Raw genomic sequence first — 144,179 nt, 5'->3', positions numbered from 1 at the left:
CACTGTGAAACAAAAAGTTTGGGCCAGGTGCCGTGGCTCACGCCTGTAATCCTGGCACTTTGGGAGGCTGAGGCGGGTGGATCACCTGAGGTCAGGAGTTCAAGACCAGCCTGACCAACATGGTGAAATCCCATTTCTACAAAAATACCAAAAAATTAGCCAGGCATGATGGCGGGTGCCTGTAATCCCAGCTACTTGGGAGGCTGAGGCAGGAGAATCACTTGAGCACGGGAGGCAGAGGTTGCAGTGAGCCGAGATCGCACCATTGCACTCCAGCCTGGGCAACAGAGTGAGACTTCGTCTGAAAAAAAAAAATAAAATAAGGAAGGAAGGGAAAGAAAGAGAGAGAGAGAGAAAAAGAAAGAGAGAGAGAGAAAGAAAGAAAGAAAGAGAAAGAAGGAAGGAAGGAAGGAAGGAAAGAAAGAAAGAAAGAAAGAGAAAGAAAGAAAGAAAGAAAGAAAGAAAGAAAGAAAGAAAGAAAGGAAGAAAGAAAGAAAGAAAAGGCAGGCAGGCACCTCAGCTCACACCTGTAATCTCAGCACTTTGGGAGGCCAAGGTGAGTGCATCACTTGAGGTCAGGAGTTCGAGACCAGCCTGGCCAACATGGTGAAACCCCATCTCTACTGAAAGTACAAAAATTAGCCAGGAATGGTGGCGGGTGCCTGTAGTCCCAGCTACTCATGAGGCTGAGGCAGGAGAATCACTTGAACCTGAGAGGCAGAGGTTGCAGTGAACCAAGATCGTGCCACTGCACTCTAGCCTGGGTGACAGAGTGAGACTCCATCTCAAAAAAAAAGTTTAATATATAATATCCTAGATAAGTGTCTTTAACACTTATCTAGGATGTTATATAGGGACCACTGCAATGGGGTCTTGCAGTGGAGGAAAGAGACTGAGCTTGAACCTGACTCTAACAAGGACAAGTGGGGATTTATAGCCAAAGAGCAAAAATGGATGAAAAGTTAGTAAGAAGAAATGCCGAGGAAAGGGGATTTCTGGCTAAATTGTCTTGATAGGATTATTGCTGAAGGCAGTCCAGGGTGATAAGATATAGAGGGTAAGGGATAAGGACAGATACCAAGGGTAGGGGATTGTTGCTTAATTCACTTAGCAGGTTCTTGCTCAAACTGGATTCTACAAAGACAAAACGGGAAGCTTGAGGTCAGCCTAGTCAGAAAGGACTCAAAAGGCTAAACAAAGTTTTGGTCAAAGGAGAGTCTTTGTCCCTTCTCTCCAGGTTCTACCACCCACACCTTTCTCCCAGGTTTGACCCACTCACCCCACCTCCTGGGATTTTTGCTTAAATTGCCTATGGATAGTTGAGACCCTTAAGTGCCAGCTTTTACTAATCGAGAGTCTGCGTGACATGGGTTAGGAAAGCAACTGGAAAAGACGAAACAGAATGCTTCAGAAGGAGCCCACTCTGTCACCAGAGTCAAGCCTTCCCTGGGGAACTGGGACTTGGAAGTGCTGAGTCCTCTCCCCAAGGTCTGAACGGGCTCAGCACATCTGCGACCCCACCTAAAGCAGGGAGGAGGTCCCGGCTGCCTGTAGACTTTCGCCATAAGTGGAATGGACGGTTAGGAGGCGGGAAAAGGGAAGAAAAGTGTCCTACAGAGTATGAGCACACAGCATGGGGGAGCGAAAGTCCGCCCCAGCCCCACTGAGTCTAAGCCCTGTGCCCTGCCAGGAGAGGGAGCCCTTCCCAGAAGGAAGCAGCTTCTCTTCTGCTCCAAAGAGAGCTCGACTCCAAAGCCGCATGACCCAGGGCTGCAGTCGCCGTTTTGAAATGTGTCTATCCAAAGGGTCACTTTCTCCCAAATGTACACGTGAAAGCCCGCAGGGCGCTGGCTCCCTGGTGCCCCGCCTGCCCCCCTGCAGCCTCCCCGTGGGCTCCGTGCTCCCTGCGCCTGTGCCCCTTGCAGACCTTGCGGAAGTAGGGCCGCTCCTGCCCTTCTCGCAGGCACAGGACCAGGCTCAGGGAGGTGCCAAGCAGTGACCCCACAGCTCCGACCCTGGGAGGTGTCCCACAGCACACAGAGCCCCCACCTCTACCCCGATTGACAACCAGGGCATCGCCCTGGGGTGAGCCCAGGGCTCTGAGAGGTGAGCCTCTTCCCAGGGCTTAAAGACCCGGAACTGGCCAGGCGCGGTGGCTCACGCCTGTAATCCCAGTACTTTGGGAGGCCAAGGTGGGCAGATCACGCGGTCAGGAGTTCGAGACCAGCCTGGCCAACATGGTGAAAACCGGTCTCTACTAAAAATACAAAAATTAGCTGGGCATGGTGGCGCGTGCCTGTAATCCCAGCTACTCGGGCGGCTGAGGCGGGAGAATTGCTTGAACCCGGGAGGCGGAGGTTGCAGTGAGCTGAGATTGCCCCATTGCACTCCAGCCCGGGCAACAGAGCGAGACTCCGTCTCGAAAAATAATAATAATAAATTAAATTAAATAAAAAAGACCAGGAACTGAGACGTCGCCAGGCTGCAGAGGCAGTTGGTGGCCTCAGTGGGACCTGGACTCAAGTACTCCACCTCCACACCTGCCTTTCCTAGTGCAGTGTGATGCTCCAATAAGGGCTGTGAAATCTGCTTTGCAGGTAACAGGAGGTAGGCTGAAAGCGGGAGTGAGTCGCAGGTTTCCACCTCCCTCCCCGTCCCCACCCCATCCACAGGTTATGTTGGTCCTACCTCCCCGCTAGTCCACCTCTTCCTGTTCTTTTGCTACCTCCACCACCACCACGGTCCAAGCTACCAACAACTCTTGCTTGGAAGGATGTAGCGCCCTCTTCAGATGCAAACATATATATAAACAAATACACGTGCTCGTTACCTCTCAGAGTCATTGCGAAGTTACATGAAATAGCTATGTGTGAAAACACCTGGCCCAATACCTGGCACATTGTAGATGCTCAACAAACGTCCTTTTACTATAAAAGAAAGATAATGGCAAGGATTCAGTTGTGATATTAATAAAGGCAATACAAATAAAAGGAAAGGCTGGGGGAAGTGGCTCATACCTGTAAACCCAGCACTTGGGGAGGCCAAGGCAGGAGGATTGCTTGAGGCCAAGAGTTCGAGATTAGCCTGGGCATCACAGTGAGACTCCCCTATCTACAAATAAATAAATTACATAAATAAAAAGGAAAGAGGCCAGGCGTGGCGGCTCACCCCTGTAATCCCAGCACTTTGGGAGGCCGAGGTGGGTGGATCACCTGAGGTCAGGAGTTCGAGACCAGCCTGGCCAACATGGTGAAACCCTATCTCTACTAAAAATACAAACATTAGCTAGGCATGGTAATGGATGCCTGTAATCCCAGCTATTCAGGAAGCTGAGGCATGAGAATCGCTTGAACCTGGGAGGCGTAGGTTGCAGTGAGCCAAGATCGTGCCACTGCACTCTGGCCTGGGCGAAAGAGCAAAACTCCATCTCAAATAATTTTTTTAAAAAAGAATATTCTCCATTTGGAAGGGTGATCATCATTTGAAGTCCCCTAATTAAGAATCCACACTCCAGGGGTGTTTGCTCAGCAATAATCAGAAGAATGGTCATCATAAATCCATATTTCTCTTAAAGAATTCCTGTGCACCAGGCTTGAGGAAGTTACAGTGGTGATCTCCCCTTGTTCTGTGGCATGCTGGAGCACTCCCGAGAAGCACCCCTATCCTCATGGGGCTCCCCCAAAGGCTGTCACTAACAATTCAGGAGAAAATTGCCAGTAGTAGTTTTTAGCCCTGTAAGGTTAGAAGTTAACCTGCAGAAACTGACACATTGTTTTGACTTTGTGACATGGTAGAAAAGCAAACCGCAAAGCCATGGTGGCTTCCCTGCACCTTAGCAAGTTAAAGTCGTACATCTAACCTGACGATTGGATGGAACACCTATTTCCCACAGACTACACAAATCCCTCTCCTTCCAATGCTCTCTGAACCAGCGCTTTTGTTTCCCTGCTGGTTCCCTCATTAAAGAATTAAATCAAACCTCGATGCCTGGTTACTATCTGTCTGTGGGAGAACTATGTTTCCAACACTTCAGAGGGAGCCCTGTCAAGAACTTCGAATGCTAGTAACTAAATGTGCACCAGGAGGTTGGTGATTTTGAAACCACCTTTGCAAATGTATGACTGAGACAGTGAAAGAGATCTAACTTAATCAACTCAATCTTGCTTCTAACCTCCAAGCTGTCCTTGTTCATTCCTGGGGGTAGGCTGAACTAACTTTGGGAGAAACTTAGTTTACAGTTTATAGTTTAAAACAAAGATAATAACAGTCCTTTCCCAAAGCAGACCTCCTTCTTGCCCAGGGACTAGATTGTCTTTGTAGGACTAAGATTAGATACAAGATTAGAAATTATGGTTTATGACAGGGCGCAATGGCTCATGCCTGTAATCCCAGCACTTCGGGAGACCAAGGCAGGTGGATGACCTGATGCCAGGAGTTCGAGACGAGCCTAGCCAACATGGTGAAACCCTGTCTCTACTAAAAATACAAAAAAAAAATTGCCAGGCGTGGTGCCATGTACCTGTAATCCCAGTTACTGGGAAGGCTGAGGCAGGAGAATCGCTTGAACCCAGGAGGCGGAGGTTGCAGTGAGCAAGATAACACCACTGCCCTCCAGCCTGGGCAACAAGAGTGAAAACTCCTTCTAAAAAAAAAAAGAAAAGAAATTATGGTTTAGGAGTCATGCACCTGGCGGCTACAAGATTCTGACCCTCCCTAAACTGCTCCTAAGATCAGTGCTTGAGATATTTTGCAGACTCTGCACTTGATGGATCAGCTAGCACCACCCAGATCTATAAACTGGCACATCTGATCTTGTGGCCCCCACCCAGGAACTGACTCAATGCAAGAAGACAGCTCTGAGTCCCTGCGATTTCATCCCTGACTAATCAGCACTCCTGGCTCACTGGCTTCCCCCCACCCACCAAGTTGTTCTTAAAAACTCTGCTCCCCAAATCAGTCAGGGAGACTGATTTGTGTAATAATAAAACTCTGGTCTCCTACACAGCCAGCACGGTGTGAATTACTCCTTCTCTACTGCAATTCCCCTGTCTTGATGAATCGGCTCTGTCTAGGCAGCAGGCAAGGTCAACGCCTTGTGGGGTTACAACTTCACACAGGAGATGTTTGAAATTATGTGTCCATGAATGAAAAAGTGCTGCCCAAGAAATGTGATTGGCAGTGTTTTTCAACCATTTTTAGTATTATTGCACCCTTTAAAGAGCCCTTTTAGACATTTCTTCCCCAACCACCCTCCTTCCCCTGAAATTTTAATACAACAGATGTACTATCGTAACCACTTATCTCCTGTGACCCTTTGAAGGGCCACAACCCATTGTCATAGCTAATACTTTTTCGCACCTAATTCAAGATCCATGTGTTCTCCAAGGCCCAAGGGGGGATTTTAAGTTCTACTCTACTACCCATTTGACTAGAGAAGTTACTTTTGTTCTCATAAGGCTGTTGTGGGATGCAGAAAGTGGGAGGAAGGTGTTTAGGTGTGAATGTCACGCTTTCTCATACACTACAGTTGTCCCTCAATATCTGTGGAGGATCGGTTCCAGGATCCCCTCAAAACCGAAATCCACGAATGCTCAGGTCCCAGATACAAAATGGCCTAGTATTTGCATATAACCTAAGAACATCCTCCTGTATACTTTAAATCATCTCCAGATTATTTATGACACCTGATATCATGTAAATGCTATATAAATAGTTGTTATACCGTATTGTTTATTTGTATTATCTTTATTGCTGTATTAGTATTTTTGTTTTGTTTTTAAAGTATTTTCAGTCTGAGGTTGGTTAGACCCATGGATGCGGAATGCACTGATACTAAGAGCTGACAGTAATTAGACTGAAACTCCACCAACACCCCACTCTCACTCCCATTCATCCTTAGATTTTTTCTCTTTTTTTTCTTTTGGCATTTCAGGTCAGAATACCTTGACAATCTTTTCTAAATAATGCATTTTGCTAACTATAAATTGTTCATTTCAATGTAATGCTATGCTCTTACTGCCATCTAAAAGACCACCAGGATGGCTAAATAGTAAAAAGGAGAGATTTATTGGCGATGCCAATTTGAAAACTAGGAAGGGGATGTCTCCAGCATGGACGAAGTTTCTCTCTCTTCAAAGAGGGGAAGGACATCTTGCGTTTTATGCCTCACAGGGTCCGTGTCACACAATAGAGTCATACATATTCAGCGGGTTTGCCGGGGGAGGGGGGAAGCTATACATATTCATGAGGGAGGCTGAGCACAAGCACAATGGGTAAACATATATGTAACATACATCCCATGTTCACTTTGGGCCAGGGCTTTAGCTTTAAAATGAGGTGGGGTTTGGCTCTTTATATCAAAAGAACTATAGGACACAAAGAAAATTCGTGCATGGCCTCTAGACGGTGGCTGAAACTGGCTTAAGGTCTGCAGTAGCTTACCAGAAAATAATGTCTGTAAGGCCTGTTCTTCGTCCAGTCAGAACTGTAGTGGTGGCCGGGCGCGGTGGCTCACGCTTGTAATCCCAGCACTTCGGGAGGCCAAGGCCGGCGGATCACAAGGTCAGGAGATCGAGACCACGGTGAAACCCCGTCTCTACTAAAAATATAAAAAATTAGCCGGGCGTGGTGGCGGGCGCCTGTAGTCCCAGCTACTCGGAGAGGCTGAGGCAGGAGAATGGCGTGAACCCGGGAAGGCGGAGCTTGCAGTGAGCCGAGATTGCGCCACTGAACTCCAGCCTGGGCAACAGAGCGAGACTCTGTCTCAAAAAAAAAAAAAAAAAAAAAAAAAAGAACTGTAGTGGTCTGGATTGTAAATCAGAGTTAAGAGGGATCTGAAAGCTCCTATTGTTAGGGAGTTTAGAGCTGTAGGAATTTAGAAATTTGCCATGCCAGCCAGGCCCCGTGCCCTTGAGCAATAGGTAACTTTGTTTCCATAAGCTTAGGGTCCATCTTAGTTGATAAAGGGGCGTCTATCCTCTCCAAGTGCCAGCTTCTATACACATGCTCCCTTGGACTCTCTCTGTAAGTGACAACTTCTCTATGGGAGACAATTCCAGTTCCATAATAAAACATACTGTAGAGGCTGGGCACAGTGGCTCACACCTGTAATCTGAGCACTCTGGGGGGCCAAGGCTGGAGAATTGCTTGAGGTCAGGAGTTCTTGACCAGCCTGGCCAAGATAGCAAGACTGTGCCTACAAAAATTTTAAAAATTAGCTGGGCATGGTGGTGCACATCTATAGTTCCAGCATCTCCTGAGGCTGAGGCAGGAGGTTCACTTGGGATCAGGAGGTTGAGGTTACAGTGAGCAATAATCTCACCACTATACTCCAGCCTGAGCACAGAGTGAGAACTCGTCTCTAAAAATAAATAAAATAAAATAGCGCTCTGCAGAAAACAAGAAGACCTCCTACTAAGATAACACTTCTACCAAATAATTCTACTAAAATAATAGTGGCCTTGTAGTGATTAAGTCAACCTCTTGAAAGATTTAGAAGGAGCAAGATTATATGGAGGAAAAAAAAAACAGCTTGAAAGATAATCCTCGGCTGGGCATTAATCTCAGCATTTGGGAGTTTGCAGCGGGCTGATTGCTCAAGCCCAGGAGTTCAAGACTAGCTGGGCAATGTGGCAAAACCACATCTCTACTAAAAATACAAAAAAATTAGCCGGATGTGGTGATGCATGCCAGTAGTCCCAGCTACTCAGGAGGCTGAAGTGGGAGGATTGTTTGAACCTCAGATGTGGAGGCCTCAGTAAGCTGAGATCACACCACTGCACTCCAGCCTGTGCAACAGAGTGAGACCTTGTCTGAAAACATAATAATAACCTTCATAAAACTTAGGCCAGTCACAGTGGCTCATGCCTGTAATCCCAGCACTTTGGAGGCTGAGGTGGGTGGATCACTTGAGGTCAGGAGTTCGAGACCAGCCTGGACAACATGCAAAACCCCATCTCTATTAAAAATACAAAAATTACCCAGGCGTGGTGGCGCATGCCTGTAATCCCAGCTTCTTTGGAGGCTGAGGCAGGAGAATTGCTTGAACCCAGGAGGCAGAGGTTGCAGTGAGCCGAGATCGTACCACTACACTCCAGCCTGGGTGACAGAGTGAGACTCCGTCTCAAAAAAAAAAAAAAGACTTAGTCAAAGTTACTTACAAGTTATGCGATTTTGTCCTAGAAATGTAAAATGTTTTCTCATTCCAGATTTACAGAGCCTTAAATTTACAGATTTACCCTTATTAGGGACAAGACTTAAAGGTGTGTCAAAGGACAAAATTACAATCAATTTACTTTAAAGATCTCAACTGACTTGTGTTTTATTTATTTATTCTCCTGCCTCAGCTCCTCTAGTAGCTGGGGCTACTGGTGTACGCCACCAAGCCTGGCTAATGGCTTTATTGTGATCCTAGAATCAGGCAACACTTCATTCCATAAAATAGAATAAGTGTTCAGATGAGCTGAGTGAAAGAGATTTGCTTTAAAGACAGAGAAGAGCTGAAAAAAGCAGAAGCAAAAAACAGCTCATTGTTTCAAAGCTACTTTTCTTAAAAGGCAGGAGAGAGAAACAGAACAATAGAAAAAGAACTAATTAGCTTACATCAGGTCACTCTAAACAATCTTTTCCATGTAAGGGTTAGGCAGAGGGAGCTTCATTGTTATGCAACTGAAGTTTTAAGCTGGCCCATTTGGGAAATTGTTATCTGTACTGATTTTATGAAAGCTCAGATAAATTAATTTAGGTTGGGTGATGTGCAACTTTAGCATGAATTACTCTGTTTTTATTTTTCGGTTTTTTTTTGTTTTGTTTTGTTTTGTTTTTAAGAGATGGAGTCTTGCTGTGTTGCCCAGACTGGTCTTGAACTCCTGTGCTCCAGCAATCCTCCCACCTAACCCTCCCAAAGTGCTGGGATTACAGGCATGAGCCACCACGCCTCTTCCATTTTTATTTTTAATCTGGTCAGCTGGGGCCTAGTGTAGGAGCTTAGCCCAAAACAATGGCCTCCTGAGATTTTTATCTAACAGATAGATACCATTGCATGTGAGGGGAAAACCTCCCCTTTGACCTCTGGTAGTTCACTAAAAAAATCAACTGACAGCAGATTAATAAGAGAAAAAGGCATACAAATGTATACATGTGCACAGGAATATTACAAAATTTAAAAACTCAGAGAAATAGTCACATGGTTGATGCTTTATTTTTTTATTTTATTCTATTTTTTTTTTTTTTTTTTTGAGACCAAGTTTCCCTTTGTCACCCAGGCTGGAATGCAATGGTGCAATCTCAGCTCACCGCAGCCTCTATTTCCCAGGTTCAAATGATTCTCCTGCCTCAGACTCCCGGGTAGCTGGGATTACAGGCACTTGCCACCACACCCAGCTAGTTTTTGTATCTTTAGTAGAGACGGGGTTTCACCATGTTGGCCAGGCTGGTCTAGAACTCCTGACCTCAGGTGATCTGCCTGCCTTGGCCTCCCAAAGTGCTGGGATTACAGGTGTGAGCCACTCTGCCCGGCCACTTTTATACCATCTTGAGCTTACAGAAATAATGGGGGCTTGGCGCTTGGCTGAAGAGATTGTGGTGCCAAAACAGATTATGAGAGGGGGAAAAGAAGAAAAGAAGAGGCCTGGCTACCAAAAGAGGTCTTGTTATACAGATGAAACCTCACAGGTAGCAGCCCTCAGAGATAATAGGTGGTAAATATTCCATTCAGACATTTAAAGGTGTTAAACTCTCAGTTGATCTTTCCTAGATCTGGACAAGGGGAAAAGGCCTAGATCTGGCCTCGGAGAAAACCTGGCTGCCTCCATGCAGATTTTCTCTGTGGAGGCAAATGAGCCCATGGTGGTGTCTGCAGTAGGAAGAAAAGGATGCGGGAAAGGCTCTTCTTATCCTTCCTTATCCCCCTGGTTATCAAAGAGATGTTCTTTCCCTTACTAGAGATTAAACCTGAAAAGCTGGTTTAAAAAAAAAAAAAAAAAAAGAGGCCGGGCGCGGTGGCTCACGCCTGTAATCCCAGCACTTTGGGAGGCCGAGGCAGGCAGATCACGAGGTCAGGAGATCGAGACCATCCTGGCTAACACAGTGAAACCCCGTCTCGCCGGGCGCGGTGGCTCACGCTTGTAATCCCGCACTTTGGGAGGCCAAGGCGGGCGGATCACGAGGTCAGGAGATCGAGACCACGGTGAAACCCCGTCTCTACTAAAAATACAAAAAATTAGCCGGGCGCGGTGGCGGGCGCCTGTAGTCCCAGCTACTAGGAGAGGCTGAGGCAGGAGAATGGCGTGGGTGAGGAGAGAATGGTCGGGGAGTTGCAGTGACCGAGTCGGCCTTGATTCAGCCTGGGTGACAGAGATCCGTCTCAAAAAAAAAAAAAAAAAAAAAAAAAAAAAAAAAAAAAAAAAAAGAAAGGCAAAATTTCAAACACTCTGTGAATCAATGAATTATTCAAACAAAAAGTCATGAGAATGTGACCAGTCCGGTTATCTGAACGGTTTAAATGATGTGAAAGCAGTTGGGGAAAGTATGTTTTCTTGAAGTTACAAATTAAACCAAGGAATACAAGAAAAAGAAGTCAATCCAGTCCTGACTTTCTCAGATCAGATCGGACATGTTTGGTTTTCTACTCATTTCTTCAGTCCTATACACTCAGGTGTCTCCCAAAAGGCTTTCTAATCCATTTGTGTCTTCTACAGGGTTCATTCTAAAACAGATCACTTTAGGCCGGGCATGGTGGCTCACGCCTGTGATCCTAGAACTTTGGGAGGCTGAGGCGGGCAGATCACTTGAGGTCGGGAGTTCGAGACCAGCCTAGCCAACATGACAAAACCCTGTCTCTACTAAAAATACAAAAAAAAAATTAGCCAGGCATCGTGGCACCCGCCTGTAGCCCCAGCTACTCAAGAGGCTGAGGCCTGAGGCAGGAGAATTGCTTGAACCTGGGAGGTGGAGGTTGCAGTCAACCAAGATCATGCCACTGCACTCCAGCCTGGACGTCAGAGCGAGACTCCATCTCTAAAAAATAAAAATAAATAAATCAGATCACTTTAATATGGGGGATCTTCTTGAGTGGCTACTAAGCCCAACAGTAATCTACATGCATTTCCAGGAGAAAGTGGAAATTGAAATCGGATTTTCTGCAACCAGGAGAATGTCCCTTCTAAGGACAAGCAAAGGGAAATATATAATGAGTGAAAAAGTACAGCTACTCTCTGGGATCAATGATTATCTAATGTCCCTGGTGCCAAAGTTGAGAAAGTCTGGTTTCTCCTAAAAGTGCAGTTCACATGGATAGCTTGATTTTCCAAGGCTTTGATATCCAGGAACGAAAGAGTAAATGTGGGATCTGCTTTCAAACATAGTTCAGGTCCAATGTATGGATTCCTGGCAACTCTAAAAGTATGTGATTTGTAGCATTTTTGGCTACTGGAACCTACCACAAAGCTTAATCCTGCCCTAAACGAGTGTTCCAATGTCCTGATTTTTTCCTAAAGTAAGATTTCAGTTAAGTTTTTTGTTGTTGCTGTTTTGTTTTTGTTTTGAGACAGAGTATCAATCCGTTGCCCAGGTTAGAGTGCAGTGGCGCAATCTCAGCTCACTGCATTCTCTGCCTGCTGGGTTCAAGCGACTCTCCTGCCACAGCCTCCTGAGTAGCTGGGATTACAGGCGCGTGCCACCAATGCCCGGATAATTTTTGTATTTTTAGTAGAGACGGGGTTTCGCCATGATGGCCAGGCTGATCTCGAACTCTTGGCCTCAAGTGATCCGTGCACCTCAGCCTCCCAAAGTGCTAGAATTACAGGCGTGAGCCACCACGCCCAGCTCTAAGTTATTTTTAAAACTTAACTATAACCAACTATAAACTAACTGTAACTAAAAACTAGGAAAAATAATTGTGTATTTGGTTAAGTTACAGTCCTTCAACCTCAGTGGAAATAATCAAATGGGGTTACTTTCTCCTGATAAAGAATTAGCAGCTGTCAGGGTTGGGAATGTGGGTAACAAGAGGAGCTTTAGTCTGTGAGTGACAGATTCTCACTCCTTAAAGAGCCACTATTGCACTTGTTATTTCTGGCACGATATATCATCTAATGATGTTTTTAAAGTCCAAAACTCCTTTCAGCTGATTGCCTTTTGTCTGCACCCTAATACTGCTACCTCTCGGAACCTAATCAAAATCAGGACCTGTTCAAAAATTATTTCCCGGACTGTTTTTGACCAATTTACAGTGAACAGTCCCTTAACACTCTGCACCAAATGAAAATAATAAGGCATGATTTGCTCTCAGACTTCACTCACTGCTTCAGTAATGTGCTTAAGCCCTTCAGAGGGAGAGATTTGACCCCAGAGTTTTATGAAATAGTCTTGCTTTCAGTTGAACTCTTCAGATCCAGTCTGAGTGAACCCCATGTAATTAGAAGAGAGAGGGTCCAGTGTGTCCTTCCACATTGTCGAATTCCATCGCCTTCCCTGGAGGGAAGACACCTGCTGGAAGTCACCACCACGATCCCACAATTCTCTCCCGTGTCAAGCAAGGGCCTGCAGATAGCAATCCCAGTATCACAACTTTGAATCATCAGTTAGACTTTTTTCATTTTGCATTGAACATCTCATCAGTAGCAGCTGCAAAGGTTATTCCCTCCCATCTTACAGATAAGGAAGACTGAGCTAAAAATAGGTTAAGTGCCTTGTCCCAGCAGTCATATGATTAGTGAATGTGGCCAGTAGAAAAGTCTCCTTTCACTTGGCTAGCTAGGTAGATACTCTCACAGACTTCCAAGAAAGAACTGTACTTCCTAAGAAACATTTTGGCAATACCTACCTGAAATGTTCCTGCTAAAAGGCATTTCCTCACCCTGTCTTCAGCAATATCCACCTAAATAACAAGTAGAGAAACACTCTCTAAAAGAAAAGATGTTTACTTGGAATAGAGCGTTGCAATAGAGATACATGTGTCATACCAAACTGTGTGCATATTTAGGGAGGTAAGAAAAGACAAAGGTTTTTAAAGAAAAAACGTGAGAAGGATTACATAATCGTTTTGAAATAATTATCCTTGGCTATAAAGATCAACAACAAGGGTGGCACCAGTCCGAGGCTGGACAGGCAGTTGCTGGGCAGATGTCCTCGCAGAAGTATTTTTTGTGTAAAGTTGAGATGGCCTTTGTGCAATGCTGTGGTTTTGCAAAGTCTTTTGTGATCATTTTTTGCTATCAGGTGTACAAGCATGAGAACTCTCTTTTCATGGCCTTCCCCGGCTGTCAGGGTTTTTGTTTTGTTTTGTTTTAACAACTTCCACAGTAATAAAGTAGGCAAAGAAGAATTGCCTTTACAAGTTACTGAACTTCTAATCCTAAAATTTGCTAAGCCTTACACATAACCATAAGGGTAATGATATAATACCCATTTTGTAAATGGGAAAACTGAGGTCTGGAGAAGGGACCTGGACATGTCATTTAGCTGTGGATTCAGACCAGACCTGCCTGAGTCCAGAGCCCAGGCAATCTGTACACTCTACTACCTCCTTCTATTATTTTTGTAATTGAGACATAACATACACATGTTTACATGTCACTATCACCCAGATCCAGGGACAGAACATTTCCATAGCCCTAGAACCCCCCTGTGGGCTTCCTTCCAGGACAGCCACCCTCCTGCCTCCAGATACCATTGTGTTCTTTCTCGTTCTTCAGCAGACTGCAAGGTGCTGGAGCAGGCACCAGTTAAAATGGGCTTTAAAACCACATGCTTAGCTGGGCACAGTGGCTCACGCCTATAATCCCAGCACTTTGGGAGGCCAAGGCAGGCAGATTGCTTGAGGCCAAGAGTTCAAGACCAGCCCAGCCAACATGGTGAAACCCCGTCTCTACTAAAAATACAAAAATTAGCCAGGCATGTTGGCATGAGCCTGTAGTCCCAGCTACTCGGGAAGCTGAGGCACAAGAATCTCTTGAGCCCAGGATACAGAGGTTGCAGTGAGCCAAGACTGTGCCACTGCACTCCAGCCTGGTCTCGGAGTGAGAATGTCTCACCAAAAAAAAAAAAAAAAAAACACACACTCAAGGAATCTCCGCAGGGATGCCTCAGCCTGGCCTCTTGGCAACAGCTAAGGTTGTGCCTGGCTGTGGTCAAAATAACACACACTTATTTATCAATGCCAGGCACTGCGTTAGGTGCCAGGCAAGCAGTGATGACAAAGTCAAGTTGGTCCCTGTTCTAAAGTCACTGAGAGTTCAAAGATGAGCTGATATTAAACAACCACACCAAAGTGTATGTGCACAACAGTGGTGAGCAGTGTGGCAGAGCACAGGCTGGTCTGAAAGAAATTTGGGGAGGTCAGGAATGGCCTTGCTGAGGCTGGCAAGGCCCGTGGTTGGCATTGGCCAGGAGCAGGATGGGGGTCCCTTGGCCAGAAGAAGTGGAATGTGCAAAGGCCCTGAGGGGAGGAGGCGTGCGCCAAATCACACAGGCCCTAAAAGGAGCTCATGAGGGCCTGAGCATCCCTAAAAGCAAGGAAAAGTCATAGAAGGTCCTTCACAAGAGGATGGGATTGGTGACACATCCCTGGGAAGTCACAGAAATGTCAGGGGGGGACTGGAAGACCTGAAACAGCAAGTAGGAACAAGGTCAGCAAAATGTCACTGAGCAAAATGTCACCTGTGCCCTGGTGTGAGGTGGCCTGAGTAGACACAAGTTACACATGTGACCCACAATCTCAGGTCTTATTTATAGAAAGAGACTGATCTATAAACAAAGATCAAAGAAAGAGTTTACTCTCCAGGATTGTTTATTGGGAAGAATTTCTTATAAACACATCCAAGAAAGTGTCATCCATCTTGATGCTGGCATTTGCCACCATATTGTTTTTCCTATAAAACTAGTGCTGGTAGCCCGGGCATGGTGGTTCACCCCTATAATCCCAGCACTTTGGAAGGCTGAGGCAGGCGGATCACCTAGGTCAGGAGTTCGAGACCAGCCTGGCCAACATGGCGAAACCCCATCTCTACTAAAAGTACAAAATTAGCTGGGCATGTTGGTGCATGCCTGTAGTCCCAGCTACTCGGGAGGCTGAGGCAGGAGAATTGCCTGAACCTGGGAGGTAGAAGTTGCAGCAAGCCAAGATCGCACCACTGCACTCCAGCCTAGGTGACAAGAGTGAAACTCTGTCTCAAAAAAAAAAACAAAAAAAAAAAAACTAGTGCTGGTAAGTGTTTAACAACTGATCCTCCCAAAATAAGTCCCTATGTGTATGCATACATAAACATACGTGTAGACCTAAGATTATTATAAACTCACTAATATGAAAGATATATAGCACACAATTTACATAAAATAATAAAATATACATACTCTTCATTTTTTTATTTTCTTCTTAAAATATGCATACTCTTTTGTTTGTTTGTTTGTTTGTTTGTTTTTGAGACAGTCTTGCTCCGGTCCCCCAGGCTGGAGGGCAATGGCACGATCTCGGCTCACTGCAACCTCTGCCTTCCGGGTTCAAGGGTTCAAGTGATTCTCCTGCCTCAGTCTCCTGAGTAGCTGGGATTACAGGCACCTGCCACCACACCAGGCTAATTTTTGTATTTTTAGTAGAGACAGGCTTTCACCATGTTGCCCAGGCTGGTCTCAAACTCCTGACCTCAGGTGATCCACCAGCCTTGGCATTCCAAAGTGCTGGGATTACAGGCATGAGCCACTGCACCCAGGCATTAAAATATACATACTTTTTATTGCAATTGCTATATAGTCAATTGATTCCCACAGAAGGCTTTCATTTATTTTTCCAAACTCCTCTCCATAGGCAACCTGTGGTTGACTCTGATTTGGCAAATGGCAGCTTAACAATCAATTCATGAGATTCCTAAAAATTTAGCAATCTGTTTGAAAGAATCTGGAAGCTACAACAAGCGGCTTTCCCAAGCCCTCAGTACTGGCTTCCAAATGTTCTTTTGGTGACAAAGGCAGCAAGAGTTGCAATGGGCTCAGGAATTCAGGAATGGTCAGAGGGAAGTTCCTGATCCATAGTTCTTGTCAGTTTCCCAGATGAACAAGTCCTCAGAATCACCTGAAGTACATGTCAAAAATACAGGAAAGAAAAAAAAAAGGAAAGGAAGAAGGAAGGAAAGAGAGAGAAGGAGGAAAAGAGAGAGAAAAAGAAAAAAAAAGAGATGGAGAGAAAGAGAGAAGGAAAAGAAGGAATGAGAGAAAGGAGAAAAGAGAAGAGAAAGATGCTTGTAAGTTGCCACTCCACCCCAGCTAGTAAAAAGCTGAACAAACTGAAAAATTAACAACTCTTCTTAGACCCTTAAGAGAAATGAGGTCACAAGACAAATGGCTATCCCCAAAATTAAAGAGACAGGTGAATACAGAGGATCACAAATTACTAGAGCAGAAAAGAAATCTCCAGGTCCTGGGTCAGGATACCTAAACTGAAACTGACGAATTGCTGGAAGATCAATATGGAGAAGTCTGAGAGATAAAAACTCCAGGGAGACCCAGTCTGGGGAAGTGGGGAACTTTTGTGAGTTTCACCTCCTGGAGCTCTACCAGGCTGTCTTAGTGAATATAGAAGAAAAATTCCCTCATGCTTCCAGCAAAGTGAAGAAAAAAGAAAACATTTTGAAATATGCCAGAGCATTCTCTTCTTAACAAGAATACCTTGCTAAACTATTTGACCAGTGCCTAACCTGCTGGGATTTTATCAGAGCCTAATCCACCTAGGGGAAGGGAAATACCCAGCCTAGCCACCCTGTCCCACCTAAGGGGGTGGGGGACTAGAGGGCACTGAGAAACAGACATGAAGTTCACAGTCCAGAGACACAGGCTTATTAAAAGATTATAAGGGCAAATGAGCACAAAAGACAGAGAGAGAAAATTGGGCCATACTCATCTTTTTTTCAGGAGCCCCATTCCCAAGATAACTAACCTACTTTCACAATAATGGTATTAATTTACTCATTACCTAATTACCTCTAAAAAGCCCCACCTCTTAATCATATTACAATGTAGATTAAGTTTCCAATAGATAAAATTTGGGTAATACATTTAAACCATAGCACCCACATGTTTGGTAACCTAGATGAAATGAACCAATTTCTTGAAAGACACAATCTGCCAACACTCACACAAGAAGAAATAGACTATCTGAATAGGCCTATATCTATCAAAGAAATTTACTCAATAATTAATAACCTTCCAAAACAGAAAGTACCAGGCCCTAATGGGTTCATTGGTGAATTCTACCAAACATTTAAGGAAGAAAATTTACCAATTCTCTATAATCTCTTTCAGAATTAGAAGCAGAGGGAATGCTTTCTACCTCATTCTATGAAGCCAGATTTACCCTAATTTCAAAACAAAAGACATGACAAAGAAAACTACAGAACAATATATGTCATGAATATAGATGCAAAAATCTTCAACAAAATATACCACTACCACATGGATTTATCCCAGGTATGGAAAGCTGGTTCAACATGCAAAAATAAATTAATGCAATTAATTACATCAACAAGATAAAAGAGAAAAATCATATGATCATATCAATAGATGCAGAAAATCATTTGATTAAAGCCAATATCTATTCATAATAAAAACTCTCAGTAAACTAATAATAGAAGGGAACTTCCTCAATTTGATGAAGAATATCTATAAAAAACCCACTTAGTGGTGACAAACTTGAAGCTTTCCCGCTAAAATTAAAAACAAGGCAAGGATTTCCCCTCTCACCACTGCTTTTCAGCATTGTATTGTAAGTCCTACCTAATGTAATAAGGCAAGAAAAGGACATAAAAGGTATGCAGATTTGGTAAGGAAGACATCCATCATTCTTAGTTCATAGATGATTGTCTATGTAGAAAATCTGAAAGGATCAACCAAAAAAATCCTAGAACTAATAAGAAATCATAGCAAAGTTATAGGATACAAGGTTAATATACAAAAGTTAATAACTTTTCTGTATACCAGTGATGCAGTTTGGATGTTTTTTCCCTTCCAAATCTCATGTTCAGCCAGGTACAGTGGTTCATTCCTATAATCTCAGCACTTTGGGAGGCTGAGGCAGGAGGATCGCTTGAGCCCAGCAATTGAGCGCCTTCATATTTACCCAGAAGAGCTAAAAATGCATATCTACACAAAAACCTGCACACAGATGTTTATAGCAAATCTATTCATAATTGCCCAAACTTAGAAGCAACCAAGATGTCTTTCAGTAGGTGATAGATAAAATATGGTACATTCAGACAATGAAATATTATTTAGCACTAAGAAGAAATGAGCTATCAAGCCATGAAAAGACATTAACCTTCTTAATGTGCATTTTGGCTTCTTAAATGCACATTACTAAGTGAAAGAAACCAATCTGAAAAGCCTACATACTATTTGATTCCAATTATATGACATTCTGGACAAGGCAACACCTTGGAGATATTGCAGTCCATAGATTGTAACAAATGTACCACCCTGGTGGGGGATGTTGATAATGAGGGAGGCTGAGCATGTGTTAGGGCAGAAAGTATATCGGTAATCTCTACTTTCCACTCAATTTTGCTGAGAACCTAAAACTGCCTTAAAAAATAAAGTCAGGCTGGGTACGGTGGGTCATGCCTATAATCTCAACATTTTGGGAGGCCAAGGTGGGTGTATCATTTGAGCTCAGGAGTTTGAAACCAGCTTGGGCAGCATGGTGAAACTTCGTCTCTCCAAAAAATACAAAAATTAGCCGGGCATGGTGTCAAACTCCTGTAGCTCCAGCTAGTCGGGAGACTGAGGTGGGAGGATTGCTTGAGCCCAGGAGTTGGAGGTTGCAGTGAGTTGAGATGGCGCTACTGTACTCCAGCCTGGGTGAGAGAGTGAGACTCTGACTCAAAAAATAAATAAGTAAAGTCAAGAAATTTTAAAAAAAGAAAGAAGGGAGCGAGGGAGGGAGAGAATTAACTCAGGTGCCTCCCCAGGATATTGAGATATCATTGCCCTGGGGGGCCTTCTTGCCCCCAACAAGGACCCTCTTGCACCCATGTTTGGGAACCACTGGCTTATGTGAACAGACCCCTGTCGTTTATTATCTGTGTGACCCTACGATGTTGGGAAAGTTCCTTCACTCTGGCCTCAGTTGTATTACCCATAAAACAAGGGTAATCGCTTCTTCATGGGATTCTAGGAGGGATTAAATGAGGATTCAAGGTATGTAAAGTACTCAACATTGTAATTCCTTTTCCTATCCCTAAGGAATAGGGTTTTGGTCTAAGGGTATTTAGGGACTCACCTAAGAATTTTAATGAAGAAAATGATGTGACTTGCTTTATCTAGAAAAATCATTGATTAGAAAAGTAATTTCATCAGCTATATGGAGATTGATGGAGGGAGGACAAGAGGGCCGGCTTGAGGCCCTGGGAAGAGTTGGTTGACAGCTTCTTGCAGTAGTCAAATGAGAGAGTAAGACCTGAGGTAGTGGAATGGAAAAAGAAGGGACACATATATTTGAGAAAAACTTAAGAGGTAGATGGGACAAGTTTGGAGGACTCAGAGTCAGCCTTGATTCTTTTTTTTTTTTGAGACGGAGTCTCGCTCTGTCGCCCAGGCTGGAGTGCAGTGGCGCAATCTCGGCTCACTGCAAGCTCCGCCTCCCGGGTTCATACCATTCTCCCGCCTCACCCTCCCGAGTAGCTGGGGCTACAGGCGCCCGCCACCAGGCCCAGCTAATTTTTTGTATTTTTAGTAGAGACGGGGTTTCACCGTGTTAGCCAGGATGGTCTCGATCTCCTGACCTCGTGATCCGCCCGCCTTGGCCTCCCAAAGTGCTAGGATTACAGGCGTGAGCCACCGTGCCCGGCCAGCAGGTCTTATCTCCCCTACCACAACACAATCAGCTCTGCACTGCTCAGCCCTGGGATCTCAGACTGTTATGATTGGCATCTAATGTTCTTCTTGCTTTCAACCCTAATCCATTCTCTACAGAGCAGCCGGAATGTTATTTAGAAATGTAAATAAAATCACATCCACTCCCCATCTTAAAATCCTCACATTGAATAAAATCAAATTCTTTAACCTCGCTTTCAGGACTTGGCTCTGATTTCCTCTCCCACCTCATTGCCAATGTTCCCCCACTTCTGTGCTCCAGCCTTTCTGTTTTTCGCCAGCTAAGCTCAGGCCCACCCAAGAATGCCTGCAACTACCACTTTTCTATACCGAGAATTCTTTCCCTGCCCTCCCATCCACCAAGCCCCTCCCTGGCCTCATCCCTTCCCCATGTCCCAAATATAGTGCTCCCTCCATAATTGCCAGCAACCATGATTCAACATCAGTGCAAAATAGTTGTCCGTTATCTTGAGAAATTGAACACTCATGTCAATATCAGGCCTAATTGTATACCCCAAGAATTATTGCACATGTGCACAAAAAACACATTCAAGAATGTTCTTAGCATTGTTCATGATAAAAAGAACTGGAACAATTCAAATGTCCATCAATGGAAGTTTGGATAAGTAAATGGTAGCATTGATACAATGGAATACTATACAGCAATAAAAATAAATAAACCGGCAGGGCACAGTGGCTCACACCTGTAATCCTAGCACTTCGGGAGGCTGAGGCAGGAGGATCGCCTGAGGTCAGGAATTCGAAACCAGCCTGGCCAACATGGTGAAACTCTATCTCTACTAAAAATACAAAAACTAGCTGGGCATGGTGACACACAGCTGTAATCCCAGCTATTCTGGAGGCTGAGGCAGAAGAATTGCTTGAACTCGGGAGACGGAGGTTGCAGTGAGCCGAGATTGCACCACTGCACTCCAGCCTGAAGTGCGAAGCTCCATCTCAGAAAAAAATAAAAATAAGTGAACCATAGCTACAAGCTTCAACATGGATGAACTGAATCTTAGGAAATAATGTTGAGGAAAAAAGTGAATTAACAAGTTTCAGAATACACATAGTATGATACTATTTTTTATAAAGTTCAAAAATAAGCAAAACAAAAAATATATTTTCTAAGGGTTCATATATGGGGGTCAAATCTATAAAGGAAAGCAGAGATAATTTTCTGACAAGTTTAGGAGGTCACCTTAAGGAATGGTACCCCAAGCACCTTAAGTTGGTTACTTACAACTGTTCCTAAATGCATGATGCAAATGCCACTTGGAATTGCACCAGCCTTCTCCTAATTCTCGATGATCAGAAAGTCCTTCTGAGATTGGGTTTCAATAATGCCCAGCACAGCTTGATACTGGATTAACAAAGTATTATCATCTCCAGGCAACCAATTTGCTGCAACTTGCCAGCATTAGCAGCATTTTAATCTATAAATAGAGATTTAGATCTCAACCGCATGAGAATAAGACTTCACAAGCAAAGAACTCTACTTTGAATCAGATGTTAGAGAACCCCTTCCTAAGGTTCCTCCCCTACAGAACCATTTTCTTCTTCCCTTGCCTTGTGACTGTCAGAACCAATCTCAAAAAGGGTTTTTTCTTGGCAATGTTTGCTTTCTGTTCATTTCTCCCACAACTCTTATTAAAATATCCTTCTTTGTTGGGAGATGGGAGATGTGAATAAGCTTGAAAATTCAAAGTGCTAGTGTTAGGCATCTGAGTGCAATTCATTCACTCATCACAGTGTCATTGCCCCCCTATGATGTGTAAGGAGCTGTGTGGGGAACTATGGAGAACACAAAGACAAACGTGACATTGTCCAATTTTTCAAAGAGTTTTTAACCCAATAGAAGGAACAGACATGTAAATATTAATAAATTGCAATAGTACAAGGTATAGTGTAACCATTCACACGGGCTAGGAGTTTGGCTCATAGTTATTCTGTGTAAACTTGGGCACGTGACCTAATGTTTCCGGGCTTCCCTTTTTTTTTTTTTTTTTTTTTTTTTTTGAGCTGGAGTCTCGCTCTGTTGCCCAGACTGGAGTGCAGTGGTACAATCTCAGCTCACTGCCACCTCTGCCTCCCGGGTTCAAGCAATTCTCCTGCCTCAGCCTCCCAAGTAGCTGGGATTACAGACACCCACCACCACACCTGGCTAATTTTCATATTTTTAGTAGAGACAGTGTTTCACCAAGTTGGCCAGGCTGGTTTCAGACTCCTGACCTCAAGTGATTCACCTGCCTGAGCCTCCCAAAGTGCTGGGATTACAGGCGTGAGCCACCGCACCCAGCCTGGGCTTCACTTTTGTTATCTAGAAAATGGAATAGGCCAAGTGCCGTGGCTCACGCCTGTAATCCCAATCCCAGCACTTTGGGAGACCTAGACAGGTGGACCACGTGAGCTGAAGTTTGAGACTAGCCTGGGAAACATAGTGAAACTCCATCTTGACAAAAAATAGAGAGAGAGGAAAGGGGAAGGGGGGGAGGGGAGGGGAGGGGAGGGGAGGGAAGGGAAGGGAAGGGAAGGGAAGGGAAGGGAAGGGAAGGGAAGGGAAGGGAGGAACTTGTCGCCTATCATTAATGAGAGGAATGAATGAAACATATATATAAGGGGCCAGGCACGGTGGCTCACGCCTTTAATCCCAGCACTTTGGGAGGCTGAGATGGGCAGATCACAAGGTCAGGAGATCAAGACCATCCTGGCTAACACAGTGAAACCCTGTCTCTACTAAGAATACAAAAAATTAGCCGGGCATGGTGGTGGGCGCCTGTAGTCCCAGCTACTCGGGAAGCTGAGGCAGGAGAATCGCTTGAACCCAGGAGGTGGAGGTTGTAGTGAGCCAAGATTGTGCCACTGCACTCCAGCCTGGGTGACAGAGCGAGACTCCGTCTCAAAAAAAAAAAAAAAAGAAACATACATATAAGGAATATGCTACAGGACCTTACCACTCAATGATGAACCATTCCTGTCATTACAAAGTACCCTGGAAATACACTGAAGGGGCCAATTCAGAACATCTTGTGCCTTTGAGGACAAAAGATTTTACAACACTGTAGACTTCAGTTAAGGCAACCATTTGGAGACAGTACAGGGTGGGTTAAGAGAATGCCAAAGTGCTAAAGTGTCCACTGCACCCCACAATCAATCTGTAAAGGCAGTAGAAGACCAGAGAGGACCAAGAAGGCTGTGGGTAGGAATTCAGCCATGATTCCATAGACAAGGCATTAGCTCCTGGGTCCAGCCAGAGAGCTCAGCAAACAGTCTGCTCTGAGTAAATGTGAGTACTCTCTTTTTCTAACGTAATCCTTTCCCTCTGACACTGTATCCCTTGTGTTTGAAATAAGAGCAATCTCCAGGGCTCTGCCTGTCTCTACCCCACCTGCTCAGGCACATGATGTTAACCAGGTTCTGATTAGTAGACCATTTACCATCTTAGTATTTTATTTCAATAAATATCAATATCCTCCTCCAGTCTGACATAAATAAATCACTGCCACCTTATTCTTCCAGCCACATAAATTCTATTTTGCGCTTTTTTTTTTTTTTTGAGTGACAGAGGTTAAGAAAATAGAATAAAATTGTGCCTTAATTATGCTGTCAAAGTGCAGTTTTTCTCCAACATCTATCAGGCCTACAGGGGTGGAAGAGAACCAGCATGAGGCAAGGCTATGTTTTCAAAGATTTAAAGATGCATAAAATTAATTTTTCATAAGAAACAGATGTACCATAACAAAACAGAACGAAGAGTTTTCTGAAAACGACAAACCCTAACTATAACCCACCAGCCATGCTAAGTTGAAAGCTGAGAGTGTCATGGGCAAAAATAAAGATAAATTAGGACCCCTAGGGGAAACTAAAGATCTGACATCGCCTCTAACCAGGCCAGACAGGGCTTGTATTTAGAACTCATTAGTTTTGCTTAAGCTAATCCAAAGCAAAAGGTGGCCCTAGAAGCACATAGGCCAAGAAGACATGGGTTCAGTTAGTTTGTTCTCAGTACAGCAGCTGAGTGCTGATTTTAAAATGTAAATTTGGAGGCCGGGAGCAGAGGCTCATACCTGTAATCCCAGCACTTTGGGAGGCCGAGACAGGCGGATCACTTGAGGTCAGGGATTTGAGACCGGCCTGGCCAATATGGCAAAACTCCATCTCTACCAAAACTACAAAAATTAGCCAGGCGTGATAGAGCGCGACTGCAATCCCAGCTACTTGGAAGGCTGAGGCAGGAGAATTTCCTGAACCCATGAGGCGGAGGCTGCAGTGAGCCGAGGTCACAGCCACTGCACTCCAGTCCCGGCAACAGAGTGGGACTCCGTCTCAAAAAAAAAAAAAGTAAATTTGATCATGCCACGCCCTACAGAGTCCATCTTCATCTGACTTCATCTTCTACTCCCTCTCCCCAGCTCCTCCACTCTAACCAGGCTGCAGTACTTCTGACACAACTTCATGCTCCCACATTAGGGCGTTTTTAATAGCTCTTGCCAGTACTTTGACCACAGATATCTTCTTGCACAACCTCAGTGAGTTCACCCTATGAATACTCAGAAATATGAGCCCTCCTGCCCCCGGCATTTCAAAACCCCTTCCTCTACCCAACTTTTTCCTTTTTTTCCATAGCACTTACCACTTTTAGCATAATACAGTGAACCCGTTTATTATATTTGCTGTTTCTTTTCTCTCTTAAAAGTATTTTTTTAGTTTCTTTTTTAAATTTTAATTTTTAAAAAGTCTGTGAGGGAAGCAGAGCAAGATGGCAGAATAAAAGGCTCTACCAATCATCCCCCACCCACTGCAAGGACACCAATTTAACAACTATCTACACAGAAAAAAAAAAAAACTCCTTAAATGGGAAAACATTCCATGCTTATTCATAGGAAGAATCAATATTGCTAAAATGGCCATACTTCTCATTGAATTTATAGATTTAGTGCTATTCCTATTAAACGACCAATGACATTCTTTACAGAACTAGAAAAACCTGTTTTAAAATTCATATGGGCTGGGCACTGTGGGTCACACCTGTAATCCCAGCGCTTTGGGAGGCCAAGGCAGGCAATCATCTGAGGTCAGGAGTTCAAGACCAGCCTGGCCAACATAGTGAAACCCCATCTGTACTAAAAATACAAAAATTAGCTGGGAGTGGTGGCCCACTCCTGTAATCCCAGCTAGTTGGGAGGCTGAGGCAGGAGAATCACTTGAACGTAGGAGGCAGAGGTTTCAGTGAGCCAAGATCATGCCATTATGCTCCAGCCTGGGTGACAAGAGTAAAACTCCATTTTGGAAAAAAAAAAAAAAAAAAAATCAAAGGGAACCAAAAAAAGAGCTCAAATAACCAAGGCAATTCTAAGTGAAAAGAATAAAGCTGGAGGCATCACGCTACCTGACTTCAAACTATACTACTACAAACTATACATCAGGGCTACAGTAACCAAATAGCACGGTACTTGAACAAAAACAGACAGATAGACCAATGGAACAGAACATAGAGCCCAGAAATAAGGCAACACATCTACAACCATCTAATTTTCGACAAAGTCAACAAAAACAAGCATTGGGGAAAGGACTCCCTATTTAATAAATGGTACTAGAATAACTGGCTAGCCATGTGCAGACTATTGAAACTGGATTTCTTCCTTACACCACATACAAAAATTAACTCAAGATGAATTAAAGGCTTAAATGTAAAACTAAGAACTATAAAAACCCTGGAAGACAATCTAGACAATACCATTCTGGACATAGGAACAGGCAAAAATTTTATGATGAAAATGCCCAAAGCAATTGCAACAAAAGCAAAAATTGACAAACGAGATCTAATTAAACTAAAGAGCTTCTCCACAGCAAAATAAACTATCAACAGAGTAAATAGACAACCTACAGAATGGTTACAAATCAAAATCACAATGAGATACCATCTCACACCAATCAGAGTAGCTATTATTAAAAATTCAAAAAGTAACAGGGGTTGGTGAAGTTGTAGAGAAAAAGGAATGCTTATCCACTGTTGCTGGGAGTGTAAATTAGTTCAGCCATTGTGGAAAACAGCGTGGCAATTCCTCAAAGATCTAAAAACAGAACTATCATTTGATGCAGCAATCCCATTTCTGGGTATATACCCAAAGAAATATAATCCTTCTATCATAAAAACATAAAGACATGTGCACACATATGTTCATTGCAGCACTGTTAACAACAGCAAAGACATGGACTCAACCTAAATGCCCATGAATAGTAGATTGGAATAAAAAAATACAATTTCTATACACCATAGCATACTATGCATCCATAAAAAAGAATGACATCATATCCTTTGCAGGAACATGATGGAGCTGGAGGCCGTTATCCTTAGCAAACTAATGCAGGAACAGAAAACCAAATACTGCATGTTCTCACTTATAAGTGGGGACTAAATGATGAGAACACATGGACCCAAAGAGGGGAACAACAGACACTGGGGACTACCGGAGGGTGGAGGGCTGGAGGAAGGAGAGGATCAGGAAAAATAACAAATGAATAATAGATTTAATACTTGGGTGATGAAATAATCTGTACAACAAACCGCTGTGACACAAGTTTACCTATATAACAAACCTGCACATGTACCCCTGAACTTACAAGTTAAAAGAACCAAAAAATCACATGAGCCCTCATAGTACCCCCACCCTTCCATTCCACGCTTGACCCCAGCAGTAGCATGGTCCAGAGCGCGTCTCTGGGCGCTGAGGGAGGGAGTAAACAGCAGTTGTAAGGCATTGAACTCAGTGCTGTTCTGTCAGAGCAGAAAGGAAAACTAAACCAAACTCAGCTAACACCCACCTATTGGGGGAGCATTTAAACCAGCCCTAGCCAGAGGGGAATCGCCTATTCCAGCTGTCTGAACTTGAGTTCCCACAAACCTCACCACTGAGGGCTACAGTGCTCTGGGACTCTAAAAAACCTTGAAAGACAGTCTAGGCCATAAGGGCTGCAACTCTTAGGCAAAAAAAAAAAAAGTAAATGTGATCATGCCATGCCCTACAGAGTCCATCTTCATCTGACTTCATCTTCTTTTTTTTTTTTTTTTTTTGAGACAGAGTTTTGCTCTGTCGCCCAGGCTGGAGAGCAGTGGTGTGATCTTTGCTCACTGCAACCTCTGCCCCCCCTGGGTTCAAGCAATTCTCCTTCCTCAGCCTCCAGAGTAGCTGGGATTATAGGCACCCACCACCACGCCTGGCTAATTTTTTTTTTTTTTTTTTTTTTTTTTGAGACAGAGTCTTGCTCTGTCACCCAGGCTGGAGTGCGGTGGCGCAATCTCGGCTCACTGCAAGCTCCGCCTCCCGGGTTCACGCCATTCTCCTGCCTCAGCCTCTCCGAGTAGCTGGGACTACAGGCGCCCGCCACCACGCCCGGCTAATTTTTTGTATTTTTAGTAGAGACGGGGTTTCACCGTGGTCTCGATCTCCTGACCTCGTGATCCGCCCGCCTCGGCCTCCCAAAGTGCTGGGATTACAAGCGTGAGCCACCGCGCCCGGCCACGCCTGGCTAATTTTTGTATTTTTAGTAGAGACAGGGTTTCATCATGTTGGTCAGGCTGGTCTCAAACTCCTGACCTCAAGTAATCCACCTGACTTGGCCTCTCAAAATGCTAGGATAACACGTGTGAGCCACCACGCCCGACATGACTTCATCTTCTACCCCTTCTCCCCAGCTCCTCCACCCTAACCAGCCTGCAGTTCTTCTGACACAACTTCATGTCCTAGGGCTGAGCTGGGCCCAGAGACAGTGGACTTGGTTGGGGGTGAGGGGGCATGTGACATACTGAGACACCAGCTGGGGCGCCCCTCCCCTAACTCCAGGCTGCACAGCCCTCTGCTGCATAAGACACTCCTTCCTTCCTCTTGAGGAGAGGAGAAGGAAGAGTGAGGAGGGCTTTGTCTTGCCTCTTGGATGCCAGCTCAGCCACAGCAGGATAGGGCACTGGGCAGAGTTGTGAGGCCCCCATTCCAGGCCCCAACTCCCAGATGACATTTCTACACACTCTGAGTCAGAAGTGAACCTGCCACCTTGAAGGAAAGGACCCAGTCCGGCCAGCATTCATCATCTGCTAAATGAAGAGCCCTTGGGACCTGAACAACCAGCAGTGATACCCAGGTACTGTATCAGTGTGGGGGAAAAGAAGAGAGATCAGACTGTTACTGTGTCTATGTAGTAAAAGAAAGACATAAGAAACTCCATTTTGATCTGTATTAAGAAAAATTGTTCTGCTTTGAGACGCTGTTAACCTGTAACTTTAGCCCCAACCCTGTGCTCATAGAAACATGTGCTGTATTGAATCAAGGTTGAAGGGATTTAGGGCTATGCAGGATGTGCCTTGTTAACAATATGTTTGCAGGGAGTATGCTTGGTAAAAGTCATCGCCATTCTCCATTCTGTATTTCCCTGCGGAAAGCCACAGGGACCTCTGCCCAAGAAAGCCTGGGTATTGTCCAAGGTTTCCCCCCACTGAGACAGCCTGAGATATGGCTTCATGGGAAGGGAAAGACCTTACTGCCCTCCAGCCCAACACCCGTAAATGGTCTGTGCTGAGGAGGATTAGTAAAAGAGGAAGGTCTCTTTGCGGTTGAGATAAGAGGAAGGCCTCTGTTTCCCGCACGTCCCTGAGAATGGAATGTCTCCGTGTAAAGCCGACCATTCATTCTATTCTGAGATGGAGAAAACCGCCCTATGGCTGGAGGCGAGGCATGCTGGCAGTGATACTGCTCTGTTACTCTTTGCTGCACTGAGATGTTTGGGTAAAGAGAAACATAAATCTAGCCTACGTGCACATCCGGGCACAGTACCTTCCCCTGAACTTATTTATGATGCAGATTACTTGCTCGTATGTTTTCCTGCTGACCTTCTCCCCATCATCACTCTGTTCTCCTGCCACACTCCCCTTGCCGAGATAGTAAAAAATAGTAATCAATAAATACTGAGGGAACTCAGAGACCAGCACCAGTGCAGGTCCTCGCATGCTGAGTGTGCCGGTCCCCTGGGCCCACTGTTCTTTCTCTATACTTTGTCTCTGTGTCTTATTTCTTTTCTCAGTCTCTCGTCTCCACCTGACGAGAAACACCCACAGGTGTGGAGGGGCAGGCCCCTTTCAACTGAGGGCCTAGGGTGAGCCTCTGAAACTTGCTAGCTTCAGATACCAGCACAGCCACAAATGGGCAAAGCACCAGGCAGGCTCATGGGGTCACATATTTCAGGACCTGGCTCGTGGATGATATCTCTGGACCTGCCCTGGGCCAGAGGGGGGCCCATTGCTCTGAAGGGTGAGTCCCAGGCCAGGCAGCATTCACCACCAGCTGACTTAAGAGACTTTGGGCCTTAAGAGAATATTGGCAGTAGTATGGCAGTACTTCCTGTGGAGTACTCCGTGTGGCCTGTGGTGGTGGTGGCTATGAAGTGAGGCTCCTCTGCCTTTGGAAAGGGAAGAGTGGGAAGCACTGTGTCTTATGGTTTGAGTGCCAGCTCAGCCACAGTGCAATAGAACACCAGGTAGACTTCTAAGGTTTTCATTCTACTCCCTGAGGCCCAGACAGCACCTCTGGACCCATCAAAGGCCTGGGGGAGTTTGCTGACCTGAAGGGAAGGACACAGGCCTGACTGGCCTTGTCACCTGTTGATTGTAGAGCCCCAGGGCCTTGAGAGAACATAGGCAGTAGCCAGGAAGTGGTTACAGCAGGCCTTGGGTGAGACCCAGGGCTGTGCTGGCTTCAGATCTGACCTAGCACAGTCACAGTGGTGGTGGCCACAGAGGTGCTTGGGTCGCTCCACTCCCAGCTTTAGGTGGCTCAAAACAGAGAGAGAGAGATTCTGTTTGTTTGGGAGAAAGTAAGGGAAGAGAATAAGAGTCTCTGCCTGGTAATTCAAAGATTTCTCCTAGATCTTGTCCAAGACCATCAAGGAAGTACCTCTACAAGTCTGCAAGAACCACAGTATATGGCCAGGCATGGTGGCTCACGCCTGTAATCCCAGCACTTTGGGAGGCAGAGGCAGGTGGATCACGAGGTCAGGAGATCGAGACCATCCTGGCTAACATGATGAAACCCCGTCTCTTGGCTGGGCGCGGTGGCTCACGCTTGTAATCCCAGCACTTTGGGAGGCTGAGGCGGGCAGATCACGAGGTCAGGAGATCAAGACCACGGTGAAACCCCGTCTCTACTAAAAATACAAAAAATTAGCCAGGCGTGGTGGCGGGCGCCTGTAGTCCCAGCTACTCGGAGAGGCTGAGGCAGGAGAATGGCGTGAACCCGGGAGGCGGAGCTTGCAGTGAGCCGAGATTGTGCCACTGCACTCCAGCCTGGGCGACAGAGCGAGACTCCGTCTCAAAAAAAAAAAAAAAAAAGAAACCCCGTCTCTACTAAAAAATACAAAAAATTAGCCGGGCGTGGTGGCGGGCACCTGTAGTCCCAGCTACTCAGGAGGCTGAGGCAGGAGAATGGCATGAACCCAGGGGGCAGAGTCTGCAGTGAGCCGAGATCGCGCCACTGCACTCTAGCCTGGACGACAGAGCAAGACTCAGTCTCAAAAAAAAAAAAAAAGAAAGAAAAAGAACCACAGTGTTGCTGAGCTTGGGGTGTCCCCCAAAGCAGATATAGCTTAAATTACAACACTCGAGACCTTTCAAATATCTGGAAACCCTTCCCAAGAAGGACAGGTACAAACAAGCCCAGACAGTGAAGACTACAATAAACAGCTAACTCTTCAATGCCCAGACACCAAGAACATCTACTGACATCAACACCATCCAGGAAAACAAGACTTCACCAAATGAACTAAATAAGCCGACATGGACCAATCCTGGAGAAATAGAAATATGTGGCCTTTCAGACAGAAAAATCAAAATAGCTGTGTTGAGGAAACTAAGAGAGATTCAAGATAACACAGAAGGAATTCAGAACTCTATCAGACAAATTTAACACAGAGATTGAAATAATTTAAAATGAGCAGAAATTCTGGAGCTGAAAAATGCAATTGGCATATTGAAGAATGCATCAGAATCTTAATAGAATTGATCAGGCAGAAGAAAGAATTAGTGAGCTTGAAGCCAGGCTGTTTGAAAATACAGTCAGTCTACAGCCATACCACCCTGAACGCAGCCAATCTTTTTTTGTTTGTTTGTTTTGAGATGGAGTTTCACTCTTGTTGCCCAGGCTGGAGTGCAATGGCACGATCTTGGCTCACCACAACCTCTGCCTCCCAAGTTCAAGCAATTCTCTCGCCTCAGCCTCCCAAGTAGCTGGGATTACAGGCATGTGCCACCACGCCCGGCTAATTTTGTATTTTTAGTAGAGACGGGGTTTCTCCATGTTGATCAGGCTGGTCTCGAACCCCCGACCTCAGGTGATCCTCCCACCTTGGCCTCCCATAGTGCTGGGATTACAGGTGTGAGCCACCATGCCCAGCCTTTGAACACACCCAATCTTGTCTGAAAATACACAGAAACAGTAGAAGAATAAAAAACTGGATATCCATATGCAGAAGAATGAAACTAGAACCCTATCTCTCCCCATATACAAAAATAAATCAAAATGGATTCGACTTAAATCTATGAAACTACTACAAGAAAACTTTGAGAAAAATCTCCAGGACATTGGTATGGGCAAAAATGTCTTGAGCAATACCCCACAAGCACAGGCAACCAAAGCAAAAGTGAACAAATGGGGTTATACCAAGTTAAAAAAAAAAACCTTCTGCACAGCAAAGGAAAAATATCAACAAAGTGAAGAGACAACCCATAGAATGGGAGAAAATAATTTGCAAACTACTCATTTGACAAAGGATTATAATCAGCATATATAAGGAGCTCAAACAACTCTATAGGAAAAAAAAATCTAATAATCCAATTTAAAGCTAGCAAAAGATTTGAATAGACATTTCTCAAAAGAAGACATTTAAATGGAAAACAGGCATATGAAAAGGCGCTCAACATCATTGATCATCAGAGAAATGCAAACCAAAACTACAGTGAGATAGCATCTCACCCCAGTTATAATGGGATATATCCAAAGACAGGCAATAACAAATGCTGGTGAGAACGAAGGGAAAAGGGAACCCTCATACGCTGTTGGTAGGAAAGTAAATTAGTACAGCCACTCTGGAGAATAGTTTGGAGGTTCCTCAAAAATCTAAAAATAGAGCTACTATATGATCCAGCAATCCCACTGCTGGGTATATACCCAAAAGAAAGGAAGTCAGTATATTGAAGAGATATCAGCACTCCCATGTTTGTTGCAGCACTGTTCACAATAGCTAAGATTTGGAAGCAACGTAAGTGTCCATCAATAGATGAATGGATAAAGAAAATGTGGTACATATACAGAGTGGAATACTATTCAGCCTTAAAAAACAATGAGATTCAGTCATTTGCAACAGCATAGATGGAACTGGAGATCATTATGTTAAGTGAAATAAGCTAGGCACAGAAAGACAAACAACGCATGTTATCACTTATTTGTGGAATCTAAAAATTGAAACAATTGAATTCATGGGCATGGAGAGTAGAGCATGTAACCAGAGGCTGGGGAGGGTAGTGGGGGTCTGCAGGGGAGGTAGGGATGGTTAATGGGTACAAAAAAAACAGAAAGAATTAATAAGACCTACTATTTGATCACAAAACAGATTGACTATAGTCAATAATTACTTAACTGTACCTTTCAAAATAACTTAAAAAAGTGTAATTGGCCAGGCACAGTGCCTCACACCTGGAATCCCAACACTTTGGGAGGTGAAGGCAGGAGGATCACTTGAGGCCTAGAGTTCAAGACCAGGCTGGGCAACATAGCAAGACCTTGTCTCTACAAAACAAAGGTCAGATGTGGTGGCTCACACCTGTAATCCCAGCACTTTGGGAGGCCGAGGTGAGTGGATCACCTGCCAACATGGCGAAACCCCATCTCTACTGAAAAAATACAAAAATTAGCTGGGCATCATGGGTGCATGCCTATAATCCCAGTCACTCGGGAGGCCGAGGCAGGAGAATTGCTTGAACCTGGCAAGCAGAGGTTGAAGTGAGCCAAGATTGTGCCATTGCACTCCAGCCTTGGTAACAGAGTGAGACTCCATCTCAAAAAAAAAAAAAAAAAGAGTGTAATTGGATTTTTTGTAACACAAAGGATAAATGCTTGACGGGATGAATAGCCGATTCTCCATGATGTGATTATTACATATTGCATGCCTGTATAAAAACATCTCATGTACCCCATAAATATATATACCTACTATGTACCCACAAAAATTAAAGATAAATTTTTTTAAATCTATGAAAAAAGATAATTTTAAAAATCAAAGACAAACTTCGGTCAGTATGGAAATCAGGCCAGTCTTGGTGGCTTATGCCTGTAATCCCATCACTCTGAGAAGCCAAAGCAGGAGGATCATTTGAGCCCACGGGTTCAAGACCAGCCTGGGCAACATAGTGAGACCCCATCTCTACAAAAATAAACAAATGTAAATCACCTGTGCAATTTATTGGAAACACAGTGGGACATGGGTATCCCAACTTCCCATTCTGACTCAGAATGTCTGGGGTTGGGCACAGCCATCTTTCAAAAGAAATATGATAAATGCCCTAATCCCATCTACTAGTGAAATTAGTAATAATATGGATGTGACAGGATTCAATTCATGAATACTGAGTGCCTGGCACAGAGGAAGTGATCATTATTTCTGTATTCCCAGCCCTAGAACACCTTGCTTGCTATATTGTTTTGGTTGAAAAATAGTAGCTGAATGAACAATAGGAATAGTCCATTAAAGAAGAATCTTAGTCATCAGTGTACATAATAAATCCTTGAAGGTTATGAAGAATACGGATCCTTGATTCCTTCCCATAGACATTTTCTTGCCTTGACTTATTGATTTCTCCCCTCTTGATTCCTCTCCTACCTCACCACCTGTGCCTTCTCAGTCTCTTTTAAGCTCCTCCACCTTCGTTCAATCTCCTAATATAAGAACATCCCAGATTAGTCCTAGGAACCCTTGTTCTTTAGCTACATACTAGTAGATTTCATCATGTTCCATAGCTTTAAATATCATTTAAGGGATTATGAACTTGAATGGGAAAAGATATTCTATCTTCACTAATCTCTATCTGAAAGTTAATATTTCTGTCATTCATAAATAAAGCAGTGGTACTGTCATCTCTGGGGCTCTGTCACCAATCGCGAACATGTTCATATTACATTACAATTATTCCAGACATCTAAAAATATTTTTATCTTTTTTACTACTTGCAATTATGTTAGTTATTAGATATATAAATCTGTTATTTAATGTACTAATGTAAGAGTTATTATATTACTTTATCACAATTTTTTAATACCTACTTATATTTTAGTATAGTTTTCCTTTGCAATCTTACGTATTTTAGTTTATGCATTTAAAAGCATCATTCTGAGAAGGGGGCTGTAGGCTTCACCAGACTGCCAGAGGGGTCCATGGCATTCAAAAAGTTCATCACCTTTGATTTAAATGACAATCAGTCCTAAATTTATTTATTTATTTATTTATTTATTTATTTATTTATTTATTTTTATTTTTTTTTAGACAGAGTCTTGCTCTGTCACCCAGGCCATAGGGCAGTGGCCCGATCTCGGCTCACTGCAACCTCTGCCTCCCAGGTTCAAGGGATTCTCCTGCCTCAGCCTCCCAAGTAGCTGGGACTACAGGCATGCACCACCACACCTGGCTAATTTTTCTGTTCTTAGTAGAGACAGGGTTTCACCATGTTGGCCAGGCTGGTCTTGAACCCCTTACCTCAGGCAATCTGCCTGCCTCAGCTTCCCAAAGTGCTGGGATTACAGGCATGAGCCACCATGCCCAGCCAAGTCCTAAATTTCTATCTTTAGCTGTGACTTTATTCTAGCTGCAGCCTCCTTGGCATCTCCACTTGGGTGTCCAGTAGCATCTCAATATTAACAGAGGCAGCCCTGGGGCTCTCCCCCAGACTTGCCCCTTTCCCGGTCTCTGCCTCATTATCAGCCTCCCAATTGTTAAAGCTCGAACTCTAGATCCAAGTTACTGCACTCCACTTTCACTCACCTTCAGAACAGCGTCTGAAATTCCCTAGTCAACAAGCTTTAGTAACACAAAAAACACTAATAAGTCAGGTTGTCTTGGGAAAAGTCAATTTGGTTCTTTTAATTAAAATAAGGGACACAAAGTACTGGAATCGCTAAGATGCATCTCCTCAGCAAACCTCCAAACCCTGTCCCTTAGTTGTTACTACAAATTAATTTTTATTTATTTACTTTTTTATTATTATTATTATTATTATTATTAGAGACAGACTCTTGCTCTGTTGCCCAGGTTACAGTGCAATGGCGCAATTGCTCACTGTAACCTCAAATTCCTGGCTCAAACAAACCTCCCACCTCAGCTTTCTGAGTAGCTGGGACTACAGCTGTCAGCCATTGTGCCCAGCTTATTATTATTTTTTTTTCCATAGCTGAAAACTCAGAAGTTCATATTGCCTCTTTTGTGGGGAATCTACCCTAGTGGGGGACAGATAGGGGTGGTATAGGCAGATCCTCTAAGAAGGGTTTATCACGCCCAAGCAGTAGGACTCATAGGCATCCTCACAGGGACAAAACACTCGCTGGAGAGCTGGGCCTGAATCTGTCATCCCAAGAGCCTTTCACCTGACAAATCAGAGAGGAGGCATGAGGGAGCACAGAGATCGTCTATGGCTTCAACGTAGGTACAGAGGACAGCATTTCTTTTTCTGAAAACAGGAAAGACATTTTAAGTTGGCAATCCTGTTTCCTGTCTTCTTTGTGTAACTCAATAAGCATGTGATGGCTCATATTCTGAAATAGCCTGCCACCCTATTTGCATATTTAACCATTTTTTGAGACGGAGTCTCGCTCTGTCACCAGGCCGGAGTGCAATAGTGCGATCTCAGCTCACTGCAACCTCCGACTCCTGGGTTCAAGCGATTGTCCTGCCTCAGCCTCCTGAGTAACTGGGACTACAAGCACCCACCACCACACCCGGCTAATTTTTTTGTATTTTAGTAGAGATGGGGTTTCACCATGTTGGCTGGGATGGTCTCTATCTCCTGACCTTGTGATCCACCCACCTCGGCCTCCCAAAGTGCTGGGATTACAGGCCCGAGCCACCGCACCCGGCCTGCATGTTTAACCCTAAAAATCGTTCTGGTTTGGGATTAATTGTTGACAATCAGCTCATTTAGCAAGTGTTTCTTGAGGGGAAGAAAACTAGCGTTTATGAAGTGCCTACTATATTCCAGGCACTGTGTTGGTTTTTTATTATTATTATTTATTTATTTTGAGACAAGGTCTTGCTCTGTCACCAAAGCTTACCATCACAGCTCACTGCAGCCCTGACCTCCTAGGCTCAAGTGATCCTTCCACCTCAGCCTCCTGATTAGCTAGACTACAAGTGCACACTATCATGCCTGGCTAATTTTTTATTTTTAGTAGACACAAGGTCTCACTATGTTGCCCAGACTGGTCTCAAATTCCTGAGTTCAAGCAATCCTCCTGTCTCAGCCTCCCCAAGTGCTGGGATTACAATTGTAAGCCACCACACCCATCCTGTGTGGGTATTTTAAATATCTTATCTCATTAAATCCTTGTAATGAAATGTTGGAGCTCTTATTAATCCTGGACGTTTTTCTCTTGTTCACTCTACATATCTAACTTCCTGCCAACTCACATTTTAATCTCCTGCATGGCTTCTAATTCCAATTATCTTCTCAATGCTTGAATGACCCCATGAGAACCTCAAACATCTCCAGGGCTCCCCATGGACACCCAACAGCCAATCTGTATGGTTGATTATCTCAGTAAGTGACAGCCAGGTTATCTTCAGTGGCTCTGTCTCTCCATCTGTCCCTATCTTCCTTTCCATGTTGCCACAACCCTGGCCTAGTTGTTAAAATCACTGGTCTGGACTCCTGCAAAATCCTTCTAACTGGCATCCCAACTTCCAATCTGGGCCCTTGACCATATCCGTTCTCCCCTATTCAAAACCTCCCAGCGGCTTCCCATGGTTCCTAGAACACAAATGTCTTAAGGGTCACCCCTGGCACTTTTACTTTATTTTCTGCTGGTCTGGCCACAAAGCTTTACAGGTTCCAGTTTCCTTCCCACGTCAGGTCTTCTCCACACCTACAGAGATTTAACAACATTAGTCTTAAGACGTTTTTTTGTTGTTGTTTTTTTGTTTTTTGTTTTTTTTTTGAGACAGAGTTCCACTCTTGTTGCCCAGGCTGGAGTGCAGTGGCATCATCTCAGCTCATTGCAAACCTCCACTCTCTTGGCTCAAGCAATTCTCCGGCTTCAGCCTCCCAAGTAGCTGGGAATATAGGCACGTGCCACCATGCCCAGCTAATTTTTGTATTTTTTGTAGAAACATGGTTTCACCACATTGCCCAGGCTGGTCTCAAACTCCTGGGCTCAAAGCAACCCACCAGCTTCAGCCTCCCAAAGTGCTGGGATTACAGCCGTGAGCCACCACCCAGTCTAGTCTTAAAAACAAATTTACAAGAAAAAAAAAAAACCCCATCAAAAAGTGGGTGAAGGACATGAACAGACACTTCTCAAAAGAAGACACTTATGCAGCCAAAAAACACATGCAAAAATGCTCATCATCACTGGTCATCAGAGAAATGCAAATCAAAACCACAATGAGATACCATCTCACACCAGTTAGAATGGCCATCATTAAAAAGTCAGTAAACAACAGGTGCTGGAGAGGATGTGGAGAAATAGGAACACTTTTACACTGTTGGTGGGACTTTAAACTAGTTCAACCATTGTGGAAGTCAATGTGGCAATTTCTCAGGGATCTAGAACTAGAAATACCATTTCACCCAGCCATCCCATTACTGGGTATATACCCAAAGGATTATAAATCATTCTGCTATAAAGACACATGCACATGTATGTTTACTGGGGCACTATTCACAACAGCAAAGACTTGGAACCAACCCAAATGTCCAACAACGATAGACTGGATTAAGAAAATGTGGCACATATACACCATGGAATACTATGCAGCCATAAAAAATGATGAGTTCATGTCCTTTGTAGGGACATGGATGAAACTGGAAATCATCATTCTCAGTAAACTATCGCAACGACAAAAAACCAAACACCGCATGTTCTCACTCATAGGTAGGAATTGAACAATGAGAACACATGGACACAGGAAGGGGAACATCACACTCCAGGGACTGTTGTGGGGTGGGGGGAGGGGGGAGGGATAGCATTAGGAGATACACCTAATGCTAAATGACGAGTTAATGGGTGCAGCACACCAACATGGCACATGGATACATATGTAACAAACCTGCACATTGTGCACATGTACCCTAAAACTTAAAGTACAATAAAAAAAAAAACTTTCTTGATATTTAATACTTTATCTTTTCTTAGCCTCCTACCTGTCTTGTAGCTTTCAGTTTAGTCCCAAAGATGTTTAAATTTGGTAATCCTTTTTTAAACTTTGATTTATATTTATGCCTGCTTTCTCCCTAATATGCCCAAAAATGGGATAATAGTATAAATACTGTTCTGTACCTTTTATTGCCTCAATATTTTCCAAAATACTTTTGTGTCGATTTTTACAGATGTGCCTTATTCTGTTCCTTACTCCCTCATGGTATGAATATACCATAATTCAACACTTTCTCTATAAGTTATTCTAATGTTTTTCTTTTTTTCTTTGGAGACGGAGTCTCGCTCTGTCGCCCAGGAAGCTCTGCCTCCCGTGCTCAAGTGATTCTCCCGCCTCAGCCTCCCAAGTAGCTGGGATTACAGGCACCCGCCACCACACCCGGCTAATTTTTTTTTTTGTATTTGTAGTAGAGACGGGGTTTCATTATGTTAGCCGGGATGGTTTCGATCTCCTGACCTCGTGATCCACCTGCCTCAGCCTCCCAAAGTGCTGGGATTATAGGCGTGAGCCACCACGCCCGACCACGTTTTTCTTTTATTAACACTACAATGAACATCTTTGTAGCTGTGTGTTTAGGATTTGTGTATTTCTATAACACAGATTTCTAGAAGTGAAATCTTAGATCATACAAGTCATGCATTTGTATAAGATCATCGGTTTGTCAGGTGAGGTTGCCCTAAACCAAATCCTGGATTTGGGAGAGATATTAGAGGGCTCATGGCCCAATGTGCTCCATAACAGGAGAGGAAAGCTTGGAGCAACAATGCCTAGGTGGCAACCGGAGATCAAAACAGAGCAAGGAGAGGACAGGGCTAGAGATGCTGACTTGGAAACAGAAGATGCTGTCATTCCAGCACTTTAGGAGGCTGAGGCAGACGGATCACTTGAAGTCAGGAGTTTGAGACCAGCCTGGCCAACATGGCAAAACTCCATCTCTACCAAAAACACAAAAAATTAGCCAGGCGTGGTGGTGCTCGCTTGTGGTCCCAGCTACTTGGGAGGCTGAGGTGGGAGGATCACTTGAGCCTGGGTGGCAGAGGTTGCAGTGAGCTGAGATTGCACCACTGCACTCTAACCTGGGTGACAGAGTGAGACCCTGTCTCAAAAATAACAACAACAGAAGTAATTCTTAGAAAATGTCTTCTTTCCAGTTCAGTATTTTGCTGAATCATTCAAAAAACTTATTCTTAACAACAAAAGGTTGTTCTCCCTCACAGTGAGGGTGAACTTGTATAGTTTTCTGCATCGTGCTAGGCCCTGAGGAGAAAAATTTGAAAAGTATTTGCTTTCAAGAATTTCATAGACCATCAGAGGAAATTAAGTCTATGCTAAATGCACGTGATAGCAATAGCTTAGACATACCCTTAGAAGGACCCTGTATGGCAGATGCACCTGAATATGTTCTGAGCTAGGGAATCTCAGAGTGGCCAACCTGAAGATTTATTCCTTATCTATGAGGAACAACTGAGCCTTCAGCCCGCACTATGGAACACAGGTCATACAGGGGATTGAGGTCCTGAGTTTCAGGTTACATGAAGGCTGCCAGGTGGGGGTTGTTGGGGGAGGGTGTTAAGTGAAAATGCTGTATAAACCGCATGCTGTTTGCAAGCAGTTGTGGCTATCTTGTCCAGCTACTTCCACTGGACTGTATGTAAGGCTGTGCAGCCCACGGCCACTGGACTCTCTCCCCTGTATGGAAGCCCCTGATAGAACCCCATGCCTCGTTTGCTGGCTCTGAGTCTCCCCTGGCCTCTGAACCTGGTGCCTTCCCTATTGAAGCTAATCAGGATTCAGCACAACAGAAAGTAGATAATTGCTGTGAAGTGCATTTAGATCTAGGAACAATTCCATCTTGCTATCTGGTCTAATCTTCAAAGCCACAACTATATCTCAGCACATAATAGGGCAATTGATGAGGGGATGAAATGGAGTGAGCCCTCATGTGAGTTTTAGGATTCTCTGTACATCTGCCTCATTCCTCTTTAGCTTGTAAAGATTTGGATACTCAGACCTCTGCATCTAGACCTGCCTTTTGTTCCTTCCGTTAATCTAGTTTTGGTTCTCTATACATCAGGAATGCTGCCTTGCATAAGCCATTTAAGGTTTTGAGCCTCACTCCAGCATAAAATGAAAATGCAGCATAGGGCCGGGCGAGGTGGCTCATGCCTGTAATCCTGGCACTTTGGGAGGCCGAGGCGGGTGGATCACGAGGTCAAGAGTTCAAGACCAGCCTGGCCAACATGGTGAAACCCCATCTCTACTAAGAATACAAAAATTGGCCAGGCGTGGTGGCACGTGCCTGTAATCCCAACTACTCAGGAGGCTGAGGCAGGAGAATCGCTTGAACTAGGGAGGCCAAGGTTGCAGTGAGCCGAGATTGCACCACTGCACTCCAGCCTGGGTGACAGAGCAAGATTCCATCTCAGAAAAAAAAAAAAAAAAAGAAAAGGAAAAGAAAACACAGCATAAATGGGGGTGTGAAGGTTGGAGGTGTGTCTCTGGGTGGGTGCTCCCAGTAAGTAGGCAGATTCCAACAGCCTGGCCTCTGTCACCTGGGGCAGCCAGGAAGACCTCAAAGAGGAGGCAGCCTTAGAGGGATGAGGAGATTTGCCTGGTGGGCTGCATGTGGAGAATGAAGGAGGCGGAAGGAGTCGTGGAGGCAATGTTCCATGCAGAGAAACAGCATGTGCAAACCCTAGCATTACCCAGAGGCCACAAGGAGTTCTGTATACTGAACAAATCATGTTGAAGAATGAAGTAATGAGGCCGGGCGCGGTGGCTCACGCTTGTAATCCCAGCACTTTGGGAGGCCGAGGCGGGCGGATCACGAGGTCAGGAGATCGAGACCACGGTGAAACCCCGTCTCTACCAAAAATACAAAAAAAAAAAAAATTAGCCGGGCGTGGTGGCGGGCGCCTGTAGTCCCAGCTACTCGGAGAGGCTGAGGCAGGAGAATGGTGTGAACCTGGGTGGCGGAGCTTGCAGTGAGCCGAGATCGCGCCACTGCACTCCAGCCTGGGTGACAGAGCGAGACTCCGTCTCAAAAAAAAAAAAAAAAAAGAATGAAGTAATGAGGTGGGTTTTTTTTTTTCTGTAAGCAATAGGGAGCCATTAAGCAATGTTGAGCAGGGAAGTGACATGATCAAATGTCCATCATGTGTGAAATACCTTTTGAGCAGTCATGGGAAGATGAACTGGAAGTGCAAGAACAACAGGCAAGAAGTTGGCAAGGAAACTATGGCAATGGTTAAGGTGAGAGAAGGTGAGTGCCTGAATTGGGCAGGCACTAAAGGGATGGACAGGAAGCCAGGGATGAAGAGGTACAAACTGGTGATCGGTTGGGTGTAAGAGATGAGGGTTAATTAACAAGTGAGACTCACCCCAAGGTTCTGACTTGGGAAACAGGGTGAATGACAACACCACATACAGAAGAAACACAGGGATGGGAAACTGCTTGAGGAGTTTGTTTTCACTGTAGCCACACTGAATCAGAGATGCCTGTATAATATCCAGCTGGAGATGTCCAATAGGCAGTTTCCAAATACAGCTACGGAGCATCTGCATCCTTTCCTCATCTCCTACCTTCTCTGCACTGGTTCTTACAGGGTCATGGATTCTTAATGATCGTGAAAACTCAAGACCCTGTCTCCAGAAAACATGGACAGGAATATGGAATGTTTGCATCATTTCAGGGGATTCCATTCATGGACCTTATGTGAGAAACTCTAAGTCACAAACCCCTGTTAGAGTAAGAGGACACCCTTAGGGACACTAATACTTCACAGGTGGGCAGAGGAAAGGGAACCATGGGGGCAACTCAGAGGGAGTGGCCAAAGAGAGGAGGAGCACCAGGAAAGGGTGGGTAAGTGTGGGGTCACTGCAACCAAGGCAGGGCCAAGACTCAGCTGAGATCAGAATAAGGACTGCCAAGGGCTCATGGATTGGCAAGAAGTCACCGGTGACTTTTTTTTTTTTTTTTTTTTGAGACGGAGTCTTGCTCTGTCGCCCAGGCTGGAGTGCAGTGGCGCAATCTCGGCTCACTGCAAGCTCCGCCTCCCGGGTTCACGCCATTCTCCTGCCTCAGCCTCTCCGAGTAGCTGGGACTACAGGCGCCCGCCACCGCGCCCGGCTAATTTTTTGTATTTTTAGTAGAGACGGGGTTTCACCGTGGTCTCGATCTTTTGACCTCGTGATCCGCCCGCCTCCGCCTCCCAAAGTGCTGGGATTACAAGCGTGAGCCACCGCGCCTGGCTCACCGGTGACTTTAATGGGTCGTGGTTCCATGGAGTCATCAGGGTCCAGCAGGTGGTTCTGCAAGTGAATCCTGACGAAGTGGATTCAGCAAGTGTCCGATTATAGGCTGGTGCAAAAGTAATTGAGGTTTTTGCCATTGAAAGTCATGGCAATTACTTTTGCACCAACCTAATAGATAGATCTGCAGTCATTATTCACAGCACCCTGCACTGTAACTGCTTCTGCCCATTACAAATAACCAGTCACTAATTTTAGACAATGAAAGTCCCTTTAAAAGGGAAAATCAGGTTTAAAACTAGAACGTAGATATATGCTGATAAACTCACTGTCAGTTGAAAACACTGTATGTTGAAAATACACAGCCAGGCAAGGAGGCCACCTGTAATCCTGGCATTTTGGGAGGCTAAGGCAGGAGGATTTACTTGGGGCCAGGTGTTTTAGACCAGCCTGAGCAACACAGTGAGATCCCATCTCTACCGAAAAAAAAAAAAAATGTAAGAAAGAAAATTTACTTAAGACACCTAACCTACCGAACATCATAGCTTAGTCTAGCCTACCTGAAACATGGTCAGAACACTTATCCTACAGTTGGGCAAAATTATATATATATATATTTTTTTTTTTCCACAGAGACAGGATCTCTCTGTCTCCCAGGCTGGAGTGCAGTGACACAATCATAACTCACTGCAGCCTTGAACTCCTGGGCTCAAGTTATCCTCTCGCTTCAGCCTCCTGAGTAGCTAGGACTACAGGTGTGCACCATGCCTAGCCAATAGTTGGGCAAAATCATCTAACACAAAGCCTATTTTATAGCAAAGTGTTGAATATTTCATGTAATTTACTGAATACTGTACTAAAAATGAAAAACACAATGGTTGTATGGATACTTAAAGTATGGTTTCTACTGAATGTGTATGGCTTTCACACCTTCGTAAAGCTGAAAAATTGTTAAATGGAACCATGGCGTGTCAGGGACTGTCTTGTACTTTGGATAAGGGGTTGAGGAAATCTGGGAGGGGAGTGGAGAAGAAAAACCAAAGATATAGATAGAGATGTGAATTACAAAGAGAATTACTCTTGAAATGTTTTCCTTTAACGACTAGAATCTGAGCTATTTGCTTCAAGCAAAATCAGAAATTAATCATCTTGGGGAGGGAAAAAGTCATCTCACTTAGAGGCCATATGCAAATAAAGTATTTTCTCTCAGCAAAGATAGCAGAAAGCACGTGGTTTATAAACTAATTAAAGGAGAAAGTAACTATTGCTCAATTTTAAAGACATGCATACATTTAAATAATCCACATTCACAATATGGCTAATCCATGTCACATGTAGGTAGATGATAAGGGCAGCAAATAAACCTTTTTTACAAAACAAAAGTTTGGGGCCAGGTGTGATGACTCACGCCTGTAATCCCAGCACTTTGGGAGGCCAAGGTGGGAGAATCACCTGAGCTCAGGAGTTCAAGACAAGCCTGACCAACATGGTGAAAACCTGTCTCTACTAAAAATACAAAAATTAGCCAAATAGGCCGGGCGCGGTGGCTCAAGCCTGTAATCCCAGCACTTTGGGAGGCCGAGGCGGGCGGATCACGAGGTCAGGAGATTGAGACCATCCTGGCTAACACGGTGAAACCCCGTCTCTACTAAAAATACAAAAAATTAGCCGGGCGTGGTGGTGGGCGCCTGTAGTCCCAGCTACTCGGAGAGGCTGAGGCAGGAGAATGGCGTGAACCCGGGAGGCGGAGCTTGCAGTGAGCCGAGATCGCGCCACTGCACTCCAGCCTGGGCAACAGAGCAAGACTCTGTCTCAAAAAAAAAAAAAAAAAAAAAAATTAGCCAAATGTGGTGGCACATGCCTGTAATCCCAGCTACTCGGGAGACTGAGGCACAAGAATCGCTTGAATGCAGGAGGCAGAGGTTGCAGTGAGCCAAGATCACGCCATTGCACTTCAGCCTGGGTGACAGAGCAAGATTCCATCTCAAAAAAAAAAAAAAAAGTTTCTATTGTATGAAAGGGTATAAAAATGGCCTTGTGTCTTGCTTCTTGGAATTTGTGCTTCCTGTATATAAATGATTAATTCTTCCTGGAACCACAACAAAGTGCCTTTTGTTCTAGGGTGTCCCAATGAGTGGACTCAAGCAAATATTTTAGGCGTCCACATGGCAGGCACGTTGAGGGAGTCTTGGGGCCTTACCAGAACTTACTTGATCATACTTGATCAAGACTGGCAGATTTCTATGCAGTTATCAAAATCCTCTGAATCTTTTTGTTGATGAATTTGTAACTAATTCTTTTTTTTTTTTTTTTTTTTTGAGACAGTCTCGCTCTATCGCCCAGGCTGGAGTGCAGTGGTACAATCTCGGCTCACTGCAAACTCCGCCTCCCGGGTTCATGCCATTCTCCTACCTCAGCCTCCCTAGTAGCTGGGACTACAGGCGCCCGCCAACACGCCTGGCTAATTTTTTATTGTATTTTTAGTAGAGACGGGGTTTCACCATGTTGGCCAGGATGGTCTCGATCTCCTGACCTCGTGATCCGCCCGCCTCAGTCTCCCAAAGTGCTAGGATTACAGGCCTACAGTAGGCTGGGCGAGGTGGCTCATGCCTGTAATCCCAGTACTTTAGGAGGCCAAGGCAGGCAGATCACGAGGTCAGGAGATCGAGACCATCCTGGCCAACATGGTGAAACCCCGTCTCTACTAAAAATATAAAAATTGCACGTGCCTGTAATCCCAGCTACTCGGGAGGCTGAAGCAGGAGAATCCCTTGAACCAGAGAGTCGGAGGTTGCAGTGAGCCGAGATTGTGCCACTGTACTCCAGCCTGGGCAACAGAGCCATACTCTGTCTCAAAAAAAAAAAAAAAAAGAGGGGAAGCAAAACAGTGCACACAGATAAACAATTCTATCAAGTACCCTTTGGCTGCTGCCCCAGCCTTCCTTCAACAGAGTGAAATTCCATCTTAAAAAATAATAATTTTTAATTTTTGTATGTACATATAGGTGTATATATTTATGGAGTACATGATTTTTTCTTTTTTTTTTTTTGAAACAGTATGTCGCTCTGTCACTCAGGCTGTAGTGCAGTGGCGCAATCTCAGCTCACTGCAAACTCCACCTCCCAGATTCAAGCGATTCTCCTGCCTCAGCCTCCCCAGTAGCTGGGATTATAGGCACCCACCACCACACCGGCTGATTTTTGTATTTTTAGTAGAGACAGCATTCCACTATGTTGGCCAGGCTGGTCTCGAACTCCTGAGCTCAAGGGGTCCACACGCCTTGGCCTCCCAAAGTGCTGGGATTACAGGCATGAGCCACTGTGCCCTGCCATATGATGTTTTGATACAGGCATGCAATGTATACTAATCACATCATGGAAAATGAGGTATCCATCCCTTCAAGCATTTATCCTTTGAATTACAAACAATCCAATTACATTCTTTTAGTTATTTTAAATTGTACAATTAAGTTATTATTGACTCTAGTCACCCAGTTGTGCTATCAAATAGTGTGTCAGGCCAGGCATGGTGGCTCGCACCTGTTATCCCAGCACTCTGAGAGGCCAAGGTGGGTGGATAATTTGAGGCCAGGAGTTCAAGACCAGCCTGTCTCAAAAAATAAAATCAAATTAAATTAAAACAAGTTCAGGAAGGTCACATACTGGTGATGAGAATTAATGTTGGTAAAACATCTTTGAAAATATCTATTACTAGCCTTGAAAAAAGAATAGTATGTCTTATTCATTTGAAATCCCATTCCTTGAACCAGGGATTGAGATAAAGGCTGATAGGAATCTGTCTGGAGAACAGGTGTTAATGCTGAGGCAGGACTGTGTGGAAGAAAATAAGGTGGGCAGAAAAGGCAAAGGATGCTTCTACAAATATTTAAAGAGCAGGACTTCCCCTCTGCTCCAAAAGCTGCCCCATCTATAGATTCCCCATCTCACGTGATGGCAGTTCCATCCTGGAGTTCAGGGCAAAACTCTTGGCATGACCTTCGGCTCTTTCTCTCGCATTCTGCATCCCATCCATCAGGTCAGAAATCTTTGCTTTGTTCACTTATGACTTCCAGGTGCCGAGAATGGTGCTCTCAGTACATATTTGTTTGGGAGCTGGAGATGCCAAAGGCAGACAGGGCAGTGGGAAAAGTCCACATCTTTGAGGCAGAAAGCCCTAGATTGGGTTATCTCGCTGCCATAGTTTCTAGCTGTGTGACCCACAGCTCAGTGTTCAACTTCTGAGCCTCATGGGCTATTTTAGGCCCTTACAGAGTAGGTATCACATCACTGTTCACTGAATGTGACTCCCTCTGAGTGGGACAGCCCTTTTGAAGAGGCAGTGCTGCCTGGGGCTCACCCCATCTCTTGCCAAGACTGTGCTAAGCATAGTCTCCACTTCCTGCCCACTTACCCAGTCCACTCCCAAGGATTGAGGCTCTCAGCCTTGATCGGCTCCTTTGTGATCAGCCATGCCCATTTAGACCAACAGGAGAGGCAGGCCTGGGAATTCAGATTCCTCCTTACTTCCTGTAATTAACATAAGCAGAAGAGTTATGGGAAAAACCCTGACCTTGCTGTGTCAAGTGACACATCACACATTATTACATCAGTCCTCTCTCCCAAGCTTTTGACAGGCGTTACACTTCCCTGATTTAAAACAGTCTTGGAAGGAGAAAAATGGTATTCATTTCACAGGCTGTGCATCTAAACCCCATATTTTTACTTCTTGTGGATCAAGATTGTGAAATCAAGCTTAAAGCAAATTTGCATTCAGTGAACAAATCAAAACTCAAGCTTGATTTTTGAACAATTAAACTGATATCTATCAAACCCCTACCATGCACCAGGATGGCTGTACATGCTTGAGCTGTGTCAATGAATAAAACAAAGTTCTCGGCCTTCATGAAGCTGACAGTCTAGCAGGGAAGACAGGCAACCAATGGTATAAATGAATGCACTATAGTGTTTTACAAGGGGATGTGTGCTATGGAATCTATTCTGGAAGAATTATGATAACAAAAAATGAAAAAATTATATTTATCCTTTATAGGATTCAGTAAACAAACATTTGTTCACTAATTCTGGGAAATAGAATCAGGGCGGGTCTCAGTTTCATTTTGATAAATTTATTTTATTTTATTTATTTATTTTTTTGAGACAGAGTCTCACTTTGTCGCCCAGGCTGGAGTGCAGTGGCGTGATCTGGGCTCACTGCAACCTCTGCTTCCCGGGTTCAAGCGATTCTCCTGCCTCAGCCTACCGAGTAGCTGGGATTACAGGCGCACACCACTAGGCCCAGCTAATTTTTTGTATTTTTAGTAGAGAGGGGGTTTCACCCTATTGGCCTGGCTGGTCTCGAGCTCCCGACCTTGTGATCCGCCTGCCTTGGCCTCCCAAAGTGCTGGGATTATGGGCGTGAGCCACCTCGCCTGGCTTCATTTCGGTAAATTTAAGAAAAATAGGATTTGTGTATTGTCTACTGAGAGTGGGAACCATCACATTTTATCTTAGCTGGATGGAGCCCCAGGGATTTAGCAGATAGTCACACTGAACAATACCTTCCTGCCCAGGTGTGCATCACCTTTCTCCCCATAGGCAACAGATTTGAGGCCCTGCCCACTTTTCTTCCAGGTTCATGAGGAAGCCCAGGTTCAGAGCCCTTAAGTGACTTCCTCAGGCCTTGAGGATGGGTTAATGATGGGAGGAGGGCCTGAAACTTTGGTCCTGATGCCTTGATGGTTCTCAAATTATCCCATGCTGAAAGTCTAGAATCCCATGGGCTGAACTGGGTGGAAGGGGGAGGAGAGCTATATAGCTATCTATGGCTATTATGACAATAGTATGCATTTATTCAAGAAATAATAGGTGCTGGGTGCAGTGGCTCACGCCTATAATCTTAGCACTTTGGGAGGCCGAGGCAGGCGGATTGCTTAAGCCCAAGAGTTCAAGACCAGCCTGGACAATATGGTGGAAACCCCCATCTCTGCAAATTTTTTTAAACAAATTAGCTGGGTGTGGTGGGGTGCACCTGCCAATCTAGAAATAGGGGAATTAAGATTAGAACCAGGCAGTCTGACTTCAGAGCTCTTACAAAAAAAAGAAATCAAAATATATATAGACCAAACCAGAAATGACAATATGTACTTTTTATCACCCCACATCAGAAGTTCATGATATCTGGTGGACCCATGTATAGCAAATTGTTGATTTGGATTAGTATTGGCCTGACGTGTTTTTCTCCCCCCAGACATGGTCTCACCCCATCACCCAGGCTGTACTATAGTAGCACGATCATAGCTCATTGTAATCTTGAACTCCTGGGCTCAAGCAGACCTCCCACCCCAGCTTCCCAGTTAGCTGGGACTACAGGCATGCACCACTGTGCCTGGCTATTTCTTTTTTCAGAGGCAGGGGTATCACTATGTTGCCCAGGCTGATCTCCACCTCCTGGCCTCAGGAGATCCTCCTGCCTCAGCCCTGACATCTTTATTATGCTGTTTTACTGTTTCCCCTGTGGCAACAGGTCATCTGCACACTGTGAATTTGGCTCCATACGATGTCCAGCACCCCATAAGCTATCCAACCAGTGATTTAATTCCAATTGATTATCCCTGCTCAAAGGATCACAAAATCATGCTTTTCAAATTCTATCATTTTTATATTTGTTGCTGGCATTGATATATAAGGTATAGCTTCTTCTTAACAACTGGGGCTATTTAGTTACCCTGAATGCAATTCCTCATGAACAATATAAATGCTTATTTTCTCCCTTTTTAGGTTTTTTTCAGAGTTTCCTTTTTTCTTTCTTTCTTTTTTTTTCTTTTTTTGTCTTTTTGAGACAGAGTCTCACTCTCTTGCCCAGGCTGGTGTGCAGTGGCACAATCGAGACTCACTGCAACCTCTGCCTCCTGGGCTCAAGCGATCCTCCCACCTCAGCCTCTCGAGTAGCTGGGATTACAAGCACACGCCACCATACCCAGCTAATTTTTGTATTTTTAGTAGAAACAGGGTTTCGCCATGTTGCCCAGGCTGGTTTCGAATTGCTGGGCTCACACCATCTGCCTGCCGCAGCCTCCTAAAGTGCTGGGATTACTGGCGTGAGCCACTGTGCCCGGCCTAGGGTTTCTGTTTTTAAGTATCATTATAGACTTATGAATTTTTGAAGGTTTTATGTGTTTCAATCGATTATAAACATTGTTCTTTCCCAGGCCACTCCTATATCCTTTGGCTATAAACTTAGGTAGGTTTAAAAACTTCCTTGTTTCTAGCACAAGAAGTCCTAGGTGTAAGCTGTTGGGTTCCTTTTAGGGGGGCTGGTATTTGCCAGCCAGGCTTTCAGAGCTCTTAGATATCTACCCTCTGCATTGCCTCCATGCCCAGCCCTATGCCCCATGCAGGAGAGCCCATGGTTCACAAAACGGTGTCCTCTATGAGGGTTGGCCTGGCAACAGGACAGTATGGTCTGGGACAGCCTCACTGAGGAGCTAAGATCTGAGCAAAGAGAAACAGCCAGTCCAGGGGCCAGTCCAAATTCAAGTGAAAATGCCCTGTGGCCAGAACAGGTCTGGAGGACTTGAAAGATTTGTGACCAAAGAAGAAAGAGAACAAAATGAGGTGACAGCCAGGCATTGAGCCACATTCCTATACTAACAAAGAACAGTGACACCAATATCTCAGTATGTACAACATCATAAGAGGAAGCCGATAAGTAGGATTTTTTTCTTTCAGTAATTACAATTTATATTTTGAGTGAATGAATGGGATTTACCTGGAATGATTGGTTTTGATAAGTTTTGTATCATGCTAACGAATGCTAACAAGGCAAATAAGTAAAACTAAAATTAACAGGAAAGCATATAAACTGAAAGCATATAAACTGAAAGCATATAAACCTACATAGGTTTACATAGTTTGGTATTTGTGAGTGCGATTGTTATTACATATGTAGGACATAGTCATTTTCTGTTTATAATTTTTGTTTTTAGAGACAGAGTCTTGCTCTGTCACCCAGGCTGGAGTACAGTGGCTCAATCTCGGCTCACTGCAAGCTCCACCTCTCGAGTTCAAGCAATTCTCCTGCCTCAGCCTCCCAAGTAGTTGGGATTACAGGCATGCATCAACATGCCTGGTTAATTTTTGTATTTTAGTAGAGATGGGGTTTCACCATGTTGGCCAGGCTGGCCTCGAACTCCTGACGTCAAGCGATCAGCCCACCTCAGCCTCCTAAAGTGCTGGGATTATAGAAGTGAGCCACTGTGCCCAGCCTATAAATTGTTTTTAGTGCAGTAGATGGAATAGAATTCAATATCATTATTTCTCTGTGTTCCCAAATTATACTTCAACTTACAGATGTTTTACCATGTTGTTTAAGAGCCAAGACACCTCAAGCTTCCACCAGTATATGAAATAACTGAGTAGACGTGAGTGAGGCTTAAAATATGTAAACTCAAGATGTGATTTGAAACCTTGACTTTTGGATTTACAGCAAATGTTAAGGACAACTTACATTTGAGATACATATTTGGGGTACATACCTAAGTTCTTTTTTTTATAATGTCAGACATTGGTAATCTTTACATTTAATGTCACTAATAATTACTCAGCATTTTTATAATTCTGACCCAATGGCTTGACCTGGTAATGACGAATCTCATTGTTGTGTCAATAAATAAGAAGAAACCCCTAAATACTAAAAAATCTTAATCCTAATAATCTTAATCCTCATCAATAGCTAAATCTTAATCTTCATACTAAAAATCTTAATAAACTAATAATCTTAATAAGCTTTTTTTTTTTTTTTTTTTTGAGACAGAATCTCACTCTGTCACCCAGGCTGCAGTGCAGTCGTGTGATCTTGGCTCACTGCAACCTCTACTTCCCAGGTTCAAGCAATTCTTGTACCTAAGCCACCAGGGTAGCTGGGATTACAGGAGACTGCCACCATGCCCTGCTAATTTTTTCATTTTTTTTGATTTTTACTAGAGACAAGGTTTCACCATGTTGGCCAGACTGGTCTCAAACTCCTAGCCACAAGTGATCTGCCCTCCTTGGCCTCCCAAAGTGCTGGGATTACAGGTGTCAGCCACCACATCTGGCCATAATCTTAATAAATTTAATAATCTTAATATACCAAAATTTTTAATCCTTATCAATAGCAGAATTATGTGTGTGTGTGTGTGTGTGCTATATAAATCCATCTCAACTCTGAACTGAAATAGCAACATTTTGGCTGGGTGCAGTGGCTCACGCCTGTAATCCCAGAACTTTGGGAGGCAGAGGCAGGCGGATCATGAGGTCAGGAGTTCAAGACCAGCCTGGCCAACATAGTGAAACCCCGGCTCTACTAAAAATACACAAAATTAGCCAGGCATGATGGCCAGCGCCTGTAATCCCAACTACTCAGGAGGCTGAGGCAGGAGAATCGCTTGAACCCAGGAGGCAGAGGTTACAGTGAGCCAAGATCGCATCATTGCACTCCAGCCCAGGCAACAGTGTGAGACTCCGTCTCAAAAAAAAAGGAAAATTTTTTGGAATCTGTACTTAACCACACAGAGGGAAATTTGCAGGATAATATATAATTTGAGACCATTTCACTATCCACATACATAACTTATTTAAAAAATGCTAAATGTATATATTTACATACATGAATAATTCAAAAAGCATCTCTTTTTGTAACTTTTTGTTTTCATATAATGTTAAATTTATAGAAAAGATCCAAGAATAATGCAAAAAACTCTCATTACAGTTTCACCATTAATGTCATGCCGCATTTGCTTTATTCATTCTCTCTCATATACATTTACATGTTTTGTTTTTTTTTTCCTGAACCCTTTGGGAGTAAAATCACAGACATTATATCCCTTTATTCCTAAATACTCTAATGTGTATTTCCTAAGGACATTTTCTTACATAACCACAATACAATTATCAAGATCAGGAAATTTAACATTGATACATTACTTTTACCAAATTCAACTTTCGCCAATTGTCCCTACATTGTCTTTTTTAAAAATTTTTTATTTTTATTTTTATTTTTTTGAGATGGAGTCTCACTCTGTCATCCAGGCTGGAGTGCAGTGGTGCAATCACAACTCACTGCAGCCTTGACCTCCTGGGGCTCAGGTGATTCTCTCACCTCAGCCTCCTGAGTAGCTGGTACTACAGGCGCACGCCACCATGCCCAACTAATTTTTTTTTTTTTTTTTTTTGAGACGGAGTCTCGCTCTGTCTCCCAGGCTGGAGTGCAGTGGCGCAATCTCGGCTCACTGCAAGCTCCGCCTCCCGGGTTCACGCCATTCTCCTGCCTCAGCCTCTCCGAGTAGCTGGGACTACAGGCACCCGCCACCACGCCCGGCTAATTTTTTGTATTTTTAGTAGAGACGGGGTTTCACCATGGTCTCGATCTCCTGACCTCGTGATCCGCCCGCCTCGGCCTCCCAAAGTGCTGGGATTACAAGCGTGAGCCACCGCGCCCGGCCGCCCAACTAATTTTTTGCATTTTTTGAGATTTGGGGTTTTACCATGTTGCCCAGGCTGGTCTCAGACTCCTGGGCTCAAGCAATCAGCCCATCTCTGCCTCACAAAGTGCTGGGATTATAGGCATGAGCCACTGCACCCAGCCTCTGTTGTCGTTTTCTCTGAACATTGCAGGCAGATACTAATACAGTCACGTACCTTGAAACATTTTAGTCAACAAGAGACCTCATATACAATGGTAGTCTCATAAGATTATAATGGAGCTGAAAAAATTTTATCACGTAGTGACATCTTGATGATCCTGACCCTGTGTAGGCCTAGACTAATATGTGGGTGTTTATGCTGTAGTTTTTAGCAAAGAAGTTTAAAAAGTTATATATATGCTAATAGAATAAGACTATAAAGAAAATATTTTTGTATAGACATACAATGTATTTGCATTTGCATTTTAAGCTAGGTTTTATTACAAGAGTCAAGAAATTTTAAAAATGAGAACATTTGTAAAATAAAAAAGTTGACTGGGCACCGTTGCTCACACCTGTAATCCCAGCACTTCGGGAGGCTGAGGCAGGAGGATCACTTGAGGTCAGGATATACCAGCCTGGCCAAGAGGGTGAAACCACCTCTACTAAAAATACAAAAATCAGCCAGACGTGGTGGTGTGTGCCTGTAGTCACAGCTACCTGGGAGTCTGAGGCACGAGAATTGCTTGAACCCAGGGAGGTGGAGGTTGCAGTGAGCCAAGATCACGCCACCGCACTCCAGCCTGGGTGACAGAGAGAGACTCTGTCTCAAAAAAAAGTTATGGTGAGCTAAGATTAATTTCTCATTGAATAAAGAAAATTTTTAAATAAATTTGATGTAACCTAAGTGTATAATGTTTATATGAAGTCTACATTATTGAACAGTAATGCCCTAGGCCTTAACATTAACTCACCACTAACTCACTGACTCACCTAGATCCTAGTCCTGTAAGTTCCATCCATGGTAAGTGCCGTATAGAGGTGTACCATTATTTATTTTTTATTATTTTTCATTTTTTATTGTTATACCTATTTATTTATATATTTTTGAGACCTGGTTTCACTCTTGTTGCCCAGGCTGGAGTGCAATGATGCGATCTTGGCTCACTGCAACCTCTGCCTCCTGGTTCAAGCTATTCTCCTGCCTCAGCCTCCCGATAGCTGGGATTACAGGCATGCACCACCACACCCAGCTAATTTTTGTATTTTTAGTAGAGATGGGGTTTTACCAAGTTAGTCAGGCTGGTCTTGAACTCCAGATCTCAGGTGATCCACCTGCCTTGGTCTCCCAAATTTGCTGGGATTACAGGCGTGAGCCACTGTGCTGGGCCTACCATATTTTTTACTATACCTTTTCTATGTTTAGATATATTTAAGGCCGGGCGCGGTGGCTCACGCCTGTAATCACAGCACTTTGGGAGGCCTAGGGGGGCGGATCACGAGGTCAGGAGATCGAGACCATCCTGGCTAACACGGTGAAACCCCGTCTCTACTAAAAATACAAAAAATTAGCCGGGCGAGGTGGCAGGCGCCTGTAGTCCCAGCTACGCGGGAGGCTGAGGCAGGAGAATGGCGTGAACCCCGGGGGGTGGAGTCTGCAGTGAGCCGAGATCGCGCCACTGCACTCCAGCCTGGGTGAAAGAGCGAGACTCCGTCTCAAAAAAAATAAATAAATAAAAATTTAAAAAAAGATATATTTAAATACACAAATACTTCCCATTTTGTTATAATTGCCTACAGTATTCAGCACAGTAACATGCTGTACAGGTTTGTAGTCTAGGAGCAATAGGCTATACCATATAACCTAGGTGTGTTGTAGGCTATACCATCTGCATTTGTGTAAATACACTCTGTGATGTTTGCACGATGAAAAAACTGCCTAAGGATACATTTCTCAGAATGTATCCCCATTGTTAAGTAACACATGGCTGTGTTATTAAGAAAGATTGTCATCTCTGGAAATCTTCCAGACTCAAGAATGCACTTCCTGGAAGATTCTTGTTTATCCATAAGTTGCATGTTGCCATTCCTATATCCCTTATCAATGTTTGTTCTTTGCTCCCTTCTTGAACCTCATTCAACCACATGTAATGGTAACATACTTACCCTACTGAACACTGACAGAGCCCTAGAGGCTCAACTCAAGGTTTTCAAAAGACTGGCTACTGACAGGTTTCCCACAGACCCGTGAGTGTATGGATGCTGTCTTAGTCTGTTTTCTGCTGTCATAAGAGCATTCTATATAATGAGTAATTTATAAAAAACAAGTAAGCCGGACATGGTGGCTGATGCCTGTAATCCCAACATTTTGGGAGGCCAAGGCGGACAGATCACTTGAGGTCAGGAGTTCAAGACCAGCTTGGCCAACATGGTGAAACCCCGTCTCTACCAAAAATACAAAAATCAGCCAGGCGTGGTAGCAGGCACCTGTAATCCCAGCTACTCAAGAGGCTGAAGCATAAGGATCCCTTGAACCCGGTGTCAGGCCTCTGAGCCCAAGCTAAGCCATCATATTCCCAGGGACCTGCACGTATACATCCAGATGGCCTGAAGCAACTGAAGATCCCACAAAAGTGAAAGTAGCCTCAACTGATGACATTCCACCATTGTGATTTGTTTCTGCCCCCAAAACATTGCTCTTAACTCCACTACCTATCCCAAAACCTGTAAGAACCAATGATAATCCCACCACCCTTTGCTGACTCCTTTTTTGGACTCAGCCCGCCTGCACCCAGGTGAAATAAACAGCCTTGTTGCTCACACAAAGCCTGTTTGGTGGTCTCTTCACACGGACGCGTGAGACACTTGGTGCGAAGACCTGGGTCAGCAGGACTCCTTCAGGAGACCAGTCCCCTGTCCTCACCCTCACTGCATGAAGAGATCCACCTAGGACCTCGGGTCCTCAGACCAACCAGCCCAAGGAACATCTCACCAATTTTAAATCGGGTGAGCGGACTCTTTCTACTCTCCTCTCCAACCTCTCTCACTATCCCTCAATCTCTTTCTCCTTTCAATCTTGGCACCACCCTTCAGTCTCTCCCTTCTCTTAATTTCAATTCCTTTTGCCGGGCGCGGTGGCTCACGCTTGTAATCCCAGCACTTTGGGAGGCCGAGGCGGGTGGATCACGAGGTCAGGAGATCGAGACCATGGTGAAACCCCGTCTCTACTAAAAATACAAAAAATTAGCCGGGCGTGGTGGCGGGCGCCTGTAGTCCCAGCTACTTGGAGAGGCTGAGGCAGGAGAATGGCGTGAACCCGGGAGGCGGAGCTTGCAGTGAGCCGAGATCGCGCCACTGTACTCCAGCCTGGGTGACAGAGCGAGACTCCGTCTCAAAAAAAAAAAAAAAAAAAATTTCAATTCCTTTTATTTTCTGGTAGAGACAAAGGAGACACATTTTATCCGTGGACCCAAAACTCCGGCCCCAGTCATGGACTCGGGAAGGCAGCCTTCCCTTGGTGTTTAATCATTGCGGGGACGCCTCTCTGATTATTCACCCACGTTCCATTGGTGTCTGATCTCCGTGGGGACAACTGCCTTGGTCATTCACCCACGTTCCCTTGGTGGCAAGTCAATTGTGGGGACGCCTGTTTTGGCTGCTCCCCACCCCCCTTCTCCATGTCTCTACCCTTCTCTTTAAACTTGCCTCCCTCACTATGGGCAACCTTCCACCCTCCATTCCTCCTTCTTCTCCCTAAGCCTGTGTTCTCAAGAACTTAAAACCTCTTCAACTCTCGCCTGACCTAAAATCTAAGCATCTTATTTTATTCTGCAATACCGCTTGGCCCCAATAGAAACTCGACAGTAGTTCCAAGTGGCCAGAGAATGGCACTTTCGATTTGTCTATCCTACAAGATCTAGATAATTTTTGTCGAAAAATGGGCAAATGGTCTGAGGTGCCTGACGTCCAGACATTCTTTACACATTGGTCCCTCCCTAGTCTGTGCTCACAGTGAGACTGGTCCCAAATCTTTCTTCTTTCTCTCCTGTCTGTTCCCTCAGTCTCCATCCCAAGCTCTGAGTCCTTTGAATCCTTCTTTTCTACGGACTCATCTGACCTCTCCCCTTCTCCCCAGGCTGCTCCTCGCCAGGCCAAGCCAGGTTCCAATTCTTCCTCAGCCTCTGCTCCCCCACCCTATAATCCTTCTATCACCTCCCCTCCTCACACCTGGTCTGGCTCAGTTTCGTTCTGCGATTAGCCTTCCCCCACCTGCCCAGGAGCTAAAGGCATAGTCAAGGTTAATGCTTTTTATCTGACCTCTCCCAAATCAGTTAGTGCTGAGGCTCTTTTTCATCAAATATAAAAACCCAGCCCAGTTCATGGCTCATTTGGCAGCAACCCTGAGACGCTTTACAGCCCTAGACCCTGAAAGGTCAGAAAGCCATCTTATTCTCAATATGCATTTCATTAACCAATCCGCTCCCGACATTAGAAAAAGCTCCAAAAATTAGATTCTGGCCTGCAAACCCGACAACAGGACTTAACCTCGGCTTCAAGGTGTACAGTAATAGAGTAGAGGTAGCCAAGTAGCGATGTATTTATGAGTTGCAGTTCCTTGCCTCCACTGTGAGACAAACCCCAGCCACATCTCCAGCACACAAGAACTCCAAACACCTGAACCGCAGCTGCCAGGGGTTCCTCCAGAACCTCCTCCCCCAGGAGCTTGCTACAAGTGCCGGAAATCTGGCCACTGGGCCAAGGAATGCCCACAGCCCGGGATTCCTCCTAAGCCATGTCCCATTTGTGTGGGACCCCACTGGAAATTGGACTGTCCAACTGGCCCAAGGCTCTGATCGACTCCTTCCCAGATCTTCTCGGCTTAGCGGCTGAAGACTGACGCTGCCCTATCGCCTCGGAAGCCCCCTGGACCATCACAGACGTCAAGCTTCGGGTAACTCTTACAGTGGAGGGTAAGTCCGTCCCCTTCTTAATCAATATGGAGGCTACTCACTCCACATTACCTTGTTTTCAAGGGCCTGTTTCCCTTGCCTCCATAACTCTTGTGGGTATTGATGGCCAGGCTTCTAAACCTCTTAAAACTCCCCAACTCTGGTGCCAACTTGGACATTCTTTTATGCACTCCTTTTTAGTATCCCCACCTGCCCAGCTCCCTTATTAAGTCGAGACATTTTAACTAAATTATCTACTTCCCTGACTATTCCTGGGCTACAGCCATACCTCATTGCCGCCTTTCCCCCCAGTTCAAAGCCTCCTTCACATCCTCCCCTTGCATCTCCCCACCTTAACCCACAAGTACAGGATACCTCTACTCCCTCCTTGGTGACCGATCATGCACCCCTTACCATCTCATTAAAACCTAATCACCCTTACCGTGCTCAATGCCAATATCCCATCCCGCAGCACGCTTTAAAAGGATTACAGCCTGTTATCACTCGCCTGCTCCAGCATGGCCTTTTAAAGCCTATAAACTCCCCTTACAATTCCCCCATTTTACCTGTCCTAAAACCAGACAAGCCTTACAGGTTAGTTCAGGATCTGTGCCTTTTCAACCAAATTGTCTTGCCTATCCACCCCGTGGTGCCAAAGCCATGTACTCTCCTATCATCAATACGTCCCTCCAGAACCCATTATTCTGTTCTGGATCTCAAACATGCTTTCTTTACTATTCCTTGCACCCTTCATCCCAGCCTCTCTTTGCTTTCACTTTGACTGTCCCTGACACCCATCAGCCTCAGCAAATTACCTGGGCTGTACTGCCGCAAGACTTCACAGACAGCCCCCATTACTTCAGTCAAGCCCAAATTTCTTCCCCATCTGTTACTTATCTTGACATAATTCTTCATGAAAACACACGTACTCTCCCTGCTGATCATGTCTGGCTAATCTCCGAAACTCCAACCCCTTCTACAAAACAACAACTCCTTTCCTTCCTGGGCATGGTAGGATACTTTCGCCTTTAGACACCTGGGTTTGCCATCCTAACAAAATCATTATATAAACTCACAAAACCAAACCTAGCTGACCCCATAGATCCTAAATCCGTTCGCCACTCCTCTTCCTGTTCCTTAAAAAACAGCCCTAGAGGCCGGGCGCGGTGGCTCACGCTTGTAATCCCAGCACTTTGGGAGGCCGAGGCGGGCGGATCACGAGGTCAGGAGATCGAGACCACGGTGAAACCCCGTCTCTACTAAAAATGCAAAAAAAAATTAGCCGGGCGTGGTGGCGGGCGCCTGTAGTCCCAGCTACTCGGAGAGGCTGAGGCAGGAGAATGGCGTGAACCCGGGAGGCGGAGCTTGCAGTGAGCCGAGATCGCGCCACCGCACTCCAGCCTGGGTGACAGAGCCAGACTCCGTCTCAAAAAAAAAAAAAAAACAGCCCTAGAAGCTGCCCCCACACTAGCTCTACCTAACTCATCCCAACCCTTTTCATTACACACAGCCAAAGTGCAGGGCTGTGTGGTTGGAATTCTTACACAAGAGCCAGGACTGTGCCCTGTAGCCTTTTTATCCAAACAACTTGACCTTACTGTTTTAGGCTGGACCCTCATGTCTGTGTGCGGCGTCTGCCGCTGCCCTAATACTTTTAGAGGCCCTTAAAATCACAAATTATGCTCAACTCACTCTCTATAGTTCTTATAACTTCCAAAATCTATTTTCCTCCTCACACTTGACGCATATACTTTCTGCTCCCCGGCTCCTTCAGCTGTACTCACTCTTTGTTGAGTCTCCCACAATTACCAATTGTTCCTGGCCCGGACTTCAATCCGGCCTCCCACATTATTTCTGCTACCACACCCGACCCCCATGACTGTATCTCTCTGATCCACCTGACATTCACTCCATTTCCCCATGTTTCCTTCTTTCCTGTTCCTCACCCTGATCACACTTGGTTTATTGATGGCAGTTCCACCAGTCCTAATCGCCACTCACCAGGAAAGGCAGGCTATGCTTATAGTGTCTTCCACATCTATCACTGAGGCTACCACTCTGCCCCCCTCCGCTACCTCTCAGCAAGCCGAACTCATTGCCTTAACTCGGGCCTTCACTCTTGCAAAGGGACTACGCGTCAATATTTATACTGACCCCATATCCTGCACCACCATGCTGTTTTATGGGCTGAAAGGTTTCCTCACTACGGAAGGGTCCTCCGTCATTAATGCCTCTTTAATAAAAACTCTTCTCCAGGCCGCTTTACTTCCAAAGGAAGCTGGAGTCATACACTGCAAAGGCCATCAAAAGGTTTCAGATCCCATCGCTTAGGATAATGCTTATGCTGATAAGACAGCTAAAAAAGCAGCTCGCATTCCAACTTCTATCCCTCAAGGCAGTTTTTCTCCTTCTCATCTGGCCACTCCCACCTACTCCCTCACTGAAACTTCCACCTATCTCTTCCCACACAAGGCAAATGGTTCTCGGACCAAAGAAAGTATCTCCTTCCAGTCTCACAGGCCCATTCTATTCTGTCGTCATTTCATAACCTCTACCCTGTAGGTTACAAGCCACTAGCCCGCCTCTTAGAACTTCTCATTTCCTTTCCATCGTGGAAATCTGTCCTTAAGGAAATCACTTCTCAGTGTTCCATCTGCTATTCTACTACTTCTCCACCACACTATCAATCTCAGTCACTCTCTCCTAGCCATTTCTAATCCTTCTTTAGCAAACAATTGCTGGCTTTGCATTTCTCTTTCCTCCAAAATCGCTGAGGCCTCGACTTACTCACTGCTAAAAAAAAAAGGAGGGGGGAGACTCTGTATGTTTCTAAATGAAGAGTGCTGTTTTTCCCTAAATCAATCTGGCCTGGTTTATGACAACATTAAAAAAAAAAAAAACTCAAAGATAGAGCCTAAAAACTCGCCAATCAAGCAAACAATAACGTTGAACCCCCTTGGACACTCTCGAATTGGACGTCCTGGGTACTCCCAATTCTTAGTCCTTTAATACCTATTTTTCTCCTTTTGTTCGGACCTTGTGCCTTTCGTTTAGTTTCTCAATTCATACAAAACCGCATCCAGGCCATCACCAATAATTCTATATGACAAATGCTCCTTCTAACAATCCCACAATATCACCCCTTACTACAAAATCTTCATTCAGCTTAATCTGTCACACTCTAGGTTCCCATGTCACCCCTAATCCCGCTTGAAGCAGCCCTGAGGAACATCGCCCGTTATCTCTCCATACCACCCCCCAAAATTTTCACCGCCCAAATGCTTTACCACTATTTTGTTTTATTTTTCTTACTAATATAAAAAGACAGGAATATCAGGCCTCTGAGCCCAAGCTAAGCCATCATATCCCCAGGGACCTGCACGTATACATCCAGATGGCCTGAAGCAACTGAAGATCCCACAAAAGTGAAAGTAGCCTCAACTGATGACATTCCACCATTGTGATTTGTTTCTGCCCCCAAAACATTGCTCTTAACTCCACCACCTATCCCAAAACCTGTAAGAACCAATGATAATCCCACCACCCTTTGCTGACTCCTTTTTTGGACTCAGCCCGCCTGCACCCAGGTGAAATAAACAGCCTTGTTGCTCACACAAAGCCTGTTTGGTGGTCTCTTCACACTGACACGTGAGACACCTGAGAGGCAGAGGTTGCAGTGAGCAGAGATCGCCCCACTGTACTCCAGCCTGGGCAACAAGAGTGAAACTCCATCTCAAAAAAAAAAAAAAAAAAAATACAAGTTTATTTAGCTCACAGTTCTGGAGACTAGGAAGTCCAAGAGCACGGCACTAGCCACTGGAGAGGGCCTTTGTGCTGCATCATAACATGGTGGAAAGGCAAGTGAGCACAGGAGAGAGAGAGAAATTAGGAGAAACTCATCCTTTTTATCAGGAACCCACTCTTGGGATAACTAACCCACTCCTCAGATAACCACATTAATCCATTTATGAGGGCAGAGCTGTCATGACCTAATCACCTCTTAAAGATCCTACCTGTTTATACTGTCACATCAGTGATAAAGATTCTAACATATGGACTTTGGGGGACATATTCAATGCACAGCAGATGCTTACTACATGATGCTAGACACTCTTCTTGTGGCACCTCAGTTTATCCTCATGACAGACCCATGAGATAGCTGTAAACATAAACCTCATTTTGCAGGCAGCAGTGGATGATTACAGGGGTTACTGGTAACTAGCCCAAGCTTGCAGCTAGTGAGTGTAGAAGTAAAGCCTGAATTGGAAGCTAATCTAAGTTCAGAGCCTGCATTTTTTTTTTTTTTTTTTGAGACAGAGTCTCGCTCTGTCGCCCAGGCTGGAGTGCAGTGGCGCGATCTCAGCTCACTGCAAGCTCCGCCTCCCGGGTTCACGCCATTCTCCTGCCTCAGCCTCCCGAGTAGCTGGGACTACAGGTGCCCGCCACCACGCCCGGCTATTTTTTGTATTTTTAGAAGAGATGGGGTTTCACCGTGGTCTCGATCTCCTGACCTCGTGATCCGCCCGCCTCGGCCTCCCAAAGTGCTGGGATTACAAGCGTGAGCCACCGCGCCCGGCGTTTTTTTTTTTTTTTTTTTTGAGATGGAGTCTTGCTCTGTCACTCAGGCTGGAGTGCAGTGTTGTGATCTCGGCTCACTGCAACCCCCACCTCCCAGGTTCAAGTGATTTTCCTGCTTCAGCTTCCCAAGTAGCTGCAACTACAGGTGTAAGCCACTATGTCTGGCCTGAACCTGCATTCTTAACAGTTATGTTATGCTCATCTAAAACAAGCCCATAGATTATTCTTTGCCAGGCCAGGAATAGGGTGAGCTAGGCAAGGTGCTTATGATGCAAAATTTAAGGAGGAATTTATTTTCAGGTGCCAACCCTGCACTTGGTCCAGAAAGTGCCCCCTTAAATTTTGCACCCTGGGCTCTTTACTTATCTTCCCCTGGTCCTAGTGTTGGCTCTTGGGGAGAGCTGACCAATGCAAACTTGTGCTCCCTAGAAACTCATTTTTGAACTCACACATATTCCCTGGGACACATGGGAATGTAGTGATTTCAATTGTCTTCCTTTGTGTACCTTTGGTCAGTGAACAATCTATTCAGCCTTGAGCTGACACTGTTCCAAGCACTATGCTAAGCACCGGGAGAGAGCAGAGGCTAAGATGGGTACAATTCCTGCCCTTCTATAGCTTTCAGTTCTATGCATTCATTTCCGGTGGAATCAATATGGCAGCCCAACACCTGTGCCTTCTCAGGAATTCCCCTCACCTAAGCCCTGGCACACTTTTTGAGGATTTCAAAGTGCACAGATGGATTAAACTCTGTTTTCCTGACAACCCCATATTATTAGCCTTTTACCATTTTATTAGCCTTTTTTGCATATACTTTGCTTGTGGTTTGTTTTCCTCACTAATAGAGTGAGCATATTGAGGTATTAATTCAGTTGTACTTCCCCTGGGTTTCATTTCTTTCCAGAACTGGGCTCTTGACAAGACTAGGTTTCAGAGGCATGGGCTCAAATTATGGCTTTGCCACTTAGGAGTTTTGTTGCTAGAAAAGCCACTTTATCTCCCTGAGCTTCATGTGTTTCATCTGTGAAATGGGGATATTAATACCTCATGTGAAGACTTGTTATGAGGATAAAATGGAAACAATATAAGTATCTTAAAGGTATGTTGCAGCACTCAACAGTCACTAGTTCTCTTCCCTTCTTTAATAGTCTTTCTTCTTTATTTTTTTTAATTTTTTTTTTTTAGACAGAGTCTTGCTCTGTTGCCCAGGCTGGAGTGCAGTGGTGTGATTTCAGCTCACTGCAACCTCTGCTTCCTGGGCTCAAGATATTCTGCAGCTATGCTCCTGGGTTCAAGCTATTCTCCTGCCTCAGCCTCCTGAGTAAATGGGATTACAGGTGCCCACTACCACATCTGGCTAGTTTTTTGTATTTTCAGTAGAGACAGCATTTCACCATGTTGGCCAGGCTGGTCTTGGAACTCCTTACCTCAAGTAATCCACCCATCTTGACCTCCTGAAATGCTAGGATTACAGGCATGAACCACTGTGCCCTGCCCTTCCCAAGATTCTCACTAAAGTGATACAGACAGCCAAATCATCCTTTAATTGCAGACAGGTGTTACCTATGTGGCAGATTCTATGGCCAGTCTTTGGCTGTGTTAAGTGCTCTGGCTGGCCATTCCTGGTATATAGTGTAAATGTCAGGGAAAAAACCTAACTGCAAGGAGAATTTTGTTGAAAAACAAATCCTGAAGCATTTCCTATGTCAAATACACATTTTCATTGCTTTCCTTTTTCCCCTCTTGGATGATCTGAACAACTGACAGTTAATTAGATTAAGCCTTATAAACCTTCCAGGATTACATTTTTATTATTAACATTAATATTATTTGATTTATTTATTTAACTACTTCAAGTTGTATAGACAAAAGTTAATCTGCACTACATGAAATGTTCTTCAGGGAGGAAGACAGCAGGAGTCTGGAACATATAACATATCATGCTCAACATAGGACAAGTATTATACACAATTTTTACAAATTTTCACTTTACTCCTTTTGGAAATACCATCACCAAGAGTGACTTCACTATAGAACTGCATGCATAAGGCAAGAAGAACAATCTATTGCCATGTAATTACTTATTTTTCCTTTCATATTTTAATAAAAATAGAGGACTTTTGTGTTCTGGTTTTCTTTAATGAGCTTGTGCATAGATAATCCATGAGTTTGCAAATTTTTATAAGCTGAGTTTTAGAGAACAGAATGGGGTATAGGAATTATTTGACTGAAAAGTCTAGTGATTTGGTTGCTACACAATGGTTTCAAAGTCTAAAATTGAGTTTGAGTGACAATGCAATGAAAATAATTCTGAGGAGTTAAGAGACAGTTTTTTAGTTCTTGGCACAAGCTATTTCTCACAAATAATGACTGCATGACTGGGGAATTGTTTAAAATATAGTCTTGTAAAACTGAAAAGTCCTTTCACCTCATTTTCTGATCACAATTTCTATTTCCTAATTGGACAAAATGAGCCATAGCTTCTACCAAGGTATTACCACTTTAAATGATAGCCCCGTAAATCAAACTAATTCTGGTGCTGCAAGGAGTCAGAATTTTTATTGGTTCTGAAAACTCTTTAAAGATAGGCCTCAGATACATACAATTTTAAATTACAAGTTCTCTGGATATGACCATTGTTTTGGCATTTTAGTATCATGGTTGTATATACAATTTACTCTAATTAGGTGTCCATTTTTCCTGCTGGTAGGTACAGTTGGAGAATGGATGAGGGAGGTCACTGTATCTTTTAATCAACACTGTCTAGTGTTGTGGCTTGCACAATGATATGCTCCCCCAAATGTTGCTGCATTCTTTTCGAATTTTGTCTGCAGCCAAGGAGAAGAAAACACATCGTTGCATTTTTAAAAGTTCCTAAAGCAGTATCTGCATTGGAGTCACGTTTCTGCAATTAGAGGCTTTAAATGATAGGATGAAGATATCTGTCTTTTGCTCCAGAAAGTAAGGATCATCCATAACCTTCAACTAGATTGAGTCTTGAGTTGGTGAAGGTTTTAATATCAGGTTGCACCAACTGGTTTCTTCCAACTAACGATTTCTCAAGGTTCCCAAATATTTGCTGTCTATTTATCTGTACTTCTCTTGCTCACTTCCACTTGGATTTCTTTTCTTTTTTTTTTTTTTGCCTTTGGTAACACAATGACTACTACTTACGGCACATTGCAATGATGGGGAAGAACTAATGAAAATCCCCTAGTCTCATCAATAAGAAGCACTAAAGAGCTAAATCATAAAATTTGGGTGATGTTGAATTATGTGTCAGGCACTATTCCCTGCGTATATTAACTTATTTTATCATCTCAGCAGTGTTTCTAAATGGGTATGTCGATGAAAAGAGTTGAACTCTGTTAAATATTTGAAGATATTTATTCTGAGCCAAATATGAGTGACCATGGCCCATGACACAACCCTTGGGAGGCCCTGAGAACATTTGCCCAAGGTGGTCAGGGCACAGCTTGGTTTTATACATTTTAAAAAAGGATGAGACATCAATCAAATACATTTAAGAAATACATTGGTTTGGTCCAGAAAGGCAGGACAACTCAAAGCAAGGGGAGGAGGGGGTTGGGCTTCCAGGCTATAGGTGAATTTAAACATTTTCTGGTTGACAATTGGTTGAGTTTGTCTCAAGACCTGGGATTAATAGAAAGGGAATATTCAAGCTAAGATAAAGATTGTGGAAACCAAAGTTCTTTTGAAGTTTTATAGTGGCTGCCCTTAGAGACAAAGGATGACAATGTTTCCCTTTCAAAATATGGCAAAGAAACGTGTTTTGGGGTAAAATATTTTGATTTTCTTCCTTGTCTCATAATGTTATGCCAGAGTCAGGTTGGAAAGTAAGTCATGATATATAGGGTTAAATAAAACCCATCTGGGTCGGGTGCGGTGGCTCACACCTGTAATCCCAGCACTTTCGGAGGGCAAGGCAGGTGGATCACTTGAGATCAGGAGTTCAAGACCAGCCTGGCCAACATGGTGAAACTCCATTTCTATTAAAAATGTAAAACTTAGCCAGGCATGGTGGCACACGCCTGTAGTCTCAGCTACTCGGGAGGCTGAGGCAGGAGAATCACTTGAACCCGGAAGTCAGAAGTTGCAGTGAGCCGAGATCTGCCACTGCACTCCAGCCTGGGCAACAGAGCAAGACTCCGTCTGACCAAAAAAAAACAAAAACCCAAATGATGAGAATTTATGATTTGTAGGGCATGACTCCCCAGACCACTTAGATCATAATTTGGGCAAGATAAAAAAAAAATCAGAGCTTAGTTCTCAGGTACTGTTATCTCCATTTTATGGAGGAAGAATCTGAGATACAGAGAACTCAGTTACTTTCCCAAATTCCCATGGCCAGTAAGTCTTCCCACCTCAGCCTCCCAAGTAGCTGGGACTACAGGCACGTACCATCACACCACACCTGGCTAATTGTTGTATTTTTTGTAGAGACGGGGTCTTCCTACATTGCCCAGACTGATCTCAAACTCCTGGGCTCAAGCAATTCTCCCACCTTGGCTTCCCAAAGTGTTGGGATTACAGGTGTCAGCCAGGTAGTGGATATTTTGTCTTTGAGCCGTGTGGTATTCGTCACAGCTACTCAATTCTGGCCTTATGGGATGATAGCAGCCTTAGACAATACATAAATCAATGGCCATGTTTCTGCTTTGACAAAACTTTATTTATAGACACTGAAGTTTGAATTCCATTTAACTTTAATGTGTCATGAAATATTCTTCCTTTTAATTTTTTTTCAACCATTTAAAAATCTAAAACCCATTCTTAGCTCTTGGGCCATATAAAAGCAGTAGAAGGCTAGGTGTGACCCTCAAGCTATGGTTGGCTGTAGTTATGAGGTAGAGTCCAGGATTTGAACCCAGACCACAGGTTCCTGCCAGCCTTTAAATATTATGTATACACTGTACAGTCTGTATCATGATAACAAGAAAAGAAAAATAACTCCCACAGTCTGAGCTATGTGAGATATGCAAAATCTATTAGGCCCAGAGAGACTGGGCCTCAGTCACGGATTAAGAGAAAACAAAAATAACTCACACAGTCTGAGCTATGTGAGCAATGCACAATCTATCAGGCCCAGAGAAACGGAGGGTTGGACTTTAGTCACCACTCAACCCTGTGCCCAGGGGCAATTGTTGTTTTTGTTTTTTGGGTTTTTTTGAGATAGAGTCTCACTCTGTCACCCAGGCTGGAGTGTGGTGGTGTGATCTCGACTCACCACAACCTCCGTCTCCTGGGTTCAAGCAATTCTCCTGCCACAGCCTCCCAAGTAGCTGGGACTACAGGCATGTGCCACCATGTCTGGCTAATTTTTGTAGTTTTTAGAAGAGACAGGGTTTCACTATGTTGGCCAGGCTGGTCTCGAATTCCTGACTTCATGATCCACCTGCCTCGGCCTCCCAAAGTGCTGGGATTACAGGCGTGAGCCACCGTGCCTGGCCAGGGGCAATTGTTTTAAAGGCATTTTGTTTCTGACTGGCTGCCTTTCTGTTCCTAGAATGTACGATACAAATAGCAGTGTATAGCCAATCAATAGCTTACGTTTTTTTAATGTAAATAATTGGTACACAACTCAGAAACTCCTTCTTTTCCTTTAAAATTCACCTGTGGCCAGGCACACACAGTGCCTGTAATCCTAGCACTTTTGGAAACCAAGGCAGGTGGGAAGATTGCTTGAGCCCAGGAGTTCAAGACAAGTAGATTCGTGCGTGTGTGTGTGTGTGTGTGTGTGTGTGTGTGTGTGTTCTGTTGCCCAGGCTGGAGTGCAGTGGCATAATCATGACTTGCTGCAGCCTTGACCTCCTGGGCTGAAGCTATCCTCCTATCTCAGCCTCCTGAATAGCTGGGACTACAGACATGTGCAATCACCCATGGCTAAATTTTTTTTTTTTTTTTGGTAGAGATGGGGGTCTCACTATGTTGCTCAGACTTGTCTTGAACTCCTGGGCTCAAGCAATCTTCCCAGGAAAAGAGAGGATTTCACTAAGCACTATAGAGAATGTGTCCTTTTCTGGCTGGGCACGATGGCTCATGCCTGTAATCCCAGCAATTTAGGAGGCCAAGGCAAGTGGATCACTTGAGGTCAGGAGTTTGAGACCAGCCTGGCCAACATGGTGAAACCCCGTCTCTACTAAAAATAAAGTCAGCCAGGTGTGGTGGCATGCACCTTTAATCCCAGCTATTTGGGAGGCTGAGGCAGGAGAATTGCTTGAACCTGGGAGGCAGAGTTGAAGTGAACCGAGATTGCGTCACTGCACTCCAGCCTGGGAGTGAAAAAAAAAAAAAAAAAAAAAAAGAAAGTGTCCTTTTCTGTTTTGTGCACCACAGGAGTTTTCTCCCCAGGAGTGCAAATAGGACGCCAAAAATGGGGATAAAGGAAAAGATTAATAAGGTGGGTGGGCCAGCACTAGATGCCTCCACCCCGCCAACCCGCCTGCCTCTCTGCCCCACCCCAACCAGGTGTCAGCCCTAGTCATTCAGGAGATTATTGCAGAAGTTTCCAAACTGAAGCAAGCAGTGCCCAGGTCCCTATAACAGTGGGTGGCTTTCTGACATCAGCAGAAACTGGTGCTTTTTCCCAGGTACAAAGGACCTCCAGACCAGAGCCAGCCAGCAGCAAAAAGAGCATGGAGCTGAGGAGTATGGCAGCCCCCAGAGCTGAGGGCTACAGCAACACGGGCTTCCAGGTGAGCAGAGCTTTCCTCTTATGTTAAATTTAGGCCGTCAGTGGAAAAGCTGCCCTTTCCTTAGCCCTTTGGCAAGTTTCTTACCTAAACAGGGAGATTATCAGGACAATAAGATTTTTAACGGCACACTTTAAGCCCATTATTTTTTCTTCTTGGGCTCTTCTGGGTTGACAAACCTGAAAAGTCTCTTTTCATCGATGTGTTGTGATCCCTATGGTCACTTAGAAACAAGATAGCCTTCTTCTCTTGCCTTTTTTCCCTTCTGGCTCACAGCAGGGGTACATTATTTGTCTTCAGGCACCTTTCCAAAGAACTGGTGAGAAGGGAAGAATGGGGGAATTTAGATCCTGGCTGGGGTAGTGTCTCAGGGTTCCTTTTACTCAAGCCGAGTCCTGGAGCCCCTGTCAGATGGCCTCGCTACCGCCCCAGAGCAGCTGGATTACGCAAATCAGTCTCACTTCATCAACCAAAACTCACTGAGTGATTAATGCTGCTCAGCCCAAGGCTGGGTGCCCGCAGAGGCATAGAAGGAGACCTGTCAGAAACACCAGGCTATTTTGACTGGGTCTGGGATGGGGATTTCCAGGGCTGTTTTTAGGTGTGCGTCCTTTCCTTAGCTGACACTCAGCATGGGCGCTCTGGAGATGATGGGAAGCCTGCACCAGCAAGTGTCAACAATCCCTTGGGCTTTATGGTCTGCTAGATGGTCAAAACGAAACTTTGAGGTGCTAGCCAAGAAAGGAAAGAGGGAAGTAAAAGGGCTTTGACAGGAGTCCAGACTCCAGCACCCACAAATTCCCGTAACTTCCCAGAGCCCCAGTTTGATCGTCTGTCCCATGGTCACAGTGATGCCCATCTCCATGAGTAGGCATCGGGTTACCACTTATAGGTCACAAGTGTAGGAGAGGGAACAACTTCATCTACCCTCTTAGGTTGAGTGCCTGAGGACTGTGAATTAAACCGACACAAAACAGATTACCAGGAGAAAAGGCACGCTAATTTTATCTGTACTTAAAATCTCATATATGGCTGGCAGTGGTGCCTCATGCCTGTAATCCAAGCACTTTGGGAGGCTGAGGCGGGCTGATCATTTGAGGTCAGGAATTTGAGACCAGCCTGGCCAACATAGTGAAACCCCATGTCTACTAAAAATACAAAAATTAGCCGGGCGTGGTAGTGCATGCCTGTAATCCCAGCTACTCGGGAGGCTGAGGCAGGAGAATCACTTGAACCTGGGAGGCAGAGGCTGCAGTGAGCCAAGATCGTGCCACTGTACTCCAGCCTGGTTGACAGAGGGAGACTCAGTCTCAAAAAAGTAATAATAATAATAAAATAAAATCTCACACGTATGAGCCTTACAGAAAAGAAATGGAAAACCTAATAGACTCAGGAGCTTATATACTATTATAACAAAAGGCGGCAAATAATGAAATGACTAGACAGAGGAAAAGAGGGTTATGCTTTTAGGGACAATAAACTGGGGGTGGGAGATGGAAATAATGGAAGATGAGAGTTAATTTATCGAGGTTTGTTCATGCAGATTTATCTCAGCGGCATCTGTGTCTTTGGTGATAAGGGTTGCTCTCTTCCTTGTACGAGAGGGAGCAGGAGAACTGTGCAAGGGAAATATCAATAAATGTGCTGCTTTTAGGAAGATGGGGGGATGAGGGAGGGCAGAGAGCTCTTTCTGTGTCTGCTTTCTTTTTCATGGCCTTCAGTTCAAAATATTCTTGTGCCAAAATGTGGGCATTTGGAGGGTGGCACATCCTGATCTCTTCTCTAAGGACTAAGTGAGGGGGAAAAGCATAAAGCATGGGCCCATTCTGATTCCAGAGAATGGAAGGGATGGAATGGGATAGAGTATGTATGGCAGCAAGAAAATATATCTGCAATAGAGAAGGTCCATGTCACAGCTACTGGCTGCTCCCAGGGAGGAGGGCACACAATGGCGGTGATCCCTCACTGTCTTCTAGCAAAACTGCTGTTTTGAGGGGGAAACATCCCCCTACACCTGTCCCAGTAAAAAGAAGGAAAAGTGAAAGGAAGATTCCTCCTACTTCTGTAAAATTTCCTGTCATCCTTACTCATTGGATTGATTGAAATTTGAATTTCTGCATTTCAAAATCAAAACAGTGAAGACAATTTGTCTTTCAAGAGAATCAGAGGCTTCATAACTCCTACCAAGTTAATAAGTGTAAGTCTAACCTTGTTTGACATTCAGCTCTCCTGCTACATTATCTTCTTTAAGGAAAATTAATTGATTGTAAAATATGTGCTACTTCACTCGCATTATTAAATATGAATTAACATGCCACCAGAACTTCCAAAGAAGTTAGCATACTTACTTACTCACCTTGTCCTAGTCTGTGAATTGTTCTAGAAATTAATTTTTCTTCTTCAAATATTAAGAGTGCCCTTGGTAGACCAAAGTTCTAATTTTACTAAGTAGAACTACTTTCACAGCTTGAAATGCTGATATGGGTTCCCAAAAGCTTGTGCCTGTAAGACCTGGTGCAGGGGCAATGGTTATGCATGTCTATGGATTACCTGGACAGGCTGTCATCTGGACTGTCCCTCAAAGAAGTGAGCACCAATTGCTGTTTTCATGGAGCTAGTACTCCAGTGGGAAAGGTTAAACAGGAGCACAAAGTCAGTGATATGGGTTATAAGAGAGAAATGATCTCACGTCCAAGAAAGGATTTCACAGCCAGAGCATATTTCATACATGAGAGTGGATTTTGTAACCAATGATAGAAATGAATGTTTGGGTTTTTTTTTTCAAATCTCATTTATTGTACCTCTAAATGTTTTCTATGAATAAGTAACATTTCTCATATGGCTGAGGATGGAAATGACTTCATTCAACAGTAGTTGCAAATAAGACTTTGCTATTTATGAAGGAAGTTCCGATTGGCATTTAATAAGTATTGCATGTATGTGGAATATCTAAGGATTTCTTATTTTGTTTTAAAATATTTTTTAAGCCTTAAAACAGTCAACAAACTGGCTCTTGATTTTGTGCAAGATGTTCCCATCAGTCCAGGAAAAATAACTGGCTGAAAGGACAAAATACACACACACACATACCCACAGCAAACACCCACACCCACATACGCATACACACGCACACACACACACACACACACACACGCACACAGAGGCTAGCATCCCCAGGCCTCAAGGTTCTAAGCAGGGCATCTCAAACCCAGCAGAGTATCATACTAATAACACCCACACCTAAAAACAATGACTGGGTTATTTCTTCCAATGCTTGCTTTTCAACAAGAATTTCTGGAGGCATGTATTTATTCAGTAGACTCATCAACTGCCTCCTAGATATGGCCGCCTCTAAGAAGGGATACCAACTCAAGAAAGAATAATATGCTCTTCTTGCCCTCAAGGAGAAGAACAGGCAGAAATAAACATGCAATTACAATATAATTGATATTAAGGAAAATGGCGGAGGTTTGCATCAAGTGCATTGTATTCTTATATTTATTATTTTTTATATTTTGTCTTGCTATCTTACTACAGCTGGTCTGAAACCCTGGCCTCAAGCAATCCTCCTGCCTTGGCCTTCCAAAGTGCTGGGATTACAGTCATGAGCCACAACACCCAGCCAGCACCAAGTGCATTGTAAATAATATATGGTTGGAGCTGAGCTAACTGAGGAGTCTATGACAGCATCACCAAAGGAGGGAGAATTTGATTAGGGCTTTAAGGATGGTCAGGTCACAGTAGGAGTTGGAGTGGGCAGAGCACAGCAAGCAGAGAGAACTATCTGTACACAGATTCAGAGCCCTAAAGGAGAAGAGCACATGAGCCTGGGATGGAGGAAGGGAACATGGTATAGGGAAATGGGGCAGGCTGGCATCAGGTCAGGTGGCCTCTGCGTGTGCTAAGGCATTTTAGAAGGAATCGCTCAGAATTTACATAGTCAAATTGTGATTTTTTTTTTGAGACAGGGTCTCACTCTGTCACCCATGCTGGAGTGCTGTGGTATGATCTCAGCTCACTGCAGCCTCGACCTCCCAGGCTCAAGCAATCCTCCCACCTCAGCCTCCCGAGTAGCTAGGACTACAGACATGCGCCACCACACTTGGCTAGTTTTTGTTTTGTTTTGTTTTGTTTTGTTTTGTGTTTTAGAGATGAAGTCTCACCCTGTCACCCAGACTGGAGTGCAGTGGCATGATCTTGGCTCACTGCAACCTCCACCTCCTGGGTTCAAGCAATTCTCCTCTCTCAGCCTCCTGAGTAGCTGAGTTTACAGGCATATGCCACCTCACCTGGCTAATTTTTTGTATTTTTATTAGAGACAGGGTTTCACAATGTTGGTCAGGCTGGTCTCAAACTCCTGACCTCAAATGATCCGCCCGCCTCAGTCTCCCAAAGTGCTGGGATTACAGGTATAAGCCACCGTGCATGACCTAATTTTTGTATTTTTTTGTAGAAACGGGGTTTCACCATGTTGCCCAGGCTGATCTCAAACTCCTGAGCTCAAGTGATCTGCCTGCTTCAGCCTTCCAAAGTGCTGGGATTATAGGTGTGAGCCACCATGCCAGGCTGATTTTTTTTTTTTTTAATATTACTTTGGTGGCCCCATTGAAAGTGATTGGAAATGGAGAGAGATTTGTGTGTGGCTGGGACATCCATTGGGAAGTTACTGTCATAATCCAAACCAGGCTGAAGGCAGTGGATGCAGACACTGGGATGGAGGTACTAATACTGATGAGGTGGCCCCTCCACAATGAAATTCAGGAGTAAAGATGAGGGCCTAAATGCTGCTCTGGCTCTGAAGATTTCTGTTTTCTCCTCTGTAAAATAGCATAATAATGATACCTATCTTGGGATTGTTGAAATAATTAAATAAGCTAATATTATATATGTATAATGGACATTTTATATATATATAAATATATATATATACACACACATACATAGTATGAACATAGTATGAACACATAGTATGAACATAACAATAGTAGCTTTTGATGCTGAGCAGCTTAAGGAGAGTGTGGAGTCAATGTTTCCAGCTTGGGATGTCAAGTTGGAAGTGATTCCCTTTATTTATTTATTCTTGTTGTTTTAAATAGAGACGGGGCTTCACTCTGTCACCCTCACTGAAGTGCAGTGGCACAATCATAGCTTATTGCAGCCTCGAACTCCTGAGCTCAGGCGATCCTTCGACCTCAGCCTCCTGAGTAGCTGGGACTACAGGCACACGCTACCACAACTGGCTAAGTTTTCTTATTTTTTATATTTGTAGAGACAGGGTCTTGCTATGTTGCCCAGGCTGGCCTCAAGTGATCCTCCCACCTCTTCCTGGGTTTCCCAAAGTGCTGGGATTACAGGTGTGAGCCACCTCGCCCAGCCAGGGCAAGGCTTTATTTAGGTAGAAAATCTAGAAATAAAGTTAGAGCGAAAAAGAGACTGAGTTCTCTTTGAGGCCTATTGGTTGAAATTAAGTTGACTCCAAGCATCTTCATGAAGGGGGAGATGAAGTGGGAAGCTTGTAGCATACGTTCACCTGGAGCTCAGAAGAGGACACACATTTGGGGGCTGTTAGCATAGACACGAGCATGGATAAGACCACTGTGAGGGAAGCCTGGGAAACAGCAGCGCTTAAGGAGTGGGGAAGTTAGAGATGTCAGAGAATGAAGCAGAGGGCTGCAGGGAGAGAAAGAGCAGCAGAACCAGGAGAGGGGCGATCTGGAGAAGTCAAGGGAAAGTAGAACCACAAGTCAACAGAAAAGACTCCGACAGGACAGAGGAGTATATAGAATGAGGCCACGAGTTCACTTGACTTGCCAGCTAGGAGGTTACTGGTGACACTAGGGTTGGGGAAGGAGGAGAAGTTTGTGTTATGAGTGGGAGTTAGGCTAGGAAAAATGGTAGCAGAATGAACACTCTTCTGGCGCAGTGGTGGTGCTAGGGAGGGGCGGGGAAGGGGAAGACCTAGGGCAGGCAAAGGCAGTTGCGGGGAGGTGTTTTTATGTAAAAAAAAAAAAAAAAAAACCATTGTGAAATACAACATACAGAAAAATACATAAAAACAAATATACAACTTATAAGGCGAACTGTCACTCAGGTCAAGAAACAGGACATTGTCGTCCCTCAGGGTCCAGCCCTACACATTTCATCACTGCTGCCTCCCTTCCCTGGGGTAAACCCAACCAGGGGTGACCACTGACCCAAATATGGGGCAATTACTTCTTTGCTTTTCTTTATACCTTAACTTCTAATTATGAATCCCCAAGCAATATTTTTGCCTGGTCTTGAACTTTATATAATAGAAACACACAAAATGTATTCTTTGCTTATATCGAAACTTTTTTTTGTTTGTTTTTTTGAGACAGAGTCTCGCTCTGTTGCCCAGGCTAGAGTGCAGTGGCGTGATCTTGGCTCACTGCAACCTCTGCCTCCCCAGATCAAGCAATTCTCCTGCCTTAGCCTCCTGAGTAGCTGGGAATACAGGCATGAGCCACCAGGCCCAGCTTGTATTTTTAGTAGAGACAGGGTTTCACCCTGTTGGCCAGGCTGGTCTCAAACTCCTGACCTCACGTGATCCACCCGCCTTGGCCTCCCAAAGTGTTGGGATTACAGGCGTGAGCCACCATGCCTGGCCATCAGCTCTCTAAGATTCACATGGTGTTGCGTGTAACTGCAGTTCATCCCATTTCATTAATACACAGGATTCTGTCATGTAAATATTCCACAACTGACACATTTTGCTGCTAGTGGATACTTGTGTTATTAAGTTTGGGTTTTTTGAAGCTTCTACAAACATTGCAGCTAGGGACACTGTTATCCATGCCAGGGGGAGTATCTGTAACAAATTTACTCTGGGGTTGTACTTAGGAATGGAATTGCTAGGCCACTGGAATAAACATATACTTTCAACTTTACTCATAGTGTCAGATTGGTTTCCTAAGTGATTTTACCAATTTACATGCCTATCAGCAGAGTGATTATTCCCATTTCTCATCATTATTCAGCTGACCTTTTAATGTCAACCATTCTGGTGGGTGTGCAGCAGTATGTCATTGAGTTTAATTAAAATTTTCCTGTTATTGGTTGTTAGATGCCAACTTTTTAAATACCTACTCAACTTTCTTGCCCATTTTCTCTACTGGATTTTTTTCCATTTTTATTTGAAAGAGTTCCTTAGATGTTCTGGTTACAAGCCTATGAAAGGAAATTAAATTTGGGGACCCTAAACTCATTTAACCAAAGGGAAAAGTCAAGCTGGGAACTGGGTCATGCAAAGCTGTCTCCCGCTTTTGGTTCCTAAATAAGATGGCTACAAGATGAAAAGCTACACGCTTCCCCCATGTTTTGCCCACAAGGAAATTCCTGGTGAGCTATTAAAACTTCACCATGGCAATGTAAATTGATAACTTATCTTTACAGGTAGAGTCACCCCAGATACAAATGCGTATCTGATTGTTCCCCTACCCCATTTCATCTGTATTATCTTATGTAAAATGCAGATTCTCCACATTTTTCCTTTGCCCCCTTTGTTTACGTGAAAACTGTGTGCTTCTCACTATCCCGCCCTTTCTCCTTTAAATTTGAGCCCTCAAAATCATCTTTGGAGAAAGGGATAGACCTGTCTCCCAGGCAGTTCCTTAACTTTGGCAAATAAATCTGCTAAAATGATTGAGACTTGTCTCATCATTTTCCTCGATTGACAAGCCCTTTGTCAGTTATGATTTGTAAATACCTTCTACCACTGTGAAGCCATCTTTTACTCTAATGGAATATTTTGAGGAACAAAAGTTAATTATATCGGTCCCATTTAGGAAACATTGGGACAAAAGTTCATTATATATGGTCCCATTTAGGAAACGTTGCTTCTCTTTCCTGTATCTTGTCTAAAATATCTTTTCCAACTTGCAAAATCATGAAGATTTTTTTTTTTTTCGAACAAGCGAAACTCTTTATTAAGATAAAATTGTTTTTATTAAAGAAATAGATAAAAATGGTTAAGTACAATCAAATGGCTCCAAAAGCCTTACAATGAAAACAGCAGTCCTGCCAGTTGTTCTTTCCGGAGGCAAGCACTTCTCATTCTCTCAGTTTTTCCTTCTGGTAGTTACCTTCATGGGTTTTTCCAAATTATTATTTTTTTAGTTTTTCAAGTGAATGCGTATATTAATACATGAAATTTTTAAAAGCCTCTTCAGTTTATAGTGCATCCTAACAGTCCCCTGCCCCATCCCTCCTGATTCTCAAGAGCAATGACTTTTAACTCTTTTAGCAATGTCTTCTATTTTTTTCTCACATAACTACTTAGTCATTTCTTGATTGTTTTATATATTATATAGTGATTTCTTGATATGACAGATGAGGATTTAGCTCTTACACTATCACTGTCTTCACTTTTCCTCCCATATTGTCCCAAAGTAGTTACCAGATTTAGAGGCTAAGCAGTCACCACATCATTATGACAATGTCCATATTGCTCATTGTTGAGAAAAACAGGGTATTATGCTCTAAAATCATGAAGATATTTCTAAAAGCTTATTCTTTCATTCATATTGAGGATCTCTATTCCCCCTGAAATTGAGTTTAATGTATTGTGTAAGGTAGGAGTCAAGTTTGCTTTCCACATGAACAGCCACTTATTTTGGCATCATTATTTTTTAAACTTACTTTTAACACCACTCAGTGATCAACATTGCTTTAAAAAAAAAATCATTTCCCCACTCCACAGATATTTTGCCACGTGTCCATATTTGGGAGAGGCTTTTTGGAACAGGGCAACTGAAAGATTTTTCCAAACTCAGAGGAGATGGGGAAGAATCCAAAGAGATGGAAGTTAACAGCAAGAGAGGTCAAAACAGTTCAGAATTTCTAAGAGGAAAATGCAGGAATGTTTTTTAACACATTTATTAAAGGGCATCTCTTGGAATTCCAACTCAAGTTTCCTCCTCCCTGTGAATAAGCAATCAATCTTGCCACATGTGCTCTCAGAGGCACAGAACCCACGCTTGCTCTGAAGTTAGTTGGGTGGAACCCACTTACGAAAGTCTTAGGAGAGGACTAGGCTGGGGAAATGGGCCTCACTCTGCACAAACACACAGGAAAGGCTGAGTTACTCCTTGAGTAAGCCAGTCAAGCAGGTTTGGAGAGTTGTTAAATGGAGGTCACAATTTGGGAGATCATGTAAGTGTAAGTCCCATTAGGGATCCAAACCTGCTGGAGTATGGGTGTAGACTTCTCAAGCAGGTACTTTGAATACAAAAGTTCTAAGGTGGGAAGTAACTATGTTATGTAGGGAGGAAGAATATTGTTTCTCCTTAACCCACTAGCCTGGGAAGTCAACATGAATCACACTGAGTACTCTTTCACATTGCTCAAGAGGCGCTTGACTGGAATTTCCTATATTCCATTAAAACACACACACAAAAAAAACACATGACAATAATTCACTTTTTGGAAGGAGGTTAAAAAAAAGTATATTCTCTACTCTTTCCTCAAGTTTGCATGATCACACCTAGACTTATTTTTAGGGGAAAACAGTGTAGGGGATTGTAAACCAAATCACTTCTGTGGCATCTCATAGAGAAAGGGTATAAGGATTTAGTTTTTCCTTATTCAAACATTCCTGAAGTGATTCCCCTTAAAATTGAGGAACCACTTACTCATCAGTGTTGAGGCATTGGAAAGAAAATAGGAAATAATTAATAATGTAGATAAAGGTACATTTTTGCTGAGGGCTAAAGCAGAACTTTCTAATATATAGCACAAGCCAGATATGTAATTTAAAACTTTTCTGCAAGCCCATTAAAAATGCAAGATAAAGTAGGTATTTCACCATATTTTAACTATATTTTATGGAACCTCATATATTGAAATTAATGAAATAATTTAAATTTGTTTCATACCAAGTCTTTGAACATCCGGTGTATATTTTAAACATATAGTACATGTCAACTCTGATGCTACATTTTTATCAGAAATACTTGATCTGTTTTTAGATTTCATAAAATGTATAGTTGTAAAAAGTAGATTCATAACCGAGTTGTTCCAAACATGCCTGTTTTTCAATACATGGATCTAATGTTCAGTTTTAAATTTAAATTTAAATTTAATTTAGTTAAAATTAAATTCAGGTCCTTAGTCATATTAGTCACATTTCAAGTACTCAGTAACCACTTGTCACTGATGATTATTCTATTGGATCACCCATGTAAGCTATGTGTTTTTGGTTTTAGAGTTCATACACACACACAAATCTGGCTATCCTTCCCCTTTAAGGACCTGACCACCAGATTTATGCCAAAAAGTTAAAGTAACAACTTTACATTTATTTCTGTAATATCAGTAGTAATATCTCTTCTTTCATTCATGAATTTGGTTATTTGTCTTCTCTTTCTTTTTTTTTCCTTGGTTTCTTTTTTCCTTGACATTTCCTTGTTGGGAGGTTTATGGTTAGTAATTCAATCTCTTCACTTGTTATTAGTGTTTTTGAGCTTTTTTTTTCCCTTAAGTAAGTTAAGAACCAACTTTTGGTTTCATTGATTCTCTCTTTTGTTTTTCTAGTCTTTATTTCATTTGTCTCCACTATAATCTTCATTATTTCTTTCCTTCTGCTAGCTTTGGGTTTAGTTTGTTGTTCTTTTTCTAGTTTGTTACCGTAAAAGATTGGATTATTGAGTTGAGATCTTACTTCTTGATAATATAAGCAATTACAATTATAAAATTCCCTGTAGGGACTGCTTTAGCCATATTCATAAATTTTGGTATATTTTCATTTTTGTTATTTATTTATTTATTTTTGATGAAGGTCACGCTATGTTGCCTAGGCTGGCCTCAAACTCCTGGGTGCAAGCAATCCACCTACCCCAGCCTTCCAAGTAGCTGGGACTACAGGCATGCATCACTGTGCTCAGCTTTATTTTTCTTTCTTCTTCTTTTTTTTATGAGACAGAGTCTCACTCTGAGCTTTATTTTTATTAATTCTTTTTTTTTTTGTAAGACAGAGTCTCACTCTGTTACCCAGGCTGCATTTTAATTATTATCAAACTATTTTCTAACTTCCCAAATGATTTCTTCTTTAATCCGTTGGTTATTTAGGAGTGTGCTTAATTTCCTCATAATTTATAAGTTTCCCCCAAATTGTGGTTGGGGAAGATACATTATCTTTCAATATTTTTAAATGTATTGAGATTTGTTTGGGCCTAACATGTGATCTAGCCTGGAGAATGTTCTGTGTGCACTTGAGAAGAATGTGTATTCTACTTTTGTTGGTAGAATGTTCTGTATATGTCTATAAGGTCTAGTTGGTTTATATACCACTGTTCAATTCTTGTATTTTCTTACTGACCGTCTGTCTAGTTCTAGTCATTACTGAGGATGGGGTAATGAAATATCCAGCTATTGATGAACTGTCTACTTCTCCCATGAATTCTGTCAGTTTTTGCTTCATGTGTTTTAGAGCTCTTTTATTATGTACATATATGTTAACAATAGCTCTTTGATAAATTGACCCTTTTGCCATTTTAAAATGTCTTTTGTCTCTAGTAACAATTGTTGTCTTAAAACCTATTTCATCTGATATTATTGCCACTCAAGCTCTCTTTGGTTACTATTTGCATGCTATATCTTTCCCATCCTTTTCTTTCAACCTATTTAGGTCTTTGAATATAAAGTATGTCTCTTGTAGACAGCATATATTTGGATCATGGGATTTTGTTTTATTTTGGTTTGTTTGTTTGTTGGAGATAGGGTCTCGTTCTGTCACCCAGGCTGGAGTGTAGTAGGGCAATCATGGCTCACTGAACCCTCAATCTCTGGAGCTCAAGCAATCCTCTCACCTCAGCCTCCTGAGTAGCTGGGACTACAGGCACATGTCACTGTGCCTGGCTAATTTTTGTTTTTTGTTTTTTGTTTTTAGACAGTCTCACTCTGTCACCCAGGCTGAAGTGCAGTGGTGTGATTTTGGTTCACTGCAACCTCTGCCTCCCAGGTTTGAGCAATTCTCCTGTTTCAGACTCACGAGAAGCTGGGGTTACAGGTGTCTGCCACCACGCCCAGCTAATTTTTGTATTTTTAGTAGAGATGGGGTTTCACCATATTGGTCAAGCTGGTCTCAAACTCCTGACCTCAGGTAATCCACCTGCCTCAGCCTCCCAAAGTGCTGGGATTACAGGTGTGAGCCACCGCTCCCTGCTTAACTTTTGTATTTCTTATAGAGATAGGGTTTCGCCACGTTGCCCAGGCTGGGATCAAGCAATTTGCCCACTGTGGTCTCCCAAAGTGCTCGGATTACAGGCATGAGCTACCACATCTGGCCAGATCATGGTTTTTTTTTTTTTTTCTTTTTTCTTTTATTTTCAGATCATGGGTTTTTAAAATCCATTCTGCAAATCTCTGCCTTTTAATTAAAGGGTAAAATTCATTTATAGTTAATGTAGTTACTGATAAGATAGGATTTACATTTTTATTTTGTGTGAATATATAGGTATGTCTGTGTGTATATATAGTCTTTTCCCCCTCTATTACTTCCCTCTTTTGTGTTAAATAGATATTTTCTAGTGTACTAGTTTAATTCTTAGATTGGCTTGTTGTTTTTCCCAACAGTTACCACCACCTCAGGCAGCTACCTATCTTAAACAATTGCCAACAGAGAAACAGTACTGGGTGAACTCTGAGTCAGATCAACTAAAGATGGGGGATTTTCTTTTTTCTTTCTTTCTTTTTTTTGAGATGGAGTCTTGCTCTGTTGCCCAGGCTGGAGTGCAGTGGCACGATGTCGGCTGACTGCAACCTCTGCCTCCTGGGTTCAAGCAATTCTCCTGACTTCCTGACTCAGCCTCCCTAGTAGCTGGGATTACAGGTGCACACCACCACGCCTGGCTAATTTTTGTATTTTTTGTAGAGATGGGGTTTCACCAGGCCGGTCTCAAACTTCTGACCTCAGGTGATCCATCTGCCTCAGCCTCCCAAAGTGCTGGGATTACAGGCATGAGCCACTGTACCCAGCCAAGACAGGGAGGATTTTCTAAGGAACTACAAAATAGATCAAATAATGGCAGTTATCTGACAGTTGGACTTTGGGGTAACTCCAATCTCATTTTACCCCCTTCAAAACGGCTTGACTCCTAGTTTTCATGATTGCAGGGTTGTTGAGGCTATCATGAGTCTGTGGAGAGGGAAACAGAACTAGAATAATTTAAGACACCACAAAGCATGATGTTCTGAGATTCTGAGTCATTTTATTTGAAAAGCATTCTCTGGATTGCTGCAAGTCTTTTTTTTTTTTTGGAGTTCTGAAAAATTAATTTTGACAGTTTTGTCAGTGTGGTGAATGGTACCAGCTACATTTCTAGACTAGATTGCTCTGGATGATCAATCAGAAGTAGGACAAGAGCTGAGGTTTTCAAGATTACAGCCATCACTACTGCCTTTTACCAAAACTGGGAAAAAAATTGAGGCCCCTAATGGTCACAGAAAAAGGAAAGGAGAGATTGAATTCTGTTATTTCTACCATAAGTGTCCCAAGACAGATGCCCTCCTAATTTTATTTTATCTTATTTTATTTTTCCCCTCTTGACTTTAAGAGAGTTCTTTTAAGGTGCTATGTTTTTTGGGTTTTTTGTTTTTGTTTTTTGAGACAGAGTCTTGCTCTGTCACCTGGGCTGGAGTGCAGTGGCATGATCTATCTTGGCTTCACTGCAACCTCCACCTCCTAGGTTCTAGCGATTCTCCTGCCTCAGCCTCCTGAGTAGCTGGGATTACAGGTGCCACCATGTCTGGCTAAATTTTTTGGCATTTTTAGTTGAGATGGGATTTCACCATGTTGACCAGGCTGGTCTCGAACTCCTGACCTCAAGTGATCTGCCCACATCGGCCTCCCAAAGGGCTGGGATTACAGGCATGAGCCACCACACTTGGCCTGAGGTGTTATGTTTTGATTGAATAGAGAGTAAGACCTGTTTTTTGTTTGTTTGTTTGCTTGTTTTTTAATCCATCTGTAGGCCTAGACAGATTGCCACAAGGATGTCATGTCAGGAATGATTGGAAAATCCCTGATTCAGCCATGAAGCCACAGGCTTTAATTGGCTCACAAGGCAATGTGTCCTGCAAGCATATCCCCAACCTTCAGAGAGTAGGCTGCAGGGAGGTTTCAGAAAAATGCTCTTACTTCAATTAGGATAGAATCAAGACTGGTTCTCAAGCTCTAGGTTTGGTTTTGTTTTTTGTTTTGTTTTTTTCTTTTGATAACCTTGCTACCAATAAGCTCCAGTTTCATTTTTTTTTAACTGATGATAAAACCTCCACTACAGTTAATTACTTTAAAACGATAGTGGTGGTCCCTGCTGAACCATCTTTTTCAGACACTATTGATGTTGAATGGAGAAGCTGGGCCATGGATGCTTCCTGAGCTCTTATTTGTCAAATTAAAAAAAAAAAAAGAAATTCAAAGGTGAGTGTATCTGGAATTTTATATAGAATAGAAATGATTAAGCATGAATTCCAAATTTGTATTATTCCACAGAAGTTTGGAACTCTCTTATGATTGCACATATAGGCAGACAAAAGCGCAACACAATTTCCACTCAAAGCCACGATTCTGGATTTTGATAGCTGCTACTTCTACCCCACACAAGGACTAGGTATTTAACCTAGTCCTTATAAGAAGCCACTTACAGCCTTGGCATGATTAGTTCTCTTCTTTTTCCTTTAAAAGGACATTTAAAAAAATAAAATGGTATGCATGTCTTGTGTTGTTTGAAAGTAAAATGGAGATAGAGATTTCTTAGGAAAATGCTATGAGTCACCTGGCTAAGGAGTCACTGGTCAGTGTTCAGTAAGGAAGGGGATGATTACTGGGAATGGGTGAGTCAGGAAGCCAGGAAATGCACCTGAAGACTTCTCAATCTTCCTTCTAATATCCTGGTTCAAAACTTTGTTTTTGTGTTCATTTTCTCTGAGGGCCAAAACTCTTTGACATAAAGTATGGCAATTATTGATTCAACAAAAATTTATTGAGCTCAGACATTGTGCCAGGCATTATGCCAGGAGCTAGAAACAGAAAGCTAGTTTGGTTAAAATTAATTAAACAATGGCAAACCAACACAGCACAGTCTGTGAAAAGTCTCATTCAAAACGTGACCTCACCTACTTTTAGGGTCAGGGAGTCACTCCGTTTTCCGAACATTCCAAATGAACACTTAAAATTTTATATACTTTTATTATTTCATTCATTCATTCAACAAAGTATATTGAGCAACTGCTCCATGCTAGATGGAAGGAAAATACTAGGTAGGGCACAAAAGATATAATTCCCCAAGCTAGCATGTCAAGCACTATTTTTTTTCATGTTACATTATGTGGAAAAATCAAGGCCCACAATGGGAAGGTAGGATTCCAAGTTAGGACTCCATTAAAAAAAAATAATAAAAGGTAGGAGAGGCATGAGCTGGGAGATAAAAAGAGTAGTAAAGAAAGGCAAACAGGAATAGACATCAGTTCTCCTGATTTACCTCAGGGATCCTCATTGATTGCAAAATCTTGGTCCCTCAAATCCAAAACCAATGATAAGTTAAGCTTAAAACTACGTTTGTAAATTCTGTGGACTCAGGAACATTCCAGAATAAACTAGCCAGCAACCTCATAAGGGGTTGTAATTAAAGTAATGGTAAACATTCCTCCATAAAACATGGCCCTAAAGTAAGCCATTAATGTGAAGCAAGGTTGCTTTACACCATGGGAGAGGGTCAGCCGTAGTCTGAAAGGGGCCAAGACAGGCAAATCTGCTTATTTAATGATCCAGTTGCCTTACTCTCCTGACCTGCCCAACTTTGACAGAATACCAAAAGTTCCAAACAGCACAACCTATGAAGATGTACAGTCATTCACTGATGGGTCCTATTCCCCTGTCAGTTTCCCTGCCTTTCAGTCACATTGCAGTTTCACTAGCTTTTAAGACTTTTTTTTTTTTAAGACAAGGTCTCACTGTGTCACCTAGGCTGGATGTGGAGTGCAGTGGTGTGATCTCAGCTCACTGCAACCTCCACCTCTGAAGCTCAAGCAATCCTCCCACCTTAGCCTCCCGAGTAACTGGGACTACGGGTGCATGCCACCATGCCTGGCTAATTTTTGTATTTTTAGTAGAGACACGGTCTCACCACGTTACCCAGGCTGGTCTTGAACTCCTAAGCTCAAGCAGTTCACCCATCTTGGCCTCCCAAAGTGCTGGGATTACAGGTATGAGTCAAGGCACCCAGCAAAAAACTTTTTTATTTTTCTAATTTAATTTACTGAGCCCTGATTTTCGCATCTGCCAGACTCCATTGTTCAGAAACATTTGCAAGGAGGAAGTTGGTTAGAGAGTACTGGCCTAATTTGCGCAGCTAGGGAGGTTTGAAAGAAAAATTGCTTAATCAAGGATCTGACCCATACAGATAAAACAAGTGGGGAGCACAGGTCTATTTACATGGTGTGCTGGGTCCAGCAAGGAGCTGATAGAGAGATAAAGGTGCCCACAGTGACATGTTTAGGAGCCAGCAAATGTTAGGCTTCCTGTTGGCTCACATAATCACTTCCTTGTTCCCCTACAAAGCATGAGGTCTTTAGGTCAGAGAAGAGGAAGAAAGAAGTAGGGGAGGAAGGATTTAGAAAGCACAGGAGTGGGTAGGAGAGGTAGCTTGTAATGCTTCTAGTACTGACTGTACCGTACAAGGCCTAGACTTTGGCGAGAGATCAGTGGCCTCTCATTAAGGAGGACATGGGAGAGGGAGGAAAGTGATGAGCTTCTGAAAAAAGCCAGATTTGGAGGTGCAGGGGATGTCAGTGCAGAAGGTCAAGGGAGGGTGACAGATGAGGGGTGTTAAAAATCCAGTACTGGGGCTGGACGCGGTGGCTCATCCCTGTAATCCCAGCACTTTGGGAGGCCGAGGCGGGTGGATCATGAGGTCAGGAGTTCGAAACAAGCCTGGCCAACATGATGAAACCCCGTCTCTACTAAAAATACAAAAATTATTCGGGAACAGTGGCACACGCCTGTAGTCCCAGCTACTCAGGAGGCTGAGGCAGGAGAATTGCTTGAACCCAGGAGGTGGAGGTTGCGGTGAGCCGAGATCATGCCGCTTTATTCCAGCCTGGGCGACAGAGCAAGACCCCATCTCAAAAAAAAAAAAAAAAAATTATGTACACCCCATCTCAAAAAAAAAAAAAAAAAATTATGTACTGAATCATAGAAATGACAAAACATAGGTTCTTCAGGTGAAGAGTTAAGGCTTCAGTCAGTCTGCCTGGATTTTCCAGACCCACCATTTAGGCAGCTCATCTATTTCTCTATACCTGTTTGCTCATCTAAAAATAGGTATACTAATACTCCACATCATATAATTGCTGGGAAATTAAGGAAATGTACTGGTGCCTAGCAAATGCTCAAATATCAGCTGTTAATCAACCATTTAGTTGGGGATGCTGGTACAGGCCAAACCAAATCTTGAAACCTAGATGTAAAATCTGCCTCTTCCTATAGCAAATACTGCAATCCATTTATGTGAGGCCTACGGAAGTTGCCAGCATGCCGCTCTGAGTAGTCATCATGTCAGCAAAATATTAAAAAATAAATAAATAAAACCTCAAATCCCTTAGGTCCCTGCCAGCCCAGGAGAACTTGGCTGTCCTTGTCTTGTCTCATCAAAGGACTTTCTAAAGTTATTTTTCTAACATCTTGAGTCATTCTGATCTATTTAGTCAAATGATCTATTTAGTCATTCTGATCATTCTGATCTGTTTAGTCAAATGCATTTCTTAAATGTTTTATGTACTGTAAATTCATTCTTTTGTTTTTCTTTTTTTTTCTTTTCTTCTTGAGACAGAATCTTGCTCTGTTGCCCAGGCTGGAGTGCAGTGGACAATCTTGGCTCACTGCAACCTCCACCTCCTGGGCTCAAGCGATTCTCATGTCTCCCAAGTAGCTGGGATTACAGGCATGCAACACCATGCTGGGCTAATTTTTGTATTTCTAATAAAAACAGGGTTTCTCCATGTTGGCCAGGCTGGTCTGGAACTCCTGACCTCAAATGATCCTCCCACCTCAGCCTCCCAAAGTGCTGGGATTACGGGCATCAGCCACCACGCTGGGCCTCATTCTCTGTGTTTCTAATTTGAGTAATTTACATTTCTTTACTTAGCACTTTTTGGAAAGAAGAGCTTGATGGTCAAGGTGATTTTAGAAATCACCAAAAAGTAACTTTTTTCCAAATGTAGACCTGAGTTCGATTTCATAGAACATGAAGGAAGATCCCACGTTGTGATACCTGCTGCATAAACCAATGATAGCAGAAGCAAAACATGACTTTGAATTAGCTTAGGGGCTATTCAAGATGTTCCAAGATGAAGGTATCATTAATGATGTCCAATGTCTCTTTATACTACCTTTATCTCTCCCTCTCTTTTTCTTCTTATTCTATCTTATTCCAACAGTAGAATTTAATGAAGAGCTGCAGCCATATTTCCTGTTCTTGAATTTAGAAGTCAATCATTTCATGACCACTCTGACCAAATTGCTTCACAGACAGGTGTTGTTAGCCTCTTAATATCTTTTTCTGTGCTGTAAATAATATGTAGTGTATAATGTTTCTTGTTGTTGTTGTTGAGACGGAGTCTCGCTCTGTCTCCTAGGCTGGAGTGCAGTGGCGTGATCTCAACTCACTGCAACCTCCGCCTCCTGGGTTCAAGCAGTTCTCCTGCCTCAGCCTCCTGAGTAGCTGGGATTACAGGTACTCACCACCACACCCAATTAATTTTTGTGTTTTTAGTAGAGACTGGGTTTCACCATGTTGGCCAGGCTGGTCTCGAACTCCTGACCTTGTGATCCACCCACCTCAGCTTCCCAAAGTGCTGGGATTATAGGCATGAGCCACCACGCCCAGCAGTGTATAATGTTTCTTAATCTCACAAATTTTGAGGATCAGGAACCCTAAAGGAAGAAGACTTCCCACTGTTGGTCCCGTGTGCCCATGGTGAAAGCATTTTTATAAACAAAAAACAATCTATAATCACCTTGCAGTCTGAAAGTTGATGCCTTCAGACAGACTAGGAGTTTGCCTATTAAAAACAAATCAAAGAAGCAAATGAGAGTAAGAACAATCTTGGTTTCCACTGATGGATTCAATGAGATTATATCCTTGTTTATCTTCTTTCTCATCTACTGGAAGGTGTTGTGCTGGTGAGAGGATTTCCAGTTCACCGTGACTAAACAGGTCACATCTTTAGAACTTCAAACACAGTGGACTTTGTTCCAATTAACTCCTAGAAGTAGCATCTTGAACTTTTTAGTAGTCTTTGTCACAACTATAATTAAGTAATCAATTGTATAATTCATGGTTGAAAGCTTTTCTTTCTTTTTTTTTTTTCTTTTGAGATGGAGTCTTGCTCTTGTCTCCCAGGCTGGAGTTCAGTGGCACAATCTCAGCTCACTGCAACCTCTGCCTCCCGGGTTCAAGCGATTCTCCTGCTTCAGCCTCCCACCACCACACTCGGCTAATTTTTGTATTTCGAGTAGAGACGGGGTTTCGCCATGTTGGCCAGGCTGGTCTCAAACTCCTGACCTCAAGTGTTCCACCCTCCTCGGCCTCCGAAAGCGCTAGGATTACAGGTGTGAGCCACCGTGCCCAGCCAACAGCTTTTCTTCGAAACTCCCTGAGAATAGGGACCACATATGCAATCCCCCACACCCAAAGCAGTGTCTGTCCTATAGTAGGTGTGCAATAAATATTTGTTGGACAGAGCCCCAGGGAAGCACATGTAACATTCAGAGTTAAGCACAAAAGGCCGATACAGCCCAGGAAAGGGAGGAGGAACAGTTTAAGTGGAAGGAGGAAACTAGTAAAGTGTGATATCACAAAAGTCAGGGACAGATCATTTTAAAGAGGAAGTAGTGTATGGTGCATGATGAAAACTGAATTTAGGGACATGGAAATCATTGTCTTTGGCAAGGGTGATTTCCATGGAGTAGTAAATGTGCAGGCCAGGCCAGGCACGGTGGCTCATGCTGTAATCCCAGCACTTTGGGAGGCCGAAGCAGGTGGATTATTTGAGGCCAGGGGTTCAAGACCAGCCTGGCCAACATGGCAAAATCCTGCCTCTACTAAAAATACAAAAAAAAAAAAAAAAAAATGAGCAGGATGTGGTGGCTTGTGCCTGAAGTCCCAGCTACTCAGGAGACTGAGGCACGAGAATCACTTGAACCCGGGAGGTTGAGGTTGCAGTGAGCCAAGATCATGCCACTGTACTCCAGCCTGGGCATCAGAGCGAGAATTTGTATCAAAGAAAAAAAAAAAGTGCAAGCCAGGCTGGAATGAGTTCAAGAGTAAACATTAGTAAAAAGTACAGCTAGAAGATGGAGAAAGGATACTTATCTATGAATTTTTGGCTGTAGGGCAATAAAAAATTAATAAAGGTGGAAATATTAGTGTTCAAGGGGGTCAGGGGTTAAGTAATATCGTGTATGGGAAAGCACAGCACCATGGCTGGCAGAGTCATGACTGAGGGCGTGGTCACATTGCTCTCAGGACCAGCTTCTCCGTGGGTGACTTTAGACTTCTCTGGTCTCCTTCCCAAATGCACAGGAAGTTCTTATGGCAGTGTCTTTCTCTACTCAAACAAATCAGCCTAAGTCAGAAAAAGGCAAGGAACAGTAAAGGGAAACTAGAGCCAGTTTGAAATAGTCACACATTAATAAACACAAATGATCAACACAAATATCAAAAGCAACAATAAGAGTGAAAGATAACCCAGCAGCTGCAAGGGTAATGGTGTCTTGGAGTGGACAATTCTGCATTTGTGACTTTTTACAAAATAATTTTTATATTTTTTATTTAAAAAAATGGAGAGACAAGGGTTCACCATGTTGCCCAAGCTGGTCTCAAACTCCTGAGTCCAAGTCATCTGCCTGCCTCAGCCCCGCAAAGTGCCGGGATTATAGGGGTGAGCCACTGCACCCGGTCCATGATGACTTTTAACTAGCCCCCAGCTCTGGAAACCCTGTATGTAAGGAAGAAATAAAAATATACATCAATGCATTTGGAACAATTTAACTCAGGCCTTTTGGTCTTATTCTTGATATGGTTAATGTCATAGATAAATAAAGCTGAACACTCGTTGAAGTGATGAAGACGGATTTCAGTGAGTAATAAACTATTGCAATAGGGAAGAGGGCCCAGCATGACCTGAAGTAGGAGATTGGCCTACTTATCCTACCTCCTACATTTTCTTTTCCTTCCCCTTCAAGTAGCCTTCTAATGATTTTTTTCTACATTGGCAGAGGATATAATGTTTATAATTTGTTCTAGAATCATAATCCCTGGAATCATCTTAGATTTTATTATCAAATAGATTCGAAATGTAGTAACCCTCTTTTTGTCATAATTTCTCCATTTATCATTTGTATGGCTTCTTCGTCTAGTAGTTTCTTCAAGAAAGCTCATGGAAAACATATTCTTTTTTCTTTTTTTTTTTTTTTTTCTGAGATGGGGTTTCACTTTTGTTGCCCAGGCTGGAGTGCAATGGCTCAATCTCAGCTCACTGCAACCTCCGCCTCCCAGGTTCAAGAGATTCTCCTGTCTCAGCCTCCCGAGTAGCTAGGATTACAGGCACATGCCACCACGCCCGGCTAATTTTTGTATTTTTAGTAGAGACGAGGTTTCATCATATTGGTCAGGCTGATCTCGAACTCCTGACCTCAGGTAATCCACCCTCCTCAGCCTTCCAAAGTGCTGGGATTACAAGGGTGAGTCACCATGCCCGGCCTGGAAAACATATTCTATGAGGACTCGCATGTTTAAACTTTCTTAAAACTCTTACTATAAACCTTCCTTTAAGTTTTCTCCTTCGGGTACAGCACTCTCTCTCTTTCCCCTTTCCCTGACATTCCCATACATAGGGGTTTCCTCTGCCTCCTGGCTCACAAAGTTCCCAAGGGGAGAATGTTAACAGTGTTCTGAAGCCATAGGCATTGCTAATGTTACAGCCACTCACAGCAACATACAGAGACTTGACTTCTTGCACCCAATCCAAAGATCCCTCAGCATTAACAGGTAACAGTGAGCCCCAGGCTGCCCACGTGGGTCTCTTGCCACAGGTACTGCTGCTCCTTACCTGGCCTCTAAACCCACACAGGCAGGCAGGTAAAACAAGTACATCTCTGGGGAATGGTCTAGCTAGTGCCCATTAACTGACACCAAGGATTATGCACACCCAAGACTTGAGCCAGAAAGTTACATGAACCAAGTAAGTCAAGACCAACAGATGAAGATCAAAGACTTCTAAAATACAGTCTTTGAAAATGCAATCATTCCTAGGTAAAATCCATGCGGTCGAAGAATAACATTTAGAGAAAGGGCCTTAAAACATTTGACATTGGTAGATGGTAAGAGTAAAAAATAGTTGAGGTGGGGGATGATCCCAAACAATTTTGAGAGATCAGATTCACCAAACAGATGTTTATTTTGGTAAGTCTAATTTCAAATACAGAGGACAACATGACTGTAAATGTCCCAGAACAGGAGAGAAGCAAACTAAACCATGAAATTAACTTAATAGTCCATGAGCACTCACTATGTGTGCCACCGGATGGAGCCACCCAACTTTGTTAGGTAGGTACTGCCTCCATTCCCACAAGAAGCAAGACCACTGAATGAGTGCAAGACCAGGCCAGAGCAAATTCTGTAGTGAAGAAAGGCTCTCCTAGCACAGTGGTGGTTCCTCTGCAGCAGAAAAACCCCTGCCACAAGAACTGAGAAATGGAAGCCAGGCTGTGTGGTTACAGCACAGTGCGGGGGACAGGCTGAAGAATGTCAAACCAGCCATGATGACAAGACGTGTCCACAGAGGCAGGAGTCCCCGCATGTTACTCAAAGGATACATTCCACTTAAAACCAGCGTATAGTGCAGGAAGGCCACTACTGTGGCTTGAGAAATGACCACAGAGCCTAGGTGTAGCTAAAAGTGGCCACAAGCTTCTCTGGAACTTTCAACACTTCTATAATTTATACCTTTGTCTTTTAATATCTGGAGTTCAAATCAGGCTTTCTAAATTCTAATTTCCAAAAGGAATTTAATTCCTAGGCAGACTACTGTGTCTTTTGATCTTCAACAGACCCAAAGAATCACCCCTCTATAGGCACAAGATGGTCTGGGGAAGGACAGTCTGGGTTGAGATTCTGCCCCAGCCATTTCTGGCTACACAACCCAAGTCAAGTGATTTACTTATCTTTGCCTCAGTTTCCTCATCTGTGAAAATGTCGATCATGGTACCCACCTCATAGGCCTCTTGGAGTTGTTGTTGTTGTGTTGTTGTTTTGAGATGGAGTCTTGCTCTGTCGCCCAGGCTGGAGTGCAGTGGTACGATCTTGGCTCACTGCAACCTCCGCCTCCCTGGTTCAAGCGATTCTTCTGCCTCAGCCTCCCAAGTCGCTGGGACTACAGGTGCCCACCACCACGCCCAGCTAACTTTTGTATTTTTAGGAGAGACAAGGTGTCACCATATTGGCCAGGCTGGTCTCGAACACCTGACCTCATCATCCCCTCCCCTTGGCCTCCCAGTGTGCTGGGATTACAGACGTAAGCCACCACGCCCAGACAAGAGTTTTACACAGTGTCTTCTGTCTACTAAATACTGTATCATTTGGTGCAAAATAAAAGCAAAAACCAAAAGTAACAAGGGAAAAGTTAGTTTCATCCCAATAAAGGTGAGGTGGGTGGTACAGAGCCGGGGTGAGCCTCCTGCTCAAGGCTTCCAGGGACCCAAGTTCCTCCCAACTCAGCACCCTGACATCATGAGGATGTGGGCCTTGTATCCATGGTCCAGTTGGAACCATTCTCACACTGGGCAGCAAGACAGAGGAAATGACAAAAAGGACCAAGTGCACCTGCCAGCCATCCCTGGCGGAACATTCCCCGAGTTGCCCCCAACAGGGCACCCTTTCTACTTTCATTTCGTTGCCAGAACCTAGTTGCAAGGGAAGCTTGGAAATGTAATCTTTTTCCTAGGTGACCATATGTCAGCTAACATTCTTTTTTTTTTTTTTTTTTGAGACAGAGTCTCGCTGTCACCCAGGCTGGAGTGCAATGGCGCGATCTCGGCTCACTGCAGGCTCCGCCCCCCGGGGTTCACGCCATTCTCCTGCCTCAGCCTCCCGAGTAGCTGGGACTACAGGTGCCCGCCACCACGCCCGGCTAATTTTTTGTATTTTTAGTAGAGACGAGGTTTCACTGTGTTAGCCAGGATGGTCTCGATCTCCTGACCTCGTGATCTGCCTGCCTCAGCCTCCCAAAGTGCTGGGATTACAGGCGTGAGCCACCGCGCCCGGCCCAGCTAACATTCTTTGAAAAGGGATACCACAGGCTGGGCACGGTGGCTCACGCTTGTAATCCCAGCACTTTGGGAGGCCGAGGCGGGCGGATCACGAGGTCAGGAGATCGAGACCATGGTGAAACCCCGTCTCTACTAAAAATACAAAAAATTAGCCGGGCGTGGTGGCGGGCGGAGAGGCTGAGGCAGGAGAATGGCGTGAACCCGGGAGGCGGAGCTTGCAGTGAGCCGAGATTGCGCCACTGCACTCCAGCCTGGGTGACAGAGCGAGACTCTGTCTCAAAAAAAAAAAAAAAAAGGGATACCACAAATAGAGAGGGGAGTCATTTTAGAAATTTCCAGTGTTCTAGAAGTTATCATATGGTTTAGAAAGTGAACGAAAGGAAGAAAATAAAAATGCCTCTGTCCATCTGTGCCACCCTGTAATAGCCACATAGAAAGTGCAAGATCAAAGAGACGGTGGGAAACAAACCCCAGGCACAATGTACTCCTGGTTACTAGGCTGTCCCTTCAAAGGGGGCTCAATCAGGACCCTCATCTTTTAGCACACCTAACAACTAAAACTAACTAGAGAAATTAAATGTGTAAGCTGAAAACGGCCTAGACATACTCACCTTTCTTATACATTCAACAGAGGGATAGATTTTACCATGAGAACGCAGTTGTGGTTGTAGGGTGTTAAGTGTGCAAAGATATTTAGTAATGTGAGTTGCTAAATAAATGGAAAGAAACATTGAGCTAAGACATTATCTGGGGCCCCATATCACAGCCCCATGGCTCTAATTTGAAAAGAAGAAGAAAGACAGTTTTCTTAATGGTCATTTTCCAGGTACCAGTCAATATCCACAATAACTCCACAAATTCTGTTGGAAATCCTCAAGTGGGAGACATTGTTCTTCCAGAAAATACTAAAAGGCCAAGGCGTGTACTCCGCTGGGGGCAAAATAAGACTATTACACAGTGAAAAACAAAACCACACGTGCTCTTGTTGTCACTTAAAGGAGTGCCCACTCTATCCCTCAACACACACACCTTCCACTTTCATTAACTTTAAAAACGTAGGATCCACCCCTGTGTTCCACGAGTAGTTTTCAGATCCTGCCACCAGGTGGCAGGAGGAATCAACGTCAAGAAGCTGAATCTCCTAACAGAATTAGAAAATGTCAGGATTCCGGAAGGATCCACAAGAACTCCAAATCCAAACTGTGTTGTATGAATGAGGGAGTTGAGGCTTGAGAGAATGTGACCTGCTCAGTAGGGACCCTAAGGACTAACCCCTCAGTGACCTGTGTCCTGTTACTCCACCAACTCATGCTTGGTTTTATTTTTAACTTAGTATTAAGGAACATTTTAGCATCCACCAAAGTAGGAGAATAATAAAATGATTCTCTGGGTACCTGTCAGCCAACTTCAGCAATTAGCAACATTTTGTCATCTTCCCATACTATGTATATTTTTTCCTTTCATGCTGTTCATTTGTTTGTTTGTTTGTTTTTTGAGACTGAGTCTCGCTCTATCGCCCAGGCTGGAGTGCAGGGTGGTGTGATCTCAGCTCACTGCAACCTCTGCCTCCCAGGTTCAAGCGATTCTCCTGCCTCAGCCTCCCAAGTAGTTGGGATTACAAGCACATGCCACCATGCCCAGCTAATGTTTGTATTTTTAGTAGAGACGAGGTTTCACCATGTTAGCCAGGATGGTCTCAATCTCCTGACCTCGTGATCTGCCCGCCTTGTCCTCCCAAAGTTCTGGCATTACAGGCGTGACCCACCACACCCAGCCCATGCTGTACTTTTATACCAAGAACCCAGGGGTACTACATTGCTGTGCTAATGCAACATTAAAATCACTGTGGGTCATTAATTCAAAACATTGTTAGTGTCTGCTATATGCAAAGAACTGTAGGATATAAGCAACTGTAACAAAAAAGGAAGTATGGCACAATACTTTGATGCATGAATCTTGTGCTGTATAAGGTGTTTTTTTTTTTCATGTTTATTCATTATTGTGTTTCAGTAAGTAGAAAATGCAATACAACTTGGAATTGCAATATTTGCTGGATTCGTGGGGCCAGTCAGAGATCTAAGTTAAAATTAGAGTCATACACTTGGTCTTTGAAGATGCAGTCATGGTCCTTGGGCTAACAGAAGGCATTTCCTGACACCATTTATCCATTACCTCCCTCTAGAAAAGGGCAAGTTGAAATGAGATGGGAGAAATATTAGATACCTCAAAAAAGATAAAAGAGACAGGAGACAGGTCCGGTGTTTGTCACTTCTGGAAACAGCAGCTGAGGGGTCTGGATGGCCCTACAAGAGCAAATCTCATTCAGTTCCTTAAAGTAAAATCAAGACAGCCTCACACACACAAAAGAGGGTATTTTTCCTGTGATCATTACTACCAGAGATTGCTTTAAACCAAAAAAACCCCATTTCAACATTTCATAAATCTAACATCTAAGAATAAGGTTATTCAGCCTATGGTTTACCACGTTTTAGTTCGTTTTATAAGTTGAAAATCAGTGTGATGTGATAGAAAGGAGAGTGGAAACCTGCCCCTGGTCCCAGCTCTGCCTACTGGAAAGTTATCAGGCCTAGATGAGGGCAATTGTCCTCATTCCTGTCTTCCACTGGACCACTTTTGTATCAGAACAAAACAAAGCAAAAGTCATATGTTTCTTTTTTTTTTTTTTTTTTTTTTTTCAGGTAGAGTCTTGCTCTGCTGCCCAGGCTGGAGTGCAGTGGCATGATCTCAGCTCACTGCAACCTCTTCCTCCGGGGCTCAAGCAATTCTCCCACCTCAGCCACCCAAGTAGCTGGGATTATAGGCGCACAACACCACGTCCAGGGAATTTTTATATTTTTAGTAGACACGGGATTTTGCCCAGGCTGGTCTCCCCTCCCACTTCGGCCTCCCATCGTGCTGGGATTACAGGCACGAACCACTGTACCCAGCCGATCATCTGTTTCTTTACAAGCCCAGGATTTATCAGCTGTTTGTTGAATCAGATGCTTCACCTGAACACCTAATCTTTGTTTGTCTCATCCTCCAAATTCCTCTAGGTATTTTTCATGAAAGAACATCTGTCTTTTGGCTGTAACTTTTTATTTTTTCAATCTGTACTTTTTTCTTAGAATGAAGAAAACTTTCCTGAGAATGAGAACACATCAGGAAACAACAACTCAATAAGCAGCAGAGCTGTGCAAAGCAGGGAGCACACAAACACCAAACAGGTACAGCAAGACTGTGGTGCGTGACTCTAGTGCCATGGCAACCGCTGCGCAACAGGCACCTGAGAACAGTGGGCACAGAAAGCATGGTGCCCCACTGGCACGCAGAGGAACAGATTAAGTGGTAATTAAAGTGTGTGGGGGCACAGTCATAAAGAAAACACACATGCCCAAAGAGATTTTGTTTCTATCCACCTGTCCTCAGAGTTCCCTGATGGGAAGCATACCCAGGTTTTCGCTGACACTTCACTATTAGGAGTTCCAAGCTCCATCTCAAGGAAAAAGGCATTGGCTTAGACAAAAGCATCTGAGCTTTAAGGTAAATGACAGAAACAAGAAGAACCCTCTACTATGGTTCTAAATCTGTGTCCACCATGCCCTAGCGTTCCTTAGTAGCTTTATACCAGTCCGAGGGACTCTTGCTTAATTTCACTTACATGTTGAATTCTGGACAGGAGTTTATTTAAAGATGGCTTCCTGTTGCAAAAAAGGTGAACAAATTACCCATGTAGGTCACCTCTTAAAAAGTAATTCAGGGCCAGGCACAGTGGCTCATGCCTGTAATCCCAGCACTTTGGGAGGCTGAGGTGGGCGGATCACTTTAGGTCAGGAGTTCAAGACCAGCCTGGCCAACATGGTGAAACCCCATCTCTACTAAAAATACAAAAATTAGCTGGGCTTGGTGGCATGTGCCTGTAATCCCAGCTACTCGGGAGGCTGAGGCAAGAGAATCGCTTGAACCCAGGAGGTAGAGGTTGCAGTGAGCCGAGATCACACCACTGTACTCCAGCCTGGGCGACAGAGCGAGACTCTCAAAAAAAAAAAAAAAAAAAAGAATTTGGGGTGCCCACTAGTGTGTCATTTTGTGAGGAGTTTTCTCGTGGTAAAAGAATCACTTTTTTTAAAGTAGACAATTTGGAAAACTTATTGTAGCAAAATTTGGAAGACCAAAAAAGGCTCATAATTCAAGAAAAAAAGTCAGTGACTAACATTTTGGAACACAGCCTTTTTTAATGCAAACATACACCCACATGCATATGTCATCTGTATTGGAATCATACCATGCATAGTACAGTGTTTGGTAACTGTCTATTTTGCTTAATTGATTGTAAGAAATGTTCACTCCACTAAGTATTCTTCAACAAACAAAAAAGAAAACAATACTTATGTCCACATAAAAACCTACATATGGATGTTTAGAGCAGCTTTATTTGTAATTGCCAACACTTGGAAGCAACCAAAATGTCCTTCAGTAAGTGAATGAATAAATGAACTGTGGTACATCCAGACATGCAGTGTCTTTCAGCACTAAAAACAAATGAACTATTAAGCCATGAAAAGACATGAAGGAGCCTTAAATGTTCATTACTGGGTAAAAGAAGCCAATCTAAAATGGCTACATATTGTGCGATCCCAACTATACGCCATTCTGGAAAATGCAAAACTATGGAGACAGTAAATAGTGCTTTCAAGGCATCAGGGGGTGGTAGGGACAAATAAGAAGTGTGTTTTTTGTTTGTTTTTTTGAGACGGAATCTCGCTGTGTCACCAGGCTGGAGTGCAGTGGCACAATCTCAGCTCACTGCAGTCTCCACCTCCTGGGTTCAGGTGATTCTCCTGCTTCAGCCTCCCGAGTAGCTGGGATTACAGGCGCCCACCACCATGCCCAGCTAATTTTTTTTTTTTTTTTGTATTTTTAGTAGAGACAGGGTTTCACCATGTTGGCCAGGATGGTCTTGATCTCCTGACCTTGTGATCCGCCCGCCTTGGCCTCCCAAAGTGCTGGGATTACAGGCATGAGCGACCATACCTGGCTATAAGAAGATTTTTAGGGCCATGAAACTAGTATGCCTGATACTACAATGGTGGATACATGTCATCATACATATGTCCAAACCCATAGAATGTACAAGACCAAGAGAGTCTCACTGCAGACTTTGGGTGATGGTGATGTGTCCATGTAGGCTCCTCAGTTGTAACAAATGTACTTCTCTGGGTTCATTTGATAGTGGGGAAGGTGAGGGTGGGTAGACAATACATGAAAAATCTCTATACTTTCAGCTCCATTTTGCTGTGAACTTAAAACTGCTCTTTTAAAAATATTTTTTTAATTTTTTTTCATAAAAACAAAAATTTAGATATTTTTCAATTATAAATGGGGATATGAAGGCTGAGGAGTAGCTGCTGGATTTGATAGCAATGGGCCTTGGGTGACATTGGCAGGATGCATTCAGCAGAAGCACAATCACAGTGGGTAGAGAAGTGGGCAGGGTGTGAGGAAGTGACCTCCAAAGAGTAAACACGACTCTCTCCAGCGGCCTGGCTGTGAAAGGAAAGAGGGGGCAGATGTCCCATGATTGTGGGAGTCAAGGGAGATTTGTAGTTGTTGTTTTTAAAACATGAGAAAAGATGGAAAAATAAGAGACAACAATAGTAATGTTAGATATACCATAGATAGCAGGTAACTTGGGGTACTTTCACTGCAAGAAAATAATAATGATGATCATTTAAATCAAATATTTACCAAACATTGACTATTGACTAAGCTGGGAATTAGACAGAAATAAATGAGTAAGACTCAACCCCAGCCACTCCTTAGAAGCTGCAGCTTGGACTTAGCTGGTGTCTCTTACAATTATCCTTGCACCTTCCTTGTTCCTGGGGTCCAGCCCAGAAAATGAAGGTAATCTGAATCAGAAGAACAATGGAGTTTGGCCTCGTGGAATTATAGGATTTTTGAGAATTCTTCCATCTCAGACACATGCTAATGATTTATTTCTATGATTTCTGTGAAAGAGAATCAAAGGCCACATTGGATATGACAGAAGACAAGTGCTGAGATTTGACATTATACTTCTTAGAGCACACTCAAACTGCTCCACCTCCATCTATTTCTTCCCCCACCAGCTTCTGTACCATTGGTTACAAGAGCCAGGCTTATTATTTGAGACATTATTGGAGACTGGAGACAGGTAGGAAATCCTCTTGCATCCTGGAAGTAGGATAGGTCATGGATATTTGAGAGCTCAAACTGTATCTAGAAAGATTGTCCATGAAAAAATGGGCCAGAGATATCCTACACTCAATTAATTAGAGCAAGGGCTAGCTGAGTAAGGGAAATAGTCCCCTTTAGCCCAACTGATAAAAGGATCCTAGTTCCCAAGGAGAGGTTTATCGGCTCTTGAAGGTGCCAAGCTAGTGTTATTCGCAGACCAAGCCTTGGGCTGCCGGGGAAATAAATCCAGCTTTGGTCTCAGTCGTTTGGAAACTGGGCTGGCAGAGTACTAGGGGAGATTTATGCAGCTCCTGGTATTAACTTCATTTAGTACTTGGCTGAAAACAGAGCTGGGGTTGAATGATTACAAGACAGACAGGAGCAAAAAAGCACAAATATGAGCCTGTTCCCTTAAGAAAAGGAGAAAATACCAACAGCTCCTTTGGAAGGAAAGGAAGAGTTCAATGTGATCCTGGCATTTTTTGTGTGAGATTATAAGCGGGGAAAAAAATGTCTGTGCAGTAGATAATAGGAGCCATCTTCTTGCATAATAATTTAAAAGGACCTATTGAAAGTTCTTTGCCTGAGTTCTGAGCAATGAAACCAGGGTCCATTATGCCCAGGATGCTCATTATTCCATCTCTGCTCCAATGTTTGATTTCCAGGGTGAAGAACAGGTCACAGTTGAGCAGGATTCTCCAACAAACAAAGAAGACATGGAGGATGATGATGAGGAGATGCAACAAAAAGGGTACAGTCTTTAAAACAGGGAAATAACCAAGCCTACCTCCCATTTGGTTTTATTACTTTGTGTTATCCCCATTTGATTTTTTTTTTTTTTTTTTGAGATGGAGTCTCACTTTGTCGCCCAGGCCAGAGTGCAATGACGCAATCTTGGCTCATTGCAACCTCCACATCCCAAGTTCAAGTGATTCTCCTGTTTCAGCCTCCCAAGTAGCTGGAACTACAGGCGCATGCCACCATGCCTGGCTAATTTTTGTATTTTTAGTAGAGGCAGGGTTTCACCATGTTGGCCAGGCTGGTCTCGAACTCCTGACCTCAAATGATCCACCCACATCGACCTCCCAGTGTTGGGATTACAAGCATGAGCCACGGCACCAGGCCTCCCATTTGATTTTTAACATTTATTATAATTTATTAGAGATTGTCACAACCCATCCATCTACCCTCCCTACCCAACACCCTTTCCAGAAAAATTAATGAAGCTCTAAGATGATCAGTGTGGCCAATTCAAACTGCTGATGCTCTGGGAACCCAATATGCAGATTTAAATTCACCCAGGACAGTCTTCTAATTAAAAGTGTAAATTACCAACTAATTGCTCCAGTCCATACAAATGCAGTTAATTCATCTTCTCAGTGTCAATCAATAGCAATTGATTGCTCAAAACCCAATCCACTTTAAACGCAACAAACGGTTTCTCTTACCTTGTAATAGCCTCCAAGTATTCCAAGTTCTTACAACTCCATAAGGTAGGAGACACAAGATTAGTATCTTTATTTTTTGGACCAGAAAAATGAACCTCAGAGAAGTGACTTCCCCAAGTCAACTAGGAGAGGAAGAGAGTTAGGTCACAATTTCAGCTTCTGATTCCTAGTCCAGGATTGTCTGCCACCTATCATAACGCTACAGTATTTGTCCATCTTCTATATTCCTACTTAAATTTGATTTTCATTCCTATGTCTCTGAGGAAATTTTTCTTTTTTTCTTTTTTTAGAGGCAGGGGCTTACTCTGTTGCACAGGCTGGAGTTCAGTGGTGCTAATTTTAAATCTAGAAATAGATTTTAATTTTTTTTTTTTTTTGAGACGAAGTCTTGCTCTGTTGCCCAGGCTGGAGTGCAGTGGCACAATCTCGGCTCACTGAAACCTCCACCTCCCAGGTTCAAGCAATTATCCTCCCTCAGCCTCCCGAGTAGCTGGGATTACAGGCATGCACCATCGTGCCTGGCTAATTTTTGCATTTTTAGTAGAGACAGGGTTTCACCATGTTGGCCAGGCTGGTCTTGAACTCCTGACCTCAGGTGGTGTGCTTGCCTCAGCCTCCCAAAGTGCTGGGATTACAGGTGCGAGCCACCACGCCCAGCCAGAAACATATTTTAATTTAAATCTATTCTGTCCAGCCTGTGCAACAGAGCAAGACTCCGTCCTGAGATCTGTCAAGCTCACTGCAGCCTCGACCTCCTGGGCTCAGGTGATCCTCCCACCTCAGCCTCACAAGTAACTGGGACTACAGGAGGAGCTCTGGTTTACGTATCAGAAGACATCTCTGGAGTTGGCCAGAATTAGGGTTGGCAGCTCTTGTCACATATACATCGTCCCAAATATTTACCATATCAGAAACATAGCAAAGTTTTATCCTTCATTTTACTTTATGAGCCTCTGACCCGGAGGTAGTGAGAAATTCTCTTGGGTGGTCAGAGGCACTCAGGTTTCACTAATGTTAATGAGACTGAAACAGCCATCAGGAGGCTGGGAATTATTCAGCCTAGATAACCAAATGACCGAAGTGTCTACTTTCAGCTACTCTGCTTTATGCAGAGGTCAGATTGCCGTAATGGACTACACACATTCCCTGCAATTAAAGAACCTACAGTATGTGAATGTACCCTATTAAATGTCACCCTCTGCTGCTGCTGCTTTTTAACATATCTTCAGCTGAGAATAATACATCATTAGCCTTTCCTAAATCAGACCATGAAAAAATGTCTTCACTACACTTTTATTCACCCAATATTTTCTAGAGCACTGTTTCTAATTCTCAGTACACATATTCACACACATACATAATGATGAACATTTCATGAAGTGATATCTATCATTCTTATGTATGAATGATACACTATGATACTTTTGATACTTTTATTCTTTCTTTTCTTTTTTTTTTTTTTGAGATGGAGTCTCGCTCTGCCTCCCAGGCTGGAATCCAATGGCGCAATTTTGGCTCACTGCAACCTCCGCCTCCCAGATTCAAGCGATTCTCCTGCCTCAGCCTCCCGAGTAGCTGGGATTACAGGCATGCGCCACCACACCCGGCTAATTTTTGTATTTTTAGTAGAGACAGGGTTTCACCATGTTGGCCGCGCTGGTCTCAAACTCCTGACCCCAGTTGATTCACCCGCCTTGGCCTCCCAAAGTTCTGAGATTACAGGCTTGAGCCACTGCACCTGACCTTTTTTTTTTTTTTTTCCCAATTGTGACAGGGGTGCAGTGGCACAATCATAGCTCACTGCAGCCTTGACCTCTCGGGCTCAAGTGATTTTCCCATGCAGCTGGGACCACAGGTTTGTGCCATCACACCAAGCTAATTTTTTTTTTTTTTTTGTAGAGACAAGGTCTCACTGTGTTTCCCAGGCTGGTCTGAAACTCCTGGACTCAAATAATCCTTCTACTTTGGCCTCTCAAAGTGCTAGGATTACAGGCATGAGCCACACCTGGCCTCCTTCTAGTTTAATAGTGGTTACTATGTGGACTTCATAACCGGCTAATGGATCCCCAACTCAGAGCTGTAAAATACTTACACTCTGTACTTTTACTTTTAATCTAGCCTCAGCATGTAGTTTACTTCATGTTTTTGGTGTTTACTTCTCCTTGCCTTTTTGCTTTTATGTTGCAGGTGTTTGGAAAGGAGGTATGACACGGTATGTGGTTTCTGTAGGAAACACAAAACCACTCTTCGGCACATCATCTGGGGCATTTTATTAGCAGGTAAATAACAAAGATGGTTAGGAATACCACTGTCTTTATTTTTTTTCAGGGATTCCCCCAAATATTAACTTTATGTGGAAAAAGATTAAACCTTTATTTTCCCCTAGACTTCACTGAATCATCGGAGGAGGTAGAGAAGTAAATCAAGAAGCCCTTTATAGGGGAAGCGTATGCAAATTGTTTCCCTACCCCATTTATGAGGCCTGAAGCTAATTTTTTTTTTCTTTGAGATGGAGTCTAGCTCTATCGTCCAGGCTGGAGTGCAATGGCACCATCTCAGCTCACTGCAACCTCCGCCTCCCGGGTTCAAGTGCTTCTCCTGCCTCAGCCTCCTGAGTAGCTGGGATTACAGGCACGCGCCACCACGTCCGGCTAATTTTTGTATTTTTAGTAGAGACAGGATTTCACTGTGTTAGCCAGGCTGGTCTTGAACTCCTGACCTCAGGTGATCTGCCCGCCTTGGCCTCCCAAAGTACTGGGATTACGAGTGTGAGCCACTGTGCCGGGCCCAGCAGCTAATTTTTGGAGTCACTCTCCTCATTTTTATAGCCTTTGTTACTGTCAGGTGGATTTGAGGAGGTACGTTGGTTTACACAAATCCAGAAAACACAAGTGGTTAACGCTTTATATGAATGCAACATGAGTAGCCTAGGGCCATCTAGCCCACTCGCTTGCCTGAAGGCAGGACAAGAATGTCTCCTGTTTTTACTCCCTCCAAAACAAAGAGCTCCTTGGCTCACTTTATTTGTTTTTTGTTTTGGTTTGTTTTTGTTTTTGTTTTGTTGTACTGTTATTTTTTGTTTTTCTTGAAGCCGAGCACACTGAACTTGGCCCATTTTAAAGAGCACTCCTGTCTATAAAACGTAAGCACCCTGAACCAAGCCCACAGACATTAATCCCAGGCTGCTGCACGGCCAAGGTCAGCAGTTTTGCTGGTGCTCAGACAGTTGGAATAGGGAACAGTAGGGTTGGTGAGCTTTCTGAGTACTGGGCCAGATAGTATTTTAGGCTTTTCAGTATTTCAGACATAAGGTCAAAACCATGCCATTCTGCCACTGTAGTAACAAAGCAACCATAAACAATACATAAGTAGACAGACATGGCTGTATTCCAAAACAACTTTATTTCTAGAAGACACATACAAACTGTCAATTGAAGACTCAATCACGAGGTTCAAACATTTGGAAAGGAAAGTCATAAAGGGTTGCAGCCTGCAAGGTGACCATTCTGACAAGCTGGGAAGCGTAGTCTCCAACAGAAGCCAGAAACAAGTACTTTGAGGGAGGGAAGAATAAGACAGGAATTTATGCTGAAAGGATTGGCTAAGCATAAATATTTAATAAGCTATAGGGGGAGTCATGAATATTCATGAAGGGAGACACATGCACATGCACAATTGAGATTTATGCCTCTTTATGGAGCATGTGTATAAAAAAATAGCAGTGTTACCATGACCTGAGGGTGGAGTTTTCAGCCCTATGAAGTCAAAAGGTAAAGCAAAGAACACAAAAACCCTCACTGTGCATCCTCCAAGAGTGGCCAGAACCACTCCATGGTCAGCAGTCTCATATCAGGAAGAAATGCCTTGTAAAACTGGTGAGCTGTCACGTCAAAATTCTAAAGAGGCCGGGCACGGTGGCTAACGCCTATAATCCCAGCACTTTTGGAGGCCAAGGCGGGTGGATCACCTGAGGTCAGGAGTTCAAGACCAGCCTGACCAACATGGTGAAACCCCGTCTCTACTAAAAATACAAAATTAACTGGGCGTGGTGGCACATGCCTGTAATCCCAGGTACTTGGGAGGCTGAGGCAGGAGAATCGCTTGAACCTGGGAGGTGGAGGTTGCAGTGAGCCGAGATTGCACCATTGCACTCCAGCCTGGGCAACAAGAGCTCCGTATCAAACAAACAAAAACTCTACAGAGTCAGCACCTCAGATGATTGGCTAAAGGCGATAGAGAAATGAGTCTTCCATTTCTTGTTTTCCAGAGCTGGTTTCTGCTGACTCCTTAGGAAGGAATTCTGGTTAGAGGTTGATAAGGAAGGGGCATACTGAGGCACATCTGACCTCCCATCCTGTCATGGCTGGGGACTCAGTTTTTAAGGTTTTTCTGGGATCCCCTTGGCCAAGACAGGGTCGATTCAGTTGGTTGGGTGTCTTAGGACTTTATTTTTATTTCTCAAAACACACAAATACAAACGTACTTGCCACCTGCAAAAACAAGTGGCAGGCCAGATTTAACCTGCAGATCATCTTTGCAGACCTTTAAGAATAGGAAACCTTATTCTTATCCTAGAATCTGCTCTTCAAAAGCAGCCACCTTGGTAATTGCCCCTACCTCTTTTCCTTAGAGACTCTGTGTCACTTAGAGAAGTAGTCTGTTGTTGGTAGGTCTATTCCTTCACTCAAGTTTAGGCCAAATCTGAACTGCAAACCACAAGAATCAGTACCTCTTTGCCAGTGGTCGCTTCAACACTTGGCCGTTCTGTGATAGTAACTCACCTGCCGAGACTGAATGCTAGCGGTAAAAATGGCCAGTACTTAGAGAGGCCCAATGATTGAGCATCAAGATTCAAGAACTCAGAATGTCCTGTAAGAATAAACAGACCTAGCACCCTGTCCTGCTAGCATTCATGGTGAAATTTTCGAGACTTGCTTTGAAAAATCTCAAAAGCCCCCATCAAAGAAGCCAGTAGCCATATCAAGAGCACTCCTGCATTCAATGATATTAAACCTCCCCTCACCTGAGCCAGATCAAGGCTGGAGGCTGGAGGCATGTCCCAGTGGTTAGTGATGTTCAATGTCGTTTTTGCTTCCTGGACAGGTTATCTGGTTATGGTGATTGTGGCCTGTGTGCTGAACTTTCACAGAGCCCTTCCTCTTTTTGTGATCACCGTGGCTGCCATCTTCTTTGTTGTCTGGGATCACCTGATGGCCAAATACGAACATCGAATTGATGAGATGCTGTCTCCTGGCAGAAGGCTTCTAAACGGCCATTGGTTCTGGCTGAAGTGGTAAATACAATTGGTTCTATTATTTCAGTTAAGAGAGATAGTAGTCTTTTCCAACACCATTTCAAAAATTTGTTCTGAAATTGCTTCCCCATTTATGGAATATGGAAGCTAGAAACACCCTAGGAAGTAATCTGTTACAATGTCTTCATTTTACAAACAGGAAATCAATGCCTAGATGGGGCAATGACTCATTTGAAATGTGTCCAAATGTCCTCACAAACTGCCTTAATATCAAGTGTATTAAATGATAAAATGTTGTCCAAAAGATGTTGAGCATATTACGTTCCATGTGCTAAATGAGGGAGAGACACCTCCATGCCTACATATTAGGAAGTAGTTAGAAATATAGAATAGAGTGAAAGTTTTGTCATAGCAGGACGGCTTTTGCTCTCCCTCTGACCTATCAGTGGAAGGACACCATGATCAATCAGTAATGTCTGTCCTGGCACAAGATAGGGAACAACACAAATGCCATCTAATCTCAGTACCTGTAAATAAAGAATTGGGTTATAAGTACGAACTGATGGAGATTGGTGATGACGTGTCTGTAAAGGGCTTTGATTTTTACCAACTTCTTTTCTTAGACAAGTTATACCCATTCTCTTTACAATTTATTTACAAAATGAGGATCATAGAACATATACAGTCTTGAATTTGATTATAGTTCCTATATGGTTGACCATTTATTTTACCTACAAAATATTTGCTATTTTAAATATTATGATGAACACAAATCTTTATATCTATTTATGACTTATTTATTTATTGAGAAGGAGTCTCGTTTTTATCACCCAGGCTGGAGTGCAGTGGTACGATCTCCCCTCACTGCATCCTCCGTCTCCCGGGTTCAAGCGATTCTCCTGCCTCAGCCTCCCAAGTAGCTAGGACTACAGGTGCCCACCACCATGCCTGGCTAATTTTTGTATTTTTAGTAGAGATGGGGTTTCACTGTGTTGGCCAGGATGGTCTCAAACTCCTGACCTCAGGTGATCCACCTGCCTCGGCCTCCCAAAAGTGCTGGGATTACAGGCATGAGCCACCATGCCTGGCCTATTTATGATTAATTTAAGTCAACTGGTATCTCATCCTTTACATTTCTTTATTGACTAGTGAATCCAAATGACTTTTTTTTTTTTTTTTTGAGACGGGGTGTCACTCTGTCACCCCGGCTGGAGTGCAATGTTGCAACCTTGGCTCACTACAACCTCCGCCTCCCGGGCTCAAGTGATTCTCCTGCCTCAGCCTCCTGAGTAGCTGGGATTACAGGCACCCACCACCATGCTGGGCTAATTTTTGTATTTTTAGTAGAGACGTCATTTCATCATGTTGGCCAGGCTGGTCTTGAACTCCTGACCTCAGGTGATCCACCACCTCTGCCTCCCAAAGCGCTGAGATTACAGGCATGAGCCACCACGCCTGTCCCCAAATGATTTTTCAATCAGGCTTTCTTTTCCTCTAATTTCTTCCCGTGTGCCTTTTGGTCATTAAAAATGTAGGGCTCTAAAAATTGTTTTGATGTTGAAGACTGCTAGCACTTTTTTCATGACCCATGGGGCTGTGGTCAAAATAAAACTTAATTTTTTTCATTCATCATTCTTTCAATTTTATTCAATGGGAGATATCTACTCTATATTTTATAAAAATGCCAAAAGCCCATGACCCTTCTAAACACTATTAGTAATAGTCCAATGTTCACAGCCTTTTTTTTTTTTTTTTTTTTTTTTTGAGACAGAGTCTTGCTCTGTCACCCAGGCTGGAGTGCAGTGGCGCCATCTTGGCTCACTGCAACCTCCACCTCCTGGGTTCAAATGATTCTCGTGCCTCAGCCTCCCAAGTAACTCAGCCTCCCATGTGCCGCCATACCCAGCTAATTTTTTTGTATTTTTAGTAGAGAAAGGGGTTTCACCATATTGCTCAGGCTGGTCTTTAACTCCTGGCCTCCAGTGATCCTCCTGCCTCAGCCTCCCAAAATGCTGGGGTTATAGGTGTCAGCCACTGTGCCCAGCCTTTTTTAAAAATTTTTAATTGTTATGGGTACGTCATAGGTGTATATATATTTACGGAGTATATGAGATATTTTGATACAGGCATCACGGACATTTTTTAACATCAGAATTGCTGTCCCCTACAGTAATGAGAACTGTGACCTTGACCCAGTGCCCTAGTTTTCCTCCCTAGCCTGGGCCTGAGTGTCCCCTTTCTCCTTGTTACTTGCTCCCCTGCCAGCCTCAAAGCCAGGATCAGCCTGGCTACCTGCTCTGGATATGAAGCTGGCCTTCTTGGGAGGAAGGGCCTGTGAAGTGTTAGAGCGACCCTTTCCCATAGGACTCTGTGTCCTGCAGCAACTGCTGAGAGCTTTTCCCTCAGCCTCTTTCTGAGGGACCTCCTCTCCCTTCAGGTGGCCCCCTGAGCAGGACCTAAGACCAGTTCTCTCCCTCAAGACTAATGTGGGATCTACCAGGAAATTTCACACATCCTTGGCCTAATAAACTTTGTGCAATCCCAACACAGCAGGCTTTCTGGCTCTGCTGTGCAAGCTGTGAGTCCTGAGTCAGATTTGTCATGCTTGCTGGGCTCCCCTCCCTCTTGGCAGCTGGTGAGGTCCCCCAAGGGCAGATAACATATTCCAAGTTCTTCCTTAAAGGGAAGCAGGTAACACCTCACCTATCCCCCAAAACAAAGGTGAAGAATCCCAGTAGTAGGAAGTGGAGGTTGCAGTGAGCCGAGATCGCTCCATTCTACTCCAGCCTGGGCAACAGAGCAAGACTCCATCTCTCAAAAAAAAAAAAATAATTTAAGCCTGATGATGATTCTCAAGTTAGCACAACAAATGATGCCAATGCCTCCCTTCCCCTTCTCTTAGGGTGATCTGGAGCTCCCTGGTCCTAGCAGTTATTTTCTGGTTGGCCTTTGACACCGCCAAATTGGGTCAACAGCAGCTGGTGTCCTTCGGTGGGCTCATAATGTACATTGTCCTGTTATTTCTATTTTCCAAGTACCCAACCAGAGTAAGTATCCAGGTGATCTTTTAGGTTCTTTTTTTCTTTTTCTCCCCATGTGTAAATTGCTCAAAATACTGATTGTGAGAGAATTTAACTATTGTTCAGTACTTTTCTTACCTTGATGGGATTATTTAATGTGGCCAGGGTGCCCTATCTTCCTGAACTTTCGTGGTACTGTTTGTTACTATTTCATGCTCCATTCTCAGTAATTGTCCAGTTACACAACCAGTGAGACGTTCTCTCCCTGTCAAGTCTAATTTCTTCTCGCATACCCTCCATCAAACACACAGAGAAAACCCATCCATTTTGATCCAGATTTCCCCAGACCAGTAAAAAATCTAATATTCCTCCATTGGATCCTGCAGTTCATCAAAGTCCCATGCAGTTTGGGCATTTATACTCCAAAAATTTGTCCTTATACAATTTTCTTTTTAATAGTAAACTCAACTCTTATCCTAGTTCTGTCCACTGGTAACCCGTGAAATGGGCAAGAATTCTGAGACATCAAAGCTCTCATATGTAACTCAAGATGGCAAACTCTGAAAGACTTTACCATTAAAAGCTTGACCCAAGGAAAAAAAACATTAATCAGAGACCAAGTTCAGCTAATACGTCCAAGTTCTTTGCCCCACTGAGGTGAACATCTCCATTGTCTGTTCCTCCAATGCCATAGTTCTTTTGAAGCCACTCAGCCCTGCACCACAGATGAAAGCAAATGACTATCCATTCCTGCTGCACATCCTGGGTCTGCATTAGAGTTTATTGGTCTCTTTTACAATGAAATGACAGCCTCTTGATAGGGCAATATTTTATTTAATTCACTTACAGGTTGTCAGATCAACAAACCTTGGACACACAGAGAAATCATGTTCTGCCTTTCCATTTTCCAGACAGGGGAAATAATTATATGTATCCAGTACTTACAGCTTGACTAGGATAGCCAGATCCTGCCTCCTTTAATGGCCCTTCTTAGACTACTGTTTCTATCCAAGTAATTTATCAGGACATAATGGTTACTTAAATACTTTCCTGGACTGAAGACTTGAAACTCAGTTTTAGGGAGAAGGAATGCAATCCTGAGTTTGTTTTTGTTTTTTTCTTGAGATGGAGTCTCACTCTGTCGCCCAGGCTGGAGTGAAGTGGCGCAATCTCAGCTCACTGCAATCTTTGCCTCCTGGTTTCAAGCGATTCTCCCGCCTCAGCCTCCCGAGTAGCCGGGATTACAGGCATGCACCACCACGCCTGGCTTCTTTTTGTATTTTTAGTAGAGATGGGATTTTGCCATGGTGGCCAGGCTGGTCTCAAACTCCTGAGCTCAGGTGATCTGCCCATCTTGGCCTCCCAAAGTGCTAGGATTACAGGCATGAGCCACTGCGCCTGGCCTGAGTTTTTTAAGGTATGTTTGTATCAAAGGGTTCTCTGCTTATGACAGCTTTAGCCTCCCAAAGAAGGTGGGTGACAGCCACATCTGATAGTGTGTCCAAGGAAATAGTGATCCATTAGACATTTATGCCATGGCCTGCATTAATTTTCCTACTAAGATACATCACTTGATCTTTCTGTATAGGTTTACTGGAGACCTGTCTTATGGGGAATCGGGCTACAGTTTCTTCTTGGGCTCTTGATTCTAAGGACTGACCCTGGATTTATAGCTTTTGATTGGTTGGGCAGACAAGTTCAGGTAAGTTTGGTTCAAAAGAACACCTTTCTTTTATGGTGCTTTTAACATTGGAGGTAATCCTCAAGATGTGTCAGAAATGGGTTTATATGTCTGCATGAGTTGTCTCAAATTTTAATTCTGCATCATGGGTCAGACAAATAGTTTTGCTTATGTTGAGTATGTTAGTCTGTCTGGTTTGTTAACATTACTGCTGTTCTGTACCTATATCATCATTCCCTAATCCATTGCCCACATCCTCCTCCCCAAGGACTATCATACTTCTTAGATGTTTCCACAGACAAACAGGCTTCCTTTGCATCCAGTGCTAACTAATGCCACCTACAAGCCATGTATGGCTCCCAACACATTGCCACAGTCAACTCATTCTGTAGCATTCTGGAGTCAGACTGAATGTCAGAGATGTCAGGAAATTTGTATCCAGGAATATTTCAAAAATATGCTTCTACGCCATTCACTGGAGGGGGCAAAGCTAAGAACATTAACTTTCCAAGTCTATCCAACACATTTGCTGGGTCCATCCTCTGAGAGCCTAGCATTCCTGTGTACTGTCTAATTTCCATTCATGTTGTTGGAATGAGATCTCTTTTTCTTTCTTTAACTCAGACTTTTCTGGAGTACACAGATGCCGGTGCTTCATTTGTCTTTGGTGAGAAATACAAAGACCACTTCTTTGCATTTAAGGTAAAGTCAAACCTTTTTTCTATGTAGTCGCTGCTATTTCAGCAGCTTCTGTCTTTGTAGATGTTCAGATAGAACTTAACTGACCAAAAACCAGGTATATACCTATTGGGCTGGTCAGAGGTGTGCAATACATCACTGCCCTTTTCCATTGACAATGTTATCTGAAGTTAGTGGACTGCACGCATTTTACCTTGTTACTATGGAGTTAAGGGAAACATCTAGAGGAAGTCAGAACTATTCAAATACTAGGGAATGGAGCTTGTAGCTTTATCTGAGATACTTAGGAAAAATCAAAAGGCTAATAGCACCTTGGGCCTTCAGGGAAAAGAATATTATGTTCCCAGCAACAAGTAGGCATGTGGCAGTGAATGGCTGATGGGTCCAGGATCAGTGACAGCTCTGTATTCGAAAGTCTCTCAGTCCCAGTCCTTGAGGCAGCCGGTCAACCACATCAACCTCTGTTTTAGAGCCATCCCCGTGCTAAACCTTTCTCATCTCTCCTTCAGCACAGCCTTTGCCTAGGCAGGACTAGAGGATAGGCCTTCTCCTAACTAAAGGAGAAACATTATTTTACAGGGGAAAGGCAGCTTGGCCCCATGGCTGGCCACAGTCAGTTCCTTCTTGAGGCTCCCACATGCCCCAGGAAGCCCGTCCTCCTCTGGGAAGTCCCTACAAACACTTGTCAATGAGTCAGAAACATGCATTCGGGTTTTCCTTCAGCTTTCTTTTTTTGTGGTGTGTTGTTATTCATACACTTCTAAATTGTTTTCTCACTTAGAGACTCCAAATTTACCTCCAAATTACCCCAGCTTCAGTTAGGCCAACTTTTAGGCTGAAAAAAGATTCAGCCTAAAACATCAAACCAGCAGTTTAGTGGCAGGCTGGAGAGGAGAACCTCTACTGTTTGTAAGAAGCCTGCAGTTTATACAGCATTTCACTTAGCACCCTCCCCCAGCAACCTCTACCTGGCAGTTTAGCTGGTTTGATGTTTTAGGGCTGAGATAACTCAGCCATCTCTGAAAGGCCAAATGTTTATAGAGTGAGATAGAAATATGCTCATATCATGAAACGGGTTCAGAATTGGAAAAAATAAAGTCATAAAGAAGGAATAACTTGCTACCCAGACTATACAGGTGTTTTCAGGCCTTCCTCCTCCCCTCTTCCAGGGCAGCGGCCCCTATTCTTTCCTGCCAACGCAGAATCCTCTGCTAACATTCCAGAGATGAGCCTCTTTAACTCCTTCAAGCTTTCAGGAAGGCACTGCCTACCCATTAAAGCCAATAAAAGGCTCATCGTGAGTGAGCTCTGAATACTGGCACAAAATGTCTTTTAATATATATTATTAATAGATTTTTTTTCTAAATTAGATCCTGTACAAATTGTCCTCGGTCATTCTGTGCCTCTGGTAGCAGCCTTCTCTGGCCAGTTAGCTGGGGAACAGTGGGGAGGGGGTACAGTAGGATGAGGCTGAGGAGGGACCCAACCCACAGCCCTTTGTGGTCTATGCAGGGTAGAAACTGCTCTCTGTGGAAACACTGGCGGAATTGAAGGCACCCAAAGAGCATCTGGAAAATAGGATCTAGGAAAATGCAATTTTTTTTGTTTGTTTGTTTTTGTGAGATGGACTCTTGCTCTGTCACCCAGGCTGGAGTGCAATGGCACAATCTCGGCTCTGCAACTTCCACCTCCCAGGTTCAAGCAATCCTCCTGCCTCAGCCTCCCCAGTAGTTGGGATTACATGCATGCGCCACCACGCCTGGCTAATTTTTGTATTTTTAGTAGAGACAGGGTTTCGCCATGTTGGCCAGGCTGCTCTCAAACTCCTGACCTCAGGTGATCCGCCCGCCTCAGCCTCCCAAAGTGCTGGGATTACAGGTGTGAGCCACCGAGCCCGGCCGGAAAATACAATGGCCTTTAACACAGAACTAAAGTAGCTTCCAAAATGCAGTCACTTTTTAGTAATTTGAAAATCTGTAGGTAAAATCACTATTATTTTAAAAGCTAGAAGAATGAATGTTTACTGCATAGAGGTCATGACAGATCCCTATTGACTTCAGTAGGAGGGCACCATATTTGAGTGGCCAAAGAAAAGACCTGGAGCCAGCAAATGAGACATAGGGTTTATTAAGGGGACTCACATGCAGGGCAGTCCAGCGGCAGCAGGCTAGACAGGAGAACCACTACTGTTTGTAAAAGGCAGGCAGTTTATTTAGCATTCTCACTTAGTACCCTCCCCCAGCAACCTCCACCTCCCAACCTTCATTTAACCCAAAACAAAGGGCCTGGATCCCCTGTATGGCCTGCTTTCCACGGAATGGGCCAAGGGTTCAGATGTTCCTTATAGATAAGGAATGAATCTTTGGATCGGCCACTCCCAGTTTCCTTAGTTTGGAACGCCAAACACACATGCTTAGACCATAGGGTCATTCTCAGGACATGCTGAAGTTATTGCTGTCAGGTGTGTCTGCCATCCAGTAGGAGGCACTATGTGTCAGCACCCACCATGCCTTACCTGATCTCTGCAGCTACTCAGAATAAGGCTCTGAGGTTGCTCACAATTTATCTCAACTTAGGTTACTCTGCTAACTAGTGGTGAAGCCCGTGTCTTTTTAGCATCAGGACAAGAATATTTTCTGACAGCCTTCAGTGTATTGATCTAGGTATTACAAATCCCCCCATACTTCATTCCTTCTTTGAGCAAAAAAAGCTCACCATAGAAGACAGGGGAAAAAAGTCAAGTCCTGTGACAAATTAGAATAAAAGACTGTAGATAGGGAAGCTGCCTGATTAAAATTCAAGAGGAGTTTCCTATATTTTTATGATGTTTCAGAGGGAGAAAGGGAGACAGAGAGGAGGCCTGATATAAAACCTGCTGGTGCAACTGGACCTATCATTAATCCATGTTTGTTTCTGTCCCCACAGATCCTGCCGATCGTGGTTTTTTTCAGCACTGTGATGTCCATGCTGTACTACCTGGGACTGATGCAGTGGATTATTAGAAAGGTACTGGGGCTGGGAGGGGCTGGGTTACAGGTGTAGAGCTGATTATCTCAGGCACAAAGTCCTCAAGGCCTTTTATGCAGGTATTTACGAAGTGCCTTTCTCTTCCTACCATTATCCACCATCACCACCTAAGTGATTAGATTCAAAACCCCCAATCCTAAATGTGTCCATGGAGGGAATTTTATCTCAGAAGCTTCTAATAGGGCTTTGATTTGCAAACCACTGGATAGCTTCATGAAACTATAGCAGTTACTTCTTCGGCCGAGGAACTGAGGTCAGATACTGCTGGAGGAAATGATGTTATTCCTTCATCTTGGTTATCCACCCTGTGCTTATCTTTTTTCTTTTTTAAGCTACTCCTTAATTATATGCTACCTTGCTTAAGGAGGTTACAAAAGTAGACACTTCTGGTTTTGGAGGTGCTAGAGAAATTGAAGCAAAAAGGAGAAACAGCTTTTCACTCCTGAGGGAGTTTCATAAGTGTGAGTGTGCATGCATACACACATACACACACACACACACACACACACACACACACAGCTGAAGAGTTCATGTCCTTCCTGCTGCCCTAGCCTCTATGAGTCCTATGTTCATGTGTTAGATCAGAGGACGAGGAGATCTGTCAGCTAATTTGGATGCACCACACACAAGCACAGAGCAGTGTAGGCAGTGCTTGGGGCACAGCCACAGCCCTCCTTGATCCCCATAAATGAATCAAAAGGTACAAAAAGAAAGAGAAAAGAGAGAAGAGAGAGAGGGAACCAGAATATAGGTAGCAGCAGAGTTCAGAATGACAGCAAGAACTCCAGGGCCCATAATTTTCTGTTTAAACCCCAAAACATTCAGAAGTGTTATGCTCTTGTCTAAACTAAAAAGCAAGGAGAGAGAATGCAACAGGAAGTCCTCATCCACCATCTCTAGTTCAAAGGCCAGTACAAAAGTGGAACCAAAAACCACGTTCATTTCAATTAAGTAAAAAAGACCAAACCTCAAATACATCCCGCTACATATGGGTGACCTTTGACAAAACAACTAAACTGTTCTGTGCTTTGGTTTCCTCTTTAATAAAATGAGTACGATTATATAGGACCTCTCTCAAAGAGTTATTGTAAGAATTAATTGCATTTTCTGGACTGTCAAGGGCTTAACACAGTGCCTGGAATGCAGTAAAGCCTTCCATGAGCATGTTAGCAATTGTCATTTATTACTTGTATACAATAGACCTATAGAAATTGATTTGTATAATGTTCAAGGTATATGCGATGACTCAGACTTACTACTCCAATAAGAGGATTTGCTTGGCCTGCTCTAGGGACTCAATAAGTTAAACTTACCTTTAGCTCCATCATTAGCTTGCTGACAAATGTTGAAGCCCTCAATATTTTACTCCAGTTTAAAGATTTTAATCCCTACTTTGAAGTTTTGGGTATACAAAAAGTTCTTTGCTGACTTTGTCCCTTTCTTCCTTTTAGGTTGGATGGATCATGCTAGTTACTACGGGATCATCTCCTATTGAATCTGTAGTTGCTTCTGGCAATATATTTGTTGGACAAGTAAGTTGTAATATCAACAAAACAAAACATCTGTTGAAATGGATCATCTCTTTCCAAAAAGCCAAATAAGAAAATAACACAATGTTCTTTTAGTGTAGAGAGAATGGTGTCAAAATAAGAAACCCCCAGTATTGGCAATGTCCAGATTCCAGAGGGAGAAGGGAGAGAGAGAGAGAGAGAGAGACACAGAGAGAGAGAGAGAGAAATTCCTTTTAACAGTCTGGGTATGGTATTGTAGAATTGGGTTCTTGAGAACGTTTATGAAGAGGATGGAAGGTTGTCATTTTATTAAAGCATAGTCATAGAGCTTCTCATATAGATTCTCAATAAATCTGAATTTCGTGATTGTGAGGTATCTGGTCAACTCTTCAGAGGCTGGTAGCTCTTCCACTTGAATGGATTTCACTATCTCGAAAACTCCAAGCTACAAACATGGAACAGGCAGCCTCCCATTCTAAACTATAATGCCTGTGGCAATGGAGGAGACCAAGAAAGCCTTTCCACCAACAACCATGCAACTGTATAAGCACTTGAGCTTATTCTCAGCTTGTCTGAACTGGCCAATATTCTGTCTTTGCTGAGCCTGAAGAAAAATGCTTTTAGGTTTTTCTCTTCTCATCAAAAATAAGCTTTTAGGCTTCAATTTTCACCTCCCTGTTCCATCACATGGAGAAATGCTCTTTTGCCTGAAGCCCATTTAAGCAAATAACTAGGATGCCAAGGAGTGTCCCTCAAAATAGCAGCATGGCTAAGGGGTGGATCAGTAAGAAATTGTAATAAGCCCGTCATCACTCCAGATATGCAGCTTCAGGCAGAATGGAGTCACATGCCACGAAAACCAGGTATGAATGCTTGCCAGCACCACTGCCCAAGGAAACTGAATTTGAAGCAAAAATCAAGTCACTCAGAAAAACACATAGCACCAAATCTCAGGCTTACAACTGCTCCAGGCAAGCTGAACCTTCTTGTTGGTAAGCCAACAAGAAGCATGGGCCTCTACTCTAAAGACTATGCTTACGGCCGGACGCAGTGGCTCACGCCTGTAATCCCAGCACTTTGGGAGGCCGAGGTGGGCAGATCACCTGAGGTCGGGAGTTTGAGACCAGCCTGACCAACATGGAGAAACCCCGTCTCTACTAAAAACACAAAATTAGCTGGGCATGGTGGCGTATGCCTGGAATCCCAGCTACTCAGGAGGCTGAGGCAGGAGAATTGCTTGAACCCAGGAGGTAGAGGTTGCGGTGAGCCGAGATCATGCCATTGCACTCCAGCCTGGGCAACAAGAGCAAAACTGTCTCAAAAAAAAAGCTATGCTTACTAGCCTGGAGCATAGTCTTTAGCGTGGGGGCCCATCCCATGCTTCCTTCCCTAGGAGTTGAAATTATTATAATTACAGTCATAAAATCTCTCAGGACTAATTAGGGCACCATCTTGAGTTGATTGCTCCTACCTGCAGGGTAAGAGGGCTCATGCACAGGGTTCCTATTTAGCCGGTAAATCGAGGCTCCACACATTCAATCTTATAGAACAATTAGAGATAACGAGGAGAAAATTATAAAATTGCACACAAGCTTCTGTGATGTTCAATTTGATACTTAATATGCTAAAAGTACAGCTATTATCTATGAAGAGCCCCACGCCGCAGGCTGCCTGTCCTCTTTAATGGGATTCAAGCCTTTACAACTACACTCGTTCTGCTTCTTCCTTTCCACCCATCAGAGAGGGGTCTCTGATTCTCAAATACAGAAGGGCCTGCAGGCACCTGTCCTTGTTATTGCTGAGGTTGTTTGTTTGTTTGTTTGTTTGTTTTTAATGCTTGTGTCTCTATTTCCCTGAGGTATCAGGAAACAGGTTTAGGGTCTGTCAAGGTGAAGTTGGAAGACAGGAAGCCACAGTGGCTTAGAAATCACCCATCCAGGTCAGGCCACTGGGTAGAGTCAGTTGGCCCTTAGAAAAGTGCACCAAGTCATCACAGACTCCAGTCCTAGGCTGGGTGGAGGCCTTCTATGTCTGGCCTCACAAATTTTACAAAATTTATACATGACCACATATGGAAACTGATCTAGAGTTCAAATAAGCCAGACGTCGATGGTGTGGGTTCTCAAATTTGAGCATGCATTGGAATCACCCGGAAAGCTTGTGAAAATACAGATTGCTAGCCCCCACCCTTGGAGTTTCTAATTTAGTAAATCGAAATAATTTGCATTTCTAACGAGTTTCCAGGTGACGCTGATAGAGCTGGTCTGAGGTTCACTCTTAGAAACTCTCTGCTTTAAAGAATAAAATTATGAGTAGATTGGCACGCCTTCCCCCGCCCCCACACAGATTTAAAAAGGAATCTGGTCACCCTTCTTTGTCTCCAGACAGAGTCTCCACTGCTGGTCCGACCATATTTACCTTACATCACCAAGTCTGAACTCCACGCCATCATGACCGCCGGGTTCTCTACCATTGCTGGAAGCGTCCTAGGTGCATACATTTCTTTTGGGGTAAGAATGTTTTGGAATTATGAAAACATCAACCTCTTCTTTCTTTGCTATTGTTATTTCTTTTCTTTTCCATTGCTGGTGGAAAAAGGAGGCCAAGAGAGTCTCTTTTTTGCCACATGGCAAAAGTTGGTCACAGTCGCTTTGGCATTTGAACATAGGGACCCCAAGGAGTTTCGGGGCTTCATATACCTGCTGCCTAAATGTGAGTTCTATCTGCAGAATAAAAACAGAAAAATACACTCATATGATAAAGTTGCTTTGGTTGAAAATTTAAATCTGTTAAAAAAAAAAAACTATTACATCAGTCAGGGTGATCTGGACTGGGAGTCAGTAAACTATGGCCCATGGGCCAAATCCCAATTGCTCCTGTTTTTGGAAATGAATTATTGGAAAGCAACTACTTCTATTCATTTGCCTATGGCAGCTTTCATGCTACAGAGCTGAGTCGTTGTGATCCACAAAGCCAACAATATTTATTCTCTGGCCCTTTACAGAAAAACTTTTCTGACCCCTGGTCTAGAGCAGTGATTCTCAAACCTTTCTGCACATTAGAATCACCTGGGAGCTTTTAAATTCTCTAATGCCCAGGTCCATATCTCAGAGTAATTAAACTACAGTTCCTTGGGATGAGACGCAGGCATCAATATTTTTTAAAACGCCTCAGATTCTAATGTATAGCCAAGTTTGAGAGCTGGCAGTCTGTAGTATAAGGCTAGAGAATGTTATAACTGGTGCGTGCACCCCGACCCATAGAGCTTACAAGCCACACATAGACACAATCCCCAATATTGAAACTGAATAACACAGCCCAGTCACTGTGTGACTCAGTAGACTAGGATTTCTTACAAAATAAGTGGGCTTCATTGTAGGTCTTCATCCAGGCCTTGGAGTGCCAATTAGTAGGAAGAGGCAAGAAGAAAGGGGCAAAGGACACCTGTGGAATGAGCAGCTTGAGTGGATCATCTGGGGAATGCCATCCCCACTGTAGAAATGCTGCCTCAAAAATGTTCGGGGGGAACAGGAACAGGGAGGGAGGTGCTGATCCTGGAATTCTGAAAATATGTGGAAGAGAATCCAGAAATCATGTGAGGGCAGGTGGGAAGGGGAATGAGTGGACCTGCGATAAAGAAAACAGAAGTTGTGTACAGATTAAAGGGCCACCAGATCAATGAAGATTGTGTAAAGGCACCAAGGACCTCAGGAGAGCAAAAGGAAGATGGAGAGAGGAGAATATACACATCTGCACGTGAATCATGAATCCCTTCTCCACTCCCCATCCCCTCCCCATCCCCTATCTAAAATGATGTAATGAGGCTGGGCGTGGTGGCTCATGCCTGTAATCCCAGCACTTTGAGAGACCGAGGCAGGCAGATCACCTGAGGTTGGGTGTTCAAGACCAGCCTGGCCAACATGGTTGAAACCCCAACTCTACTAAAAGATACAAAAATTAGCTGGGTGTGGTGGTGGGCTCCTGTAATCCCAGCTACTCAAGAAGCTGAAGCAGGAGAATCGCTTGACCAGGGAGGCCGAGGTTTCAGGGAGCCAAGATTGCACCACTGTACTCCTGGGTGATGGAGCGAGACTCCATCTCAAAAAAAAAAAATGTTGTAATGACATACATGCTTTAGGGGCTCTCTGAATACTCAAAAGGGCAACAGAGAGGTTGAGGAATCTTCCTTGAAAGTTTCCACAACACAGGATTAATTCTCTTCTGAAACGATCAGATTTTGGTTTTATGCTTCTCCCCAGGGATGTGGTCAATTAGCACAAATGTCTCCCTTATCCCTCAGCCTCTCAAGGTGATGCCTGTGACTTGGCTCACTGAGCTAGAGTGGCTCTTCCAGACCTCCAAAGAAACATTGTCTTCTGGCACAGAAGCAACCCCTGCCCTGTTTCTTCCCTTGTGGAGCTCTTTGACCCTTCCTCTGAACACAAGAAAAAAGCTAATCCCAGGTTTGCCTTCTTTCTTCTGAAATTGCAGGTTCCATCCTCCCACTTGTTAACAGCGTCAGTTATGTCAGCACCTGCGTCATTGGCTGCTGCTAAACTCTTTTGGCCTGAGACAGAAAAACCTAAAATAACCCTCAAGAATGCCATGAAAATGGAAAGTGGGTAAGTGTGACACATTCACCTAATTAATGACTACCCAAGCCGGGGCAGGGGACTCCAGATTCAATGTACAGCAAAAATTCAATAACCAGAAAGCACAGTGAATTACGATATTAAAGTTAGTCCAAAGACTATTTAGACTTCACCAAAAAAAGTCTTATTTTATTTCCTTTTTTTGAGACTTGCTCAAAAAAGACTTTTTTAAAGTTGCTCTGTCACTCAAGCTGTGGTGCAGTGGTATGAACACAGCTCACTGCAGCCTCAACCTCCCAGGCTCAAGTTATCCTCCCACCTCAGCCTCTTAAGTAGCTGATACTACAGGCATGCACCACCACTCTCAGCTAATTTTTAAAGTTTTTTAGAAACAGGGTCTCACTATGTTGCCCAGGCTGATCTCCAGTTCCTGGGCTCAAGGGATCCTCCTGCCTCAGCCCCCCAAAGTGCTGGGACTTGGCTAAAATCTTGTTTAATACTTGACATAAACCTCTCTAAATACCTAATGTCAATACATTTCCATATCTGTCTGTTGTAAAGATATTTCTTTAGAAATACAGCAGAGTGTTTATGGAGCCTTGGTTTAGACAGAAAGCCATAGGATGACCATTTCTGGAGGTTCCTCTTATAAGAAAGCTGGTTCCTTTTCTTTTGCTCTGTGAAAAAGAAAGAAGAACAGTGGAAAAGACTAAGGGATTTAGGATGTTCAAGAGTATTTCATTAAATAACAGAATTCATCAGCAACCAACATGTGTCTGAAATTCACCCATACTTGTACGCAGATAAAGTCAACCATGAGCGAAAAAGCAAGTTGCCAAAGAATACAGCGTAATTCCACTTATAAAGTTACTCGGTGTGCAGACTTGCACAATGTTGTTTTTTTGTTTGTTTTGACAGGGTCTCACTCTGTCACCCAGGCTGAGCTCAAGTGATCCTCCCACCTCAGCCCCTTGAGTAGCTAGGACTACAGGCACGCACCACCACACCCAGCTAATTTTTGTACTTTTTGTAGAGACAGTATTTCGCCATGTTATCCAGACTGGTTTCAAACTCCCGGGCTCAAGCAATCTACCTGCCTCGGCTTCCCAAAGTGCTGGGATTATAGGGTGTGAGCCACTGCACCCAGACACACGATGTATTTTTTAGAGATACAGACATGCAGGAAAACTGTATAGAAAGGGGATGATGAGTGAATTTTAGGAAGATAGATACCTCTGAGATTAGAGGGGAGGATGAGATCAAAGAAGAGTACACAGGGGGATTCAAAGTGATGGTGGCACTCCATTTTTAAATGAGGTGATGGATTTACAGGCTTCCTTGGATCATTGGTTTGTTGTTGGTTTTGAATCATTAGTTTTTATACTATTTGTATTTTATAACTATTCTCTGGCAGCTACTTGTAATAAAAATCATTTTTAAACTTGTAATTTTTTATCATTTTCCAATTTTTTATTATAAATGTCCCCAAATTTAAAAAGTAATATAAGTTACCCAGAGACTCTGGAGGCTAAGGTAAGAGGATCGCCGCTTAAGCCCAGAAGTTCAAGACCAGCCTGTGCCATGTAGCATGACCCTGTCTCTTAAAAATATATATATATATATTAGCCAAGCATGGTGGCACACACCCGTAGTCCCAGCTATTCAGGAGGCTGAGGAAGGAGGATCACTTGAGCCCAGGAGTTGGAGGCTCCAATGAGCTATGATCGCACCACTTTACTCCAGCCTGAGACACAGAACAAGACCCTATCTCTTTACAAACAAGAACAAACATGGTTAAATACTTATATGCCCACTTCATGATGTCATGGGATTCAGGTGAGTATTTTGAGCAAGGCAGGGGCCTTAGAGTTTGTCTGTCATCTAAGCTCTGATTATGCTACTTCTGCACCAATGGTGTCCATCCCCTGACAACTCCTTGGTAATTCTGGAATTGCTATTTCTTGATAAAGTGATTCAGGGAATCTTCTAGAAGCTGCAACACAGGGAGCATCCTCCTCCATCTCCCTGGTGGCCAACATCGCTGTGAATCTGATTGCCTTCCTGGCCCTGCTGTCTTTTATGAATTCAGCCCTGTCCTGGTTTGGAAACATGTTTGACTACCCACAGCTGAGTTTTGAGGTATATCACATCACGCCCCTGCCCTCTGTTTTGTTTCTGCCTATCTTTGTTTAAAATTAAAATAGATTTGTAAACAGCCCACCCTAACAACCTCAGTGGACTCTTCCACACTGTAGAAGCTTCTCATGCATCCCCCAACTTCCCACCCACCTTTTCTCTGTCTCCTATCCCCCTCCTTCCCCACAACGACAGTCAGTCTCTCCTGGCCTCTTCCCCAAGAATCCAGCGTCCTTCAAATGACCGATTTCTAGCCCTAATTCCTGATGGGTAAAGATGGGCAAGGGAAGAAGGAATTTCTATGCCTAAAGGAGACAGAGGGGTCAGGAACAGTGTTGTCACCGAGAAGGCAAAACTGAAAGCAAATCACTATTCTAATCAAGTGTCTACTTTTGGTTTCTGTAGCTAATCTGCTCCTACATCTTCATGCCCTTTTCCTTCATGATGGGAGTGGAATGGCAGGACAGCTTTATGGTTGCCCGCCTCATAGGTTATAAGACCTTCTTCAATGAATTTGTGGCTTATGAGCACCTCTCGAAATGGATCCACTTGAGGAAAGAAGGTGGACCCAAATTTGTAGACGGTGTGCAGCAATATATATCAGTGAGTAAATATTTTAATCTCTCAGCACCTCTCTTCATCACCTATCTGCATTCGTCTATTACTTATGCCTCTGTGTGTCAAGCACTATGCCAGGCACCTGGGATAGATTAGAGAGCCAAACAACCTAAAATCCATTGCTCATGGAGCTCATAATGTACATAGCACTTCCGAACTTTCAGTTATGTTGGATTAGAGTGTGTGTGTGTGAGTGTGTAGACACAGCTAATCATTGCCATTGTAATCATTTACTTTTAAGGACTGTGGACACAGCCCCAGAGTCGCGTGAGCTGGGACTGCAATCTAATCAACCAAAATTTGTTGAATGCCTTTTATGTGCAATGTGCTGAGTACTGAGGCCATAGCACTGAGCAAGTCATGGGGCCCCTGCCCTCATAGTCTAGCAGCTGACAGTCTAGTGATCATAAAGCACTCTCCCTTCGAACTTAATGGATTCTGTGAGCTCTGAGAAACTGTCTAAAAGTAACATAATGCCTGGACATCCTCGAGAGATAGTGTAGATCATCACTGCTCTCCACATGGATGAGGGAGAGAAAAGGCTCAGAGTGTGTGATCTGAAAGCCTTGAGACAAGCACCCATAATTACGTCAGGACTTCTGGTCAATAGCCTGCAAGGAGGCATTCACATCTACCTGGCCTTTGGTGGGATGAGGAACTCAGGTGAGGTCATGTTTGTAGTCGAGTTTGCAACTTTCTCCCCTGGAGAACAGAATTGTCACACTGGAAACTCAAGGAAATGGTGAACATTCCTGAGCACCCCTAGTACTCACTGAAACAATCCATTTGGAATTAATGTCTCAGGCATGTATTTGGTTTAAAAATGAAAGGAGAGGAAAAGCAGCCTGCCTAAGGTTCTGAGTCTGCTCACCCACAAACAACACTACCATCCTTCCCAGCTTCCCAAAGAACAAGCCTGCAGATTTACTCCCACAGAGCACACCAGTGTAACAGCCCCCTCCTGGGGAGCACTGATTTATATTTTACAGCTGGGGCATTTTGACCCACACATCTGACGTGAGCACGGGGCTCTGTAGATTTCCCTGTTCTCGCATGTTCATTCTTCAACTAACCTCCCAGTAAAGCTTGGCCAATTATCCTCATTGTTTAGATGCCACCAAAACCAGTTTGTTTCCCTGCCAAAAGTAAACAATAGGCTAAATTAAGTGAAATGTTTTCTATCCTCAATTGCCAGTTGCCAGGAGAGAATCGCTTTGTTAATGAGCAAACCGGGCTCTGTGTTCTGGCAGCACGAAGCAATTTTGTGGAAAGGTTATTACGAGGGTAGAGACAGAACAGTAGAGCTGATTGAGTTTAGGGGTGAGCCCAACCAAAGGCAGGCAGAGAGAGAACATTTGGAAACAGGAGCTCAGTGGCCTCTGCTATTGTGGAGTCATGATGGGAAAGGCATTTTGTTTCTCCAAATTTCTGATTTGCAATCAACAAAATGCAGATGAGTCCCAGCAATTTTTGCTCACAACCTAGAAGTGGAGAAGGGCATCCCAACAGTCTCCTGGAAAAGGGGCCACAGAACAGAATGTACCATGTGGGTCCGTGAGGCAAAACCCCAGTGAATTATGCCCATGCCGACCTCCATCTGAGATAAGAGGGAGAATACTATGCAGCCCCCATGCCCCTACGATAAGCCCTTTATTCCATCACTTCCTCTTTCCTAAAGATAATACTTTGCCTGTTTTCATTCATTTGTTTACATGTAACACATACCATCGTATAGAATTCAAAAGGTCTAAAAATAAGATAAAGGAAAAAGTAAGGCATCCTTCTTATTTCTCTGGAGCTCTTCTCCCTAGAATGTATACTCACTGTTTTTAACCTTGTCCTTTGCACTTAATAATGTGTCTCAGGTACCTTTCCATATCAGTGCCTGTGACATAGTATTCTATTGTATAGCACATCATAATTCATCTTAACTAGTCCCATGCTGATAAGCAGTTATCCGTTTTTTCACTGTCAGAGATAGTGTTAAAATGACCATCCTGTACGTATGGCATCTTTGCCTGTGCAGACACAAAGAGAGCTTTGAGGTGTGTTATTAATATCTTCCTAGTACGGTGCAACTCTTTTCATCACATCGTCTTGCACATTTGTGGGCAAAGTCAATGTGGAATTATTCCAGCCTCCTTTTTCTCTTCTAAAACCCATCATGGCCACATCTGTGTATCCCCTTCCCACTTATCCCTGGAAAGGGGAAAGAGGAGTTTCAAGCTCTTTATGTCATCTTTCTCCCCACAATCTCTTAATAAGCATGCCTGGTTTTGAAGCCACCTGAACCAAATGAAAAGCACTAGAATAAAAGTGGGGAACAAGGACAGCTTTTCCAGGAAGGGTAGACTGCATACCTACTTGAAATATTTTTTTCCTGCCGGCTATATGCGCGCTGATGGAAAATATCAACAAAGGAGAGTTCTCAGAAACCGTGAGAGAGAAGAGGGGCCTTGGAATCAACAAAAATCTTACCATGGCCACTTGAGTCTTGAATGAGTGTAGCATTGCTCGGTTTGTTCTTTGAACAAAATCACAGAGTTTTGAGAATATTGCAAAAGTATTGCTTCAGTCACATGGGTACCTTTGTCAGACTGGGTGTGCCTCTGGTGAACAATAGAGTACACGGAATCTTCTGAGCCTCCTATAGTCAGTCCTCAAACTGAGGAAAAATTGTCTGGCCTAAGCAGCATCTCTTGAGTCACAGGGCCACACCCATGCTTTCACGATTTTTTTTTTTTTTTTTTCCATAATTTTTTTTTTTATTATACTTTAGGGTTTTAGGGTACATGTGCACAATGTGCAGGTTTGTTACATATGTATCCATGTGCCATGTTGATTTCCTGCACCCATTAACTCATCATTTAGCATTAGGTGTATCTCCTAATGCTGTCCCTCCCCCCTCCCCCAACCCCACAACAGTCCCCGGAGTGTGATGTTCCCCTTCCTGTGTCCATGAGTTCTCATTGTTCAATTCCCACCTATGAGTGAGAACATGCGGTGTTTGGTTTTTTGTTTTTGCGATAGTTTACTGAGAATGATGTTTTCCAGTTTCATCCATGTCCCTACAAAGGACACGAACTCATCATTTTTTATGGCTGCATAGTATTCCATGGTGTATATGTGCCACATTTTCTTAATCCAGTCTATCGTTGTTGGACATTTGGGTTGGTTCCAACTCTTTGCTATTGTGAATAGTGCTGCAATAAACATACGTGTGCATGTGTCTTTATAGCAGCATGATTTATAGTCCTTTGGGTATATACCCAGTAATGGGATGGCTGGGTCAAATGGTATTTCTAGTTCGAGATCCCTGAGGAATCGCCACACTGACTTCCACAATGGTTGAACTAGTTTACAGTCCCACCAACAGTGTAAAAGTGTTCCTATTTCTCCACATCCTCTCCAGCACCTATTGTTTCCTGATTTTTTAATGATGGCCATTCTAACTGGTGTGAGATGGTATCTCACTGTGGTTTTGATTTGCATTTCTCTGATGGCCAGTGATGATGAGCATTTCTTCATGTGTTTTTTGGCTGCATAAATGTCTTCTTTTGAGAAGTGTCTGTTCATGTCCTCTGCCCACTTTTTGATGGGGTTGTTTGTTTTTTTCTTGTAAATTTGTTTGAGTTCATTGTAGATTCTGGATATTAGCCCTTTGTCAGATGAGTAAGTTGCAAAAATTTTCTCCCATTCTGTAGGTTGCCTGTTCACTCTGATGATAGTTTCTTTTGCTGTGCAGAAGCTCTTTAGTTTAATGAGATCCCATTTGTCAATTTTGGCTTTTGTTGCCATTGCTTTTGGTGTTTTAGACATGAAGTCCTTGCCCACGCCTATGTCCTGAATGGTATTGCCTAGGTTTTCTTGTAGGATTTTAATGGTTTTAGGTCTAACATATAAGTCTTTAATCTATCTTGAATTAATTTTTGTATAAGGTGTAAGGAAGGGATCCAGTTGCAGCTTTCTACATATGGCTAGCCAGTTTTCCCAGCACCATTTATTAAATAGGGAATCCTTTCCCCATTTCTTGTTTTTGTCAGGTTTGTCAAAGATCAGATAGTTGTAGCTATGCGGCATCATTTCTGAGGGCTCTGTTCTGTTCCATTGATCTATGTCTCTGTTGTGGTACCAGTACCACGCTGTTTTGGTTACTGTAGCCTTGTAGTATAGTTTAAAGTCAGGTAGCGTGATGCCTCCAGCTTTGTTCTTTTGGCTTAGGATTGACTTGGCGATGCGGGCTCTTTTTTGGTTCCATATGAACTTTAAAGTAGTTTTTTCCAATTCTGTGAAGAAAGTCATTGGTAGCTTGATGGGGATGGCATTGAATCTATAAATTACCTTGGGCAGTATGGCCATTTTCACAATATTGATTCTTCCAACCCATGAGCATGGAATGTACTTCCATTTGTTTGTATCCTCTTTTATTTCATTGAGCAGTGGTTTGTAGTTCTCCTTGAAGAGGTCCTTCACATCCCTTGTAAGTTGGATTCCTAGGTATTTTATTCTCTTTGAAGCAATTGTGAATGGGAGTTCACTCATGATTTGGCTCTCTGTTTGTCTGTTATTGGTGTACAAGAATGCTTGTGATTTTTGTACATTAATTTTGTATCCTGAGACTTTGCTGAAGTTGCTAATCAGCTTAAGGAGATTTTGGGCTAAGACAATGGGGTTTTCTAGATATACAATCATGTCATCTGCAAACAGGGACAATTTGACTTCCTCTTTTCCTAGTTGAATACCCTTTATTTCCTTCTCCTGCCTGATTGCTCTGGCCAGAACTTCCAGCACTATGTTGAATAGGAGCGGTGAGAGAGGGCATCCCTGTCTTGTGCCAGTTTTCAGAGGGAATGCTTCCAGTTTTTGCCCATTCAGTATGATATTGGCTGTGGGTTTGTCATAGATAGCTCTTATTATTTTGAGATACGTCCCATCAATACCTAATTTATTGAGAGTTTTTAGCATGAAGGGTTGTTGAATTTTGTCAAAGGCCTTTTCTGCATCTATTAAGATAATCATGTGGTTTTTGTCTTTGGTTCTGTTTATATGCTGGATTACATTTATTGATTTGCATGTGTTGAACCAGCCTTGCATCCCAGGGATGAAGCCTACTTGATCATGGTGGATAAGCTTTTTGATGTGCTGCTGGATTCGGTTTGCCAGTATTTTATTGAGGATTTTTGCATCAATGTTCATCAAGGATATTGGTCTGAAATTCTCTTTTTTGGTTATGTCTCTGCCAGGTTTTGGTATCAGGACGATGCTGGCTTCATAAAATGTGTTAGGGAGGATTCCCTCTTTTTCTATTGATTGGAATAGTTTCAGAAGGAATGGTAGCAGTTCCTCCTTGTACCTCTGGTAGAATTCAGCTGTGAATCCATCAGGTCCTGGACTCTTTTTGGTTGGTAAGCTATTGATTATTGCCACAATTTCAGAACCTGTTATTGGTCTATTCAGAGATTCAACTTCTTCCTGGTTTAGTCTTGGGAGGGTGTATTTGTCGAGGAATTTATCCATTTCTTCTAGATTTTCTAGTTTATTTGCATAGAGGTGTTTGTAGTATTCTCTGATGGTAGATTGTATTTCTGTGGGATCGGTGGTGATATCCCCTTTTTCGTTTTTTATTGCATCTATTTGGTTCTTCTCTCTTTTCTTCTTTATTAGTCTTGCTAGCGGTCCATCAATTTTGTTGATCTTTTCAAAAAACCAGCTCCTGGATTCATTAATTTTTTGAAGGGTTTTTTGTGTCTCTATTTCCTTCAGTTCTGCTCTGATTTTAGTTATTTCTAGCCTTCTGCTAGCTTTTGAATGTGTTTGCTCTTGCTTTTCTAGTTCTTTTAATTGTGATGTTAGGGTGTCAATTTTGGATCTTTCCTGCTTTCTCTTGTGGGCAGTTAGTGCTATAAATTTCCCTCTACACACTGCTTTGAATGTGTCCCAGAGATTCTGGTATGTTGTGTCTTTGTTCTCGTTGGTTTCAAAGAACATCTTTATTTCTGCCTTCATTTCATTATGTACCCAATAGTCATTCAGGAGCAGGTTGTTCAGTTTCCATGTAGTTGAGCGGTTTTGAGTGAGTTTCTTAATCCTGAGTTCTAGTTTGATTGCACTGTGGTCTGAGAGACAGTTTGTTATAATTTCTGTTCTTTTACATTTGCTGAGGAGAGCTTTACTTCCAACTATGTGGTCAATTTTGGAATAGGTGTGGTGTGGTGCTGAAAAAAATGTATATTCTGTTGACTTGGGGTGGAGAGTTCTGTAGATGTCTATTAGGTCCACTTTATGTAGAGCTGAGTTCAATTCCTGGATATCCTTGTTAACTTTCTGTCTCGTTGATCTGTCTAATGCTGACAGTGGGGTGTTAAAATCTCCCATTATTATCGTGTGGGAGTTTAAGTCCCTTTGTAGGTCACTGAGGACTTGCTTTATGAATCTGGGTGCTCCTGTGTTGGGTGCATATATATTTAGGATAGTTAGCTCTTCTTGTTGAATTGATCCCTTTACCATTATGTAATGGCCTTCTTTGTCTCTTTTGATCTTTGTTGGTTTAAAGTCTATTTTATCAGAGACTAGGATTGCAACCCCTGCCTTTTTTTGTTTTCCATTTGCTTGATAGATCTTCCTCCATCCCTTTATTTTGAGTCTATGTGTGTCTCTGCACGTGAGATGGGTTTCCTGAATACAGCACACTGATGGGTCCTGACTCCTTATCCAGTTTGCCAGTCTGTGTCTTTTGATTGGAGCATTTAGCCCATTTACATTTAACGTTAATATTGTTATGTGTGAATCTGATCCTGTCATTATGATGTTAGTTGGTTATTTTGCTCGTTAGTTGCTATTGTTTCTTCCTAGCCTTGCTGGTCTTTACAATTTGGCATGTTTTTGCAGTCGCTGGTACCGGTTGTTCCTTTCCATGTTTAGTGCTTCCTTCAGGAGCTCTTTTAGGGCAGGCCTGGTGGTGACAAAATCACTCAGCGTTTGCTTGTCTGTAAAGTATTTTATTTCTCCTTCACTTATGAAGCTTAGTTTGGCGGGATAGCAAATTCTGGGTTGAAAATTCTTTTCTTTAAGAATGTTGAATATCGGCCCCCACTCTCTTCTGGCTTGTAGAGTTTCTGCCGAGAGATCAGCTGTTAGTCTGATGGGCTTCCCTTTGTGGGTAACCCGACCTTTCTCTCTGGCTGCCCTTAACATTTTTTCCTTCATTTCAACTTTGGTGAATCTGACAATTATGTGTCTTGGAGTTGCCCTTCTCGAGGAGTATCTTTGTGGCGTTCTCTGTATTTCCTGAATCTGAATGCTGGCCTGCCCTGCTAGATTGGGGAAGTTCTCCTGGATAATATCTTGCAGAGTGTTTTCCAACTTGGTTCCATTCTCCCCATCATTTTCAGGTACACCAATCAGACGTAGGTTTGGTCTTTTCACATAGTCCCAAATTTCTTGGAGGCTTTGTTCATTTCTTTTTATTCTTTTTTCTCTAAACTTCCCTTCTCTCTTCATTTCATTCATTTCATCTTCCATCAGTGATACCCTTTCTTCCAGTTGATCGCATCTGCTACTGAGGCTTCTGCAATCTTCGCATAGTTCTCGAAACTTGGCTTTCAGCTCCATCAGCTCCTTTAAGCCCTTCTCTCCATTGGTTATTCTAGTTATCCATTCTTCTAATATTTTTTCAAAGTTTTTAACTTCTTTGCTATTGTTTTGAATTTCCTCTCGTAGCTCAGAGTAGTTTGATCGTCTGAAGCCTTCTTCTCTCAACTCATCAAAGTCATCCTCCATCCAGCTTTGTTCCGTTGCTGGTGAGGAACTGCGTTCCTTTGGAGGAGGAGAGGTGCTCTGTTTTTTAGAGTTTCCAGTTTTTCTGCTCTGTTTTTTCCCCATCTTTGTGGTTTTATCTACTTTTTGTCTTTGATGATGGTGATGTACAGATGAGTTTTTGGTGTGGATGTCCTTTCTGTTTGTTAGTTTTCCTTCTACCAGACAGGACCCTCAGCTGCAGGTCTGTTGGAGTTTACTAGAGGTCCACTCCAGACCCTGTTTGGCTGGGTGTCAGCAGCGGTGGCTGCAGAACAGCGGATTTTCGTGAGACCACAAATTCAGCTGTCTGATAGTTCGTCTGAAAGTTTTGTCTCAGAGGAGTACCCGGTTGAATGAGGTGTCAGTCTGTCCCTACTGGGGGGGTGCCTCCCAGTTAGGCTGCTCAGGGGTGAGGGACCCACTTTAGGAGGCAGTCTGTCTGTTCTCAGATCTCCAGCTGCGTGCTGGGAGAACCACTACTCTCTTCAAAGCTGTCAGTCAGACAGGGGCATTTAAGTCTGTGGAGGTTCTTTGCTGAGTTTTTGTTTGTCTGTGCCCTGCCCCCAGAGGTGGAGCCTACAGAGGCAGGCAGGCCTCCTTGAGCTATGGTGGGCTCCACCCAGTTCGAGCTTCCTGGCTGCTTTGTTTACCTAAGCAAGCCTGGGCAATGGCGGGCGCCCCTCCCCCAGCCTCGCTGCCGCCTTGCAGCTTGATCTCAGACTGCTGTGCTAGCAATCAGCGAGACTCCGTGGGCATAGGACCCTCTGAGCCAGGTGCGGGACACAATCTCCTAGTGTGCCGTTTTCCAGGCCCGTTGGGAAAGCGCAGTATTGGGGTGGGACTGACCCGATATTCCAGGTGCCGTCTGTTTCCCCTTTCTTTGACTAGGAAAGGGAACTCCCTGACCCCTTGCGCTTCCCGAGTGAGGCAATGCCTCGCCCTGCTTCGGCTCGCGCACAGTGCGCTTCACCGACTGTCCTGCACCCACTGTTAGGCACTCCCTAGTGAGATGAAACCGGTACCTCAAGCAGAAATGCAGAAATCACCCGTCTTCTGTGTCGCTGGGGCTGGGAGCTGGAGACCGGAGCTGTTCCTATTCGGCCATCTTCCTTTCACGAATTCATCTTCCATCCTCTCTGACTGCCCCATGAAAGGGATGTTCCTTCTCCTACTTCCAACTGGGCATCCTAACATTCCCAAGGAGTGGTCAGAGTTGTGGTGCACACACCATGGCCAGACTATAACGAAGCTCCTGTGATAGCTGAGAATTTCCTTTTTACTAACATAATTATTTTTAAATTATATCCTTTTCACTGAATTATAATTTATATACCAAATTAAAGCTCAGTTTTGATGTCACCTGTGTAACCACAACTATAATCAACATATAGAATATCTCCATCACACCTTTAAAAAAAAAAAAAAAGTTTTCCTCATGGCCATTTGTAGTCAACAACCCCACTCCCATCCCCATCCAAAGACCTAGTCCCAGGCAACCAATATCCATTCTTTCACTGTAAATTATTTTTGCATATTCTAGAATTTCTTTTATTTTTATTTTTGAAATGGAGTCTCACTCTGTCGCCCAGGCTGTAGTGCAATGGTGCGATCTCAGCTCACTGCAACCTCTGCCTCCCGGGTTCAAGTGATTCTCCTGCCTCAGCCTCCCGAGTAGCTGGGATTATAGGCACACACCATCATGGCTGGCTAATTTTTTTTTTTTTGTATTTTTTAGTAGAGGCAGGGTTTCACCATGTTGGCCAGGATGGTCTTGAACTCCTGACCTCAAGTGATCTACCCTCCTCAGCCTCCCAAAGTGTTGGGATTACAGGCGTGAGCCACCGCACCCAGCCCTAGAATTTCATATACATGTGCTCACTTGCATTCATGTCGTTGCATGTATTTCCTTTTTATTGCAAAGCAGCATTTCATTTTATGGGTATCCACAATTGTTTATCCATTTGCCTACTGAATGACATTCAAGTTGTTTCCACCATGAGGCTATTTAATAAAGCTGCCATAAATATTTATGTATAATCTATTTGTGGCATGTGTTTTTGTTTCTCCTAGAAAAATTGCTGGGTCACTCAGGCAGAGCATGTAAACTTAAGAAGAAACTTCCATACTGTTTCACAAATAGACTGTGTCATTTTACATTCCCACCAGCAATGTATAAAAGTTCTAGTCACTTCACATCCTTGTCAACACTTCGTATTGTCAGTTTTTTTAATTTTAGTGAAGGTATAGTAGTATCTCATTGTGGCTTTATTTTGCATTTCCCTGGTGATCAATAATGTTGAACATCTTTTCATGTACTTTTTGGTTATTTGCATAGCTTTTGTGAAGTATCTAAATCTCTATCCATTTTTCCTTGGCTGTTGGTCATCTTATTGAGTTATAACAGTTCTTTATATAGTCTGAATAAGTCCTTTTTCAAGTAAATGTAATGTGAATATTTTCTGGGACCAATTTTGTATCTCCAGCAACTAGTCCTGTCCCTGGCACACTGTAGCAGATGGCCAGGTCATATGGAATGTCAGAAGGTATTATTGACCAGGAAGCAGCATTTGTAGAAGCCAAGGCTACCAACTGTAAGTCCTTTGTAGAGAGTCACTGAGTCCACACAGCCCCCTTCCATTTTCCCACAAAATTCAAGTGGAGATGGTAAAAGGGGTCTAGGAAGTAATGGGTATTTGATACCATAGACTGTGCATTTATTTGTCAATATTGAATTTATGGTCAAAATGAAGCCCAGTTGGATGTCAGATTTATTAAGCCAGATCAGATTGTGTATACATACATGTTTATGCTTGCTTACAGATTCGTTCTGAGATAATCGCCACTTATGCTCTCTGTGGTTTTGCCAATATCGGGTCCCTAGGAATCGTGATCGGCGGACTCAGTAAGTGAAAATAACATTCTTCAACAACACAGATGTGCCATAGACATACTTGGATCTCCATTTTGCTCTGTAATGTTATGTCAGAAAAAACAAAGGCCTTTGCAACAGTCATGAGTCCTCTGGGGTCTATTTTTTTTATCTCTAGTCTGCAATATAGTTTTCCCTTGCACACCCAAACTGACCTCAGAAAAAATTTTCTCAAACATACAGGTGCTTCTCCCAGCCCAGGGGTGACCTGTAGGCTTCACCTTGCATGCCAATGCCAATAGGTTTATGATGGGCACCTGGAGAAGGATTCTGAGAGCCATTGGAAGTCCAGTGGGAGAATGCTGTGATTTCTCAGTGGTGTCTGCCACGGGCATAGAAGTAGATGGTGACAGTTGAGTTGCACATCATCTCCTTAGTCTATGCCTCTGCCACTCTTTTGCCTTGCCATGACCTCAATAAACAGCCCTTTGGATGAAACTTAGGAGGTGTTTCTTCTGTGGAGAGTGAGCCTTTTGGCAAACAAGCCTCTTCCCTTCTTCCCACAGCAGAGAATTTCTCTGTATGTGGAGTTTATTACTAAGTTCTTGAATCTTGAATTTCCCAGCTAAGTTAAAGCAAAAAAAAAAAAAAAGTCAGCTGACCTGAGCCCAGCCCCAGAACAATTTTCAGAGGCTAAGAGTTTTACTCAATACTTCAGCATTGATCTCACATCCCTCCTTCCATGTTTCCCAGCATCCATGGCTCCTTCCAGAAAGCGTGATATCGCCTCGGGAGCAGTGAGAGCTCTGATTGCGGGGACAGTGGCCTGCTTCATGACAGCCTGCATCGCAGGTACTGCACCCTGTCCTTTGTGTCCCGGTGCCCACAGGATGAATGGCAGCTTTCAGGACAGGCAGTGCCTCCAGCTTGCATGTGCAGCACACACTGCCACAGAAATAAGTCCACAGAAGAGAGTCAGAGCTGCTCTTAAGCACATTGTAAAGTTAAATGTGTGCAGTGTGGTGGAGAAGCTAAGAACAGAATGAGGGTTCAGTGACTTCCTTAATTAATGAAATAAATGGGGCCAGGTGCAGTGGCTCATGCCTGTAATCCCAGCACATTGGGAGGCCAAGGCGGGCGGGTCACCTGATGTCAGGAGTTTGAGACCAGCCTGACCAACATGGCGAAACTGCATCTCCACGAAAAATACAAAAATTAGCTGGGCACGCACCTGTAATCCCAGCTACTTGGGAGGCTGATGCACTTGATCGCTTAAACCCGGGAGGCGGAGGTTGCAGTGAGCCGAGATCATGCCACTGCACTCTAGCCTGGGCAAAAGAGCAAGACTCTGTCTCAAATAAATGAATATATAAATACATAAATAAAACTAAAAAATAAATAATAAAATAAATGGGACTCTGTTCCGCTTCTAGGCATACTCTCCAGCACTCCTGTGGACATCAACTGCCACCACATTTTAGAGAATGCCTTCAACTCCAGTTTCCCTGGAAACACAACCAAGGTGATATCTTGTTGCCAAAGTCTGTTGAGCAGGTATTGTATTCTTGATTATAATTTCTTTATACTCCATTAATAATCAAATCAGACCTAAATAGCCCATCCACTTATTTTTTTTTTTTTTTTTGAGACGGAGTCTCGCTCTGTCACCCAGGCTGGAGTGCAATGGCGCAATCTCCACTCACCCATCCACTTAATTTTATAACTTTATGACTATTTAAAAGTAAGAACTTATGCAGTGATTCTAACCACCTTTCACTCTGACTTTTCTCAGATAAGACTAGCAACTATAACACTAGCTAGTGCTACTCAAGCATTTAATATGCACCCAGCTGTGTGTTAGGTACTTTGTATGAATTAGCTCACTTAAACCTTGCAACCACTGTATAAGTTGGGCACTTTTTTTTTTCGTTCCGTAAAATTAAGGCTTAGGGAAGCTATGTCTACTCCAGCAAAACTAGCACAAGCACAAGTGAGATACAAAATTCAGGTTGATCTGCCTGCTAAGCCTATGCCCTTAACTGCTACCCTCTGCTGGCTCCCCTTCAAGGGGATCCAGGCTGTCCAGACAACACAATGATCGTCTGTGGTGAATGAGAAACTACCAGTGACCCATGCCCGCCACCCCCACCCTGCACAGTTTCTATTTGCAAAATCAATGTTCCCACCCAAGGTGCCATCCTTAATGTGCAAGTGTTTTATAAGGATTGATTCTATCCTATCTTTGCTTGTTATGGAGGAAATAGGGAAAGTTCTTGAGGACACCCAGAATATAGGAGCCAAAGCAAATTCCCCAGTGTCTCTGTCCTTTAATCCACCCTAACCAGAACGTGAGCGAGAAAATCAGCTTCCTGCCCTGAACTATTTTTAATGTCATTGTCTGCTCACCTACTGTTTCTGCCATCTCATGTAACTGTTTCTTTCCACTTTCCACCAGCACTGTTGCCAAGGGTCCTGGTGAAGTCATCCCAGGAGGAAACCACGGTCTGTATTCTTTGAAGGGCTGCTGCATGTTGTTGAATCCATCAACTTTTAACTGCAGTGGGATCCCTAATACATTTTGAGGTCAGCCACTTCTCCAGTGGAACTCTAAGTACAGATGCTAAATTTTCTACTTTGGAGAGAAAAAAAAAAAAAAAGCTATTGTCCACAGATTGATACTTCCATCATGGAATCAGCTTTAATTGCAAGGAATGAAGGAAAACAAGAGTGGACCTTCAGAGCTACAACATCTTCCTCCTCCCCTTCCCTCCCCACCAGCCCCTTCCCCATTGAGAACCGCTATGATGTCCCAAAGTGAGGTGTTGTTGTTTCCAGTCTCAATGGGATTTTCTGACTTTAATGTTTGCAAGGCATTTCACCAGAATACAGCTATAAATGGCAGCTCCCAACAACTGGGCTCTGACTCACCCACACCCACTTAGTGTCCACTAAGTAGTCCAGGGTGACTCAGTTTAAGCACATCTCAGGTGAGGTACACTCTGCATATACCTTGGCTTACCTGAAATAGCCTGAACTTGAATCTCACATAAGGGAAAACTAGTCATCAATCACCAACTCATTGACTACCCTCAGGAAGTCCTGCAGAAATCAAGAGTCCTTGAGGAGAACACGTGGACCATACCAAAACCAGGGTTTAAATCCATTCTGCTTAAGAGTTCTATCAGTCAGTCAGTTTAAGCATAAATTACACTGCAGAAACAAAGAACCCAAAAACCTCAGTGGCTTACAGATTTATTTTTCACTCACATGTTTGTAACGATCCATGTTGGTTGTAATCCATATTGCTTCAGGACCCAGTCTAAAGGAGCAGCCTCTAAGTGGGGCATGTTGGTCTTAAGAGGAAAAAGAAAGGTGGGAACCACATGATGGCTCTTTCATCTTCCTCTTGGAAATGATACCCTTTACTTCCATGACATTCCATTAGCCAAAACAAGTCCTGTGACAGGCACGATGTCAGTCACCACAGTTAAATTATCCTGTCATAGGGAGGGATAGTGAATATTTTGCAGAAGTAATATGATACACCATAAGGGTATATGATATCCATGTCTCCCTTCAAGGAGCCATCCTGTTGTAGGCCATAAGGGTAGGCCATGTGCACATTTGGTAATGTATTCCTGGTGACAAAGCAGCTACTCTTCAATCAAAAGCCGTGTAAGAAGGAGGTGAGGAAAAAAAGGCCTGGTTGAGCTCTGAAAACCTTGCGTTGATAATTTCATTGACCAGGATGGCATCAGTATCCAACTTGAAGAATGGGTGTCAGTGTCTAAGAAAAAAATTCCAGAGACAATGGTGGTGTGCTCTTTAATGAAATGCCCATTGCCACTGCTCTTAATAGCATGAAGGCCACATGCTGTGAGAAAACACAAATATTAATTACCAAGTCAAGAAATAGACACTGAATGTGAAAAAGGTTTTGAAATACCTTAAGTAATTTATTTTGTTTCTATTTTTCCTTCTGTTTGTGTAAAAGAGTAATTTAAAAGAAAACTCTATGTGTAAATAGTTGGAGTTTTTTGTGTGTTTTGTTTTTTGTGGTGGTGAAGGAGGAGGCCAAATGTCCAGAGGACTGTTTATCCCTGAAGTATGATATACTAAAATATTTCTCATTATTTGTATCAATTTTCCTTGGAGCTCAATGTGCCCTTGCAGTCTTCAGGCTTTATTTTAGGAAAATATATTTGCATGTTTTCCCCCCATTCTCAATGTTTGGTGTCCTGGTTCATCATGCCCCACAGAATGTTATGTATATGTATTATACCATTCCTCTGTGGACATGCATTTACTTTGTTTACAGGTTTTGGTTTGGGAGTTCTCTTTTTCCTACTTTGGATAGTGCATGTACATTTACTTTGCATGCTGGTGCTTTTTTTTCTATAGCAATGGTGTCTGATAGACATATGCAAGTCACATGTAATTTAAGATCTAGTAGCCACACTAAAAAACAGGTAAAATTAATTTTAATATATTTAACTCAATATATTGGAGATATTATTTCAGTAAGATATTTTTCATTCTTATCAAACTAAGTCTGTCTGGTTTGCATATCTCAGTTGAGACACTAAAGTTTTACTGATAATACTTAATCCATGTTTAGATTTCATAAAATCTAAATTTGCAAAGTAAATTTACATACCCATGTTGGTCTAAATGTGCTTAAAAGTTTTCCAATAACTGAAATGAGTATCAGTTTTAAATTTAAAAATTTATTACTTGGTTACTCCATATTTCAGGTATTAGTGGCTACCATATTGGTCAGAGCAGTTTCGTAGGATGCTTTCCTAGGTTTGAAGTGTGTGTATATTTCTGGTGTTATAAGATGTCAGAGTGGTTTTTGGAGAAATATGTTGTCTTAATTTTTACCTGCTTTGATATGACCTTTCTGTGTATATGTGTGACATTCCTTTATAAATGCAACATGTTTGCATAGGTCCTATGCTGATTCCTTATTAATGCTGTGCATCCTTGAACTGAGAAAAGGGGTATTATTCCTGAGCTATATTATAAGAGGCCAAGGACCAGGAAAATGACCTGGTTAAGCCTCTTGAGCTTGTTATCTCCAGAAACCTCACCAATACCCTGTGAAGGTTGTAAGTGGCCCTTCTCCCAGTGAAACAACCTAATGGAAGTTTTGGTGCGTGGTGATGTTTTTATTCCTCTTTAGCAGACATAGAAGCTGGAGGCTGCTTGTTTTCCCCAGTTTCTCCTTCACCCACCTACATATAGTGGGCAAAGATGGCACGCCTATGTTTTTCAGCTGTTTGAGCCCGCTCACTGCTGACAGATTGTTGTTCTTGGTCTGTGCTCCCCGACCTTGCTTCAAGCCAAGGCTGTGACATCTCCTTGGGAGAACTCCGTACTCTGTCCAGTCCACCCATGAAATCCAAAGCCCCTAGCCACCTCTGTGTCTTCCCACTGGTAGTTTTCCCTAATCTGAAAGCCCCTTTTTTTTTATACAGTATTATGGTTCCAGATATGAGTGTTTCCTCATTTCAATGAAGATGGGTGTTTACTGCTGCTTATTCTCCATGTTGTTTTCTATTGGTTTGCAAAAAAAGGGGAGAGGGGCAGAAATGATATTTCTCTTCGCAATCCAGAAACTGGCTATAAACAAATTCTCTGACCCTGGAGAGGCCTTAGGGTCTCAGCCAAATATAGATTTGAGTCATGGGATATGGAGCATTGTCTGATTTTTTTTCCCCCATTGGTAAAGTCAACATATCCCAGCAGTTAGGTCTAAGTGATAGTCTCTGTAACTATGCAGATTACTAACAGGCATTCATTTTGCAAATGCTCCCACTTGATTGCTTTCATATTTCTGTAGTTTAATTAGGCTGGTAGGGCACTGTGAAGAGCTTAAGATGTGCACTTGTCCAATAAGACTGATTTCCAGTTACAGAACAATTCCAAAAATCAAGTATGCTTATAAAGAAGGTATTATAAGCCAACAAGGACACAGTGTGCCAGGAAGGATTAAGCTACCCTGACTGTACTGGAGTGGGGCAAGGGGAGGCAATCACTCACTCACATTTTAAACAGGCAGGAGCGCAGGACTCAATAACTGTCTCTGGTACAGGTACACCATGTGATGCTAATGAACCATATGGTCCTAAGAAAGGCTGCTCTTTACAGCCTGTTACTTAATTTTGTTTTAAGCTCAAGCAGGAAGAAAAGCATTGATTTTTCTTTTTCTGGCTCTAAAAACTACACAACCTTGTGATAACAATGATATTTTCCTTTATATCACAAAGGCAATGTGACTGCTCCTTGGTTATAGAATGAGTACTTTCAACCTGGTTATTAGTGGGCTACTTTGCATTTTCATTCCAGGAAACTTTGGAGATTAAACAGTGAACCTACATCAAGTCAGCCCTTCTTAACCATTATGCATTTTGCAAAATGGAAGGACAGTGGCTGGTATTAGGGATACAGCCTATAGCCACAAAACAGAGAAAAGTACTCAGGTGACATCCTTGAAATTTAGTCCTCTGGCCACTGGCAACCAACCACTTTGCCATGAGAAACCAGGATTAGGAAAAAACTGAAGTCTTACAAGCCATATGAACACGAAGAATTAGAGCCTACCTCTTCCAAGTACTGGCCATGCTTCCAATAATATTCATAAAATAAGAGAATAGGAAAACCTTAGGTCATTCAGAAATGCTTCATCTCTCCTTCCACCTTCTGGTCATGCAGAACTGGCAAACCCACAGATCACTATGGCCAAGAGCAAAGTTGGGGCAGTATTCCCTGGTCTAAACGAAATCCTTTCAACTGCAGGGTACCTATCTCATTCCATGATTATTTGTCCATATGTCTAACCTCTAGAATACTAGTTCTTATATATCTTCAGTACCTAGTACCTGGCATTCAGTAGGCATTCAGTAAATATTTGTTTAACCAATGAATGAGTGAATGAATGAGGACCGCAAAATAGCTAACCTTCACACAAGCAAGAACAGTTGACTGGCTAACTTACAGAATCTCATTAAAAATGCATACTTGTCTTAAACGTTGCAAATTGAGAAATTGAAAATCTTCCTCTCATCTTAATCTAATTTCCTATAGTCGGTCGCAGTTAATATTTTGATGTCCCTGTGAATTTTTCTCTATATATGATAAACAATACAGTAAGTTATAATATCAGAGTGGATGAGTCTTCTTTCTAGCCCAATGCCTGAATCACTTTCACATTTCGCCCTTCCTCTTAGCAAAATCGGGTAAATAATTTTGCTTGTCTTACAATATCAACTGTGTTGTACAATGATTAGCAAACAAAGTTCAGGAGATTGGCCTTCTTGATCATGTGCAATCCAAGCCTACAGTTTAGTAGTGTTGACTATGTCGACGCTAAATGGAATTATTAGATGTATCCCAAAAGCCAACATAAATAAATGCATAAATAAGTGTAGCTGGATTCTCACTATATGAGCAATTGTTCTGCTCTCATATTTGGAAAAGCTCTTCTAGGAAACAGAGAACAAGCTGGTTGCTACTTCTAGCAGGTATGGAAATGTGATCCAGCAGCCAAGAGCCCAGCTCTGGAGCTGGACTGCCAGGGCTCAGATCTTGGCCCCACCAGTCACTAGATCCATTACCTTGGAAATTTGTGTAACCACTCTGTCTCAGTTTCCCCATCTATCAAATGCAAATAAACATACTTCTCCCTCATCTTTTTGTGAGGATTAAGTACGTTTGCATGTAAAGCACTTAAAAGAATACCCCACAGAGAAAGGCTATAAAATATTCTTTTTCTTCATTGAGACGTAATTTATGTATGTAAATGCACAGATTCTATGTAAACAGTCTGATGCATCTTGACAAATGTGTATACTCACATGACAATCACCCCAGTCAAATGTAGCTCATTGACTTTCTTAGAAAGTTCCCTAGTATCCCTATCTCACCCCTATCCCTCCGGGCAAGCCTGATTACTTTTCTTTCCCCTATAGATTAGAGAGAATTTCATATAGATGGAATTATACAATGCATGCTCTTTTGTTCCTTGTTTTCCTCACCCAACATAATGTATATGTTTTATCCAGTAGGTCGTTCTGTCTTTATTGCTGAGTAGTAGTTCACTATATACCACAATTGTTATATCCATTCTACTCTTGATGGGCATTTAGGTTGCTTTTAGTTTTTACAGAATATTTGTTTTTGAATATTTTCCACACATTCTTTAGGTGTTTCAGAAAATGTTACGCTCTGGAAATATGAATTGGGATGTGCAGGTGTGACTTACCCACACGGTAGTTTGTTTCCTATGGCCCTTTCTTTCCCTCCTCATCTTCAGAGCCTCTTTACTTATCTGTTGTTCTTCACAGGGATTTAGAAAATTGTTGGCTTCAGGCCACAAAATGGGAGACCGGTGATGAGTGAGTCGCAAAACGGAATAACAGGGCAACCAGAGCACCATGAGGTCACTGGTGGTTGAATAGGATTTGATTAGCCAGGCCCTGTGCCACATAACAGCCCGTTGCTGCATTTTGAGAAAAATCACTCGGCTTTTCTTAGTCTCCAATAAAAGTAAGAGTTACATTCGCATTTGACTTCATATGTTTATAGTACAGGAACATGAATGAAAACATAAGAAACAAGAAATGTGAAAAACACTTGGAAGTTTGAAAGTAGTGCAAGAAAGCCTGACGTACGTGAGCGTTGAGCTCTGCTCGCTCTGAAACCGATTTTGCCTCAAGCAGCTTGCAAGTTACAGAAGCGTCTGTTGGCTGAAAATTCGGCTGAAAATTTTGTTATTCAGTGGCTACAATAAATGTAATCCCATTTATGGGAAAGGCTGGCCGGTTCTTGAAAGCACTTGTGCAAAACAAAGACCCTAATTCTTATTAGAATTCACCCATCAAAACTCAATGCCGCAGCCCGTTCTGACAAGGACATCTCGAGTTGAGGATTATTTGCTGGCTTTAACAAGTCCATTTATCAGTGTCCGGCCCGGGAAAATAGTTTATCCAGAAAGCGAGGGTCTCCGCCGCTACTTAAACCAAATGGAACCAAACAGAAGGAAACAATTTGTTCTCGGGGACTCAGTAGAGTCCTCCGTCGCAGTCTGATTTGACTACTCTGTTTCCATAGCAACAGACCAGGCGTCCTCGAACCAGCGAGACGTGCGGAACATGATGTGCTCGCAGGAGGCTGCAGCTGGACGCTGAGGAACGCTGTTTTGTTTTGGTTCTCAAAAGCTACTGAAGTATTCAGAAAGAATCCAATCAAAATTGCATTTAAAATGGGTGATGGGGGGTTGTTCTTTTCTGGCCTTTCAGATGACATGAGGATGAAATTAATTTCTGAAATGCGTTCTCCTTCCTCTTACCAGTAATACCAGGAATATGCTTGAGGGGAATTTTAATCAGGTTAAAGGTTTTTACCTGTGCCTCTGCTGAGGTGTATAGCACAGACAGCGACCAGAAATGAATAGCAAGGAAACGCACAGATCCTGATAGTCTCCCCAGCAACTGGCTGGGGATCTGTATGGGCCTGAGAGGACAAAGGCAGAGATTTGGAATCTGCAGGTGGCTCCAGAATATCCTGTGTTGTCTCGCTAACTAGATTAGGAGAGGCACTCAGGAAGGCATTTTATCTCTTCCTCTTTTTATAATAGCTTTTGCAAAATGCTTCATTGCAAACGTAATCATATTTGTTGTAGAAAAATTCATAATCTTAAGAAAATAAGA

General features: G+C 43.4%; 1 protein-coding gene across 1 annotated transcript; it reads left to right on the top strand.

Moving 5' to 3' along the window:
• The first annotated feature begins 27,719 nt into the window (after positions 1-27,719).
• On the top strand, positions 27,720-139,800 carry SLC28A3 (solute carrier family 28 member 3). Its single transcript, XM_032162654.2, has 19 exons — positions 27,720-27,996; positions 69,148-69,252; positions 96,724-96,822; positions 100,480-100,565; positions 103,450-103,541; positions 106,366-106,555; positions 109,419-109,563; positions 111,125-111,238; positions 111,842-111,919; positions 114,842-114,922; positions 116,395-116,475; positions 118,839-118,964; positions 120,946-121,076; positions 123,017-123,185; positions 123,588-123,785; positions 134,418-134,499; positions 135,220-135,318; positions 135,900-136,020; positions 136,922-139,800. The coding sequence occupies exons 2-19, from the start codon at positions 69,193-69,195 to the stop codon at positions 137,046-137,048; spliced, it is 2,079 nt and encodes a 692-aa protein (XP_032018545.1). The 5' UTR covers positions 27,720-27,996; positions 69,148-69,192; the 3' UTR covers positions 137,049-139,800.
• The last annotated feature ends 4,379 nt before the right edge of the window (positions 139,801-144,179 follow it).

This window comes from Hylobates moloch, unplaced genomic scaffold (genome assembly GCF_009828535.3).
Source record: "Hylobates moloch isolate HMO894 unplaced genomic scaffold, HMol_V3 SCAFFOLD_10, whole genome shotgun sequence".
Classification (NCBI taxonomy): Eukaryota; Metazoa; Chordata; class Mammalia; order Primates; family Hylobatidae; genus Hylobates; species Hylobates moloch.
Note: the sequence above shows the minus strand (reverse complement) of the source record. Positions and strands in the feature narration are given on the sequence as shown.

What these genes read in the sequence shown, in the direction of transcription:
- SLC28A3 (XM_032162654.2), top strand. Translation starts at nt 69,193, where the DNA reads ATGGAGCTGAGGAGTATGGCAGCCCCCAGAGCTGAGGGCTACAGCAAC. An exon ending in TGCAGTGGATTATTAGAAAG is followed by an intron (nt 114,923 to 116,394) that starts GTACTGGGGCTG and finishes TCTTCCTTTTAG; the next exon opens with GTTGGATGGATCATGCTAGT. An exon ending in AATCGTGATCGGCGGACTCA is followed by an intron (nt 134,500 to 135,219) that starts GTAAGTGAAAAT and finishes CATGTTTCCCAG; the next exon opens with CATCCATGGCTCCTTCCAGA.